General features: G+C 44.1%; 5 protein-coding genes across 12 annotated transcripts; 4 read left to right on the forward strand and 1 right to left on the reverse strand.

Annotated features, from left to right (window-relative positions):
• The first annotated feature begins 7,753 nt into the window (after nucleotides 1–7,753).
• Nucleotides 7,754–9,961, forward strand: LOC125005441 (chymotrypsin A-like). Its single transcript, XM_047580792.1, has 7 exons — nucleotides 7,754–7,838; nucleotides 8,074–8,177; nucleotides 8,255–8,334; nucleotides 8,843–8,921; nucleotides 9,005–9,185; nucleotides 9,271–9,404; nucleotides 9,763–9,961. Exons 1-7 carry the CDS (start codon nucleotides 7,787–7,789, stop codon nucleotides 9,922–9,924), a joined length of 792 nt encoding a protein of 263 aa, XP_047436748.1. The 5' UTR covers nucleotides 7,754–7,786; the 3' UTR covers nucleotides 9,925–9,961.
• Nucleotides 9,962–12,498: 2,537 nt separating this feature from the next.
• On the forward strand, nucleotides 12,499–14,844 carry LOC125005389 (chymotrypsin A-like). Its single transcript, XM_047580722.1, has 7 exons — nucleotides 12,499–12,570; nucleotides 12,831–12,934; nucleotides 13,012–13,091; nucleotides 13,602–13,680; nucleotides 13,764–13,944; nucleotides 14,030–14,163; nucleotides 14,646–14,844. Exons 1-7 carry the CDS (start codon nucleotides 12,519–12,521, stop codon nucleotides 14,805–14,807), a joined length of 792 nt encoding a protein of 263 aa, XP_047436678.1. The 5' UTR covers nucleotides 12,499–12,518; the 3' UTR covers nucleotides 14,808–14,844.
• A 4,591-nt stretch (nucleotides 14,845–19,435) lies between these two features.
• LOC125005638 (agouti related neuropeptide) lies at nucleotides 19,436–21,649 on the reverse strand. Its single transcript, XM_047581110.1, has 4 exons — nucleotides 21,552–21,649; nucleotides 21,083–21,293; nucleotides 19,879–19,976; nucleotides 19,436–19,798 (listed from the first exon to the last, which is right to left on the reverse strand). The coding sequence occupies exons 2-4, from the start codon at nucleotides 21,219–21,221 to the stop codon at nucleotides 19,601–19,603; spliced, it is 435 nt and encodes a 144-aa protein (XP_047437066.1). The 5' UTR covers nucleotides 21,222–21,293; nucleotides 21,552–21,649; the 3' UTR covers nucleotides 19,436–19,600.
• Nucleotides 21,650–24,803: 3,154 nt separating this feature from the next.
• vps13c (vacuolar protein sorting 13 homolog C) lies at nucleotides 24,804–79,566 on the forward strand. 8 transcript variants are annotated; one of them, XM_047579950.1, is made up of 88 exons: nucleotides 24,805–24,995; nucleotides 26,014–26,057; nucleotides 26,194–26,236; nucleotides 26,710–26,805; nucleotides 27,652–27,753; nucleotides 27,920–27,982; nucleotides 30,188–30,259; nucleotides 31,000–31,109; nucleotides 31,184–31,243; nucleotides 31,326–31,385; nucleotides 31,539–31,619; nucleotides 31,711–31,768; nucleotides 33,109–33,236; nucleotides 33,319–33,425; nucleotides 34,022–34,196; nucleotides 35,383–35,445; nucleotides 35,523–35,655; nucleotides 35,730–35,830; nucleotides 35,977–36,119; nucleotides 36,253–36,445; nucleotides 36,551–36,665; nucleotides 37,501–37,637; nucleotides 37,717–37,849; nucleotides 39,594–39,711; nucleotides 40,020–40,152; nucleotides 40,460–40,532; nucleotides 40,612–40,706; nucleotides 42,841–42,994; nucleotides 43,327–43,400; nucleotides 43,713–43,772; nucleotides 43,874–44,021; nucleotides 44,112–44,228; nucleotides 44,757–44,860; nucleotides 44,964–45,131; nucleotides 45,745–45,780; nucleotides 46,320–46,624; nucleotides 48,362–48,509; nucleotides 48,615–48,723; nucleotides 48,834–48,949; nucleotides 49,044–49,200; nucleotides 49,275–49,354; nucleotides 49,433–49,492; nucleotides 49,815–49,968; nucleotides 50,044–50,163; nucleotides 50,244–50,347; nucleotides 51,328–51,495; nucleotides 51,691–51,995; nucleotides 52,192–52,339; nucleotides 58,782–58,920; nucleotides 59,115–59,236; nucleotides 59,411–59,577; nucleotides 59,662–59,915; nucleotides 60,407–60,633; nucleotides 60,763–60,855; nucleotides 61,101–61,334; nucleotides 61,417–61,548; nucleotides 61,731–61,820; nucleotides 61,899–62,054; nucleotides 62,875–63,139; nucleotides 63,216–63,376; nucleotides 63,532–63,653; nucleotides 63,850–64,159; nucleotides 64,235–64,624; nucleotides 64,730–64,834; nucleotides 64,919–65,074; nucleotides 65,240–65,365; nucleotides 65,887–66,020; nucleotides 66,432–66,558; nucleotides 67,121–67,356; nucleotides 67,429–67,573; nucleotides 67,683–67,823; nucleotides 67,927–68,008; nucleotides 68,097–68,166; nucleotides 69,625–69,736; nucleotides 69,819–69,932; nucleotides 70,047–70,177; nucleotides 70,270–70,351; nucleotides 70,573–70,686; nucleotides 70,766–70,841; nucleotides 70,977–71,140; nucleotides 71,676–71,721; nucleotides 72,793–72,916; nucleotides 74,434–74,445; nucleotides 74,616–74,730; nucleotides 75,442–75,533; nucleotides 76,893–77,016; nucleotides 78,631–78,708; nucleotides 78,992–79,566. In XM_047579950.1, the coding sequence occupies exons 1-88, from the start codon at nucleotides 24,896–24,898 to the stop codon at nucleotides 79,085–79,087; spliced, it is 11,235 nt and encodes a 3,744-aa protein (XP_047435906.1). In that variant the 5' UTR covers nucleotides 24,805–24,895; the 3' UTR covers nucleotides 79,088–79,566. The 8 variants fall into 8 exon arrangements, with proteins under 8 accessions (XP_047435910.1, XP_047435906.1, XP_047435907.1 ...); XM_047579951.1 differs by lacking the exon at nucleotides 74,434–74,445; XM_047579952.1 differs by lacking the exon at nucleotides 45,745–45,780.
• Nucleotides 79,567–91,912: 12,346 nt separating this feature from the next.
• On the forward strand, nucleotides 91,913–110,867 carry LOC125005496 (EMILIN-1-like). Its single transcript, XM_047580867.1, has 14 exons — nucleotides 91,913–92,393; nucleotides 94,030–94,155; nucleotides 94,275–94,492; nucleotides 97,104–97,351; nucleotides 101,404–101,577; nucleotides 102,716–103,609; nucleotides 103,814–104,147; nucleotides 104,828–105,046; nucleotides 105,131–105,379; nucleotides 105,826–106,017; nucleotides 107,212–107,301; nucleotides 107,638–107,655; nucleotides 107,741–107,875; nucleotides 108,381–110,867. Exons 1-14 carry the CDS (start codon nucleotides 92,257–92,259, stop codon nucleotides 108,701–108,703), a joined length of 3,357 nt encoding a protein of 1,118 aa, XP_047436823.1. The 5' UTR covers nucleotides 91,913–92,256; the 3' UTR covers nucleotides 108,704–110,867.
• Nucleotides 110,868–113,079: the final 2,212 nt, after the last annotated feature.

Below are 113,079 nucleotides of genomic sequence, written 5' to 3' on the forward strand. Positions count from 1 at the left end.
TGCAGCCTTTCGCCAATACAGACTACACATACGGCTCACCGTGACCATGAAAAACAAAACAACAAAACAAATGTGTATAGTAGTTTTACTTCGTTACTTGCCATCACTCTCCACTGACTGAGGTGTTGTTTTGCTTGATGCTCCTGGATCTGCCATTGAAGCTGCAAGTTGATGCTGGTGATTTGGGGTTTGGGGCAACTGTGTTGCAGACCGATGAAAAAGGATTGTAGCGCCACACAGCTTCTTCTCTGGGAAGTTTAAAGTGTTCCAGAGGCATTATTCAGTAATAGAGAAGGAAGCCATTGCTCTTATTTGGGCTCTTCAACACACAGATCCAGATCACGTGAGTAAGCGCGTGCGTCACTTCCCGTTTCTGCACCGCTGCTGTGTGCGCGTGCACTGTTTTAGCTCCGTTAGAATCACATAAACGTTTTCTGTATAAGTGGTGAAACTCGTGTTTTGAGTTTACCCAACTACCTGTCCTCTGTAGCACCTTGTTAATCAGCTTTGGTGTATTTAGCGGTTAACTATGACTACTTTCTCTCCCTCTGCTTCTCCTTCTCTCTCTCTCTCTCTCTCGATGGTACCTGTAATAAATGTAGTTTATTTGTAGCTTTGGAGGCGAGGCTCTCTGAATTGGAAGCACGGCTCCGCACCATGCAAAACCCAATAGCTAGCCAGCGCCCTGTAGCCGGTGCGAGCCGACCGAGCGCAGCTCCCGTTAGCATAGCTCCTGCTAGCTGTCCCCCTGCAGCTCCCGTTAGCATAGCTCCTGCTAGCTGTCCCCCTGCAGCTCCCGTTAGCATAGCTCCTGCTAGCTGTCCCCCTGCAGCTCCCGTTAGCGTAGCTCCTGCTAGCTGTCCCCTGCAGCTCCCGTTAGCATAGCTCCTGCTAGTTGTCCCCCTGCAGCTTATTGTTAGCATAGCTCCTGCTAGCTGTCCCCTGCAGCTCCCGTTAGCATAGCTCCTGCTAGTTGTCCCCCTGCAGCTCCCGAGCAGCCAGGAAACCAGGGCGGCTGGGTGACGGTACGAAGGAAGCATAGTCTTACCCGGCCCACGGAGCTCCACCAACCGCTTCACGTTTCAAACAGATAGATAGATAGATAGATAGATAGATAGATAGATCTTTATTGTCATTGTCACGAGTACAACGAAATTAAAAGTGCCATCAGCCAGTGCAAAAAAAAAATAAATAAATAAATAAACAAACAAAACTAATAAATAAGAATAGCCACATTCTCACACATCACATCATTCATATTGATTGAGGGTTGTTTTGATTGCATTGAGTTTTGTTATAGCTGTTGGGTAAAAACTGTCAGATTTTCCCCACTCGGCGACACACCCGCAGAGAAGCCAACTCTGGTAATTGATAAACTCGATTTTGCGGAACATAAAGTTAGAGAAACCAGCGACCATAGTTAGTTGCATTCCAGGGGCCAGAGCGGGCGACACTGAATCTTACCTGAAACTGCTGACTAAGGCTAATGCTAAGGCTAATGCTAAGGCTAATGCTAAGGCTAATGCTAAGGCTAAGTATGGTACGATTGTTATTCACGTCGGCAGTAATGACCAACGGTTACGTCAATCGGAGGTCACTAAACTTAATGTTGAATCGGTGTGTAAGTTTGCTAAAACTATGTGGGACTCCGTAGTTTTCTCTGGTCTCCTGCCCAATCTGACCACCGCTGGTTATCTAGGTGGTGTCCAGCCAACGACGTGGCCTATGTTGATAATTTGAACTCTTTCTGGGGAAAGCATGGTCTGATTAGACGAGATGGAGTTCATCCCACCTTGGCGGGTGCTTCTCTTATCTCTAGGAATTTGGCCGATTTCATTAACCCCCCAAAACCATGACAACCCAGAGTTCAGCTCAGGAGGCAGAGCTGCAGTTTTACACGCCTCTCTGCTGCTTCTCTAGTGCTGTCTCACACCCATAACTCCACAAACTCCATAGATGTGCTGTCTGCTCCCAGATTTTTAAATGGAAAAATAACAATAGAGGAGTTATTCATAGGAACCTTATACAAATCAACACAAATTCACTAGTACAACAGAGCAATAAGAAAATTAAATGTGGTCTTTTAAATGTCAGGTCTCTCTCATCTAAATCTCTTTAGTGACCGATTGATAACTGATCATCAGATTGATCTATTTAGTTTGACTGAAACGTGGCTGCAGGATGATGAGTATGTCAGTTTAAATGAGTCCAGGCCACCCAGTCATAGTAACTATCACATTCCTGGAGGCTCAGGCCGAGGAGGAGGAGTGGCAGCAATCTTCCACTCTGATTTATGTATTAATCCTAGACCTAAGCTAAGCTTTACTTACTCTTAGTCTTGCTCATCCAGACTGTAAAACACAGAAAACAGTTCTCTTTGTTGTGGTGTATCGCCCACCTGCTCCTTACTCGGAATTTTTAGCTGAATTCTCTGAGTTTCTCTGTGATTTAGTGCTTAGAACAGATAAAGTCATTATAGTAGGTGACTTTAACATCCATGTTGATGTTGGCAGTGACAGTCTTAGTTCTTCATTTATGTCATTATTAGACTCAATTGGCTTTTCTCAGAATGTAAATGGTTCAACTCACTGTTTCAATCACACCTTAGATCTTGTACTAACTTATGGCCTAGAAACTGAAGGTCTAACCGTATATTCTCACAACCCTCTATTGTCCCATTATTCTCTTTAACATTTGAATTTACTATAAGTAATTACACAGAAATTGTAAAGACATTTCGTTATGGTAGACACTTATCTGATGATGCTGTAACTAGATATAAGGAATTAATACCTTCAGTATTTACCTCAGTGCCTTATGTTAGTGATGTGGATGTCAGCAACCACAATCTAACTCGATCACAAATAGATTATTTTTTTGACAGCACGACAGCATCACTTAGTACAACTCTAAATCTAGTTCCTCCTCTTAAAAAGAAGGTGGTAAATGGAAGGAGGGCAGCTCCATGGTATAATTCACAGTTGATCAGTTCAAAGCTGGAAAGAATTTGTCATTCCACTAGTTCTGAAGAAGCTCACATAGCCTGGAAAGATAGTTTAACAACTTATAAAAAACTCTCCGTAAGATTAGAACAGCGTATTATTCTTCATTAATAGAAGAAAACAAGAACAACCCCAGATTTCTTTTTAGCTGTAGCCAGGCTGACAAAGAGTCACAGCTCTGTTGAGCATCTATTAGTTCAGCCCTCAGCAGTAATGACTTCATGAGCTTCTTCTCTGATAAAATTGTTGGCATTAGAGATAAAATTCATATCACCCTTCCATCTGTCAAAGATGTAAGTACAGTGGCATTAGAAACCTCTGTAGGACCGAGTCAGTATTTGGATTCTTTCTCCCTAATTGATCTTCCTGAGCTCACTTCAGTTATTACAGCATCTAAACCATCAACTTGTCTTCTAGACCCCATCCCGACTAAGCTGCTCCAGGAGGTTTTTCCATTAATTAATACCTCCATATTAAATCAGATAAACTTATCTTTATTAACAGGATATGTGCCCCAGTTCTTTAAAACTGCTGTAATTAAACCATTACTTAAAAAACCCACTCTTGACCCAGATGTTTTAGCCAACTATAGGCCAAGTTCCAACCTTCCCTTTATCTCTAAAGTTTTGGAAAGGGTTGTTGTCAATCAGTTGGTTGATCATTTAAACAGGAATGGTTTGTTTGAAGAGTTTCAGTCAGGTTTTAGAGCTCATCATAGCACAGAAACAGCTCTGGTTAAAGTTACCAATGATCTCCTCATGGCTTCAGACGATGGACTTGTCTCTATACTTGTCCTGCTAGATCTCAGTGCTGCATTTGACACTATTGATCACAATATTCTACTACAGAGACTAGAAAGTGTGATCAAGATTACAGGAACTGCACTAGACTGGTTTGAATCATATCTGTCAGACAGATTCCAGTTTGTCCATGTAAATGTTACAATGCCCAGGCTTGGGCTTTGTAAGCAGATAATAATAGTGAATGGCTGTAGTTGTGCTTTACCCTGTGAATATATATAAATAAATAAATATAAATAAATGAGACAGGGCGTCAGTCTGGCTCGACAGAAAGAGGAAGGCTGCAAAGCGGCACCTACTGCCGTAAAGATGATTTCCCCCCTGCTGAGTACAAGCATATACATTACTACTGCCATAAAAAACTCCCCTAATGTTGTAGATACTGGGGAAACTGATGAATTACCCAACAGAACACATTTAAACATTAAATATTTACTTATAAATAACCACAATTGTGATCACACTTAAGTGGGCGTCACATAAACAACAATTCTTCTACATATACCAAAGACAGCTATGGAGTTCCTCAGAGTTCTGTGCTAGGGCCAGCATTAGTACTATCTTCTCTGGTTCTACCCGGCTGGTCTTCAGCAGATGGTTCCTCCATATGAGCTGGTTCTGCTCCAGGTTTCTTCCTGTTAAAGGGAGTTTTTCCCTCAGGCTGCTCTGGAGGTTTCAGGCTGTTTTTTGTGAAGCGTCTTGAGACAATTTGTGTTGTTATTGGCGCTATATAAATTAAACTGAATTGAATTGAAACTGAATCAGACAGAAGAATGTCTAAAGTTCCCAAACAGACTGAAGAATGTCTGAAATAACGGACCTGCCAGTAGAGGGGGTTGATGTGCTTTTGAAAAAGTACCTGGCAGGTGCCTGTGTGTGGGTAGATGATAAAAGACCGGACCAAGTACACTGTACAAAGACCCAATAGTGATGTTTAGGTTGGGTCAGCAACATGGCAGGGACCACCCTGGCCCAGGCCATGCCACAACCACAGACAGTGACCCGCCCCCCCATCCCGATGAATCCCAACCACTGAGCTGCAGAGATGAATCAGTGTCATTCCCCCAGATGTGACCCCTCTGGAGTAAGAAGATAAAAACATCATTCTATCATGTTACCTGGGCGACAATAAAGCTGTTACATCACATCAATACATCAGGTTGTTGTCCTGAATGAAATGATCCTGATTCTGACCTGTGTTTGAGCTAAAACATCCTCTTCTTTGTATGATTATTTCCTGGAAGATGCGTTCACGCCGTAACGCTCTTCTAGTGATTTGGGCTCCAATCTCAATCATGTCTTCAATGAAAGGACATGTGATTCTTTCCTGAACAGCTGATTGGCCGGTGGGCAGAGCCTTTTATCAGATTCAGATAGATCCTGAAAGTTACCCTGACCTGAAGCAGGTCAGCTGTTCAGAGTAAGTTACCATGGTAACGTAGCTCCATAAGAATGAATCCAGCTTCATGAAACCAGAAACCCAGAGTTAACCCTGAAGTTTCCTCCTAACCCTAACCCTAACCCTTTCATAGATCTAAAGAAAGCATTTGACACAATAAATCACGACATTCCATTCAACAAATTAGAGGGGTATGGGAAAAGAACAGAGAGTTGGCGTAAAGAATACATCCCTGGCAGCGGAGCGAGCACGCTAACTGGGGAGCATGCTAAAGGTACGGCTAGCTATGTGCTAACATTAGGTAGCAGTTGTAGTTAGATTAATCTTATCTGTCGGTTGAAAGGCACACGGTGGCGTGGTGGCTGCATTGAGGGGGGTGACTCCGGGACACTGGAGCTCACTGTTAAACCTTCCTGAGGCGTCGCGAGTGTAGTCGCATTCCCATCATCTCTATTACCTAATGCTGCTGACTAGGTTAGACAGTAGCTGACCACTGGTCTGCTGGTTGGTTCTCCAGCTGGACCCGGCTTCTAAAGGAGTTTTGCCTTAGGTCATGGCACAAGGGATTGTAACATCTCGTTCTGTGTATTAATGAATATGGTGTCAGAGGGGTTGGTTTGGATTGGGTGGGGAGCTTCTTAAGCAGCAGGCAGCAATTTGTGAAAAAAATTGGAGATCACACATCTGATTATTTGCCCATAACATGTGGAGTACCGCAAGGGTCTGACTTAGGACCTAAACTGTTTATATTGTATGTTATATTATGTATATTAATTACTTATGTAATTTGTCATGTATAATGAAATGCATTTTATTTGCTGATGATACAAACATCTTTTGCACCGGGGACAATGTACAGCAGCTTATGGAGTCAATCACAACCGAAATGAATAAATTGATAAGGTGGTTTAATGTAAACAAATTGTCCATGAATTTGATTGGAAAATATAAGTCAAACCCTCAAGTTGCATTGAAAATTGACAACATAACCATAGAAAGAGTTTAAGAAATAAAATTTCTGGGTGTCATTGTTGATCATAAAATCTGCTGGAAACCACATATTAATCATGTCAAAGCAAAAATAGCCAAGATTACTGCGATTTGGGGGAAATCAAGACACATTCTGGACTATAAATCACTGCATACTCTGTATAATGCACTCATACTTACATATCTGAGCTACTGTGTGGAGATCTGGGGTAATACTTACAAATGTAACCTACAGCCGTTATGCACATTACAAAAAAGAGCAATAAGAATCGTCAATAATACGGGATATCTTGAGAATACAAACGCATGATTTGTAAAAGCACACACTCTGAAATTCACACAAGACTGCACAAATCATGTATAAAGCAAGACATGATCTTCTTCCTTTACCATCCTGCATCTGTGTCCTTCCTTAAAATCCTCAGACCTGACAAATCTAAATAATGTTGAGCTGATATAGAACCAGAAAAGTGTTGATTCACCCGATGATCATTGTGGTTCTGTTAAACTGAATTGAATAAAACTCTGAAGTGTTTCTGTTATTTAACCTAGTCCACTGACTACTATGTCAAAATATTAGGAACACATATCAGTTAATTAGTTCTACACAATGAAAATACAGATCTTTCATCTCAGTTTTTAGAAACTAATGTTCAATACCTGAACTTTCAAAGGGTTGGATCTAGAGCAAGCCAGGTTTCAGTAGTGAACCTAATGAAGGGGACAGAGAACGAAAATAGATGCATGTTTGAGTACGTGTGCCTCTCTGCTGATTATTTAATTCATGTGAAATATTCAGGGCGACCTGCTGCTGATAAACCACTGAGAAACTCACACATGGTTCAACCTTGGACCTCCAGCTCTTAACAGAAACATCTCAGAATCAGACTTACGTATTTTTGTACTTGTTATTGTCCTTGCACACATAGAACGAGAAACAAAATGAACTCCTCTGCATTGGGTGCAAGAGTAAAAAGAAGACAGTATAAAAACAACAGACAATATAAAAAAAACAACAACACAGGGCCAACATTTGAAATTAAAATGAAACAGTCTCAAGTAAGAGTAGAGCAGACGGATGGATGGAGATAGAAACTCTCAGTCTTCAGAAAAAAGTCAAACAGATAATTCTGCAGACGCCATGAACGTCTGATCATTAGATTAAAAATCATTTTATGCTTCTTTGTTTTCTCTCAATAACATCATGAACTCTAACTATGTTAAACTATGTATAGTTTATTGTTCTGCTCTACCAAAGCTCAGGTTTAACTCAAGCAGCTGTTTTTTTATTCTTCTTGTTTTATTGTTTCTATTATTTTTGTTCTTGTTCTTCAGTAACTAACTGTTTCGCTGAAGCTGAATATATTTTGCTGTTTGTTTTACTTTTTGAATCACGTCCAACCTTCCACATCCACGCCTGCCCCCTCAGGTGGAAAACCCAACTCTGAGCCACCTCCACATGTCCAAACTCACACCGTCCTCTGATAAGGTGTCCTCTCTCATCCACGTCCCCATCTGTCCCGTCCAATCACATCAATGTCCCACTGGGTTGATATAAAAGATCCTGGCTAGGACAGAGCCACCATGAACGAGCCATGGCTTTCCTGTGGATTCTCTCCTGCCTCGCCTTCGCCGGCGCTGCCTATGGTAAGACTGAGAAAATGTCCCAGCATGCATCACTCCATTGAAGCACTAATGAAGAAACACATAGACACACATAAGTACACATCAACACATCAGTTTGTTAAAAACTGAACTGAGTTCAGACACTGATCCATTAAAGTGAGAAACAGCAGCAGGAAAGTTCCACAGGACTTAAAGAAGAAACGCTACGACGCTCCTCAGCTTCTAGGGTTTAGTTCATGTTGTTGTTTCTCTCCAGGTTGCGGTACTCCCGCCATCTCTCCCGTCGTCACCGGTTACGCTCGAATCGTGAACGGTGAGGAGGCGGTGCCTCATTCCTGGCCGTGGCAGGCGTCCCTTCAGGTAAAAACTATCACACCTGTAGAGACAGGTGAGACAGGTGAGATACATCTTCACTGTTGTAATTGTTGTCGTTTCAGGATTATACCGGTTTCCACTTCTGCGGAGGCTCTCTCATCAACGAAAACTGGGTTGTGACAGCTGCTCACTGCGGTGTCGGGTAAACACAACTCTTGATTCTGAGATATTATAGATATTAACTCACCTGTGTCCACTATCGGAAAGCCATATCACCCACTAGTCAGAAGACATGTCCCTTCAGGTGTTTTATTATTTATTTATTAGATAGGGACAGTCCTCATTAATGAACATCTATCCAACAACAGACGTAAATGTGTTGGATTGTAGCAACAATGCTAATTAGCATATTCAGTCCTCAGACAGGTAACACAGAGACATGATGAGACATAGACCATGACAATATGTCCAGTCAGAGACATCACTGACAGGACATTGCTAAGGAGATAAAGACTGGTCTGACTCCAGTTTAGAAAGTTTGTAATGTTGGACACTCCCTCATGGAGAGGGGAGACTGGTCAGATCTGACTGGCCTCTACAGAAAGACCATTTAGTCCAGAGGCTGAGGTCTTCAGGTGTTCTTAGGTGTCTTCAAGGGGTTTCAGGTGTCTTCAGGTGACACTGATGCCTGTCTCTTCTTTTCTGGGCAGGTTATCTGACCGTGTGGTTCTTGGAGAACATGACCGTTCCTCCAGCTCTGAAAGCATCCAGGTGCTGAAGGTTGGAAAGGTGAGAGACAGACACCAGCTTCTCCTCATGTCTCTTCTACTTCCTGTTTGTTGACTGGTCATAATGATGTCACTTCCTCCCAGGTGATCACTCACCCCAAGTACAGCAGCTACACCATCAACAACGACATCCAGCTGATCAAGCTGGCCACCCCCGCCCAGTTGAACACCAGAGTGTCTCCAGTGTGTCTGGCTGCGACCGGAGACGACTTCCCCGGAGGCCTGAAGTGTGTGACCTCTGGCTGGGGCCTGACCCGCTACAACGGTAACATCTGCTCTGACCACGGGGGGGCGTTGTGGAGCGCAGTGTGTGGTGATGGAGAGTGATGTGTGATGTGTTTGTGTTGCAGCTGCTAACACCCCCGCCCTGCTGCAGCAGGCCGCTCTGCCCCTGCTCACCAACACCAGCTGCCGCAACTACTGGGGCACCAAGATCACCGACCTGATGATCTGCGCCGGAGCCTCCGGAGTCTCCTCCTGCATGGTGGGTGGAGTCAGACTGGGAGTGGGTGGGGTTTAACAGGTAGTGGATGGAGTCTAATGGGTCATGGGCGGAATCTTATAGGTAGTGGGTGAAGACTAACAGGTAGTGGGTGAAGTCTAACAGGAAGTGGGTGGAGTCTAATAGGTAGTGGTGGGGTCTAATGGTTCGTGGGCGGGATCGTATAGGTAGTGGGTGGAGACTAACAGGAAGTGGGTGGAGTCTAATAGGTAGTGGTGGGGTCTAATGGGTCATGGGCGGGATCGTATAGGTAGTGGGTGGAGACTAACAGGAAGTGGGTGAAGTCTAACAGGTAGTGGGTGGAATCTATTATCCTCATGTCTGTGTTTGCTGTGTTCAGGGCGACTCTGGTGGTCCTCTGGTCTGCGAGAAGGGTGGAGCCTGGACTCTGGTTGGTATTGTGTCCTGGGGAAGTGGAACCTGCAGCACCAGCATGCCCGCCGTCTACGCCCGTGTCACCGCTCTGCGCTCTTGGGTGGACCAGACCCTGGCTGCCAATTAAACCAAACCCCATCCTCAATAAAACTCAGAAACTATGATCCTGACTACTGGTGTCATTTACTGACAAGGTTTAACAGCAGTGCACCAATAAATATAAACTCACATCTCAAACTCCAAACTAAATACTCTCATATACTGGTATATTTACCACAGAGTCTCAGAAGACTTGGGCCAGACTTCAACCGGTTCATTTACTTCTATAGTCGACCAGTCACAGTCCAGACATCTGAGAGTTTACAGTCACTGGTTAAACAGCATCATGTTTTAGTGGCGTGGGTTCAAACCCATGGAAAGATGATCCATCTATACTTTCCTTCAAACCAGGGGGGACAAACTACTTTTAGTTCAGGTGCCACATTCAGCCCAGCTTGATCTCAAGGGACCAGACCAGTGAGAAACCAGAATAATATAAAAAAAAAACCCTATACATAACATCTCCAGATGTTTCCCTTTGTTTTAGTGCAAAGAAGAACATTATGAAAGTGTTTCCGTTTAATGAACTGAAGTATTACAAACATGGAATGAACAACTGGACGTTTCCAAAGAGAAGGAACCCTGTCTGTTTAGTCCTAGGTCTCAGTGTTGTGTTATGTCCATAACTCTCACTAAAACTGTGTGAAATGTTGGAATAACAATTTTGGAAAAAATTGTAGTTAATGTCTTGGTTATAATTTTTGTGCTTTGCTAATTCATCCACCATGGGCCAGATTAGAGCCTCTGGAAAGCTTCTGGGTTCAGACGTGTTGAGAATTTGAGTGATGCAACAATGTCTATTGTCATATGGACAGATCATGGACTCTGATTCTAATGTGTTGAAAAGGAAAAGAGCTGCTCACACTGAAAAGATGGCTGACACTCCTCATCCGGAAAGTACCAGATATTTTATAAATGTCAGAACTGAACAATTTAAAAAGATCTGGCGAATACTGCTCTTCTTCCTGGGGGTTGTGTTTTGAATATCCGTCTATGTGGTGCCCTGAATTGTCTGTTTTTGAAAATTAAAAAAAAGGTTAAACAAAAAACTTAAAACAACGGATTAGACTCTTTGGGGACTGCCTTTGGCCCGCAGGCTGTATGTTTGACACCTATGCTGTAGAGGGTTAACTCTGTTCCACCTCCTCCAGCTACCAACAACATTTAATTCCAGCTGTTAACACAGATAGCTAGCTAATAATAATTGTTTTGTAGCTTTCACACAGATGGACGCTAAGGTACACATTGTCATGGAAACTGTCAATCATCATGACATCATTTCCAGTTTCTATTGCGTCCAATAACTTGAACATACATCAGCTTATATCTTAATTAATAATTTAATTAATTAATTATCACTGTTGAATGAACTTAAGGAATAAATGACTCAGAATCATCTAATCATTTATTTTCCTTTATTACACAAAGATCTGAACAAAAACATCAGAGTTACGTATTTTTGATACTTGTTATTGTCCTTGCACACATAGAACGAGAAACAAAATGAACTCCTCTGCATTGGGTGCAAGAGTAAAAACAAGACAGTATAAAAACACAACATAAAAAAACAACACAGGACTGACTTTTGAAATTAAAATGACACAGTCTCAAACATTTAGCTCGACAGACGTCCTCATGTTCTCAGTGGAAACTGTTCATCAAACTATGCAAATATTAAATAACAGCAGAGTCACAGCGTCATTCCTTTACTTTCATCTCTGTTGTTTGATCCAGATCTACTCACATCTGCATCTGTGTATGTTTTAATGTCTTTATTCATCTTCATGCTGCTTCAATCGATACAAATAAATCTGTTAACTTTGTGCATATGTTTTTATGGTGTACAGTTACATGACTGAATACTGTAATGGTACGAATGGTATGAATGCACTGTTCTACACAGGATAATACTCAGTGAAATGTATTGTTGTACATGCAGCCAGTGATAGAAAGTACTACAGTAACGTCTTTAATAAGAGCACACGCAAAAAAAAACTATAGGTATAGATGTATAACTGACAAAAATACAATAAAATATTAATATTATTATTATATGGACCAGTTATAAGTCCAGTTCAGGCTGAGAGTTGGGCAGACAGATGGATGGAGATAGAAACTCTCAGTCTTCAGAAAAAAGTCAAACAGATAATTCTGCAGACGCCATGAACGTCTGATCATTAGATTAAAAATCATTTTATGCTTCTTTGTTTTCTCTCAATAACATCATGAACTTTAACTATGTTAAACTATGTATAGTTTATTGTTCTGCTCTACCAAAGCTCAGGTTTAACTCAAGCAGCTGTTTTTTTTATTCTTCTTGTTTTATTGTTTCTATTATTTTTGTTCTTGTTCTTCAGTAACTAACTGTTTCGCTGAAGCTGAATATATTTTGCTGTTTGTTTTACTTTTTGAATCACGTCCAACCTTCCACATCCACGCCTGCCCCCTCAGGTGGAAAACCCAACTCTGAGCCACCTCCACCTGTCCAAACTCACACCGTCCTCTGATAAGGTGTCCTCTCTCACCCACGTCCCCATCTGTCCCGTCCAATCACATCCATGTCTCACTGGGTCTTTTCGGTATAAAAGATCCTGGCTAGGACAGAGCCACCATGATCGAGCCATGGCTTTCCTGTGGATTCTCTCCTGCCTCGCCTTCGCCGGCGCTGCCTATGGTAAGACTTAAAAATCATACCTCAGATCCTGGAGAGAAAATGTCCCAGCATGCATCACTCCATTGAAGCACTAATGAGGAAACACATAGACACACATTAGTACACATCAACACATCAGTTTGTTAAAAACTGAACTGAGTTCAGACACTGATCCATTGAAGTGAGAAACAGCAGCAGGAAAGTTCCACAGGACTTAAAGAAGAAACGGTACGACGCTTCTCAGCTTCTAGGGTTTAGTTCATGTTGTTGTTTGTCTCCAGGTTGCGGTACTCCCGCCATCTCTCCCGTCGTCACCGGTTACGCTCGAATCGTGAACGGTGAGGAGGCGGTGCCTCATTCCTGGCCGTGGCAGGCGTCCCTTCAGGTAAAAACTATCACACCTGTAGAGACAGGTGAGACAGGTGAGACACATCTTCACTGTTGTAATTGTTGTCGTTTCAGGATTATACCGGTTTCCACTTCTGCGGAGGCTCTCTCATCAACGAAAACTGGGTTGTGACAGCTGCTCACTGCAGTGTCGGGTAAACACAACTCTTGATTCTGAGATATTATAGATATTAACTCACCTGTGTCCACTATCGGAAAGCCATATCACCCACTAGTCAGAAGACATGTCCCTTCAGGTGTTTTATTATTTATTTATTAGATAGGGACAGTCCTCATTAATGAACATCTATCCAACAACAGACGTAAATGTGTTGGATTGTAGCAACAATGCTAATTAGCATATTCAGTCCTCAGACAGGTAACACAGAGACATGATGAGACATAGACCATGACAATATGTCCAGTCAGAGACATCACTGACAGGACATTGCTAAGGAGATAAAGACTGGTCTGACTCCAGTTTAGAAAGTTTGTAATGTTGGACACTCCCTCATGGAGAGGGGAGGACTGGTCCAGATCTGACTGGCCTCTACAGAAAGACCATTTAGTCCAGAGGCTGAGGTCTTCAGGTGTTCTTAGGTGTCTTCAAGGGGTTTCAGGTGTCTTCAGGTGACACTGATGCCTGTCTCTTCTTTTCTGGGCAGGTTATCTGACCGTGTGGTTCTTGGAGAACATGACCGTTCCTCCAACTCTGAAAGCATCCAGGTGCTGAAGGTTGGAAAGGTGAGAGACAGACACCAGCTTCTCCTCATGTCTCTTCTACTTCCTGTTTGTTGGCTAGTCATAATGATGTCACTTCCTCCCAGGTGATCACTCACCCCAAGTACAGCAGCTACACCATCAACAACGACATCCAGCTGATCAAGCTGGCCACCCCCGCCCAGTTGAACATCAGAGTGTCTCCAGTGTGTCTGGCTGCGACCGGAGACGACTTCCCCGGAGGCCTGAAGTGTGTGACCTCTGGCTGGGGCCTGACCCGCTACAACGGTAATATCTGCTCTGACCACGGGGGGGCGTTGTGGAGCGCAGTGTGTGGTGATGGAGAGTGATGTGTGATGTGTTTGTGTTGCAGCTGCTAACACCCCCGCCCTGCTGCAGCAGGCCGCTCTGCCCCTGCTCACCAACACCAGCTGCCGCAACTACTGGGGCACCAAGATCACCGACCTGATGATCTGCGCCGGAGCCTCCGGAGCCTCCTCCTGCATGGTGGGTGGAGTCAGACTGGGAGTGGGTGGGGTTTAACAGGTAGTGGATGGAGTCTAATGGGTAGTGGTGGGGTCTAATGGGTCATGGGCGGGATCGTATAGGTAGTGGGTGAAGACTAACAGGTAGTGGGTGAAGTCTAACAGGAAGTGGGTGGAGTCTAATAGGTAGTGGTGGGGTCTAATGGGTAGTGGGCGGGATCGTATAGGTAGTGGGTTGAGACTAACAGGAAGTGGGTGGAGTCTAATAGGTAGTGGTGGGGTCTAATGGGTCATGGGCGGGATCGTATAGGTAGTGGGTGAAGACTAACAGGTAGTGGGTGAAGTCTAAAAGGTAGTGGGTGGAGTCTAATAGGTAGTGGTGGGGTCTAATGGGTCATGGGCGGGATCGTATAGGTAGTGGGTGGAGACTAACAGGAAGTGGGTGAAGTCTAACAGGAATTGGGTGGAATCTATTATCCTCATGTCTGTGTTTGCTGTGTTCAGGGCGACTCTGGTGGTCCTCTGGTCTGCGAGAAGGGTGGAGCCTGGACTCTGGTTGGTATTGTGTCCTGGGGAAGTGGAACCTGCAGCACCAACATGCCTGGCGTCTACGCCCGTGTCACCGCTCTGCGCTCTTGGGTGGACCAGACCCTGGCTGCCAATTAAACCAAACCCCATCCTCAATAAAACTCAGAAACTATGATCCTGACTACTGGTGTCATTTACTGACAAGGTTTAACAGCAGTGCACCAATAAATATAAACTCACATCTCAAACTCCAAACTAAATACTCTCATATACTGGTATATTTACCACAGAGTCTCAGAAGACTTGGGCCAGACTTCAACCGGTTCATTTACTTCTATAGTCGACCAGTCACAGTCCAGACATCTGAGAGTTTACAGTCACTGGTTAAACAGCATCATGTTTTAGTGGCGTGGGTTCAAACTCAAGGAAAGATGATCCATCTATCCTTTCCTTCAAACCAGGGGGGACAAACTACTTTTAGTTCAGGTGCCACATTCAACCCAGCTTGATCTCAAGGGACCAGACCAGTGAGAAACCAGAATAACATAAAAAAAATATATACACAACAACTCAAGATATTTCTGTAACCCACATGGTTGTCAGACCCATTTATGTCATTTAAGAAAGTTTACCGTGCTCCACCACAAGGTGGCGCGCCATCATTGTATTCATGGTCACGACCACATAGCTTGTGCTAGTTCTGGGACTCATCCGACATGTGACTGATGATCCTGGGTATGAAACGTGATGTGAACCTCATGAATGAATGATTGATCCCCACATAATGTATTGATAAATCTCTTGCTTGTTAGAGAGAGAGACTTGTGTGTTGTTGAGAAAGAGAGAGCGGAGCATTGCTACATGCTAAGATGCTTAACCTCATTATTAGCTTGTTGATGTTAGCTCAGGTGATACTTTTGTAAAAACCAATCAGTTAGTAATGTTTCCTAAAAAAAATATTTAATGAGAGAGACAGAGATGGAATATGATGTCAGGTTGTAATAATATTGTTCTGATGTACTTAACTGTGTACATAATATGATTATTTCATTGAGGCCATTTAGATACTCATTTTGATTAAAAAATAATAGATTGATAGTTAATTTGCAGTTAAAAGTATAAATATTGGGTTAAAGAAACCTATTCAAAAAAATAAATAAATACTAGAGATAATTAAGTCTATTTAGTTTATATTCGTACTGTTTATGTGTACATTGCCATTTACACTGACTGAGTAGGATTAGTAGAAAGTCATTTGATCAATATGGATAATTGAAATGTATTTTCTGCATCATGCGTGTAGATTGTTTTTTGTTGTTGTTTGTTTTGTTTTTTTTCCTGGATCAGGGATTGATCGTTATTCTGAACCTTTTGACACTTTTGTTAAAATGTATTATTTTATTTTTAATTCATTGAAAGAGCTCCATTTTTTTTTTTTCTATTTCCATGCATTGTAAAATAATAATTGGTTGTGAGGCAATGAAAGATCACTGTTCAACTTCCAGTCAGAGGAAGTCCTTTCTGAACGTAGGGGAAAAGTGGTTTGCTTTCTTCCATTAAGGTTAAAGGGCCCAACATAAAACTTGGCAAGCCAGCCAGGAGATGGTTTACATACTTTGAATGTGAAGTTGAACAGTGATACATCTTATTGCTATTTCTGTGTACATTGGTATCACTTACCTTGCATAAGACTGTGGTAAGGGGAACATGGACATGGTTATATCTGAAAATGTTAAAGTGCCTAATTCACTGCTAGTAACTGGTGTAACTGGTAGTGATGCAGACGATGAAGTGTTTCATTACTTGGGAAAGTATGAAAAAATCAAGAGGGTGATTTAGGTTACCAGCAGTACAGCTAAATTCCAACACACAGCAATAGTGGAATATAGTTTGGGTGAAGCTAATTAAAGATTCCTTAACTGTTGATAGACCTACCAGTAATCCAAACATTGTCCATCATATTCAGCTGCTGTCTGAACTGTACAGAGCAGACAGAGGTTCCACCTTAACTCAGACTTACCTAAGTGAACTGAAGATTGTTGCTTAGCTAAGCGAAGCAGATTTCGAAAAGGTTTAGTTTAGGTAGGAAGGATTCAAGAATCAACCAAACCTGCAGCAGTGGATGAGAGAGAGATTTTAAATACTGTTGCCAAATGCACAAATAAGACATTCAGTGACTGTGACGATACCAGTATGAATGTTGTAAAAAGAGTGATTGAAGGGATTTCAAAACCATTAACAAACATCAGTCACTTATCATTTCACTGGCACATTTACAAATCTGGGAACAAACACCAATTCTCAAACCTGTATCATTATCTCAATTCTCTAAAATATTAGAAAAACTTTTCAATAACGCAAATTCATAGAAAAACACAAACTACTCACTGAAAGTCAATATGAATTCCGATCTAGCAGAACAACATCAATGGCACTAATTATCTGTGAAGGTTCTCAGTCATCCATGTCATGGTAATGCAAAAGGCGTTGAATAAAGGCAACTGGACTTGTAGAATTTCTTGAAGATGTTTCGCCACTCATCCGAGTAGCTTCATCAGTTCTGATAGAAAAATTCTGTGGGTAACACCCACCAGAAACTTGCTTGACCAGAAGCTGGGGTCACTATTTCCATAATGGCTGGTACTTACCTGTCCTTGAATGGGGGGAACTGTGTGTCTGGGCTACTTACCCTATGAATAGAGCTCTAATGAGGCTATTGTCAATGGGGGCCTGGAGGCTCAAAGTGTGAATGTTGTTGAAACTTCTTGGGGACAGAAGTCAAAACTGGATTGTAAATAGATGGTAAATTAAATCTCAGTCCACCTCCTCTGTTTAGAGACACAGACTAGACCCATAAGACAGGATGGAAAGGACAGGGAGGGGCAACACATCAAACAAACCAGCTCATATGGAGGAACCATCTGCTGAAGACCAGCCGGGTAGAACCAGAGAAGATAGAGAGAGAAGAACAGGAGAAACTAGATAAACTAACTTCTGTCATAGATACAAACATCAAGCTGAAGGAAACATGTAGGATCTAGTAATATAACACATAGCTGATGATCTGTGACAGTTTGTGAGTATAACAGGAATCATGGGCAGGTTGGTGAATAGTTCATCTAGGTAGGAGTGGACACCTGGAGGAGGACATGAAGACTGGGACAGATGCAGTTTATGGAGCTCCACAGGTCTGATACACAGACTCCAGACCATGAAGACTGGGCTGGTTGATGAGGCCACGGCAGCAGATGTAGCTTAGAACTCCACAGGTCAGATATTCAGCCTCCAGACCAGAGACCCTCACAAGAAGATGGAGGGGAGAGAGGGAGACACAGTGGTTAGTAAATTATAAGAGATAGAAAATAAAATGATAAGATATTAGAGGACAGGAGCCAGAGAAGAAAGAGGAGAGGACATGTCCTCAGTGCAGGTAAGTACCAGCCATTACGGAAAAAGTTTCTGGTGGGTGTTACCGACAGAGTTTTTTCCTATTTAAACCTCAATTTCCCACTAGTCTATAACAATTGACAAAGCTACTCGCATGAGTGGAGAAACATTCTACAAGTCCAGTTGCATTTATTCAATGCCTTTTGGAACGGCAGTAATTGATTCAGTTGAAGAAATCACAAACTTAATAGACAAAAAAGAGTATACAGTGGGGGTATTCATAGACCTAAAAAAAGCATTTGACACAATAAACCATGATATGTTATTAGAGAAATTAGAGTGGTGTGGCATCAGAAGAAAATCTTTGAAATGGAAACAGGAAGCTAACATGCAACTACAAATTCAGCTGGAGGGGGCTAGTGAATGAAATGAAATTCTTAGGGGTGATAACAGAGGACAAAGTCAGTTGGAAATCTCAAATGTTTACAAACCAAAATCTCAAGATGCATCGCAGTATTAAATAAAGCAATGGCTTGCTTTCTTCCATTAAGGTTAAAGGCGCTACATTTCACTTTGTTTTAGTGCAAAGAACAACATTATGAAAGTGTTTCCATTTAATGAACTAAACTATTACAAAACATAGAATGAACAACTGGACGTTTCCAAAGAGAAGGAACCTGTTTAGTCCTAGGTCTCAGTGTTGTGTTATGTCCATAACTCTCACTAAAGCTGTGTGAAACTTTGGAATAACAGATAGAATTTTGGAAAAATTGTAGTTAATATCTTGATTATAATTTTTGTGCTTTGCTAATTGACCCACCATGGGCCAGATTAGAGCCTCCGGAAAGCTTCAGGGTTCAGACGTGTTGAGAACTTGAGTAATGCAACAATGTCTATTGTCATATGGACGGATCTCACACTGAAAAGATGGCTGACACTCCTCATCTCGAAAATACCAGATATTTTATGAAGGTCAGAACCGAACACTTTGAAAAGATCTGGCGACTACTACTCTACTCTACTACTCTTCTTCCTGGAGGTTGTGTTTTAAATAGACAACAGACAAACAACCGATTAGACTCTCTGGGGGCTGCTTTTGCCCCAAATGCCCCATATGTTTGACACCTGCGCTCTAAAAAGTTAAGTCTGTTCCACCTCAGAGTTTGGAAATTTGCACTCAGACGGACGCTAAGCTAAGTATTGTCATGGCAACTTTCACTCATCATGATGTCACTTCCTGCTTGTATTGCGTCCAGTGACTTGAGTAGACATCATCTTACATATTAATTAATTAGTTGTCACTGTTGAATGAACTTCATGAATAACTGACTCTGAAGCATCTGATCATTTATTTTCCTCATTTACACAAAGATCACAACAATACAACATGTTACACAAAGTTTCCTGTGGTTGGCGCTCATGGTCATGATGTCTCCAGGTGTGTCTCTAGTTTTGACTCTAGTTGTGACTCTAGTCTCCAGATGTGTCTCCAGTTGTGTCTCTAGTCTCCAAGTGTGTCCCCAGGTGCGTGCCTAGGTGCGTCCTTAGGTGCGCCTGGTAGGACATGCATGGCCGACTCGGCGGCAGTAGCAGATGGCGTTGAAGAAGCGGCAGTAGCAAGTGTCACAGGGCTCACAGCAGGGCAGCGGGTAGCCCAGACAGGACTGCTGGTGAGGGATGCAACGACGAGGCATCGAACGCATCGAACGACCCTGGAGCTGCAATGCTGCCGCTGAAGAGTCCTGATACAAAAAGAAGAAACAAGAGGAGGTGAATTCTGAGAAGTTAACGAGGAGCTGGAGGAGAAAGAACCAAACCTCACCTCATCATAGGAGCCTGGCTCCATCAGGAAGTGGTCCTCTACTGAGTCCATAGGCAGGAGGGACGATTCATGCACGGGGTCAGGGGCGTGGCTTCTCTCTGCAGAACCAAACAGACTTTCAGGACTGAGAAACAGAGAGAGACTTCAAAATCACAAAATCATTCTTTACACAGTTGCTCTATTTGCAAAAGGCACTCTGTGGTTGAAAAAGTATAAAAAGTCTTTATTTATGCATGACAAAAAGCTGGTTAAAAGCACATGGGCCTTCGCATTGCGGCCGCAACGTTTAGGCCCATGCTTTTTGCCATGTTTAAATAAAGGTTTTCATACTTTTTCAACCACAGAGTGCTCTTTGCAATCTGTTCTTTTTGATACCTTCAGGATTTTCAGGGGAGTTTTGAGGCATTTGGGGCCTTTCAGGACTTTTCAGGGTCTGGTCATTGAGTGTATTTAAGTAGTCAGCTGACCTCATTCTTTGGGCACAGTGCCCAGGCTGGTACTGTAGGCACTTGGCATGAGGGGCATCCCTTCATCAACCCCTCCTCCCCTGATGCCCCATCACTCTGGGTCAGGCTGGACTTCTCAGACCTCATGCCCTCCCCCCATGTCTCCAGAGTCTTTGTGCTGCTCCCTGTCAGATTGGAGCCTTTTTTCCCGGTTGTCCTCCCTGATCAGTGGTTTTCTGTTCAGTCCCTTGAGTTCCCTTCACATTGTCCATGGTGTGAAATGCTCTTCCTTCCACTATTAAACACAGCCCTGAGTTCTACTGCTGCTTTTCCTCCAAACGTTTCTCCATCAATCAGGATTTATTTCTTCCTGGTAGACCATGGTTCTCCACTGTCCTTCCAGTCTGGAATAAAGGTCTTAAGCCAGTTTCAGTAGTTTCTGCTTTAGTCTCCTCTTTGCTTCAGTTGGTCTTAAGTAACTTGTTGAATATCAGCTGAAAGATAATCGTGCATGCAGTAATTATCCAATAGGAGTCTCTGAACTATTAACTCAGTTAAATCGAGGTGGAGACTTTTTTGTAAACATAATCTACATATATAAGTCAAAATAATAAAAACTAATCATCTTCAGTTCACAGACACCAACAGAATGAATAAGTGAGTGAATGAATGAACCATCCAGCTCCGTTTGTGAACCTTACGACAACAGCCATAAGGTAAATGCTGAATCTTTGAATCTTTGTACAGGTGTTACTGACCTGCGTCCGCCAGGTATGAGGGTTCGTTGTGGCGGCCAGGGACAAGACCTTCGTCCAGTTGAATGTTTCCATGAACCAGACCGGAGGAGAGCTGCAGCAGACTGAAGGACCAACAACACAGCAGCACGAAAGCAAACATCCTGCAGCCGTCACACAGAACACCACGAAGAAGAATCTGCACCACAACTCCCACAATCCTCAGGTTCAGCCTCTGAACAAACACAGCTTCAGTTAATGTTGCCACAGACATGAAAGAGAACAACAAAAATCAATCGGTTCATTAAAACTCCAGAGAAATCATCTACAGTCTTTGACGTCTCATCAAAAACAACAATAGCTTTCAGGAATAATTTTAGATTTCGTAAAATATTAAAACCATATTTAAGTTGCTTTTCTTCAGACCGTAATAAATTAAATAACTTTAGCAACTCTCTGTGAGCAGCGTCTGACAGAAGAAGAAGAGACTCACCTGTTGCTGTGACTCTGATGTCTTGTTCTGAGGGGACGGAGGACGATTTAAAGACCCTGGACAGGAAGTGGGTCACATGACCAACTGCTTTGCATCATCATCATCATCCCTGTGACCTTGTAGAGGAACATCCGACGGAGCATCTGGTGCTAATTGACCTGTCGTCATGAGAGACTTTGGTTCTAAAGCCAAGGTCTGGTCCCTGTGTACAACTTCATAACAGTTTATAACCTGGTCCATCCATGCAATTCAGTGCCTTTTGTATATATGCCAATACTTTTTATTCTATTTTATTTTATTCTTTATTTTTTATACCACATGTTTCAAACATATGGCTCATGGGCCAAAACCAGCCCACCAGAAATTCTAATGTGGTCCACAAGTGTGTAAATTGCGTAGAGGACTGAAATTTAACAATGAAAATAACTCCTGTCTCTAATTTATCCACTGGTTTATTAAGAGAAGTGAACAGAACACAACACTGGGACCAGGACCAGGACTAGACAGATTACACTGATTATTATTAACTTCATTTTTTAAAGGAGAATATATTAAATGTAACCATTCTAATTCCTTAGTTCTTCTTTGCACTAAGACAAATGTCTGGAGTTCTTGTTACTTAGAGGTTTTTATTCTGTTGTGTTGCTGGTCCGGTCCCTTGAGATCAAGTTTATACTCTTCACTCTTTACTCCTGGTATTTTTTGGACTTTTTGTTGCTGTTGTAAACCTCAATTTCCCCATCACATCTAATTACAATTTACTTTTGTTGATGAACCAAAATCACAGAGTGTGGATTTTATTTCATCACATTCAGCAAGTGAATGTCTCGGGTTTCCTCTCTTTGGCTAAATTATCCTAGAAGTCCCTCCTGATGGTTCTGGTCTCCTCAGACCCTGCAATAAACCACCTCCTTCAGATCTACTCCACGTCTCCAGAGCAGTTTTCAACCTTTCTGGAATATTTTTTTAGTTTTTTTTTTTTTTAGTTTTTATTTCGTAAGCTTCTCCCTGCGTCTTTCTTGTCCTGCTTCACTTCCTGTGTTTTCCTCCTCATTGGTTGATTGGTTTCTCTTCATTAGTTTCACTTGTGCTTCATTAACCAATCAGTGCTTCTCTAGTCCTGTCTTTGTTCTTTGTCAGGTCGTCTGCTGAGTTTACTCCATTCAGTGGGTTTTTTGTAATATTTTTGGTGGATACCTGCCATCTTGTTTGTATTTCTCTAAGTTCTAAGTTAATTTGTGAGGACATGGCCCTCGTGGGTGGTTTAACTCCCGACCTGCTGCAGTCTCCAGTCCAGGTCCACGGACATTTACCTCCCCATAGACGCCTGCCTCCAGGTCAATCCGCATTCGGACTAACACCGCGGTTTAGGTCCGGTGAAGCCTCCCAGATTCCTCCCCCCATGCTGTTCCTTTTCCAGATCCAGAGGATGATTACGGCTCTGCTTCTGGCTCTGGCTCTGATGCTTTAGAACCATTATGTCCATCTGGGATTTTTGTTTCTTGGGATTTTCCTCCCTTTGTGTTTTGTGTTTGGATCCTACCTCACCATCCGGCACCAGAACATGACGATATTTGGTGAATTTAGTTTCATGAAGGAACCGATGATGTCTCTGATGAGGATGAGATGTCGCTGATGCTCCTGATGTCTTTGATGTTCCTGATGTCTTTGGATGGACTGATGTCTTTGATGTCCCTGATGTCCCTGGAGGATGAGATGTGTCCTCTGTGATGATTGGTGAGTTTATTTATATAAAACAAGAGTCAGATTAAATGTTGATGTCCATCAGGGCATTGATGTCCAGCCTGGTCCAATCAGCTGATCACGAGCTGTGGACTGTCCATTAGGGATCAGGACGCTAAATAAGGACGAGAACATTAGATTAGCTGCTTCCTCAACCTTCCTCCTATTACCACCAATATAAGGCCTGGTCTGACTCCGCCCCCTCCTCATCCTCACGCTGATGATGTAAACAGTGAATGGTCGACCTGTTGGTTTTAAAAGGACTTTACGGACGTCAATGCAGCACTCAGCTCAAAGTAGCTGAGGCGACGCTGCAGGTAACGCACCTTAACCACGGACCCAGAGCCCACTGATTACAGCCCATCAACAGGAAATCACCTTAATCAATGTTTATATGCTCCAGGCTCAGCTGTTACCGTGGAAACTGCCTCCGTTAACAGGTGTGCTGCAGGTGGTCAGAGTGGACCTGGAGACCCCGGTCAACGTTGACCTGACGACTTATTAATACACTTTGTCACTCGGAGGGAAAACTATGTGCTCCCACTCCAAAAGGATGCCTGACATCACTTCTATCTAATTAAAGGAAACACCAAATCAACACCAGTTACATTTAAACCTTCCCTTTTATGTAACACAATAACAAAATGCAGTCACACATTATGCAGATTTTTATATCATTTATTTTTCACAGTGTGGCTCTTACACCCACAAACAGCAACAGTGTTGGGTCGTTCACGAATGATTCGTTCGAAAGAACGAATCTTTGGAGCGAACGAATGTATCGAATCACTTAATGAACTGATTCGTTCTTTTCTCAGTTCAGTTGAACAGAGCTCAGCCGCGAGCGCGTGGCCCGCGCGTGCATTCTCTGACTCGTGACTCTTCGTGAAACTTCGGCCAATGACGCAGGTAGCGCGCAGACAGCGCAGGGGGACGGTGCGTGTATAATGTGTGTGTGTGGTGTGAAAGGGGTGGAGGTGGCAGCTCATTAGAATCGCTCCAAATCTTTCCTCTGTTTGACATTTGTGTTTTTTGTTTAGAAATTTATTTTAGAAATTTATTTTAGATATTTGTTTTTATATTTTATAAATTTTATAAAAAGATGTATTTTCTTTTTTTAATTGCATATTTAAGCCTATTTAAGTTTATGCTGTCCTCATATTTTGAATGCAGGTTCCATATATTTAATATATATATTTATATATTTTTATGGCATTTTCTTGTAATTGATATATTTGTTTTTTGCACTAACCCAACACGAAGACAGTGATCACGTGACATCCTTTAAACAGGAAGTAGAAGCAGCTCACGTGGAGGAAACATCTGCTAAAAAACCACAAACTCAGTAGAATATGAACATAATATTCCTACACACGGCAAACTGCGTGTTATGGTGGATTCAGGGACACACACTTAACAGTTGTATGAAGCAGACATCCTCCTCCTCCTCCTCCTCCTCCTCATCATCATCATCATCATCATCATCATCATCCTCCTCCTCCTCCTCCTCCTGAACCTAAACGTGACGTCATCAACCAGGGCGGAAGCCAGGTGAAATCTGACGGTGACCCGATACTGGGTCCCGACCCGGACCCTTAGTCATGGTGTTCGAGTCGCTGGTCAGCGACCTGCTCAACAGGTTCATTGGAGACTACGTGGAGAACCTCGACAAGTCTCAGCTGAAGATCGGAATCTGGGGAGGTGAGCTCCGGAGCTAACTGGCAGCTACCTACAACCAGACTCCATTCGTAAATAGCACACTTTTAATGAGCGCCTGTCGCTACTGAGAGAATACGTTCTACAACATGTGGGGTTATTTAATCCAGTGCAACAGGCCCTACTCCGGACGTCGGCCTTAATCAGAAACATTAGTTCAGTCAGACTCTGGGTTTATGTTTATGTGCTCCAACACATCTCCGCCGAACCATGGGCAGACGTCAGCGGAAGCGACGGTGTTATTGTTGCTCTGAACTCGATGTTTTGTTGATTCTGGGTTCTGTCAGCTGATCCAACCTGAGCCGAATCAAAGACAATTTCCCAGGGACCAGAACCGATACACACAGTCCCGGGTTCGACCGTCCGGGTCCGAGCCGACACTCGTTAATCTTAAATTAGAAGAAGTTTGAACGGGGTTCGGCGGGGCATCAGCAGGAACAGGACACACACACACACACACACACACACACACACACACACACACACACTGATTCATGTGACTTGGCGTTCATTCACTAAATTCAGTTTAACTGCAGCTTATCAGATGAACACAGTCCACAGTTAAACCGTCACCTCCTCCTCCTCCTCCTCCTCCTCCTCCTCACTTCAAGACCTTCATTCTTTATGTTGATGTGTGTGTGCATGTTTGTGAGTGTGTTTGTGTGTGTGAGAGAGATCAATGAGTGTAATGATGAACTTGATCAGGACTGAATGTGTGAACTGATACAAACAGGTGTGACAACAGACTAGAATGCAACCTGACAGCCTGACACGTGCAACACAACACACACAACACACACATGTAACGTCCTGTAGAAGAATGCAACCTGACGGGTCGACAAAACATGTCACAGGACACACACACACACACACACACACACACACACACACACACACACACGTGTTAGTGATTAGACTTTAGTGCAGGGAGGTTATCAGGCCTCGGTAAAGTTCTGGTCCTGTTTCTTGTTCTACTGACTGGTTGTTGTTGTTGTTTTTGCAGGAAATGTTGTCCTGGAGAATCTGAAGGTGAAAGAAAACGCTCTGGTGAGTCCTGTCCCATCCTGTCCTCATCTCCTCCTCGTCACAGATCTGTGAAATCACGCAGCCACAAACACTCAAACCACTTCCTGCTTGTCCCGAGTGAGACATCAGTGATGCTGATTGTGTGTTTATGTTTCAGAGCGAGTTCGATGTTCCTTTCAAAGTAAAGGCTGGACAGATCGGTGAGTACTGACCCCTGACCTCTGACCTTCCACATCCACTTTCTCTCCAGCTGCTGATAATCACTTTAACTTTTTAAGAACGGATGCAGAGTGAATCATCATCTCTAGTTTTAAGGTTATGAACCAGTGCAATGCGTTCATGTGTTCATGACACCAGTAAAGGTTCATCAGTTTCTTCATGATTATTAATCTGAATCATAACTAAAGCTGTGAGTGTGTGTGGAGGCTTAAAAGATTAATATTAACTGTAGAAATAAAACACTTTCAGTTTATTTACTTATTCATCCTGTACCAATAAAGGGTCAGGACATAAAACTGGGAAACCGTGACTGAACTCTGTGGTCTCAACATTAATATTGTGGTGGTTTATGTTCCTACAGTTTATTCCCAGTTTCTAGTTATTGTAGTTTATATTTCTAGGCCAGTGATCCGTCTCTAACCCTTCAGACGTCCTGTTTGTGTTTGTGTTGCAGAGAAGCTGACGTTGAAGATTCCCTGGAAGAACCTGTACAATGAGGCGGTGGTGGCCACGTTGGAAGGTCTCTACCTGCTGGTTGTTCCTGGAGCCAGTAAGTCACCGTTTAAAGGGAATGGACCAACAGTTTGTAACACATATAACAAATGTTAGCATGTAAGGACACAATTCTACGACTGTTGCATGTTTTTATGCACGGGTGCCGCCATCTTGCTGTACTATAGACCCCTTCATAGTCTGTGAACAGTTTGATGTAGTTTGAGGGGCGGGGCTTAGCTGCAGACAAAACATCTCAAACACTAGAGCCTGTAAACATGTTTCACTCCACTGTTTCAGCAAGAATGGATGAGGAAACGCACATTTTAGAGAACATACTAATACACTCACTCCACGACACCATGAGTGATATTTTAAAAAGTTGACTCTGACTGATGGGACAAATTTTCCCAGAGTCTCACACTCTCACTCTGAAACATACAACTACTGTGAGTTAGCTGGCGATCAGCATTAACATTAACATGTAATAAGAATCCACCAAAGAAGGATTCATTTAACATAATTTCAGTCACAGTTTAGTTTTACCCAACGTTATCCAGGCTGAAACTGATGAGAATAGAGCTTCAGATGAAACTGATCCATGAGAATAGAACAACCTGATAATAATGATCTGGATGGTTCTAAAACACAAGATGGTGGTTTAGATGCTTTAAAAAGTGAAGTGAGGAGGATGATAGGACTAGATCCACCGAGAAGAAAACTGGTCTGGTCTGGTCCTCCTCCTCCTTCTTTTTCTTCTTCTTCTTCTCCTTCTTCTTCATCTCCTTCTTCTTCTCCTCCTTCTTCTCCTTCTTCTTCTCCTCCTTCTTCATCTCCAGTGACATTTAAGTGTCAGTGTTTTCTTCCAGAGTTCAGAGACTCAAACATCTGATCTGTTCCTCAGCGATTAAATATGATGCAGCCAAAGAGGAGCGTTACCAGCAGGAGGCCAAGGCCAGAGAGCTGCAGCGCATCGACGACGCTCTGATGATGGCGGCACGGAGAGGTGAGACCCATGACCTCCGATGACCCCCTGATCCCAAGACCCCATGACCTCTGACCCCATGACCTCTAATCCTCACTGACCTCTGCTGGGTGTGCTAACAGGCTAACACGCCAACGTGCTAAAATGCTAATGTATATCTGTTTCTTCATGCTGCGTTTGCTGTCAGCGTCTCAGACAGGAGATCTGCTGTTCAGCCTGGAGCAGGTTGTTTACAAGGAACCGCACAATGGTAACACACACTGCAACACACAGGGTAACACACACTGTAACACACAGGGTAACACACACTGTAACACACAGGGCAACACACAGGGTAACACACACTGTAACACACAGTGTAACCTACACATTATAACACAGTGTAACACACACTGCAACACACAGGGTAACACACACTGCAACACACGGGGTAACACGCACTGCAACACACAGGGTTACACACACTGCAACACACAGGGTAACACACACTGTAACACACAGGGTTACACACTGGGTAACACACATTATAACACACTGCAGCACACAGTGTAACCTACACATTATAACACACTGTAACACACACTGCAGCACACAGGGTAACACACACTGTAACACACAGGGTAACACACACTGCAACACACACTGCAGCACACAGAGTAACCTACACATTATAACACACTGTAACACACACTGCAGCACACAATGTAACACACACATTATAACACACTGTAACACACACTGCAACACACAGGGTAACACGCACTGTAACACACACTGTAACACACAGGGTAACACACACTCTAACACACTGGGTAACACACACTCTAACACACAGGGTAACACACACTGCAACACACAGGGTAACACACACTCTAACACACAGGGTAACACACACTGTAACACACAGTGTAACCTACACATTATAACACACTGTAACACACACTGCAGCACACAGGGTAACACACACTGTAACACACAGGGTAACACACACTGCAACACACACTGTAGCACACAGGGTAACACACACTGTAACTCACACTGTAACACACAGTGTAACCTACACATTATAACACACACTGCAGCACACAGGGTAACCTACACATTATAACACACTGTAACACACACTGCAGCACACAGTGTAACCTACACATTATAACACACTGTAATACATAATGTAACGCACACTGTAACGCACACTGTAACACACAGTGTAACCTACACATTATAACACACTGTAACACACAGGGTAACACACACTGCAGCACACAGGGTAACCTACACATTATAACACACTGTAACACACACTGCAGCACACAGTGTAACCTACACATTATAACACACTGTAACACACACTGTAACACACACTGCAGCACACAGTGTAACCTACACATTATAACACACTGTAACACACACTGCAGCACACAGGGTAACCTACACATTATAACACACTGTGACACACACTGCAGCACACAGTGTAACCTACACATTATAACACACACTGCAACACACACTGCAACACACACTGTAACACACAGTGTAACACACACTGTAACTCACACTGCAGCACACAGTGTGTAGGATCCTGTGTGGGTGCTGGGACTCATCGTCCCTGATGCTTCCTCAGATCCTCCAGTGGTTGTGGTCTCACTACATCAGACAACCGGCCCGATCAGGACTTTAACGCTCTGAGGTGGACTTGATGTTTCCCCTCTTCACAGCTGCTGAATCTAAGGGGGTTGCAGGTCTTTCACAAGAGGGTCACCAACACCTTGACAGGTTCCTTCCAGCCTTTCCTGGTACATTGGCCTCTTCCATGCGTCCTCCCAGGGGGCTGTAAGTTCCAATAGGATGTCAGATGTCAGTACCACATCTGGTCTCAGGGACAGCGGTGTTACATAGTCCAGGAACTGGAGCAGCTTGCCCGGGTCAACCCATAGATCCAGTCTTAGGGGAAGAGGTGATGGTGTTGGCCGTGAACGTGGCTTCTCTCCAGCCCTTACCCAGGCATTGTCCTCTGTCTGTGGATGTGTCTGTTGCCTTCTGCGTCTCCTTTTGCCGTTGCATTGATGATTCTGGACATGTCCTCATCAATCTGCTGCCACAGTGTTGTGTGCTGTTTAGCTTGAGACCATTTGATCCCATTGTTCTGGGCTCTTCTCTGACTGGAGGGTCTGGGCTCTGTGGGTTTCTGGGTTCATCTGCAGCTTGCTTGAATTCTCCCTCACAGCATCAGTGATGATTATGTGTCTCAGCACAACACACAATACACACTCTAACACCCAGTACACATTGTAACACACAATACACACTCCTCAGCTAGCCTGTATAACCCCAAATACTGTAACGTGCTAGCTGTGTGCTGCTACTTGGTGTTTTGTCTCTAAGTGGTCTGGGTTAACCCTGTTCCTTGGTGTTCTGTCTCTAACTGCTTTCTCTCTCTTTAACGCTGCTAAAGTTGCAAAGGGAAGTAAAAAACATAAAAAGACCAAAAAGGCCTTGAAGAAACTAAAACGACACGACAAGACAGGTGAGTTCACACTGGACAGGATCCAGGTCCAGGTGTGTTTGTCCATGTCCAGGGGTGTCTGTCCAGGTCCAGGTTAGGGATGGGTCCTGATACTGGGTATCATAATGCTAACAGTGCTGATGCTAACGGTAGTAACCAGACTGATTTGGTGTCAGTGAGTTTTTAATTAGCTTAGCTTCCTTAGCTCTAGTGCTGTGCCGACGCTACACGTGACGTCACCTCAGTTTTTCTCCTGCATGGATGGAAGTGAAGCTTCAGCATGTCTCAGAACAAACGTTTGTCTAAAGATTGTCTGGACTTCACCTCTAAAGATGCAACAAGGAGGAAACACCTGGAATTAGATGCAACATCTGACCACACATAGCATTAGCATTAGCATTAGCATTTTATTAAAAGACCAGAAATGTAGCGTCTCTGATGAGACAGACGCCACAACACTGGTTCATTATTATTATTATATTGGTGCATTTAGTTCGTATTTATATTATTTAAATTAATATTCTGTTCAACTGACACATCACTAAATGGGTTAAAAATAAAAAGGCTCAGTTTTTGGATGAAGTTTCTATGTTTTCATTCTATAAGCGCCAGCATCAGATAAAACCTGAACCAGACCCAGACCTAGTCCAGGTGTGTCCAGGTGCAGGTGTGTCCTGATCCGGGTGTGTCCATGTCCGGGTGTGTCCATGTCCGGGTGTGTCAGGACTCATGTTTCCTGATAGTCTCTGATCTGGTTTCAGATAAACCTGCGGAGGAGAAGAAGGACACTTTTGTGGAGAAACTGGCGACTCAGGTGATCAAGAACCTGCAGATGAAGATCAGCAACATCCACCTGAGATACGAGGACGAGGTGAGTCTTGGAGGGAGGACAGGTGGGAGGATGTCCCTGCAGACCAGTTTCAGCTGATGTGTGGTGTGTTTCAGGTGTCAGACCCACAGGGCCCCCTGTCTATGGGAGTAACACTGTCAGAGCTCAGCCTCCAGGTGAGACAGGTGGACAGGTAAGAGACACAGAGGTGTCCAGGTGTCTGTCCAGGTGTTGTTGACGTGTCCGTTTTATTTCCAGACCACAGATGAGAACTGGAAGTCATGTATCCTCAACGAAGCTGCAAAGATCATCTATAAGGTGCATTACTGTGTGTTACTGTAGGGTGTCTGTGTTAATGTGTGTGTCACTGTGTGTGTTTTGTATTTGTGTGTTAAGGTGTTGTGTATTGTTGTGTGTTGATGTGTGTTGTGTATTCATGTGCTGATGTGTATGTGTTGTGTGCCTGTGCAGCTCGGCCGCCTGGACTCTCTCTGCGTTTACTGCAACGTCAACAGTTCGATCTTCTACAAAGAGTCATGGGAGAACGTTGTTGTGAGTCAGTTCAGTCGTCATGGAGACGGAGGCTTCCTGTAATGGCTCTATATTTGTTTATATCAGGTGTCCTCCTCCTCTTGTCTTCCAGGACCAGTTGAGGCGTGGGATCAGCAGTAAGGACCAGGAGCTTCCTCACTACCAGTACAGTGAGTTCAAACTTGTTACCTGTGTTCACTTTAACATCAGCTGAGAACAGGACTAAACTACAGTAACAGGACTAAACTACAGTATCAGGACTAAACTATAGTCGTAGGACTAAACTACAGTAACCGGAATAGTAACCGGACTAAACTACAGTAACAGGACTAAACTACAGTAACGGGACAAAACTACAGTATCAGGACTAAACTATAGTCGTAGGACTAAACTACAGTAACCGGAATAGTAACCGGACTAAACTACAGTATCGGGACTAAACTACAATCGTAGGACTAAACTACAGTATCGGGACTAAACTATCTGCTGCTGAAGACTGAACCTGAAACTTGACCAGTTGGTGTTTTATTTCCAGTTGGACCAACATGTGGTTTCCTACTTTCCTAATAAAAATGGACGTACACTCAAAACCAGAAAACGCTGCTCGACCAAAGATCCTGATGTATGAAGAATCTTGTGAACACATGAATCTAAACCCTTTCTCCTTGTGTCCCAATCAACGTGGAACTGAGCCACATGTTGGAGTACCCCACCCCCCCATTTCTTCTTCTTCTTGTTTAATACAGCTGTTAAGGGCATTGCCACCACCATCTGGACTGGAGTGTGAATTTACATTAAATTCTATTGATAAACCTTTGCATAAACCTAAAAACAGCCATGTAAACCACACCCCCATTTAAATACGCAAATCATTTTAAATTGGAGATGCTACTCACTGAAGTGGAGGTTGTCAGTGTTTAAATCAGCCACACCTACACAGATTTACACAGGGTTGATTTAATGATTTCCTCCCTGGTCTTAACGAGTGAATAGTTCAACTACGTCTCCAATTTGCTCCCAAACATCTGTTCAAACTTTGATTTATAGCACATCCTTAATAATTATTGTTATTGGCGCTAAATAAATAAAATTTAATTGAAGTAAATAGATGTGTCTGATGCTGTCAATGATGTGAGGTCAGAAAAGTGCGCACACCAAGTCCGATGTCAAGGTGTCCATGAAGCGGAGGAAGACTGTCTACCCCCAAATGACACAGTAGAATAGAATAGAATAGAATAGAATAGAATAGAATAGAATAGAATAGAATGCCCTTTATTGTCATAATACAGTGTACAATGAGATTGTAGAGCTTCTCCATTTCAGTACAAAAAGTGTTGCCAATACAGTATTATGACAGCATCACCTCTAGGTGTCGCCAAAGGATCAACATCTGTAGATACGAGCGTCCACAGCTGATGACGCCCCTGGTCTGAATTGATGTTGATCTCATTGCAGCTGGTTGTTTTCTGAGATGAGAGGTTCAGACTTAAAACTCTGTTTCTCTCTGCAGTTTTCAAGCCAATCTTTGCTTCTGCTAAAATCTGCATCAACCCAAATGCTGAGGTGGAGTTGCAGACTCCGAAGATGGACCTTCACCTGGAAGTTCAGAACATTGCTATTGAGATGACCCGACCTCAGGTAAGACATGAGGGATGTCACAGTGAGACAGGCCGTTGTTGGACACCTATGACACCTGTGACGTCCTCCGTATCTTCTGCAGTACCTGACAATGGTGGAGCTGTTGCAGGCCTTCGACTCTATGGTAAAGAACGCCTGCTACAGGAAGTTCAGACCTGATGTCCCCGTCCATGGAAACGCCAAAGCCTGGTCAGTTTGAAAACTATAGTCTGGTTTGTTCTGGTTTGGGTCTAGTTTGTTCTGATTTGTGTCTAGTTTGTGTCTATTTTTTTCTGGTTTGGGTCTAGTTTGCGTCTAGTTTGTTCTACTTTGTTCAGATTTTTTTCTGGTTTTGGGTCTAGTTTGCGTCTAGTTTGTTCTGGTTTGTTCTTGTTTGTGTCTAGTTTGTTCTCGTTTGGGTCTCGTTTGTTCTAGTTTGTTCTAGTTTGTTCCGGTTTGTTCTGGTTTGTTCTGGTTTGGGTCTAGTTTGCGTCTCGTTTGGGTCTAGTTTGTTCAGATTTGTTCTGGTTTTGGGTCTAGTTTGTTCTAGTTTGTTCTACTTTGTTCTGGTTTTGGGTCTAGTTTGCATCTAGTTTGTTCTAGTTTGTTCTAGTTTGGGTCTAGTTTGTCCTAGTTTGTTCTGGTTTGGGTCTCGTTTGTTGTGGTTTGGGTCTCGTTTGTTTTAGTTTGTTGTGGTTTGGGTCTAGTTTGTTCCAGTTTGTTCCAGTTTGGGTCTCGTTTGTTCTAGTTTGTTCTAGAGCCTGGAGGCGTGCTCTAATGTTGCTTTTTTTTCCTGCCTCCCTCAGGTGGCGTTACGGCATCAACAGCATCCTGGTCGTCCACATCCGTCGCCTCAGTCACATGTGGTCCTGGTCCAGCATCAGAAAGCATCGGCAGAACCTGAGGGCCTACAAGACCGCTTACAAGACCAAACTGCTGAGCCAGAGCAAGCTGAGTCAGGACACCGAGCAACAAATCCAGGTGAGTGGATCCGACCTGAAACCAACATCAGCTACATGAGCTGGTCTCACCTGGAAGCTTCATCCAGTACTTGACTGAGTCACCTGACTGACTGACTTATGACAGATGTTCAGAAACCAGATCAGATTGTACATGAAATCCCCACTGGATGGCAAGAACCAGCTCAGAGGAAAGATCCGAGGGCAGGTAGAGATGGAAAGAACGGAGAAAGCTGATGAGTTCCTACTAGGGTTGCAAACTCCCTGAAAAATAAATAAGGGAGACTTCATTGGCGGAGCCGGCCGACTCGATTGCCTTCACCCTGTCTTGGCCTGGTGAATTTTTTTTAGCACCTTTTTTGTGAGTGAAACTGGAAGCATGTTGTTTCAGGTCAGTCAGTCCACCATGGTCTATGGAAAAAGTGCACCGGCACACCGTGCAGTACACTTTATAGATATTATCTCGCAGTTTTTCCACCCAGGTGTATCCCTTTTCTCATCCCTCTCTGTATTTTTGCATCCTTTTCAGTTTTTTTTTCTCTCTGAGTACTAGTTGTATTGCTGCTTGAAGCAGGTGTACTGCCCATAAATCAGTGCCGGCGTCTGTATCACTGTCACCCATCATCATGCATGCTGCTTTGCTGTCTTTCACTATCTTCTCCACGAGCAACGATACCTCCTCAACCAATGGGATGAGCGTATTCTGTATCATCATACTTGTGTGTGAATATGCTGTCATTAGACACGACCCGGGAACAGGTTTGCTGTAAATTTTCGTATAAAGCGGCCTGTTATCCATTTTCCATTGGCATTTTATTGACTATTTTTGACTCTCACAGCAATACAGGGCAAGGCCTTTTTCAGCAGAGTTGTTTAATGAACACGTTAGTGTAAATATATTCTCTTCTTCCTGGAGTCTGTTTGCTCATCAACAATGAAACGCATCAATAGAGATTAAACATGAAGGAGATTTAATCTGATTAAACATGTTAATCATTTGACAGCACCAGTTCCTACATACATCTGAACAGATATACAGCATATAAACATAATTCAACCCAGATCTAGGTGATGATATGTGGAAAAAGATAATAAACAAAGCTTTGAATAAACAGTGAATGCTGAACATCCTGTAAAGCTGCTGAAATAAACACTGATGGTTCTCTCAGATCGTCTGAAACATGTTTCACTGCTTCCTGTTCCCACAGGATCTGGAGAAGGTTCTGGATGTGTTCAACATCACTCTGGCCCGTCAGCAGGCCCAGGCCGAGGTAAACAGGGCAGAGCTTCACTCTCTAATGAAGCTTTGACTGATCCAGTCTGACCGTGACCCTCTGCTGTTGTTCAGGTGATCAGATCAGGACAGAAGGTGGTGGGGAAGAAGGCGTCGGGGGGGCAGAAGCAGGGAGGAGGCTTCTTTAGCGGCTGGTTTGGGAGGAAGTCCAAGAAGGAGGAGCAGGAGGAGAGCAAGGAACTGGAGAGTAAGTGAGATTCAGCTCAGTCAGTCTTAAATGTCTGTGAACTCATAACTCAAGACTGGTCTGCTGTGGCTCAGGTTCAGGGCTGGATCAGCTCATGACGGCTGAGGAGAAGGAGAAGCTCTACACGGCCATCGGCTACAGCGGCAGCTCCCATAACCTGGCTTTACCCAGACAGGTAGACACACCAGTACCATGTTCTTCTTCTTAGCTCCACCATAACGTCCTGGAGAAGTCTCAACGTTAAACAGATGATCCTGCTGTGTTGTCCCTCTCTCTCATGAAGAGTTGTGTCTCCTGGTTTAAGACTGTTGTGTGTTCCAGTATGTAGCCATGGTCGTCACCTTCCAGCTGTTGAAGACTTCAGTGATGGTCAGAGAGCAGCCTGGAGTCCCAGAGATCCTCAAGATCCAGATGATCGACCTCAGCACCAAAATATCTCAGAGACCTGGAGCTCAGGCCGTGAGGTCAGTGACTGAATTTCTAAGCTACATTAAGTGACCCGGCCGCCCTAACCCCAACCTGTCATAGAGTTGACAGACTGGGTCAGCGTGGTGTAAAGGTGTCAACCCCAGTGATGCTGTCCTGTCCTGTCCTCAGGGTGGAGGTGGCGCTGGAGCACTGGTACGTTACCGGTTTGCAGCAGCAGGGGGCGGTGCCTTCCCTTATCGCCTCGCTGGGCGATTCGTCCTCTTCTTTACTTAGTGTTGTGTTTGAGTTGAACCCAGAGGAGAACACCAGCGACCAGCTGCTCAGAGTCCACTCTCAGCCGGTGGAGATCATCTACGACGCGGTAAACACGAACTGTCCATCCTACCAAATCTGTCCTGCTCAGTCCTTTACTGGAAGGACTATTAAGTTTCTGATGTGTCCCTCCATGTGTCGTTCTGTCCTCCAGGTGACTGTTAACAGCGTGGTTGAGTTCTTTAAGACGGGAAAAGGGGTGGATCTGGAGGTCCTGACCTCAGCCACGCTCTCCAAACTAGAAGAGATCAAGGAGAAAACTGCTGCAGGTCGGTTTAGTTGCAACATCAAGCGGCAGCTGTGCTGAAGCTTTAATCACTGAGACGGTCTGAGCGTCTTTCTGCTTCTGAATGACTTCAGCGGTTGAACTTGCTGTTATTGTTCCATGTGTAGCGATACGACTGAGAACTAAAGGTTTGAAGTTCATGGATGGAGGTAAACTTCCTTAGTCTAAATAAAAACAAAACTGAAACTGTATGATTTGGAAACCTGGTTCTCTTAGATGGCTTTGACAGTGCCCTCGGCCCTCCACCCTCCTACCTGAACAAATCTGTGTAATTGCTGACTCTGCCTTTAAATTTGATAAAACATGATTTTAAAAATATAATTCACACTTTCATTACCTCTCATTTAGACTACTTTAACTCTATGTACTTTGGTCTGGACCGGTCATCAGTACGCCATCTACAGACTGAACAGAACAGAGCAGCTCCTCTTTTAACTGGGAAAACCACAGTACTGGCCTCCCTACATCAGCATCCAGAACATTTTAAATCTTTATTACTAGTTTTAAGAGTCTTAATCCCCGGCACTATCTTATTTCCAGCCAGAGCTCTGAGGTCCATGGAGCCTTTTAGGTGATGGCCGCCAAACTCTGGACCAGTCAACTCTTTTATTTGATGTTTTATCGCCTATTTTTGTTCATATTTATTAGTTTTATGTTAATGGCTGCTGTTGTTCACTTTCTGAGGCTGTTTTTAAATGTGCTTTAGAAATAAACTTGGGCCAGAGTTGTGTTACCGGGATGAATCCACGTAATGTTCAGGGTCTCTGAGAATGAAGTCTGGTCCACGTCTAGACTCTGATAGGTTCTGGTCTCTGCAGGTTTATCTCACATCATCGAGACCAGGAAGGTTCTGGACCTGAGGATCGACCTTAAGCCATCCTACCTGCTACTACCGAAGTCCGGATTCTACAGCAACACGTCGGACCTGATTGTCATCGACTTTGGAAGCTTCCAGGTTTGTTATTGTGTGTTGTTGTGTGTTGTTGTTGTGTGTCCATAGTTGCACAGTGTTATTGTGTGTTGTGTGTCTGTAGTTGAACAGTGTGGAGCAGAGTGGTCTGGGTTCGTCTCCAGCGTCCTTCTCGTCTCTGGAGGAGATCATGGATCGAGCCTATGACAGATACAGCATGGAGCTCAGAAGAGTTCAGGTTCTCTACAGCAAGTCAGGTACACAACGCAACAACGTAGCAATTCAACAGCGCAGCAGCACAATGCAGCAACGCAATGCAGCAACGCAATAAAACACAACAATAAATCACCACGATAAAACACAACTAGACAAATCAGAACCTAATCAGACTCACCAATCAGAACCAATGGTGCGTTCAGGTGTTGTAGTTTTAAACACAACCTCTGGAGGTAGTGGTGTGTTCAGGTGCTGTGGTTTTTAATGCGTGGTGTGTTCAGGTGCGAGGTCCCCGAGCCGTATATTAGAGAGAGTCTGGCTAACTCAAATCATGGGCACCATGTTTGCTACATCAGAGGGAAGATTCTACAGAGTAACACTATGGGGCGGATGTGCTGTGTTGAAATAAATGTCTTATTTCCACCATTAACAGGCCTATAAATGTTATTAATGTGTAAAAGGTCGTCACTTAAATATCCCAGCGTCTACTTCCTTTAAATATCTTAGATGAGCTGTAAAATGCTTTGTAGCCCGACCGCCTCATCAGTCATGGAGCTGTGTTTACCTTCTCCTCAGCCTCCGTGTTTATCCATCACCGTTAAAAGATTCAAATTACTCATAAAATTATTAAACTAGTCTTTTTTAATTTAGTGTCATTAGTATTGTTATTATAACATTAGCACGCTAGCCATAGTAACTTAGTAGTAACCAGGTAAAGTGATGTGTCAATTAAATTTGTCCATCTACATGGACATAAATTACATGCACACATGGGTTTCACAGTATATTTAGTCTAGATAACTAGCTAGCATAAGGCTAGCATAAGGCTAGGTTAACTTCAGACTTCATTCGTGTGTAAAGGGGTGTTGGGTGTTTTTGAGATCAAGGTTCACATTAATGATGGTGTGACTTTATTTTTCTATATAAAATCTTAACAAATGTCAAATAGAGACATTGACATTTACCTCATCACATAATAGAGAGAAACCAGCTGACATCCAGTTCTTCCTTTTAATCTTCTGCTCCATAACTTTCTCTGTTTTTGTTCACTGGGGAAACGGTGGAGTTTCCTCTTTATTTTTCTGATCCTGTGCTGGAGCCGTAGGCTGAGCACTGTGGCATATTTTAACTTCATCAGCTATGTGTTATATTACTAGATCCTACATGTTTCCTTCCGCTTGATGTTTGTATCTATGACAGAAGTTAGTTTATCTTGTTTCTCCTGTTCTTCTTCTCTCTCTATCTTCTCTGGTTCTACCCGGCTGGTCTTCAGCAGATGGTTCCTCCATATGAGCTGGTTCTGCTCCAGGTTTCTTCCTGTTAAAGGGAGTTTTTCCCTCAGGCTGCTCTGGAGGTTTCAGGCTGGTTTTTGTGAAGCGTTGAGACGATTTGTATTGTTATTGGCGCTATATAAATAAAACTGAATTGAACTTAATTGAACTTTTAATCCAACTTTATTCTCTGTTATGGCCACTTCTCTATGGGTAGATATTGGTTATATGTATCTAATATGGCGCCCATGAACCATGAGACCAGCTCAGAGCCAATCAGCATAGAGGGATAACTCAGATGCTCCATTCCCTGGTTTGACAAACACTATAATATACAGCCTGGGTGGTTCTGTTTCATCACCACTGACCACAGAACCACTGGATGTTTGAATTTCCCCAATAGGGATCAATATTAGTAGCACTGTACTGATTATAGACACATGGGCTGTAATCTGATTACAGTTAAATGGGCTGTAATCTGATTACAGTTAAATGGGTTGTAATCTGATTACAGGTGAGGCTTGGAAGTCAGCTCGCCTACAGAGTTCGTCCGTCCAACACATCCTGCAGCCGATGGACTTCACTCTCCACCTGGCCAAGTGTATGGTGGAGAAGGACAGTAGGATGCCCAGGTATGTTCTCACCTGTTGTCTTACCTGTCGCTCACTTGTCTCATCTGTTGTCTCACCTGTTGTCTCACCTGTCTCACCTGTTGTCTCACTTATCTTTCCTGTTGTCTCACTTGTCTCACCTATCGTCTCACTTGTCTAACCTGTTGTCTTACCTGTTGTCTCACTTGTCACACCTATCGTCTCACTTGTCTTACCTGTTGTCTCACCTGTCGTCTCACTTGTCATCTCACCTGTCGTCTTACTTGTTATCTCATCTATCATCCCTGCTGTCGTCTCACATGGTGTCTCACCTGTGTCCCCTGTCTCAGGTTCAAGGTGTCAGGGGAGTTGCCTCTTCTTCACGTCAAGATCTCGGACCAGAAAATCCAGAACGTCCTGGAGCTGGTCAACAGTATCCCACTGCCCAACATGGACTCATCCCCCTCCAGCCCCGCAGAGAAGGTAGACTTGGTACATTCCACTCTGATGGAGGAGACACATAGAGACGGGACACATAGACAGGACACCTAGACACATAGAGACAGGACACATAGAGACCTAGAGACATGGAGCCGGGACACATAGACAGGACACCTAGAAACATAGAGACAGGACACATAGAGACATAGAGTCGGGACACATAGAAGCTTTGTGAGAACACAAAGGCATAGAGAGGACACATAGAGACATAGAACCAGGACACATAGAGGACGCACTGGATGGTGGACGTCTTCTCAGTGTAACCATTTATGGGCATGTCTTCGCATAGGTGCTGTCGTTGGCAGAGTCCAGACCACGAGGACTTGGCCTTCCCCCCGTCCTCCTGGACGCCCTGGAAACAGGTCTCTGTCCTCTGATTGGCATATTCTGTGTCCTGATGTGTTTGTCTTTGACCTTGTTATTGTCTTTGTCCATTCCCAGATTCGGACACCAGCGAGAAGTCGACAGATGAAGACCTCCAACTCTCATCTCTGGATGAACTCACTGACGTCCACTTCAAGTTTGAAGTCAGAGAGGTGCGTTCAGGTACCTCTGAGGCACTGGTGCATTCAGGTACCTCTGAGGCACTGGTGCGTTCAGGTACCTCTGAGGCACTGGTGCATTCAGGTACCTCTGAGGCACCGGTGCGTTCAGGTACCTCTGAGGCACCGGTGCGTTCAGATACCTCTGAGGCACCGGTGCGTTCACATACCTCTGAGGCACCGGTGCGTTCACATACCTCTGAGGCACCGGTGCATTCTGGTGCCTCTGAGGCACCGGTGCATTCTGGTGCCTCTGAGGCACCGGTGCGTTCAGGCATCATAGTTTTAAATCAGGACCTCTGAGGTGGTGGTGTCTTCAGGTGCTGTGGTTTTAAATCAGGGGAGGCGGGAGATCTCGTCCAGGGCTCATTTCCTTTTTTCTTCTCGCCAGCAGTTTTCTTTATAAAGCATTGGGTTGCAGTAGCACCTTCATGCTGCTACACGTTGTCGCTGGTAGTTCTGATAGTTCATCCTCTAGGAACTATGACATTGGTCATTCACTATCTCCCTCGAGACATGAGTTTGTGGTCAGCCCTGCGACTGCCTCCAACATCTGACTGGTCTTTGTGGTATCCATGGCCCTGCACAGAGACCAGCCCGGGACTTTTGGGACTCTACCACACTCCTCAGACCTTGTCTGCCTCCCTTCTAGGCCCTCCGGGGGTGGGGGGCCAGGCACCGAAGTCTTGGTGCCGACGGTCAGATATTTTTCACTTCTGCAGCTTCAACAGTGGGTTGCTCATGCTTCGTACACCTGGGTGGTTTTCACATTAACCCATGGGTACAAGCTTCAATTCTGCCACCGGCCCCATACATGGTCAAGATGGCCATCAACAACGACCCAGCAAAAACCCTCATATTGGACCAGAAGCTATCCTTCCTTCTGACCAAGGGCACCCGGTTCTACTCAACCTACCTCCTTGAAAAAGAATGGCGAACAGGTCATGAAAGTTATACCATTTCACATTCGAACCAACCAACCATCAGTGTTGCCGCTATGTTGCCGCGGCCAAATCTCAGGGCCTGAAGATTCTGCCGTATCTGGACGACTGGCTGATCTGCACACTGTCCCAGACTCAGGTGTCCTGAGACACGATGCGACTTCTGTCTCACGTGGCTGACCTAGACTTAAGGGTAAATTTGGAGAAGAGTTGCCTGGAAACATCTCAAACCACGGGGTGACTTTGAACAATGTGACCATGACAGCTTGTCCGTCCCCGACCGTGTGAACAGCATCTTGCGCCTTCTTGCCCTGTTCAGGAGGGGTCAACGGTTGCCCTATGTCCCATATCTGCCTCTCATGGGCAATCTGACCTCGTACATCTGCGCCCTCTGCAGAGGTGGCTGCACAGCTTCCACTGGAATGCCAAGTGTCACAGGTGCAGGAGGGTCAAAATCTCACACTGGTGTCTCCTCGCCAATTCCCCCGAGGGACCTCCCCGCCTGCCATGCAGTCAGAACAGCCCTTCCTCTGTTTTGGTGGCCCTAACATTGGTTGTCCCACTGGGGTGTTGACGTCATCAGATGTGCATACATGGCAAGTAACCGCCTCCTGTAGTCAGGTGCCACTCTATCAGAAGTGTGGCAGCATCATGGGTGGTGCTGAAGGGGGTCCCCTTGGTGGACATTTGTGGCGTGGCATTGTGGGTGTCACTGCACACTTTCTCTGGGTTCTACAGGGTGAATGTGGCCACTCCCATCTCCTGGCTGTGGTCCTGTGGTTGGAATCCTCTACTACTTCACAGTGAAGGTTTGTAAACTGGATTCCTTGTGACTTTGCTCGTATAAGTCATCCAGTGCTTAAAGTACCACCTCTGGCGGTCAGTACGAATGAAATAGAACAGAAGTTACAAATATCTCTGAGAATCCTTGTGCACTCGCAGGAAGATTCTGTAGGAAATAAGCCCCGGACGACACCGGAACATATCACCTCCTTTGGGTCATCCAGTGGTCATGACTTTGCTCGAACTGCGCAGGCACAAAGGGGAATATCAAGCACCTAAAGTACCGCGTCTGGCAGTCGTCAGAGATTCACAGAACCTAGTTACATTCATAACTTCAGTTTTAATTGAGAATGCGTGATATGTTCAGGTGTGTGGTATTAAATGAGAATGTGTGGTACGTTCAGGTGCTCCTGGAGCTGACCCAGCAGGCGGACCAGGAAAGGACTGTCCTGTCCTTCAGTGTGAATCAGCTTGGAGCCGAAGGGAAGAAGAGGAGCTTTGACCTGAATATGACCTCATATCTGGGACGCGTGGGGCTGGACTACTACGATGCTCCAGGTAACGTTCACTGACAATAAGGACTTTAGGATGTAGGTGAGAGACAGTTGACAGGTGGACTCAGGGCTGGTTGTCTCTGAAGACCTGGACCCGTGTCCCTAAAGATTCAAAGAGTTGTTCCTGGAGGCCAAACTGTAAAAGGTTCCTAAAGAAGGTTCTGCGGGAGGAGAGCAGGGAGGAGAACTTTAAGAGGCTTAGAGAGGAGAACATGGTGGAAAGAAGAGGCAGGAGAGATATTCTCCAAACACTGAATGATTGGATGCAGCGGGAATCTGGCCGGTTAGTTTGTGTTGTTGAATGAGTTGGTGTTGTTAAATGAGTTTGTGTTGCAGGGAATCGTTGTCTTCACCTCATCAGCTCCTCAGAGCAGCAGAGCTCCGACCTTCTGAAGGTGGAATACATCAAGGTAAATATGATTTAAAATAATACATGTGTGTGATCTCCTGAGCCCCCACCTGGACAACCATTTCATTGATACGCAATTTAGATTCTGCTTTTGACCAGAAGAATAAATAGAGACAAAAACAAGACACAACAATGTCTTTACAATAGAAGAAGTTTGAGAGATGAAGGAAGACAAATGAGTCAAAGTAGGAACACGAAGGTCAGAGGGGACAAACAGATCCATCTGACGGATGGATGGATTTCAGGACAAACATTCACCCACTCTCTATGTCCCCCTGTCCCTGTCCCTGTCCCTGTCCCCTTGTGTCTCCAGGCTGACTCTAGAGGTCCCAGTTTCCAGACTCTGTTCAACAACACAGAGCAGACCCTGAAGGTGGGTGATCTGGTCTATAAAACATTTAGCGTCTTTAGTTTTAATCTGAAAACTTTACATCTTTACGTCTTCATGTCCTCATGTCTCTGGTGCTGTTCCAGGTGGAGTTTTCCTCTCTGGATTTCCTCCTCCACACCAGAGCTCTACTGTCCACCATTAGCTACCTGAGCAACATCCTGCCTCCACAGCCCGCCTCCCGAGACAGTGACTCCAGAATCCAGGCTGAGAAGGTTAGCCGGGGTCAGACAGGTGAGAGAGTTAGGGTTAGGTTGATAAGGCCTGTATGAGTCTAAATCTGAATTCATTTTCATGACCTCTAAGTGACGTGTCTCTGTTCAGCTTCTAAAGGACATAAAGATGGGACCATCTTCAGCTTCAAGCTCTTCGCCATGTTGGGTTGTTTCCACGTGGAAGTTTGTGACGACCGCCGCAGCATTGCCGACATACGAGTCCAAGGTAAATCCACATGAACCTGGTTTAACCCTCCAGGAACCATATGTGGTAATGTGGTTCCTGGTTCCTCTCAGTGAGGTTTGTCGTCATGTGGTTTTCATTGAGCCAATCAGAGAAGATCTAGGAAACATTGTCAGGTCTAATCAGGGTCTAATGTGGTCTACAAGGTCCCCCTCTGACCTGGTTTATTAGGAACCATGAAGAAGAACAAGTGTCCTAATGTTTCTAATGTGATGATGTTGACAAGTGTCCGTCTTAGTTTAAGGACCAGGAACCAGATATGAGACCAGGAACCAGATATGAGACCAGGAACCAGATATGAGACCAGAACCAGATATGAGACCAGGAACCAGATATGAGACATTCATTCATCTGGATTTAACTCAGGAACATTAGAAAGTTAAAACATCTTCTATCCTGTGATGACACTCTAGGGTTGAAATGTAGAATATTTCATTGAGAGCTGTGTGAAGGGTTAAAGATTAAAGACGAAACTGTGGCTATGAATTCTGGGACGTGGTGTCTCTGCAGGAATCGATGCCTCAGTGTTGGTGCAGGACAGAGGGACGGACGTGTCTGCTCGTCTCCGAGACATTGTGGTCACAGATGTCAACCCCACAACTGTCCACAGAAAGGTTTGATGTGTCCTCTGTCCTCCCGCTGTGGGACCAGTTTATGTCTCATGCGTTTGTTTTGATGGATGAACATTGTTGCGTCTGACTGACTCCCCCCCCGCAGGCTGTGTCCATCATGGGTGAGGAGGTGTTCAGCTTTAATCTGTCCTTGTTTCCGGGGGCGACGGAGGGGGAGGGATACGGCGACATGTCGAAGGTGGACGGGAAAGTTACGATGCGTCTGGGCTGCATCCAGATCATCTACCTGCACAAGTTCCTCATGTCTCTGCTGGTCAGAAGCTTCACACGACACACACAACACAGAACGTGTAGAGAACACTGGGGAACATGTAGGGAACATGTAGGGAACACTGGGGAACATGTAGAGAACATGTAGAGAACATGTAGGGAACATGTAGGGAACACTGGGAACATGTTGAGAACGTGTAGAGAACACTGGGGAACATGTAGAGAACACTGGGAACATGTAGAGAACATGTAGAGAACATGTGTTCCCATCAACAACTGTTTAGGGTTAGGGACATTTACCTTCAGTCAGTGGGGACCCAGACAGACTCTGGTTCCGGGTCTGGTTTTGGGTCTGGTTCTTGTTTGTTCTCCATGTATCAGAGACATGTTTCTGTCTTTCTGTCTCTGGTGCATGGAGAACATTGTAGATTAGTGTGTATGGACAAACGTTGTCCAGTCTGGACATGTCTCCCTGTGTTCTGGGTCTGGGTCTTCCTGTCCTTGGTCTGTCCATCAGACTGAGGTCCAAGTCCAGCTTGTCTTGTTGACCTTTGACCTGTGATGTGTTTGTGGCCGTTTGTTTTTCCACAGTTGAATGTTTTGCACGTTGACGTCTCACACGTCTCTTGTCTTGTTGGTGTCTTCTGTCCTTCCAGGCTTCTTTTAGCTTTCAGTATTCGTCTGCTGATGAGGTACAGCATCCAGCTCTGAACTGCATCCAACTTCCTGCTTTAGCTTCATGCCTTCACGCTACCTTAAATGTCCCCATTGGCAGATTAACCCAGACCATTGGTTAATCTGAACACATGTCCCCGTCCACCTGGGACGGATGGAGACAGAGACCATGACTGACTAGTTCTATTTATCTTAGTCTGGATGTTTAAACATGTCTGTCTGTGACGGAATGCTTCCCCTGTGCACAGTAATCAGAGCTCACTTCCTCCATGTGTGCTATGCTACATGCTACATCATCAACCCCCCCCACCCACCCACCCACACACACACACCCACACACACACACACACACACACACATATAACCTCTGCCTGAATTCACCTCCTCTCTTGGTTTCATTCTTGCTTCATAAAACTAAAGTGTCTCTGAATCTTTGAGGCGCTGCTGTTTATATAACATGCTGACTTTAACACAGATCATAAATATTCAAAGGTCCTCAGGTGAATTTCTCCTGGTGCTCTGAGGTTTAAGGTCTAACCTCTGGCTCGTCCCCCAGATGTTCATCGATAACTTCCAGACAGCTAAAGAAGCTCTGAGCTCCGCCACGGCTCAGGCGGCTGAGAAGGCGGCGTCCAGTGTTCGAGACTTTGCTCAGAAGAGTTTCCGTCTGTCAATGGACGTCAGGCTGAAGGCTCCGCTCATCATCATCCCCCAGTCCTCCACCTCCCAGAATGCTGTTGTGGTGGATCTGGGTCTGATCACGGTGGGAAACAGCTTCTCTCTACAGCCAGCTGAAGGTTTCCCTCTGCCAGCTGTGGTGGAGAAGATGGACGTCCGTCTGACGCAGCTGAAACTTTCCAGGTATCCACATCCTCCAGTTTAGAACCCTCAACCTGAGGTCCAGTCACACAATTTACATTGACAACATGTTATGGTTCATTAGATGAGGATCTGTGTCTTCATCCAGTTCACTGATGCTCCTCTGTTACATATTTAAAGTCATACCACATGGGAACCACTGATTTTAGTCTTGACTAGGGGTTGGTCACTTTGAGAAAAGGATTTTCTTTAAAGTTAACTACTATGTGGTAACAGTACGCAGTAGAAACTAATGCTTTACAGACTGGGGTAATATGATCTCTCTTGCTAATTCCTGTTAGTGCTCTTGCTGCAGCATTTTGAATCAATTGGAGGCTTTTTAAAGAGTATTTGGAGCCAGACAGTAACGAATTACAATAATCCAGCCTGGAAGACACAAATGCATGAACTAGTTTTTCTGCATCACTCTGAGAAAGGATGTTCCTAATGTTGATGATATTACGAAGGTGAAAGAAAGCAGTCCTGGTCACCTGCTTTATGTGAGAATTAAAGGACATATCCTGGTCAAATATAACACCAAGGTTTTTCACAGTAGTACTGGAGGCCAGGGTAATGCCATCCAACAAAAGCAGGTGATTAGATAATGAATCTCTGACATGTTTAGACCCAAATACGATAACTTCTGTTTTGTCTGAGTTTAAAAGTAGAAAATTACAGGTCATCAAAGCCTTTATGTCTTTAAGGCGCTTGGAGTTTAACCAGCTGATTAGTTTCATCTGGTTTCATGGATAAATATAGCTGGGTATCATCTGCATAGCAATGGAAGTTTATGCCGTGCTTTCTAATAATATTGCCTAAGGGAAGCATGTATAATGTGAATAATATTGGTCCTAGCACAGAACCCTGAGGAACTCCATAGCTTACTTTGGTATATATAGAAGAGTTGTTGTTTACATGGACAAACTGGAATCTGTCTGACAGATATGATTCAAACCAGTCTAGTGCAGTTCCTGTAATCTTGATCACACTTTCAAGTCTCTGAAGTAGAATACTGTGATCAATAGTGTCAAATGCAGCACTGAGATCTAGCAGGACAAGTATAGAGACAAGTCCATCGTCTGAAGCCATGAGGAGATCATTGGTAACTTTAACCAGAGCTGTTTCTGTGCTATGATGAGCTCTAAAACCTGACTGAAACTCTTCAAACAAACCATTCCTGTTTAAATGATCAAGCAACTGATTGACAACAACTCTTTCCAAAACTTTAGAGATGAAAGGAAGGTTGGAAATTGGCCTATAACTGGCTAAAACATCTGGGTCAAGAGTGGGTTTTTTAAGTAATGGTTTAATTACAGCAGTTTTAAAAAACACATCCTGATAATAAAGATAAGTTTATCTGATTTAATATGGAGGTATTAATTAATGGAAAAACCTCCTTGAGCAACTTAGTCAGGATGGGGTCTAGAAGACAAGTTGATGGTTTAGATGCTGTAATAACTGAAGTGAGCTCAGGGAGATCAATTAGAGAGAAAGTATCCAAATATTGACTCGGTCCTACAGAGGTTTCTAATGCCACTGTACTTACATCTTTGACAGCTGGAAGGGTGCTATGAATTTTATCTCTAATGCCCACAATTTTATCAGTAAAGGTAAATAATTTAAGGATTATCTTATCTTCATCAGGGCAGAAATACCACCAATGGTCTGAAACTGCTCTGAGCTTCTCACCATCTAGACCAAGACGTCAGAAACTAAAGCTAATAAATGTTGTGTTTTCAGGACCACACTGAAGACAGACTCCCCTCAGTCAGACATTGAGATCCTTCACCCAATCAACTTAGAGCTGCTCGTTACACGAAGCCTGGCAGCGTCTTGGTTCTCAAAGATCCCTGGAGTGCAGGTCCAGGGAGTCCTCCGGTCCCTCAATGTAGGTCTAAATCAGCTCTATTCTAATACGAATATATATTAATAGTGACATTGAATTTAATATACGGTATTGTTTATACTAATATTATTACTATTATCCCATCAGATGTGTCTGGGTGAGGGAGACCTCGGCGTACTGATGAAGATTCTGGTGGAGAACATTGGGGAGGGAAGTAAAGAGCATAGCACTGACGTCAAAAGACAGTTGGCTAAAGGTAAGTACTCTCGGTGCATAATGTAAAATATGTAAATGTGAACTTTGTGACTAGTTGTAAATATGTATTGGAGAAAGACAAATGTTGTCATTGGTCGGTTTCACTCACAGAGAAGGTGGAGCTTCCAGAGCAGCAGGTGTTAATGTCGGGACCCGACACTGTGACCCCCATCACCACCCAAGGTGAAAACATCGTCACTGTTGCCCTGGACTTTGAAGTCAAAGAGGTGCTGGATCATCAGAGACTCCATCTGTTGTATCTGTGGCTCTGTTCACGGACCAGTCGTCCTCACATGGCGGTTTTCTTTTTTCTGTTTCAAGGTTCTTCTGACCCTCAAGAAACCCAGGGACCAGAGCGAGGTCCCGTTTCTGGTCTTTCAAGTGGCTCAGCTGGGCTTCAAGACTAAAGTCAGGAAGTACGACATGTGTGCCACAACATACATCAACAAGATTAGCATGAAGTGCCTGGAGTTCAAAGGTCAGAGGTCACAGCACTCCTGCTAGTTGTTGTGCTCTGGTCAGACATGTTGATTTGGTTTTGTCTTCTTTCAGACTCCAGTGGCAAGCCACTGTGTCTCATCAGCTCTTCGGTGGAATCTGGATCTGAGCTGCTCAAAGTTCAATATTTCAAGGTGATGACCACGTTAATCTCATTACTTAGTATTTGGTCCATGAACATTTAAACCTGAATCTCCTGTCTGTGTCGTCAGGCTGACCGGTCCGGACCGAACTTCACCTCCGTCTACAAGAACACAGAGCAGATGGTCAACGTGAGTCTATGATCTCCAGCTGTTTGTTGTCCAAATATTGTCCAGCTGTTTGTTCCTCAGGTGTTTGTTGTCCAGCTGTTTGTTCCTCGGGTGTTTGTTGTCCAGGCGTTTGTTTCTCAGGTGTTTGTTGTCCAGGCGTTTGTTTCTCAGGTGTTTGTTGTCCAGATGTTTGTCCAGATGTTGTCCAGTTGATCGCTGGTTGAAATTATCACTCTATATTTACAGATGTTTGGAAATTATCAATTTTCCAAACATTCCTGGAAATATTAGAGTGATTGAGTTAAATAAAACCTTACATGTCAGTGTTTGTGTCGGTCTGCAGGTAACCTTCACCTCTCTTGACCTCATGCTCCACACTGAGGCTCTGTTGTCAGCCATCAACTTCCTGTCCACAGCGCTGTCCTCTGGCATGGTGCCGTCCTCTGGTAGAGATGCCAGACTGCAGATGGAGGGCAAGACGACATCCGCCAAGTCCAGTCAGTAACAGACATGTAACGAGACAAGTTGCTGTGGTCTGACATGAAACGTATAATATGTGTTGTTTCCTTCAGCCACCCTGGTGTCACCTGCAGACTCTGATGTCATTGAGCTGAAGGTGAAGGTAGTGCTGGGAGCCTTCAACATCCTGGTGTGTGATCAGGCCTGCAACATGGCTGACATCAAGATCCAAGGTATCCAGCCAGAGCCAGGCTGAGGTAAACTGTGAGTTAGCTGCCTCAACTCTGGTGCAACCTGTCTGATGTGTTCTCAGGTGTGGACGGCTCTTTGCTGATGCAGGGATCACAGACTCATATATCAGCCCGTCTACGAGACTTCCTAGTTCTAAATGTTGATGGAAATAGTGTCCACAAGAAGGTCAGTCTCTCTTCTTTAAATTCTTTATCTTCTTCCCAGCAGTCACACCACCTCAACTACTCTGATCCTAAAGTAGATGTTGCTGGGAGCTACTCTGTTTCAAGTTTGACCTTGCATGGCCACAAACACCCTCTAGACCATGGGGGTCAAACACATTTTAGTTCAGGGGCCACATTCAGCCCAGTTTGATCTCAAGGTGCTGGACCAGTAACACAACATCGTAATATCCCATAAAGAAGTCCAGATATTTCCCTTTATTTTAGTGAACATGGTAAATAAGAACATGATGGACGTGTCAGCATTTAATGAACTATACTGTTATGAAACATGGAATGAACAACTGGACATTTCTTAAGAAAAAGAAAAAATGTTACTTAAACTGAAACTGTGAAACCTTGGATAGCAGTTACTTTCGTTGGGAAATTTTCAGTTAATGTTTCCTATGTTATTTTTGCAAATTCTTCCTGCCATGGGCCAGATTAGACCCTCTAAGGAGCCGTATGACATCTGTGCTCCAGACGTATTGTCTGCATCAACCAGTACCGATGTGCCTTGGCTGCTGTCAGGTTACCACTGATCTGGTTGACCTGCTGTGGGTCTTGCGGTGGCCAGCATCAGTCAAAGGGGTTCATGACCACATATGTCCGTTTTTGGAGCCAATATTGTTGCTGCTTGATGTAGGGGTGATTGTCATGAATCCCCCCAATAGTGGATTGATGTTTTATAGCATGATGCCCACATTTGAGCTGTGCCATCTCATAGGTCTGCAAGTCTCCCTCCCTAACTACATGAAATTTAAGAAATATAAAATGTACAAAGAAGAAAACAAGGTGCTGGAGTTTAAAAGCTAAAAACCTGAGTTTAGGAAATGCTCTAGGCTTCCCACTGGAGATCCAGTCAGTTGGAGTGATGGGGACGTGAGGTATTACATGAACTGTTCACATGATGCGTGTGAATTAGAGTGTAACTTTGTCCTTCAGGCCATCTCCATCGTAGGAGACGAGGTGTTCAGTTTCAACATTAGTCTGACTCCCAATGCCACAGAGGGCGCCTCCTATGCTGACACCTCCAAAAGCGACGGCACGGTGAAGCTGAACGTGGGCTGCATCCAGGTGGTGTACCTGCACAAGTTCTTCATGTCTCTGCTGGTGAGTTCCACGTGGACGCTGCTAATGCCGCCTTACTGGATTTATCATTGGGTTTTAGAGTTGCTTAGTGTTCTTAGAAGATTGTCGACTGCTATGAAGAACGATTCAGATCAGCTCTTCTTTTCAGGTTTTATTCTCCTTCATCTTTCACAACCACATAAATTTTTTTTTTTGTCTTCATTAAACTTCCTGCAGAACTTTGCCAACAACTTCCAGACAGCTAAAGAAGCTCTGAGCGCTGCCACGTCTCAAGCGGCCGAGAAAGCGGCATCTGGCGTTCGAGACTTTGCCCAGAAGAGTTTCCGTTTGTCCATGGACATCAGACTGAAGGCTCCACTCATCATCATCCCACAGTCCTCTACCTCTTTTGATGCTCTGGTGATGGACCTGGGTCTGATCACAGCTGGAAACAACTTCTCTCTGCAGCCTGTTGACAGATGTCCACTCCCGGCAGTCATCGACAACATGGACATGCAGCTGACGCAGTTAAAACTCTCCAGGTCCGTCAAGCAGAGCCTCAAACAGGAGATCAACAACATTAAGAAAGAGTCTCTTCTTTTTGTGTATAAGCAGATGAGTTTTTGACTAAAGGAAAGATCATCTTCCTGTATTTTAAGATCAACAGAGAAGGAACTATGTTCGCTCTGTACATCCTCTGGATCACTGCTGAGTAAACTTTAAACTGTTGTCCACCAGAACCAGTTTGGACCCACTGTCAGACCGACTCAGCACTGAGCTACTGGAGCCAGTCAACCTGCATTTGAAAATCAGGAGGAACCTGGCGACTACGTGGTACAAGAAGATGGCTGCTGTGGAGATCGATGGAGATCTGAAGCCCATGAAGGTAAGAGGAGAAGTTACTCATTATCTGACTGAAGCATGAAGGACTGTAACAATAAGAAGACTTTAAAACGAAAGTTACATATGTAACTACGGTTCTATGAATCCTGGATGACCGCCAGAGGCGGTGCTTCAAGCACTGAATGCATCCATCTCGCGCATGCGCAGGTCGAGTATTATACCAACAAAGTCACCTGTGACCCCTGATGACCCTGGTCACCTATATCTTCCGGTGACATCAGAGGATCGGTTCCTGCAGAATCTTCTCGCGAGTGCACGAGGATTCTGAGTGACGGAACGCTCTGGCGGTCATCCAGGATTCATAGAACCGTAGTTACATACGTAACTTTCGTCCTATTTCATCCTTACTGACCGCCAGAGGCGGTGCTTCAAGCACTGGATGACCCATAACAACAAAGTCACGAAGAATTCCAATGCATACCTCATTGAGAGGAAACAGCAGAGTCAGGCAACAGCACCACACCCATCAGATGGGGCGTGGCAACATTCACCCGATAGAACCTGGAGAAGGTACTTGGTGATGCCCATGATGCTGCATCACAGATGTCTTCCAGGGGCACACCACGCAGGGCCGCCCATGATGTTGAGACGGCCCTGGTAGAGTGGCACCTCACCCCTGACGGCAGGGGATGACCACCTCCTTTATATGCGTGGGTGATGACGTCAACAACCCAATGAGACAATTGTTGTTTGGAGAGAGCACAGCCTTTCCTAGGACCACCATAGCAGAGGAAGAGCTGGTCTGACCGTCTTATACCTGCGGTCGCAGTTACATAGGTTCTCAGAGCCCGCACAGGACACAGCAGTCTTAACCTGTCCTCCCCTGCTGGGGGGACAAATTGTGCTAGGTGGATAGGTCGATTCAGGTTCAATGACGACAGAACCTTCAGGAGAAAGGCTGTGTTTGGCCAAAGAGTAACCCCTGAACCATCCGAGTTCCACCTCAGACATGAATCACTGACGGATAGAGCATATAGCTCTCCGACCCGCTTTGCTGAAGCAATGGCAAGGAGAAAGGCAGTCTTAACAGAGACCCACTTCAGCTCTGCCTGTTCCAGGGGTTCAAAGGGAGGCAAACACAGAGCATCTAGCACCAGGTGCAGATCCATGCTGGGGCACGCTGTGCTCGTGGGGGTCGCAACCGCCACGCCCCCTTCAGAAAAAGTGACACCAATCTGTGGCACCCTACTGTGTCATTTTCCACCCGAACATGTCGAGAGGAAATGGCTGCCACATACACCCTCAGAGTAGCCGGGGACCGACCCTTATCCAAGAGTGACTGGAGGAACTCCAAAATCTTAGGGATTGAACAGTTCACAGGGTCCTCACCCCTGTCTGAACACCACTCAGTGAACAGCTGCCACCTATTTTCATATTGCAACCGGGTAGAAGGCGCCCTGGCATTCAATATGGTATTACAGACAGAATTTGAACACTCTGTCAGTAGGGGGTTGGGCCCTGCAGCGGCCAGACCCATAGCTGCAGGCGAGGAGGGTCGGGATGCCAAATCTGGCCCTGTAACTGAGACAGGAGATCTTTCCTGTCGGGGAGGCGCCATGGTGAGCTGCGGCAGAGCCTGCTCAGCAATGGGAACCACGTCCTGCCTGGCCAAAAGGGGGCTACCAATAGCAGTCTGTGGCCCTGCTGGAGGACCCTCTGTAGCGTTGGAAAAATCAGAGAGATTGGCGGAAACGCATAGAGAAGACTGTCTGGCCAATCGTGGGCAAGAGCGTCCTGACCCAGAGGGCTGCTCTCTTCTGTCAAAGAGAACCAGAGAGGGCAATGGGTCGACTCCTCCGTGGCAAACAGATCCACCTCTGCCTTGCCAAAGACCTCCCAGATTTTGAGAACGACCTCTGGATGAAGCCGCCACTCCCCTGGCGGCGGTTTGTAACGAGAGAGGAAGTCGGCAGCCTGGTTCTTTTCCCCGGGCAAATACATTGCTCTCAGGCTGGCCAGACGTGGCGCTGCCCACAACAGCAGGTCCCGGGATGCCTGCAACAGTTGGGCAGACCTGGTGCCCCCCTGGTGGTTTATGTGGGAGACGGTTGAGACATTGTCCGACCGTATAAGCACATGTCGGCCTCTCAGGAAGGGAAGGAAGAAAAGCAGTGCCCTGTGCACAGCCCACAGTTCTAGAACATTGATATGCACCGAGCGGTCTCGAGCAGACCACAGCCCCTGAGCTGTCCGGTTCTGCCACACGGCACCCCACCCTGAGAGGGAGGCATCTGTTGTGATGGCTTCCCGACGGGATGCAATGGAACCCAAGGGCATGCCCTGAAGGAGAAATGATCTCTCTCTCCATGGGGCCAGAGCAAGAAGGCAACAGCGTGACACTCTGAGTCTCCTGTGCCTGTGCCATCGAACATCGAAATGAAAGCTGTGCAGCCACCTCTGAAGAGGACGTAGCGACAGCAGTCCCAGAGGAACCACATTGGCAGCAGCCGTCAGTTTCCCGAGGAGGCGCAAAAACTCCACATAGCGCAACCACCTGCCTTCCTGAAACAAGAGAAGGAGGCGGAGAATGTCGTCCACCCGCTGTGGTGACGGACAGGCCTTCATGGTGACTGAATCGAGAGTCATTCCGAGAAAGAGTGTGCTCTGCGAGGGAACCAGGCAACTCTTGGTAAAATTTACCTTCAGGCCCAGTCGGGCCACGTGGGACAGAAGATGTGTCGTGTCCAGGGCCACCTGAGATTGGGACGGTGCACAGATGAGCCAGTCGTCCAGATATGGGAGGACCTTCATGCCCTGCGACTGCAGGGGTGAGAGGGCTGCCATCATGCACCTGGTGAAAACCCGTGGGGAAAGGGAGAGGCCAAACGGGAGCACCCTGAACTGGTAATGACGCCCGTGAAAAGCGAACCGCAGAAACTGTCTGTGGTTTGGAGCTATGGGGACATGAAAGTAGGCATCCTTCAGGTCTATTGATGTAAACCACTCCTCTCTGGCCACAGTGCGCAGAACCTCTGCATTGCTGAGCATGTGGAACCTCAAGACCTTCAGGAATCTGTTGAGACCCCTCAGGTTGAGGATGGCACGGAGTCCGCCGTCTTTCTTTGTTACTAGAAAGTAAGTGGAGTAGAATCCCCCTGGTTGCAACAGGGGATCTACTGGCTCGATGGCACCTTTGTCCAGGAGGACGGACAACTCCTGGCTGAGGGCTTGGGCTTTTGCCGGTTCGCGTATGATGGTCATCTTGACCCGGCCATAGGCTGGGGGCCGGCGTCGGAACTCAAGTTTGTACCCGTGGGTCAAGGTGGAAAGCACCCAGGGGTCCCTGGTGGAAGCAGCCCAATAACTGAGCTGCTGCTGGGAAAAACAGCCGACGACCGGCCCCTGGGCCTCAGCGCCGGGTCCCCCGGCCTCTAGAGGCTCTGGGGGCACGATGGGCAGCACGAGAGGCCTGAGGTTGCCCAGAGGGCAGCTGCTCAGAGGCCCGAAAACCCCGTGCCTGCTGGTGGGCAGGCTGTGAAGGTGTGCGCCGAGACCTGCGATAGCTACTGGGATAAGCCTGTGGATGAGGCCGGCGCTGGGGGGCAACTGAAGAGCTCCTAGGGCCGCTAGGAGGGGGCATATTCCTTTGAAGCTCAGACAGCTGAAATCGAGTCTGTCTGGCTTGAACTGTGCGGTTAAGCGCCTCTAGAGCCGCAGACCCAATAGCTCCCCAGGTTCCACCGGAACACTGCGGAGAGTTCTCCTACATGCGTCAGTCAGAGGAGATTGCGCCAGCCAAACCTGACGGCGAGCCTGGACGAGAGTGGACATCAATCGCCCCAGCTCTCTAGACATCAGCGCGAATGCCTGCAGGGAAGCGTCGCTGAAATTGTGGACGGGAGCATCCACTGTAGTCTCCTGCAGGGATGCTGATAGCGCGAGCAGGAGGTGGGACATAGAATTACCTATGCGTCCCATGCGTGCCGCTGCGTCATAGGCTTTACAGAGTAGGTCATCCGTAACCCGACACTGGGGACGAGGACACCTCGCATCTGGCCTCAGAGCCTCATCAGGCGAGACAATCAGAGCAGCTATAGGGGGCTCAATTGCTGGCATGTGGCCCAAGCCAAATCTGGGTGCATCCTGCATGGCTGCCAGGGTGCGGCCATCAGATGTTGCATGAGAGAGAGTTCTAGAATCCCTCCAACATGCATGCAATTCCCTCAGATACTCTTCTGATGGGGGGACAGTAAAGTTAGTGTGGGATGGACCACGCCTGAAGAAAGCACTGGCTGGAGCCGACTGAGCTTGCGGTAGGTCTAACTGCAAACGGGCCAGGGCCATACGAATGATGGCTCCCATTAAGCCATCATCAGAACCACCAGCGGAGCTGTGGGTCGATGAGCAGGAGCCTGCCGCGGAAGCACGGGAGGTTACATCCTGCGCAACCACTTCCGGCTCATATTCAGCAAATTGAGTGGCTGACGCCGCTATGGAAAGCACATCTTCCTCCGGCTCCAAGATGGCCGCTGGAGGCACTGAAGCAGCTGGCTCCCCTGCACCAGTCCCAGACTGGAAGGTTAGGAAGAGGGATTTCATATTATTAATTTCTGTTGTTAACTGGTCCACCTTGGTAGCAAGGCTGGACTCCTTAACCCTCTTCCTGGAAGTGGGGACTGCTGTTTCGGCAGCACGACGTTTGGGCCTGCCAGACCGAGTTGGAACCACTCCCTGTGCTGGGGTCAGCTGTTCAGGTGATGGGCTGAGGGTCAACAGTTGTTCCACCTCAGCTAGTCTGGCAGCCCTCACTGCCCGGGGCATGAAGCTGCAGTTCATGCAGGCGTCATCTGAAAGAGCCTCCTTCAGATGCTCAAGGCCGAGGCATGAGGGACACAAATCATGGCCATCTTCAGGCTGCAGAGAAGCCATACAGGCCGAACAAGAATGGTTGCCAAACATGGTGACAACCAGGAAAACAAACAGAAAGCAACAGACAGTGGGAGAGGGAGCGAAACCGCAGCCGTCACCAGATAAATGTTGCAGGAGATGAGTTAGCCTCAGCGGGAACACTGCTACCAACTACAAAATCACACGTATGCTGGGAGCGGGAGCGTAAGCACTGCCTTCACCAGTTAGGGGTATTTGCACAAAACGGGCACAGTCAAAATGGCACCACAATACACAAACTAAGGTAGGCCGAGCAAAAAACGATGGTAATAATTAATAGGGAAAGAAAAGTATCAAACGGTCAAGAAAATAACCGCTGATTCACATCAATCAACTGAAATACCAAGTGCAATGCAAATGCCGGGAGAGGGAGCGAAATCACTACCGTCACCAACAAATGAAAAATGCAACACAAAACGAGTACAATCGGTTGCACCGATAGTCAACGGCAAGCACACGCAATGCCTACAGCTAATTGGCAAACATTAGCGGTACAGATGCTGGGAGAGGGAGCGAGGTCACTGCCTTCACCAGCAACTGAAAAATAATACAAATATATAGCGGTACAAATGTCGGGAGAGGGAGCGAGGCCACTGCCTTCACCAACAATTGAAAATATAATACAAATATATAATACAACTATATACCGGTACGAATGCCGGGAACGGGAGCGAGGCCACTGCCTTCACCAGCAAACGAAACAACAAAACAAAGCGAATGCAAAAGGGTTGCACCGATAGTCAGCACTAATGGCAAGCACACGCAATGCCAACAGCTGATTCACATAATATTATGCCGGTAGAGGGAGCGGGAACACTACCTCCACCAACAAAAAACAAATACAACCAACGAGTAACCGGTTGCACTTAAGAATGTATATAATAGAACGAAATAAACTTATCCAACCGAGGATGAAAAGCCGATGCAGATGTGTCCGCGGCAAACCACAAACCTCTCTGCGGAGTCCGTTGCAGCCTTTGGAGGGGCGAGCAGCTTGCGGCTCCGACGAAACGTCGCAAGGCTACCGGCAACGAAGCAATAGCCACTTAGCTTTAGCTAGCGTAGTGGCGTGCAGTTACCTGCGAAGCGAGAAGATGAAAAGGAACCGATCCTCTGATGTCACCGGAAGATATAGGTGACCGGGGTCATCAGGGGTCACAGGTGACTTTGTTGGTATAATACTCGATCTGCGCATGCGCGAGATGGATGCATTCAGTGCTTGAAGCACCGCCTCTGGCGGTCAGTAAGGATGAAATAGAACAACTGAGTGACTGAACATTGTCCTCACTGTCTTCATGTGTTTTCTTGACCTGTGAACTGTGCAGAGACAGAGGTTTCACAAACATGTCTGTTTTATTTTTGCAACCAGTTCACTCATAAACGACCAAAGGTATGGTTTCTTCCGAGGAGTAGGTTTTCATTGGAATCAGTTTGTATGTTGTGTAGTTTCTGCTTCCTCCAGATCGTAGACGTAGGTAATACAGCCGTAGACAGTGTGCCGGTTGTTATCGTCTGTACTAACGTCAGTTTATCTGCAGCTGGAGCTCAGTCAGGACGACCTGAAGGTGCTGCTCAGGATCCTGATGGACAATCTGGGAGAGGCTGAAGAATCAGAATCTGCTGGCCCCAGACAGGAGGCCAGTCTGCAGGTCCGACCGGCTGGAGACGCCCCGACAGGTCTGACACGTTGACAGATATTCAGAACCATCAGAATATTCAGATATGTACCCTAATGTTTGGCCTTGCACTCGCACTTTCCACGATTGAAGTTCCTTGCTGAAGAATAAAGTGATTTGAATTGAATTGATAATGATGGTCTGGGTTCATGGACCTGTGTGAGTTTTGATGAGATCCATGTCCTACCTGTTCAGGTGTTGCTGGGAAGCCAACCGTGAGCAGTGATGAAGATGAGGACGAAGCTCTGGTCACTGTAAAGTTTAACTTAAACATTGAATGTCTCGGTCTGGTTCTTTACCGCAACGATCCAGAACAGGTGAGTCAGGAAAAACAAAGAAATGAACCAGCTGAATGAAGTGGTTCCAGAAGAGAGCAAAGTTGCATCCATCCAATAAGAGACTTCTTAGACATAGTGTAGAATATTATGACTGGAATTGATCAGAACTGGTTCCTGGATCTTGGTTCTGATTGTTGTTCCTGCTCTCTGCAGCCGCCTGAGCTTCAGCACCAGCAGAACCTCAGACTCGGAGAGTTTGTCCTTCACCTTCTGAAATCCTCTGGGACGATCATGGCCAGCGGCAGCATGGAGGTGAACACAGTCCTAAGCAACTGCAGGCTGGACGACCTGAGGGCCGGCATGGAGAGGGTGACCTCACGGTAACAGTCACATGACCTCTGGTTTGTGTTCTGGAGTTGATGATGTTCAGAGATGGTTGGATTTAAACTGTGTTCTCTGTGCAGGATGGTGGGACGGAGGGACGAGGACAGCTCAGAAGCCATGATTGATGTGACGTATCGGCGCAGCGCTGCAGAGCAGGAGGTGGTGGCGGTTCTGCAGAAACTCTACTTGTGTGCGAGTGTGGAGTTTCTCATGGCCGTTGCAGATTTCTTCCTGCAGGCTTTTCCCCAGAGTTCAACTCCATCCACCTACTCAGCCCCAAGCAGCAGACTCCCACTGAGACAGACCACCGAACCACGAGCCAACACCAAGAAAGGTTGGACCAGGATTTATCTGTGGATAGATCTGGGAAGATGAGATGAGATGAGATGAGATGAGATGAGATACGATAAGATACGATATGATACGATAAGATAGTATTTTATTGATCCCCATTGGGGAAATTCAGATGTTACAGCAGCACAACAGTGACCACAAAGAAATTAAAGAATTAAAGAAATTAAACAGGACATCAGGCAACAAGCAGCAAAAAGGACTGTGCAAAAAGCACAGTACACATAATACACAAAGTGACAGCAGTTGTGGATAAACGTAATCAAAGAATAAACAGTTACAGTACATTATTTGGATTTACTACCGACCCAAAAGATAAACTCAGACCCCCAGACTAAGATCATGTACAGGATTTATAAAATGATAACCGCCAGATGAACTGGTAAAGGAAAGGATGTTTAGTCCAAGGGTCATGAATTCATTAAAATTGTAGCAGAGAACTGAAGAGTTGGATTCTTTCACTTCTCTCTGCAGGCTCCAAAGGGAGGACTCGTCTTCGGGCGGTGGTAGTGGACCCGGAGGTGGTGTTTGTGGCCAGTCTGATGAAAGCTGACGCTCCGGCACTCGTGGCCTCGTTCCAGTGTGACTTTGCCCTTCAGGTGGAGGAGGACGGAGCCCAGGACATGAGAGCAAACCTGAGGGAACTGAAAGTCACTGCTAGCCCCTTCATCCAGGACAAGGAGGTCAAGGCGGTCACCACTGTAAGCTAAGACAACATTAACAAACATCAAATATCAGGAATGTGCTGATAGGAACTGTGTCTATTATTTTATGGTGAAAACAAACAAAAGCTACTGCAGTAAAGAGCATCACCAGTCTCTGTCCAATAGGTGCTGAGACCCTGCTCGGTCGCTTTAGAAACCAGACGCCAACCCACCCAACCACTGAGTGGCTCAGTGATGGTGGAGGAGATCATCGTAAAGGTATTCATTGATTTAACCCTCGAGGCACATTCAAAACGAACTTACCATCGTAAAACTGCCTCTCTCATATTTCTAAATAATATTTTCACTTTTACAGAATCAGACCTTTTAACAACTTCAAACCTACACATAGATATCAAGTTAAATACTATCAGAAGTTCAAATACAATTGTTTTTAAACGCCTGATTGTATTTAAAGGATGTGTGGTTTTTGAGTGAACTCATCAGTGCTTCGTCTCTGACAGATCTCTCCGTTTATCCTCAACACCGTGATGACCATAATGGCTGCGATGGCAGCGAAGCAGCATGATGAGCAGAGTCAGGAGTCGAAGCCAGACGTTGGAGACCTGTGGTCAGTCATGAATGTCTACCACTGCAACTACTGGTTCCTTGGAGTGGACCAGGCCACCGAGGCCACTGAGAGTTTTAGAGAACCTGATGGAAGCAACGAGGGCGAGAGCTTTGCCGCTAAAGTCAAGGTCTTCCATCTTTGTCTTCTCCACCAAGACTGAAACTTCTTAGTTTGGTCTCTTCTCTGATGACATATTGTTTGTCCTCCAGGTCGTCCAAGTGACTCTGGAGTCTGGTCTGGGCCATCGAACGGTCCCCCTGCTGCTTGCCGAGTCCTCCTTCAACGGGTCGGCCAAAAACTGGTCGTCTCTACTGCAGCTGAAGGCCGACATGACGCTGGAGGTGAGTCCAGGTCCAGGTCCAGGTCCAGGACCAGGACCAGAACCAGGCCCAAGGCCAGGACTGGAACACTACAGAACTTATACATGCCACATTGTTCTAAAACTAAGTGGAGAGTCTTTGAATGAAACCCACCAGGAGCCCAGTAGACTCTTTGATCATATTAACACGTATTGTGTCTGCAGGTGAATTACTTTAACGAGGTCCATGCTGTGTGGGAGCCTCTGATTGAACGAGTGGACAGCGGCAGCCGGAGGTGGAACCTGGAGCTGGAGGTGCATTCATATACTGGGCTGGTCTGTAATCCCTCAGTGAGTCGGATGAACTCTGATCAACTGCTTGACTTCCTACAGGTGAAGAACAACCCGGTCCAGGACAGGAGTCCTGTTCATGGAGACGACTTCATTTTTCTCCCTGAGCCTCGCACCCTCATCAACATCTGCTCCAAAGACACCATGAACATCACCGTCTCCCAGTCCACCCTCAACGTCCTCCACAACCTGGCCAAGGTCCGACACACTCAGCTGCTCGTGAATTAGTTAATGAGATCCCTGGGATTTCCCCTGGGATCAATAAAGTAATTCTGATTCTGATTCTGAGATGATCGTAGACCAGTGTCTGAGCTGCGACTCACATCCACACTGACTTATGATGACATATAGTACATGTAATCAATACCAAGGGTTTATCCTTTATCATGAAGAGTATTTCAGGATCTGGATTTTGATCTGGATCCCTTCTCGTCCTCTGATTCTGTCAGCGTCTCGTGGTTCTGTTAGAGTTCTGTGTGATGTCCTCTTTGTTTCTCTGATGGGACATGTCTTCAGAAATTGAGACTTTCTCATGAAGTAACTCAGTTCAGTTCCTCACACGTTTTTAGATGATAAATGTGGTCTTAACAATAATAATAAGAATGGATTGGATTCACAGAGTGGTTCCCAAAGCACTTTTTACAGAACCCATTCATTCATACACATTCTCACTGGTGGTGGTAAGCTACTTTTGTAGCCACAGCTGCCCTGGGGCAGACTGACAGAAGCGTGGCTGCCAATGTGCCATTCATACCACGACATTCATACATTCATACGGGGCAAGGTGGGTAAAGTGTCTTGCCCAAGGACACTTGGAGGACCCGCTCTACCACCTGAGCCACCGTCGCCCCTGTACCCCCTTAACAGCCCAGTACGTCCTGGACCTCCCACCAGACTCTGACTAGAACCTCTTTCTTCTTTTAGTGCTGCGCTGGGATCCAGACCAGACCAGTTGATCTATTTATTTTACTCTCTGTGAATGTTCTTTAGTAACTTTGTGTTCCATTGTTGAACTCAGGCGTTCTCTGAGGGCACCGCCTCCACCTTTGACTACTCCATGAAGGAGAAGGCCCCCTTCACCATCAGGAACTCTCTGGGGATTCCTCTCATTGTGCAGCACAGCGCCAACTTGAGGCCGGTGGGGTCTGTGACGCAGGGAAAGTTACACGAGTTGGTGGTGGACCAGAGTATGGACTTGGACCACTCCATGTTCGAGCCGTCGTCCAGAGGAAAGCTGTCGGCTTTGCAGCGCCAGGAGAGCTGCCTGTTCAACCTCAGCCTCGGTCAGAACCAGAACCAGTTTTCAGGTGATCGGGTCTAGACTCAAGTCTCTGATTTAAAGTGTCTCTGAACCCACAGTCCCGTCCGGATACAGCGAGATCTCCAACATCTCCGTGGACAAACCGGGACGTCTCCTCTACAATGTTCGCGGTCCGAAGCTCCAGGAGGTTGTTTCTGTTCTGCTGCAGATCGACGCCTCTGAAGGAAACAAGGTCATCACGGTCCGCTCCCCCCTCCAGGTCTGGACCAGCCAATAAGCAACCTACAAACAGCCTGCAAACAGACAAAGAATCAGACACGCAACAAACAAACAGACAAACTCACCTCAGTCAACTGATGACATCTAATGAATCGCTGATGGTTGTGTAGATAATGAGTCTGGTTGTGTTTCCAGATTTTGAACCACTTCTCGGTGCCGTTCTCCATCCTGAAATACTGTCCCACATCCAGGACTCTGCAGAGTGTTGGACAGGCCCAGCCTGAGACAGAGTTTCATGTCACCTTGGAGACGTACAGGTAGAGACACCTTTCAGAGGACATACTTTGGGTTAGAGACACAACAGAAGACATGAGAAGAATTGACCAGTAAAAATAAAGTTCTCTCCTCCAGGGAGACATTCTGTTGTTGTTGGTCTGTGTGTGTTCAGCAGTTGTCCTCTCTGTCTTCTTGTCCTCCCGTCCTCTCTGTCTCCCTGTCCTCTCTGTCCTCCAGGTCTCAGCTGTTTGTGTGTCCAGGGGGGACTCTGGAGGGACATTATGGGCCGTCGTCCTCCTGCGTGTCCTGGCAGGAGGAGGTCCATCGCAGCCTGGAGGTGTCCTCGCTGCTGCAGTGTCCTGCTTCCAGTGGTGTAGGCATGGACGGAGTCCTACCCCTGATGGTGTCCACGCTGGCCGTCCCCGACATCCTACGCCACATTAGCAGCCACGGCGAGGAGGACTGGGACCCCGCCTACGTCCTCCATCTGTATCCCGTGGCAACGCTGCGTAACCTGCTGCCCTACAGCGTCCGCTACATGATGGAGGTAAAAGAGGTCCTAGAGGGGACACCAGAGGGTCACGGAGGGTCTCACTAACGTGTCTCCGTCCTCCATCCTCAGAACTCGGCCGACTTCTACGAGCTGCAGGAAGGCTCCGCCTCCGACCTGGTCAACGCCCGTCTCTCAGGGGAGATCCTGTCTCTGGCTCTGACCAGGTATCAGGGACGGAACTGGCATGGACACCTTCGTCTCGAGCGGGACATGCCTGAGTTCCTGGCCGTGTGTCTCACCTGTGAGACGGACGTCCACATGACGGTGGACGTGAGTGTCCACGTGACAAGGACGAGTGGCCGGCTGCTGCTGTCCCTCTTCAGCCCCTACTGGATCATCAACAAGACGTCCCGAGTCCTCCAGTACCGAGCCGAGGATGTCAGCGTCAAACACCCGGCGGACTTCAGGGACATTGTCCTCTTCTGCTTCAGGAAGAAAAACCTCTTCAGCAAAAGCAAGGTCAGACGAGACCTGGGTCTGAGGTCTCCAGCAAGATGGACAGAAGAGATGGGGGAGACACACATTCTCATTGTGTGATTGTCTCACTGTGTGGTTGTGTTGCAGCTCCAGCTCAGTGTGTCCACCAGCTCGTGGTCGGACGGCTTCTCTCTGGACACCGTGGGGAGTTACGGCTGTGTTCGTTGTCCCTCCAACAACATGGACTTCCTGGTAACTGGTTTAATTCAACAGCTCCTGAACTCATGACGATAGAATGATGTGAACCCGTGATGATAAACTGGTCTGTGTGTCCAGGTGGGCGTTAGCATCCAGATTAGCAGCTTTAACCTGACCCGCATTGTCACCATGAGTCCTTTCTACACTCTGGTCAACAAATCGTCGTATGAGCTAGAGGTTGGAGAGGTCATCAGCCACAGCGCCACCAAGTGGAACTACATCTCCTCCTCTGAGGTGAATGAGCTGCTGCTTCGGTTCAAGACAACGTGAATGCTTTGTTTTCTTACTTTAAGTGAAAGTGATGCTCAGTGGAAAGTTCAAACACAAGGACTCTAGTTCAGTGTATTTTATGCAGGGCTGTTGTGTTGTTGTGTTTTATTTTGTGTTGTTGTGTTGCAGTGCCTCCCTCTGTGGCCTGAGAGTAGTTCAGGGAAGTTGTGCGTCCGTGTGGTCGGCTCTGAATCCAGCTCCAAGACCTTTTTCTTCAATCAGCAGGACAACGGGACCCTGCTGAGCCTGGACATGGTGAAGTCTATTACGTGGTCCATGACCTGGCACACGACCTGGCCCACGACCTAGTCCACGACCTGGCCCATGACCTGGTCCATGACCTGGTGTATTACCTGACCTATTACCCGGTCTATTACCCGGCCCATGACCTGGCCCATGACCTGGCCCATGACCTGGTCCATGACCTGGTGTATTACCTGGTGTATTACCTGGTCCATGACCTGGCCCATGACCTGGTCTATTACCTGGTCCATGACCTGGTCTATGACCTGGTGTATTACCTGGTCCATGACCTGACCTATTACCCGGTCTATAACATGGTCTGTGATTGTGAACATTCTCAGTCATCCAGGTCATGGAAATCCAAAAACCTCATCCGAGTAGTATTAGTAGTAGTAGTAGTAGTACTCGGATGAGCAGCGATATGTCTTCAAGAAACTTAAGAAAGTCCAGTTGCCTTTCTTTAAACGCTTTCTGGATGACCTGGTCTATGATCTGACTCTGGCTTTGTGTATAACCTGAGTGTGTTTTTTCAGTGCGGAGGAATCATTGTGGACGTCAACATCTCGGATCACTCCACCTTCATCAGCTTCAGTGATTATTATGAAGGAGCAGCTCCCGGCCTTCTGCTCAACCACACCCCCTGGGTCACCATCAGCTACCGACAGAGGTCAGACTCTCTCAAGTTTAACGCCAGCACCTGTGGCTGGTGGTCAAGTAGGTGTAATAGAATGTCTGGATGCTTGTCAAATTTAAAACCAGGTCAGTGTCAAGCCCAACCCTAAATCATCTGATGCTTTCAACTAAAAGTCCTTGTACTGGACCCAAGGGTGCAGGGTCAGGCTCCCCCGCCAGGCCTGGCTCTAGGAGGGAGGGCTGGCTTATCTTAAGAGGGCGCTGGTATTTCTGCTAAAATTTCTGTTCCATAGAGGTTCTAGAGTAGTTTGTGTTCTGACCTCTACTCCTGTATTTCAGGAGAGGGCCCATGCATTATGATGCACAGCTCTTAGTAGTTTTTCTACCTGTAGACTCAAAGCAGCTGAGGAGATGCTAACCTCTAAATCTGCTGTTTCTTCTTCAGGGGTTCAGATGTGGTTCACCAGCTGAAACCCAATGAGGCTCGGCGGTTTGCGTGGGACGACCCAGCCGGCGTTCGAATGCTCAACTGGAGCTACAAGGAGCATTCAGGAGAACTGGACCTACTGAAGGTCTGACTCTGAACCACTCATCGGTCTAATATAAGCCTCAGCTGTGTATGATGGAAGCAGATGGTTTAGGTTTGGTTCTACCTCTGTGGTTTCAATCCAATGTAAAAAGAGGCAGACCCTGTTATGACCTAGCGAACAGTGAGGACGTTGGTGGAGACGATAACAGAGCAATAACACGGTAAACTCAAGACAAACCATCCAAAGTCTGATTATGGTGTAACTGCTAGATGAAGAAATGAGCAGCTATTTGGTCTACGTAAAGAAAATATGTGATGGTTAATTGTTGGTCTGGAAATGAGCTGTCCTCTATTTGTTTCCTAAGAAATCACCTTGAACCACACAGACGTTGAGTCCTAGAGATCCCACAACTCTCTGAGTAACGTCTGTACAAGTGACAGATATTTTTTTAAAAACCGGACGAATTTTATCTATGTTGGGAGACGGAATCACTGTGTCTGCTGCATCGTCAGGAGACATGAGTGTGACTCATTTAAATGTTGATAAAGACTTTGTCCCCCATAAAGACAAAGGACTATAGACATATTCATCACTGTCTCTTCAGGATGAGGTGGGTCAGTTTTCCTACGACAGTCAGTCTCAGGTCCACTGGGTTTCCTTCCTGGACGGACGTCAACGGGTACTTCTGTTCACCGAGGACGTCAGCGTGTTGACGAAGGCCCGACAGGCGGAGGAGCTCGAACAGTTTCAACAGGAAGTCAAGCTGTCGCTGCAAAACCTCGGCCTGTCACTGATTAACAACAGCAGCCGGCAGGAGATCGCCTACATCGGGGTCACCAGGTAAACACCATCATCACATGACCAAGTAAATAGCATCATCACATGACCTAAATACGTGTTTTTGTGTTGTAGCTCTGGTGTAGTCTGGGAAATGAAGCCGAAGAATCGCTGGAAGTCGTTTAGTCAGAAAAACATCAACCTGCTGGAGAAAACCTACCAAAATCAACTGAGTGGGAAAACAGAGGGGGGCTGGGTCAAAGTGGACACCAACCTGGAGGTCAGAGGTCACGCCCAGACCACACCCACATCCAACACAAAAGTAAACACATCTGACTGACAAGTGACTACATTCAGGTTTGAATGCTTGTCTGTGTCATGGTGATCAGGTGAACCTCAGTGGAGCCACCATGATGATGCGGCAGCCATTTTCTTGTCCAGTGAGGAGGAACTTCCTGTCAGGGATCCAGGTGGAGTTCAAGCAGTCATTGCACCAACGGAGCCTCCGAGCTCAGTTGCACTGGCTGCAGGTAAACCTGCACACACACCTGGGCCATACGCTCACTCAGACACACCTCTGGCCAGACAGACACCGACCTCTGAGGCCGACGTGTGTTGTGTCTTTGTGTTTAGGTGGACAACCAGTTGCCAGGTGCCATCTTCCCCATCGTCTTCCATCCGGTTCCTCCTCCAAAGTCCATCGCTTTGGACTCAGGTAAAACATTGTTTTTGCCTGCTCCCATCTTTGATTGTTGTCATGATGACTTGAGTGTCATGTCTAGTGTGTAACTCTACCCCTACAGAGCCAAAGCCCTTCATCGATGTGTCCGTCATCACCAGGTTCAACCAGCACAGCAGCGTCATGCAGTTCAAGTAAGAACCATTCACAGTAACTGGCAGAGAGCAGAGGTCAGTTCTGAGTGGGACCTTCAGGTTCTGTTCATGAAAACTGTATCAATCTGCTGGAACCCAGACACCCTTGAGGACATGTTGGACTCTCTGCTGATAGACACAACATGTGGTCTATAAGTCTATGTGTCATCTATCGGCAGTAGTTGGAGTAGTTTACAGTCTCATTAACTTTATAGTGTCCAGATTAAAATCCACTTATTATTACAGGTAGAGATATGCAGGCATGGCACCTGTAATGTTTTCAGCAAGGAGGAAGAGACATTTTCATCTCAACAAAGATACATAGCTTACCTCTAAATCAGGGATGCCCAGTCCATTGATTGCGAAGGAAGTACAGCTAGGTCTTATGACATTGGCAAAATGGTTTAGACAGTAGTCCATCATTTATCTGTTACACCTCCAGAACAAACAGCAAGACAAAGGTTCATCTTCTTTCTTTGAACGTTGTATTTGTAACCTGCCCTCAGTTCAGCAGCATACATCCACAGCCATTGTCTTTGTCTTTTTAGAATCATAATTGTTGACATTGTCCAACGAGAGGAGGGCTGACCGCTTCTTATTTCCAAGACGTTCACAGTCATTCTGCTGCAGATTCATTTGGTTCAAATTATTAATCATATTAATCATGATGATGGATTAATCCACATTAAAGTGTTAGATATGCTGTAAAAGAAACATGGTGACATCTCAGTGTCTCAGCATCAGGCTGACGTCCCTGCAGTGAGTACAGTCCACCATAAGTGAGGTAGTGCTCCTTGTGTGCTCCATAAGAGGCTGACTTGGATCAAGCTCCTTTAATATGTTTTCTGGTTAAAACACAAATTTGTTATGTTGTCAGAATGTGACTGGGAGCGACTACTACAGCAACTGGGAATCAGACAGAAGTCTCTGCAGTAATGCAAAATAAAGGTTGCAACTACAGATAGAGAGACAAATGACTGCTAACCTCCCACTTTAGTTTTACTACAGGGTTAGTCCTTCCCCCGAAACATGTTGACATTAGTCATTACAAGCAGGACGTCAACACATTGCTGGAGTCTTCATCAAGAACTGGTTTGAATCGTCCACATCTCATAGTCGGGTTGACTGGTTGACTGTAGAGTGCAGCCACTACTACTTCCATCTGCTAGAAGATCTACATCCAAGAAACATCAACACTGTGTCCACATGCTTCTGTGATGGATGGTACATGATCTCAGCTCTAATGCAAAATGGATGTGTGAAACTAGCCTGTGTTTTGTGTTACATGTTGTCTACACATGCAACAACATAAAATTGTCCTTTTGTCATATACCTGGTGAAATGTGACAGATCATAGATTATATTTAGTGTAAATGTGGTGTTTAATGTGTCAAGAGCTTCTCTCTTTAAGACAGAGCTCATAGTCTGAAGGTTTGAACGTGTCCGTATGTCCTCAAGGTATTTCATGGCCCTGGTTCAGGAGATGGCGGTGAAGATTGATCAGGGTTTTCTGGGAGCCATCTTGGCTTTGTTCACACCTGCCACTCAACCCCAGGGCGACAAACAGAAGGTAGAGTGAAGCATCAAGGTGACGGTTCAACTTCCTGACACTTGGCTAGCAAACGGAGCGTAAATCTGTTGTTATGTTTTAGTCTGGGCTGATTCAGGGAGATCTGCAGCGGCTGCAGGCTGAGCTAACAGAGGCCGAACTGAGCGACACTTCAGGGCTCAGCTTCTTTGAACATTTCCACATCTCACCCATCAAGGTGAAGACATTCACTCTGCTTCCTGTCGCTCTGCCTTTCACCTTTTTATTAAATATTGAAATCAAATCAAGCTGAAAGACTTGACCTCTGCTCTGCTAATATTTCATATTCCAGCTCCACCTCAGTTTGTCTCTGGGCTCCAGCGGTGATGACTCAGCTCAGGAAACTGCAGCTATTCAGTCTCTGAACCTGCTCCTGAAAAGTATCGGAGCGACTCTGGCGGACGTCGACGACCTGATCTTCAAGTGAGACCGCTGCTGTGGAGATACAGAGATGCATTGTGGGTCGTAGAGACTTCTGTCTGAATCCAAACTAAAGGTTTGTTGTCTCTGTCTAGATTGGCTTTTTTCGAGGTGAAGTACCAGTTTTACCGAAGAGAGACGCTGATGTGGGAGGTGGCTCGACACTACAGTGAACAGGTAACATTCTCCAGGTCATTAAGTATCAACTCGTTTCAGAGTCTAGGTGAAGTCCACAACATTAAAACAACCTCCACCACTCTCTAACCCTGGTATTTTACTCATTAGCATTAAATCAGTTTATAAAGTTTTTTGAAAAACTTGAAATGTGCAGACATTATTTGGCTGTTCAGTCTGTTACCACAGCCTTTGAAATAGTTGAACTTGTTCCCTGGCTGCAGTTCCTGAAGCAGATGTATGTTCTGGTTCTTGGTCTGGACGTTCTTGGAAACCCATTTGGATTGATCCGAGGTCTGTCTGAAGGAGTGGAGGCCTTCTTCTACGAGCCATTCCAGGTAAGGCGTCCTGAGATGTCCTCAGCTGTCAGGTTGAGTTGGTTCAGAAACTGATGAATGATGTGTTTATGTTTGTCAGGGAGCTGTTCAAGGTCCGGAGGAGTTTGCTGAAGGTTTTGTGATCGGAGTCCGCAGCCTGTTGGGTCACACAGTTGGTAAGAAACAGAGATCAGTGAGGGGATGAGCTATGATGAGCTTTTTGCATAACATGACCTGGATGACTGAGAACCTTCAGACATACTGTATGATGAGCTGTGGTCTGAACTGTCAGTGACTGCTTTGTCCTGCAGGTGGTGCTGCTGGCGTAGTTTCCAGGATCACAGGTTCAGTGGGTAAAGGTCTGGCCGCCATCACCATGGACAAAGAGTACCAACAGAAACGACGAGAGGAAATGAACCGACCACCCAAGGACTTTGGAGAGAGTCTAGCTAAAGGAGGAAAAGGACTGCTGAAGGTTAGGTTTAGGTTATGGCGCACACTTGGTTAATAATGATTATCGCATGGAAATGTTTGGACAAGGAGACATTTGGTTTCTAGAGACTCTGAGGCACTGAAGCCAGACCTCAGCATTTCGCCTAGAGATCACCAACATGGATTCTTAACATCAGCCTTGGTTCATGGCTGACACATGCTGCCAAATTTTCTGAGCTGATATTTGGAGCCAATACTGCTTTTACTCCCTCCATTTAGTAAACACATTTCCGTGTTTACTAAAAAAAAATAGTAAACTCCATTTCCGTCAGTGTATGGGCTGCACTGGTCCACAGCATCCACAGTGTCTTCAGTAGTACAGGGCTGCCTGTGGATGTGTCTGTCTGTACGTCAAAACAAACATCCACAGGTGGTTATTAACATTTTTTCCTGTGCTGAGATGACTTATGATCACTGATAATTGGTACCTAATCTGGAATTAATTTAGTCTGTAAAATATTTAGTTTCACAGATAATGTTCTTTTTACTTTGACATTCTGAAGTGTTTGTGTCTGCAGGGAGTCGTTGGGGGAGTTACAGGCATCGTCACCAAACCAGTGGAGGGTGAGTTTAAACGTGGACCCAGTGTCCATCACACTGACAAATGCCAGAGGCCCATGTTCTTGTCCAGTCTCTACAGGATGTGTCTTAAAAAGAGATTCCTGCTGCAAAACAGCAACGATCCAAGTAAATTAGAACAAAATAATGAGAACAATAACTGAGATATGACATAAGATAAGATCGGTTAATTGTCACATGCACAGTAAAATGTATTGTTGTGCAGTAGAAACAGTAATAATTCCACACAGCACACAGTAGTAGTAAAAAAATCTATAAGTATCAATGTAGGTCAGGCACAAGTCAGCTTTAGATGAGTTTTAAACCAGGAGCAGTGGATGTGGAAGAGAAATAAATGAAAGATGAAGCAGCAGCGTATTGAAAGGTTTAAAACCAGTGTTAGAGGAGAATGTTGTCTGCTGTTGGCTGGTGGTAGGTGACACTCCGGCAGCATCTATCTAGCTTAAGCTTTCAGATTTGAGGCATCACAGTATTTGAAATCCAAGCAACATTAGACTCCACCACCATGACTACACAGAGAGAGCAGGGTTAAGGTTGGTGAAGACATATCGGAGTCAATACCCAGAGGTTTATGAGGACGTCAGGAAACGCCCAGATTGGATCAGATTGACCAGCGAGACGTCAGGACCCTGTGGACTCTTACACCTTTGTATCTGTTACTGTACATATTAGCTGCACCATGTAAAATATTATTTGCTGTATTCTATTTATAGGCTTTAGGTATAATTGCTCCATTCATCTGCTACAACCGGTGGAGATATAATTAGTATTTGTCTTCCCATACCCACGGTTCAAGTAGAAGAGGAGGAACTATCTTGTAAATGAAACATTAAACAATGAATATATGCAGCGGGCTTCGGCTTCTTTCCCTAAATGTTTATGTCGTTCTACTAGTTCTAATGTCAGAGGCTCCATGTGTTCTAATTCATTTATTAAAGGTTCCATTCATAGAGCAATGCATTATTCGTTTATTTCTTCATTTAATTATCAACCAGCAACTCCATCGACTGTTGTTAGAGTGTTGATGTGATTCCTAATAGAGATCTCTGTCTGCAGGAGCTAAGAAGGAGGGGGCAGCAGGCTTCTTTAAGGGCATCGGTAAAGGTCTGGTGGGGGTGGTGGCCCGGCCAACAGGGGGCATCGTGGACATGGCCAGTAGCACCTTCCAGGGTATCCAGAGGTATTTGCATCCACTTTGTACCTTCGCTTGTTTCCAGTATTTAGTTGAACTCTTTCTCTGTGAGCTCTCTGTGAGTGTTGGTTGTCTCCTCTGTTCTTCTTGTCTTCTCACTAATTTCACATTTTCTGCTTTTGTTTTCTGTCTCGTGTCTCGTGTTGTTCTGGGAGTTTGGTTCTTTCTTTTTCTGTTTTTTGTGTGTGAGTATTTTACATGAAGCACGTTAAAGCTCAGCTCCTACAAGAAATTATTCTTCTGTTAGTGAGTCAGACCTGGTCCAGACCTGGTTCAGACCTGGTCCTGTATCTTTCTGACCAGAATAATTGATTAGACCTGATCCAGGCTGTAGCTGAACTTTAATGTGCAGCTCTTTGACATTTGCATGTTGATTGTTGCTACAGACGGACGGTAAGTGGCTGCATCGTGTAAAAATAAAACTTCATCCATAAACTTGTCCATCAGTCTTTTCGTCTGTGAGACGCCTGAGCTTGTTGCAGCATTGTGAGTGGACAGACCACGTCCCTGAGGAGAGTCTGTCCTGTCCAACGGGGACATGACCAGTTTCAATCCATCGTTTTATTCATTTACAGAAATTCTCTCCAGCGTAGAGACCTTAGCACATCAATAGTGAGCCCTTCATTTTCATGTTCACTTACTCCACCAGGAACCTGAAAATGAAAACTGAAACAAATTCAGAAAAAGACACCTGAGAATTTATAAAATAATAAAAGATTCAAACAAGAATCACCTGCTCTCCTCGGGGATTGGCTGTTGAATGGTCACATGATTCTGTCAGGCTGAGTTTGGCAACGTTCTGGTTAACGCTAGCGAAGAGAAACACTAACAGTCCCAGTGCTTGTTTGTTTGTTTGATTGTTTGTTGTGAACCCCCCACAGGAAGTTGCTTCAGCTGCATCAAAGAAAAAATATCGCAAGTGCTCCTTAAGATTTTAGACGGCACATTTGAACTGATGAGAATTTTTCTCTGTTGGTCAGAATGCTGATGAATTTAGCGTAATCTAAATATTAGCTGCACCTGGACACAGTAAACAGGATTAAATGCTGCATGGGAATGTAAAGGTGGAGACGTCAGTCAATTCATGTTCATATAGAATATTATAGGAGCTTCCATGGGCTAGCATGGGAGAAACAGAGTCACAGTCGTCCATGTTCAGGAACACATTCACATATTGTTTTTATATTTGGCTCAAAGATGAACTGTATTTCATTACGGTTCAGAGATGGTAGTGTAAGTTGACTGGTGGCTAGTCCAGAATCTTTGGATAAAAACTTTATGACAGAACAGTTACAACAACATGAAACATTTACATTTAACATTGAGTTCATTCAGCTTCAAACACGTCCTTCGTTAAATCTGTCGCTGCCATGACAACCTGCTTCTGTTCCTGAACATCCAACCATCCAATCCTCCTCCTGTGATTGGAGGATCATCTGTCATGTGACACAGCAGTCAGTCTCTGATAACCTGTTGAACGTTGCTGTTTCATGCTGTCACTGTAGAGGTCACCAAAGGTGAGATTTGGCCCCAGAAGCTTGAGTCTTTTAGAAAAGAACCGGCTCCAGGTTTTATCTCCTTTTAGTCCAGACGAGTCTAGAGCTGATCAGTGGTCAGAGACTTGGTGTTAATTGGATCAGGTGTTAGGGAGGAAGGTTTCTGACAGATCCTGTGTGTTTAATGGCAGAGCGGCCGAGTCCACGGAGGAAGTGACCAAACTTCGTCCAGTGCGTCTGATCCGGGAGGACGGGATCATCCGACCATATGACCGGACCGAGTCACAGGGCTTCGACCTTTTCCAGGTTTGATCATGTGAATCTTTGACTTTCCTCTGGGACTAGACGTGTTTCTGATTCTCACCTCCTTCTCCTTCTTCTTCTTCTTCTTTTATTTGTGTCACATGCAGCCTGAGGAGGAATAATGGTTGATTCTTTCAAAATGCTTTTTAAGACTATAAACTATATCCATCATTGTTATATACTCTATGAATATTGTACTGAGATAATTCAGGTTTGTATGCATGCCAGACTAACATCTCTCAAACCTCAGATATTTTCATTTTAACTTCCTTCTTGATTTATCAACAACTTTGTACAAAAGTGTCAGTTCATTCTCATTTAGTACATCTTATTTCTCCAAAGCAGAGATTATTTTACTATCGAGCTGTATTAACTGTTTTTGTAACAAATGTAGCGTCAGCTTTGAATTGGTTTTGAACCTTTGCTCTTTAATATCTGTGTCTCTATAATGAGACGAATCTCTGTCCATCGCTGTGTCTTCAATAAAGTTTCATTCCTCCTCGGAGAAACTACCAAACTGTCTGATACCAGAGTTCACTACTTCCTGTAGTTTATAGAGGACCAGGACTCCCTGTAGTTTATCGGCAAGTAAAGCAGAGAGTGTGTGGTTCATGTTTATGAATATTAGGTATCTACACGTGGTGTGTTTCTGAAAGTTTAAGAGCTGTTGTGTAGTGTTGCGTTGTGTTGTGACTTGTGTGTCCTGGCATCCAGCGTTCCCAGGTGAACCAGCTCCCAGGTGAAGCGTTCAGAGACCACTGTCAGTTTCCAGGACACAGAAAGACCAACATCATCGTTACCAACAGGTGAAAGGGGCTCGTCTGTTGTTGTTTATTGTTGTTGTTTGTCCTGGTTTATCCTAAATGCTTTTTTCAAAAGTAATCTGAACTTGTAGAGTTTAAAGAAGACGTTTCATCCAAGTATCTTCTGCAGCTCTAAGAGACTGGAGGAAGTTTGAGGTTAAAATTAAAACCATCAGAAACTGACTGGACTAGTTTCTGTAAACAATAAGGAAGATGTGCGGAGGTGTTAAAGTGGTCCGCCTTCCTGATTTCTCATTTTTTACATGTTTATCGCTTAAATGTTTCCGATCATCAACTGTTGTGCCAAATAGGAGACCTTTGTCAAAGAAAGTCCCTGGCAGTTGTTCAAGTTCAGCCTGGTGGAGTCTTCTCTTTGGAGTCTCGAAGAAATCATCAGGAGTCCGCATTCAGAGCGATCTTTATTGCCAGCAACAAAGGAGAGCAGTCTTATCGTGCACAAAAGTTCACCACAATCCTACTCTAAAGTGTAAAGGCCTTTGTTCTCGTCTTTTATACTTTTGGGGTCTCACAGGTCACACCTTCTGACCATCCCCTACATTTGGGGCACAGCCTTATACCGTCCCCTCATTTTAACCAATCACACCGCTACAATTGTTATCGTCACTGTTGGAGGACACCTAAGCTTCGTGACCTTGGGATCCAGGTGACCTCGTCTGGGGCGTGAAGCCATGAGCATCTAATGCACATCATTTTTCACCAGCGTGATGTTATCCACTGCCTTTTATTTTTTCAAGGATTATCCACTTACATTTACAACAATAACTTCAGAATTCCCCTAGATTACCACTTTTGTAAAATCATTCTTGCCCATTTTACATCCTTATTTTCTAATCCTGATAAAATATGTTTATTACAAACAAACTTTGAATTTTACAAAGTGTAATAAGTGCAACTATCTTCTACATATTATGTGCCCTTACACACGGGCCCTTGTGAGGAATACAGTAGATATACTTTGGGTTTCAGTGCTCTCCCTCTGTGTTCTAGTAGCATATGCCTGGTGAACGCCCATCATATCAAACATCATATTATAATCAAACTAATGACATTATGATCAGACATATCATTGTAATTCAGTTATAACTTTATAATCAAACTTGACATCATAGTCATTCTGCTTGCGTCTTCTTATCGCATGCCAGGCTTTAAAATTACACAACCTAATTAAATATTGATATTGATCAAAGATAACACAAGTCTTCCAGGTCCTGAAGACCTCCCGAAGACACCCCCCCTCCTCCGGATGAAACGTCTTCTTTAAACTCTACAAGTTCAGATGAAAATTAAATGTTTTTTGTTTTTGTTGTCCGTTGTTGTGTGTTTATTGTTGTTGTTGTGCAGGAGGGTTCTGTGTGTGAAGGAGATTGATTTCATGGGTCATTTCCACAAAGAGTGGGAATGTTTGTTTGAGAACTTCTATCATCCTCCAACGGTGACGGGATCAGAGCTGAAGATTTACTGCAAGGTAAACAAGATGAACCCATGACTGTTAGGTTAAGTTCAATTCAGTTTGATTTATATAGCGTCAATAACAATACAAATCGTCTCAAGACGCTTCGCAAAAACCAGCCTGAAACCTCCAGAGCAGCCTGAGGGAAAAACTCCATTTAACAGGAAGAAACCTGGAGCAGAACCAGCTCATATGGAGGAACCATCTGCTGAAGACCAGCCGGGTAGAACCAGAGAAGATAGAGAGAGAAGAAGAACAGGAGAAACAAGATAAGAGAGGGAGACACAGTGGTTAGTAAATTATTAGAGATAGAAATTAAAATCATATGATATTAGAGGACAGGAGCCAGAGAAGAAAGAGGAGAGGACATGTCCTCAGTGCATCGTCCCCCTGCAGCCTCGGCCTATAGCAGCATAACTAAGGGATGGTTAAGTCCAGCTCTAACTATAAGCTTTGTCAAAAAGGAAAGTCTTAGTCCTGACCTTAAACGTAGAGACTGTGTCTGCCTCCAGAACCCAAACTGGGAGTTGGTTCCATAGGAGAGGAGCCTGATAGCTGAAGGCTCTACCTCCCATTCTACTTTTAGAAACTCTAGGAACCACAAGTAGACCCGCACTTAGAGATGGTAGTGATCTGTTGGGACAGTGTGGTTCTATGAGGTCTTTCAGATATGATGGAGCTCGGCCTTTCGGGGCCTTGTATGTAAGGAGGAGGATTTTAAATTAAATTCTAGATTTTAAAGGGAGAAGCTAATACTGGAGTAATATGATCTCTCTTGCTAATTCCTGTCAGTGCTCTTGCTGCAGCGTTTTGAATCGGTTGGAGGCTTTTTAAAGAGTATTTGGAGCCAGACAGTAACGAGTTACAATAATCCAGCCTGGAAGACACAAATGCATCAACTAGTTTTTCTGAGAAAAACTTTTCTGAGAATCACTCTGAGAAAGGATGTTCCTAATGTTGATGATATTACAAAGGTGAAAGAAAACAGTCCTGGTCACCTGCTTTATGTGAGAATTAAAGGACATATCCTGGTCAAATATAACACCAAGGTTTTTCACAGTAGTACTGGAGGCCAAGGTAACGCCATCCAACAAAAGCAGGTGATCAGATAATGAATCTCTGACATGTTTAGAGCCAAATACAATGACTTCTGTTTTGTCTGAGTTTAAAAGTAGAAAATTACAGGTCATCCAAGCCTTTATGTCTTTAAGGCGCTTGGAGTTTAACCAGCTGATTAGTTTCATCTGGTTTCATGGATAAATATAGCTGGGTATCATCTGCGTAGCAATGGATGTTTATGCTGTGCTTTCTAATAATATTGCCTAATGGCCTATATTTATTAGAAATACCGTTACAACTAAAGGAAGCAGAGGAAGAACTAAACATGTGGCACGAAGAGAAGGAGAAGTAGATGGAGACAGAGTAGCCATGGCTAACGGCTAAACAGAACAAAGATTAAGTTGAGACAAAATGTAAGATTTACAAGGAGCTACAGAGGACAGGTGGTTGAGTAAACTGAAAACAAGAGTTCACCACTTATACAGATGACGTTTTTGTGATTTTATAGAAGCTAAAACAGTCTGAAAGTAAACACAGATGAACACATGACTGTGTGTGGTTGTGTTTCAGGAGCAGAAGCTGAAGCTGAAGCGAGATGTTCAGGAACCAGTGAGGATCGTTCAGCTCAAAGACGCCAGCGTTGCTCAGGTAAAGTTTCAGTTTCAATTCATACAATTAATATTTAGATCAGGTCATAGAATTACACTGGTGAATCACATCTGAAAATTCCTACATCCCCTAAAGGCAACAGGACTGTTGTTGCAAGGCATTATGGGTAAAACACTGATGAGACCAGTTACTATTATATTACTGTTGCTAGTGGTTATAATAATAATAATGATACTACTACTACTGTATAATTGTAATACTGTTAATATAGTATAGTAGTTTAGTAGTAATACTGTCACTGTGTTGCTATGGTTACCCCCAGAAGCTGCAGGCAGCCATCAGCGACGCTCGTGTTTCACAGCAGCAGCTTCGTATGATGAGACAGAAGTCGCAGCGTTTCCTGAAAACCAGCCGATGATGTCACTTAAGAATTAAAACAGGAAGTTGATTCATCTGAACATAGAATGTGATCAATAGCAAATTAAATGAAAATGTAATGTTTAATTACATGTCTTCAGATGTAATTGATTTGTTCAGAGTTCTTTTATTTTATTTTATTTTTATTTTATTTTGTTGTGGGTATTTTGTCCTGCTGAATGTCTGAAGATGAAGCCATAAAAACAACATGTTGCACTAAAGGATGTTTATGTTCAGTTTTAAACACAGAAAGATGTGATGTCAACAAATCAGTCAGCTGATTCTACATCTACATATTAGAATCTATTTGAGTGAAAACATTAAATGCTCACTTACTGATTCAGTTTAACTGTTTTAGTTGTTGGAGATGTTTGTCTGTTTAAAACTGACCCTGAAGAACAAATGTGTTTACGTGATTATATTAGACTGAGACCTGCTGACTTTTGTAACCAAAACTTCAATAAAAAGATGGGTTTCCTATCAGAGACTGATTGACTGTTCATTACCAGTTCTCGAGTTTCTCTGATGTGGAGAATCTCCCGCCAACGTCATGTTCGGATAAAACCTTTTTATAAAAGTCTGTGGAAAACAGGCGGTGATGACTGGAAACAGAACAGAGGAAAACGCTTTGACCAACACCAGTCTAAACACAGACGACCACAACAGGAAGAAGCAGAACTGTTCTGGAGCCTCTGGATAATATAACACATTATATGAAAATATTAGTAATAATAACAATACATTTTACAATAATAATATTGATACTAATATTATAAATCATATTACAGTAATAATATAAACAATCTTACCAAATAGTCATTGTAATATACCAAATTGTATAATAAAAGCACACTGTTCTCTCTGATTAATGCAGAATAAAGATTATTAACTCAAAGAAGCTACAGCACTGAGACATTTTTCATTATTGTCTAGTTTTTCAGTCCGAAACTTCTTCAGTTTTATTGTTGTTCACGACTTTGGTACCTGACCAAAACTTGAAACTGATCTAAAGGTAGAATCAATGGAGGTGATGAAGGTTCAAACTAAAAAAAAAATAAATAAATAAAATTATAATACAATTAAATATCATTGTTATTAGATAATCCGCCAGCTCCTTTCTAAACTGGACCATCCATCTTCAGTCTTTGACCTGAAATATTCAAACTGAATAATAAAATGTATTCCGATCTTTCTGAAGGATGAACACTTTAATGTCTTGTTAGTTTGAACCAATCAGCAGGTTCCCATCTATCATTCAGCTGCACCCTGATTGGTCCACTGAACAACTGAATAAATTTAACCCAATGAAACATATGGAGATGAACTGTGATTCTGGTTCAGACGAGCAGGAGACGACAGAGTCTGAACGGGGCCAGATTCACTGGAAGAAGAAGAAGAAGAAGAAGAAGAGAGAGAAACTAACAGCTGTTTACAACCAGCAAAACCCTCACCATGGCAACAATGAGGATTTCCAGATGTCGGATGTTTACGCTGACACGGATCTGTCCACTGATTGGTCTGTTTTTGAGGCAGAGGTGTGATCTGATTGGACGTCTGTTTGCTAGCTAAAGAAAAAACAGGCAGACAGAGGAGGAGTTCCTAGTGCATTATGGGTAACTTCACTAAGGAAATCTGACCTGCTGTGATGCTAGAAACATGTGGAAGAGATTCATCAGAGCAGAGTTCAGCCTGAGGCTCTGCTGACGGAAATAAAACTCGGTGTGTCAGGGAAGGGGATGTTGAGGTGAGCACCCAGGTGCAGGACAATAAGGACGATGCAGAGAATCCAGAGAAAAGGGGGTTTTAAATAATTAACAAAAAGTGCTACGATGAGGCAGGTAAATACAAAATACAGAAATCAAAAGAATCATGAAGGTGGCATGGAAGACCAGGAACATGGCTTGGGGACGAAATATCATCAACGACTCGACAAGGAAGAAAGGGAAAGCAGGGCTATAAACACACAGGAGGGCTCAGGGCTGACAAGACACAGGTGAAACTCATGAGGGCAATCACACAGACAGACATGACAAACCACAAGGAGACATGACAGACAGGAAATCCAGAAACTTGACCAAATGAAACAGGAACCTCCAAAACATGAGCACAAAATAAAAGACAGATGCAGAACCTTGACACAGTAACGTTCCTGACTCTGAAAATTATGAAGATGAAGCTGAGATGAAGATTTGCCAACCACTGTGTTCACGTGTTGCACCACTACCCCGGGTTCAAATCCCCACATGACCAGGGAGCTTGATCAAGGCACCATACGGGATCTAGCGTCTACAGGTTTTTAATGTTCAAAGCAGAAAACAAATGTCACTGCGGGACCAAACTATATTTATTTATGGTGGTATATTTATGAGAGTCTAAACAAAGTATTTAGAAACACTGGTGCCCAGTAGGAGGTCAGGGGCCTACGCCTGGCTCTGCTTTCATAGAAATGTGATGCATTAGATTGTTAATGAGTTGGTTCGGGGAACAAGTTCATCATAAGTTTATCTCTCAGATTAAATTCTGGTCGACCAGCGTGACTTCAGGACAGTCATCCTGTCTCCACGGAAACGGGGTCAAGACTTCCTGTTCCTGCACAAACGGGAAGTGAAGACTCACGTCATCATCACATGGCGACTTTTTTTATCAGTTTTCCTTTGTTTCTGAGACGAAGAGTTTGTGATAAGTGAAGGGCAGATTCAACTTGTTTTGATCCATGAAGAATCAAGAAATATAGTTGGAGTCAAAGTAAAGTGCCTGACAGGATTAGGGTTACCAGTGGTGGCTGGTTGTGTTTGACGGGCTGTGGAATAACCACTGCACTTTCTGTTTTCTGCATTCTTTTTTAAAATGACAAATGCGACTTAATGACAAACTGACCTAAAGCACCTCTCCAAAACACATCGGGAAACATGAACGATCAAGGGTTCATAAACTATGTTAAGCTAGCTGTGCTCCAAAAGATTAACATAGCAACCAGCTGGGTGGCATTGGTGTTGCAATAAAAAGGTACAAATGAAGAGGTCGCTAAAAATCATCATATTTTATCCAAACTCATTGACTGTATAAACTTTGGTGGTGCTTTTGAACTGGCATCCATGTCCTCATGATGAAAGGGACAAAAGTTGGTAACCCCTGTAACGCTGCATTATGTAATAATGCGGCATTATGTAATAATGTAATAAATGTTCACGTCATTTTGTAATAAGACTGCATTTTGTAATATTCTGCTACGTTTTGTAATAAAAATCTTGAACGCAATATGTAATAAACTTTGCCGCATTTTGTAATAAGTTGTTACATTTTGCATCAGTTATTACAAATTGCGGGTGTTGCAATTTTTTATGAAGAAAATGTAAGAATTTGGTGCATTATGTAATAAACCACTAAAATGGATGCCTTAAGCAGAAAAAACATTAGGACCATCAAAACGAAAAAGGGCTGGGTAGCAACTCATAATGTAATAATGGCTCATAATGTAATAAAATCATGAGCACATAATGTAATAATGGTTTTGCACATAATGTAATAATATAATAACTTATTACATTATGAGTCATTCTGGTGCTGTTCATAATGTAATAACAGCGCATAATATAGAAATGGCTCATATGGTGAGAAAACTTCTGCATTATCGTAATCCATTGGTTTTATAAAGCGCTTTATCAAACACATTCACTTTACATTGGATACAATATTCATTCAGTCACCCTGGTTTATAAAAGTTATCAACAGAACCGGTGACAAAGGGCAGGCCTGGTGAAGTCAAAGAGCAAAAAGAACAAAAAGCCCATCGCAGCCCTCCACCTCTCACGCAGCAAACCCCTTTTAAGGACTTGGATTCCTAACCCTAGACCCAGCCACCAGGTGCTCACCCATGTGCCCCAGCCCCAGCCCCAGCCCCTGGCCTGGCTTCAGAGGGGGGCCCTGATGACCCCCCATTTCAGGTTCTTCTGGACCGTTCTTTGTCTGACCCTTCAGTGTAGGGGGCAAAATACCTTGGACAGCATAGCCCCTAGGATCCACCATGGTCAGGTGATGGTTCAAGGAGGAGAGAACCGTTTTTTTCTCACTAGGGTCGCTTGGGGTTGCTGGAGACCATCCCAGCTGTCAATGGGCAAGAGGCGGGGTACAACCAGTCCATTGCAGGGCTAGCACAGAAACAAACAATTTAGAATCACAAATCAAACTAACAAGCATGTCTTTGGAAAGGAACTAGAGTACCCGGAGTAAAAACAAAATAATCCCATTCACTCATCGAGCCTTAATCTGAGAAAACACTGACGCAGTCATTGACAAATGGTGCTCCCTGGACTTGATTTTTGTTCAAATTTATGATCATGCATTACTTATGCATATTGTTTAGTTAAATTGATCTGGATTTATGTTTTTACTTGGGTATTTGTGTTTACACACAGGCCTGACTCGCTGCTATAATATATGAAAACAGTGCTTAATAGTCTTCATTTAATTGGCATTAAGACAGCAACTGGAAGGTCTTCAGGTGGCATGGAAGGAAAGAGTGTTCACTTATAATTGTGTCCTATATTTATTGTAGCAACAGTTAACAACAAAAATACTATTTTAAACTAAATGAACTGCAGTCCCCCTCCTTCCCTAATTTACCCTCTTCTCCTGCCAGCTTTTGAGTTGGTTACTGTCGCACCATCTATGTACAAATCGTAGTCAAACGCAGACCTCTTCCCCTAGTGCTTATTGGTTGTCAGTGTGTGCACTTTTGACCAATTACAAAATAAATTTTGCAGAAATGTGACAGAGAGACAGGGGTGAAAATGGTGATAATGCAGCACTTTTATCACAATATGAGCCATTATTACAGTTATTACATTATTGCATTATGTTCAAAGTCGTTATTACATCATGCACTCATGATTTTGTTACATTATGAGTCGATTATTACATTATGAACTTTTATTACATTTAAGTTAATACATTATGAGCCATTATAACATTATGAGTTGCTACACAGCCCTGTGTTGTTTTGATGGTCCTAATGTTTTTTCCGCTTAAGACATCCTTACATTTTCTTCATAAAAAAGTGAAACACCCGCAATTTGTAATAACTGATGCAAAATGTCACAACTTATTACAAAATGCAGCAAAGTTTATTACATATTGCGTTCAAGATTTTTATTACAAAATGTGGCAGGTTATTACATAATGCGGCATTATTACAAAAATGCGATGTTAGAACCCCTTACCATTGTGGCCTTTTTGAAGAAAAATGCCTATTTACCTAAAGACGTACCTAAAGTAAATTGAATGCTGTTCATGAACAGTTTGGAGCTCATGCATGGTCTTGGTCTCTTTTGAAAGATAAGACCAATATTTCTATAACAAAAGAATCAGAATCACTCTAAGTGGTTTTGCTATTGAGGAGTCAACATTGACACACAGATAAAAATAAGAAGTTGTTAGGGTTAGGGTGAGGGTTAGGCTTCTCTTTATTTATTTATATGTATTTTGCTAACTGATGCATTCAGAGGAAACTGAGGACAGATCTCACCTGGATAACACAAGATTATCAGAGCATAAAGTCTTACCTACCTACTTCCAGTTCAAACTGCAAATAAAAATGAGCAAAACTGAGTTTATTGTACCCTTTTTTCTAAGTGTATAACCAGGCCTTTACAAACTGTGCCATTTGGACACATAGTGAATAAAAAGGCCATAACTTTTGAATGCTTCAATGCATGTACGATGCAGTGGAAAGTTGGCATCGATTGAAGGCAGACGAGCAAAGTTCAGGTACCTATAAGAACTATCCATCCCCTCAGCTCATCATATTACACTCACCTTAGAAACACAAGCACACCCCTCTTTCTTTCTCTCAGTCACACACAGCTGTAAAGTTCTCTCAAGAACTAGAATATTGTAATGTGTTTCTTCGTTTGTAAAGCATGGATGGAACCTGATACAATTGTAAATGGTTGATTCGCTCTATCTGTCAAACTGTTGATTATGAAAAGGACATAAAAGTAGATAGAGAAATCTATTGTCACATCAGCCCCACCAAGAACATTTTTCACCATCCACCACTGGTGTCGTTATGGAGACAATGAATTATTTGAAGGTGATGATGAGTTCTAATCTAGAAGAACTCAATAAGAGAATGGGTTCTAATCCAAAAGAACTGAATGAGACGGTGAGTTCTCATCCACAAGAACTCAATGAGACGTTCTTCTTCGAAATGAGGCGTTCACTGACCCGCTGTGTTCATACTGTAATCAAACGTTAGCTTCCTGTTTACCTCAAACATCTGCAGCAGCTGTTTCTCCTTCTTCATGGCTTTAGCTTTCAGTCCAGATTGGTGTGGTGTCAGTGACTGGATTCAACGTTAAACATTTATTTTCAACGTTATGGCTATTGTCACTGAATAATTCTGCAGAAATAAAATGTGTTTGATCTGTGTGAGCGGCGTCTTGTTTTATTTAGAGTTTAATGAACTTTATCAGACATTTTCATGGCCTCAGTGACTTAAATATGTCACACATACGTCTGCAGTTCATCAACCAGTTAATGTGTCAGAGGAAACGTTAACCATAGGTTTAGATGCTGCACATATGTTTGGATGATTTCTCTCAGTAAATATATGACAGTTTTTGTTCATAAACCAATAATAACATATGATTAATATAATAACATCCTGCTTTATTGGGCTGTGTTAGAGTTCTTGTTTCAGTCAGAGTGGTTCCATTAAAGTGGTTTAACATGTGTTAAACAGCAGCGCGTTTCTTTAATGTGCTGCTTGTTTTACTGGATTATAAACGTGAGTCTCAGTGTTTGTTCTCTGTTGGAGCTTTGACTCATTAAACCTCGAAACGTTCAAATCACCAACGAGCCTGGGAAGGATTTTACCCTCTGACAGACACTCAGGAGGGTCTGACTAGTATTATTATTATTGTTATTATTATTATTATTATTATTAGTAGTAGTAGTAGTAGTAGTAGTAGTGTGGTTAGTAGTATTATGGTCAGTAGTATCAGTGTTAGTAGTATTATGGTTAGTAGTATTACGGTTAACCCTAACCCTAAGTCACAGCTGGCTCAGTGTGCTGAGTCCTGAGTGGATTTATAATGTGGTAAAAACACAGTTGGCTGCATGAGCGTGGGGGAGGAGAGGGGGGAGAAAGGGAGGAGAGGGGGTAATGATTTCCAGCTGCCTGAGGCAAAGAGCTGAGGAAGATGTTTGATTTCTACGCATTCACAAACTGTGGATCCAACATGTTCCACTTCACACCTAAAGTTTGACTGAATTAGTTTCGTCATCCTGGTTAGTTTCTGGAACTTAGACTTGATGTAAATATGTTTAAAGACATGATCTCGGTGTTCAGTGTTCTTCATTACATGTGAAAACATTGTGAAAAATTGTAGTTAAAGGCTGAATTGCCATAGGTTTTTGTTCTAACTCTGGGTTTTATTAAAAGGCCCCTACCAGAAGACCTGAGGCCTTTAAGAGATTCATCTGATAGATATCCTGGATTAAGACCATTTAGAACTTTTTAACCCAACAAAGGTATCTTAAAATCAACAATTAACCCTTTAAAGTTCACGGCTGTTTGCTATGTTGTTTTATTAGAATTATGAAGCTGAGAGACAAGGTTCTGGTTGTATAACACCGTTACAGTGTTGGTCCAGATATCTATGATGTGTCTGTCCTTTGAGAACCAAATATTTCCCAGACACAAAGTTTCTGTTGAGACCTAAAAAGATTAGTGGCATCTAGTATTGATGCTGCTAACCAGTACCAATGGAATTCCCTAAATTAAATCTTGTGACTGCAGCTTTAAAATGTGAAGGAACCTTTTTACAATCAACAGCTCATTCATCCACTCAGGGTGGTTGTAGAAATTTGAGGGATCAAAATGTTACAGGCAGATTTTGTTCTGCCTGTATAGATGTGAATGGCTTGTTGTAGTGAATGAACAGCAGCTATGGAATTAAGAAAATCATTTTCCATTTGTGCTGAATGATCCCTCTGAAAGGAAAAAACTTCCTGAATAAAAGTCTGTGTGAGGTTTATTGTTTTGGCTGAGGTCTGATCTAATAACCAGAGCATGACTCCAACGTTACGGCCCAATGACTGGTCAGTAAGACGATGATGATGATGATGATGATGATGATGATGATGATGATGATGATGAGTCTCTGCTTGGTTCACTCTGTTTCAGTCTCCACCTGAAGCTCTGCAGCTGCAGAAGAGTAAGATCCTGAAGAAAGTCAAATAAACAAAGAGAGGCGAGGGTGGGGGTGATGGTGCAGACTGAGCCGAGGGCCTCAGGTATGTTCTCCACCCCCACCAACCGTTAGCTCAGTTTGGATTAGCTGCAGCAGACTCAGACTAAATATGAAGCCGTTTCAGTTTAAAAATGATCATCCTCTGAAACGACCACATGAAGCAGAACTGCTCTGATCAGTGGCTTTAAATTTAAGAGACTTTACACTGAGCTTAGTCTGATAAAGACAAATACATCAGCCGTTTGATTCTGGATAATCTGGAGCTCTTGTTGAGCTCTTTAGAAATCTAAATAATTTAAACATGTGTGTCCAGTGTGTTACTCTAGCATCTACAGTGTGTTGGAGGGTAAACAGCTGTTTGGTGTTTTCAGGCAGTAGAAATGTTAGTGTCCCTCTCTCAGTCTCCACCCCTTCACTCCTCCCCCAGGAAGAAATGTTTCCACCTCCGCTGTTGAAATCTGGTTAATTTGTGGTGGTTGTGTTTCTGGTGAAGCAGCAAGGAATTCCTGACCCACTTTTCAGAGCCGCACATTCCCCAACATTCCCAAACATTCCTGAATGCCATGATTGATATCAGTCAGTGGTCGATCTCCAGTGAGAGTTGCATTCAGGCTGAACATTGTTCATATGTTCATCTTAAGGTTCTCACACTCACTCTGCTGAGACGAAAAGCCATCGGTCCTTTGGGTTAATTTTGAGATTAAGAAGATATAAACTATAAATAATGTCAGAGAGTCCAATCAATCAGCCCTCTGCCTCCGACTATGTTGAAACTAAACTGCAGGGACTGTGACAAACTGATGAAACCAAAGTTTTTATTAAAGTGTTGATTTTAAGCTGACTCCAGAAAATGTCTCCTTCTACTTGAATGTAAATAAATCTTCATGCTCTGAATAACTGTCACTGTCACTGTGTGATTTAAAAGCTTTTCCGTCTTTATGGGCAAAGTAAACTCCATCATGAGCTTTTATTTGACATTTGACCCCAGTGATGGAGGTCAATGGAAAAAAAATCTCTCGAGGTCTTTTCTAGTTTTACAGCTGCTCTTAAAAACAGATTAGAGGACATTTTATTGTTCCCTGCAGGTTGAGTCAACAATGCAGGAGAAATAAAGTTAACATGAACTGCAGACACCCATACGAACACACTTCTACACAATAAATTATATATATATATATATTCTGTAGATATTCTTTGGGTCCTCTACCAGAGGTCTGGGAGTTTGAGGGTTGTGCTGGTTCAGTATCTCATTGTTATGGACTGAGGCTTCAGGTGTTGTTCCTGGGACAAGTTTGGGGATTACTGGGACCATTTTGTGCTGCCACTGGCCTGAGTGCTCCTACTACCACGGGGACCACGTTTATCCTAACATCTATCACCACCACATCTGCCCTTTGTCCACCACCACTATGTCTGGTTGGTTAATCACAGGAGAGTGAATGAGTGAATGTCAACAGATAAGGAGCTGCTTTACAGTTTGCACCTGAGCGCTAACAACCAGGTGAGTACCTGCAGGCTGGACAGGTCAGAGCAGAGGGGGCAGGACGAAACAAACACAACTTTATTTTCTCTCACTGATTCTGAAAACCTGAGAAAATAAAAACTAAAACTGTCAAGTCACTAAAAACAGATGAGTCTGGACGTTCTGGAGGAAAAACAAACTCAGGACAGAATAACTGTTGAACAGAATAAACTTAAAAGACCAGAGTACATGTAGAAGAATAAGATAACTGTTCTGTCTCATAGAACCAACTGAACTCGAATTTCAGTGCCTCATTTTGTTAGTAAACTCTGGATGTGTCCTCACTTTTCTGACAGACTTAGAATTCACAAGGTTCTGTAACATGCAACAGTAACTTTGAAATTCTGTTTCCTGGTTTTGTTTGTATTTCACCTGAGGCTTTTAACTTTGGAATGTGGCTTTCTGTTTTATCCAGAGCTCCATTTAAAAATGGCCCATAAAAGCAAAGCGGAGGCTGATGGAGTCTGGGTGGTAACCCCGTTGAGGGGATGGGAGGGGATGGGAGGGGGTGGGGGTGGGTGGGGGGTTGATTTATGGGATCTGATAAAGACTGTGTTTCCATTGTAGAGTCCTGTTCACCTCTCACTGTGTTGGCTGGAAAAAAACAGTTCATATCAGAGTTTGGTCAGATGTTCTGCTTGAAAACACACAGAAATGATTTAGTTTCTACATGTTTAACCTAATCCTTTAATTTTAGAATCCTTTGATTTATTCCATAGTGGAGAATGTTTCTCATGGACTCAGATAATAAATGTTGTCCTGAATTGACTGAACTACAGTAAACTGTTGATGGTGACAGGATTTCACAGACTATAGATAATAATAATAATTTATAACACCACAAGTGAAAATGTTGCAAAACAGGTGAATAAGAGACACAATATCTGTTAATTATATGTCCAATAGGAAACAAATACAAAGAGAACAAAACTGGTCCTAGAAGTGAACCCTGGGGAACATGTATATCACACAGATGATTTATAATGATTAACAGAGACAGAAACTTTCTGTTGAGAGGAAACTGACGAAAGCAACCAGTCCCTGATATTCCTGCCCTAACCTTATCTGATTTCATAGAAAACCACAATCTAGTACTCAGGTGTAGGAGTACCAGGACTAATCGTCAACAGCTATTAACAGATCACTCATACCTTTAACAGAACAGGGAAAACTTCCTGGACCCAGACTCAAAGAATGATTGGGCACAATCTTTCTTTGTAAAGAGAGATCAAATTACTCCAGTATTAACTTCTCTTCATTGGCTCCCTTTAAAATCTAGAATTGAATTTAAAATCCTCCTCCTTACATACAAGGCCCTGAAAGGCCGAGCTCCATCATATCTGAAAGACCTCATAGAACCATACTGTCCCAACAGATCACTACCATCTCTAAGTGCAGGTCTGCTTGTGGTTCCTAGAGGTTCTAAAAGTAGAATGGGAGGTAGAACCTTCAGCTATCAGGCTCCTCTCCTGTGGAACCAGCTCCCAGTTTGGGTTCTGGAGGCAGACACAGTCTCTACGTTTAAGGTCAGGACTAAGACTTTCCTTTTTGACAAAGCTTATAGTTAGAGCTGGACTTAACCATCCCTTAGTTATGCTGCTATAGGCCGAGGCTGCAGTGGGACGATGCACTGAGGACATGTCTAATTTCTTATCTATTACTAGTCATTTAGTTCTATGCTTCTACTGTATAGCATGTTAGCTGCATGTTAACATTCCTTCTTCATCTTCTTGTGGAGTTGTGTGTTTGTGACCTGTAGAGCTCCATAAACTACATCTGTTGTTGTGGTCTCATCAACCTGCCACAGTTTTCATGGCCTCCTGCAGTTGTTCACTCCGACCTGGATGAGTAATGCTCCAACCTACACATGATTCTTCTTATCGTCGCTGTCCGATGAAAAAAACACGTATCTCCAAATTTCTTTTTTTCATACCTGCTTTTGATACATGCTTTTTGACTGACTGACATTTCTGACATCCAATGGAGATACATTTTAAATAGATTGCGTCTTTAAGCATCGTATCATTGGTCATATAGATACCGAACGTGTCAGTTTCTAGGGTAGAATGCGGACATGTTGTATACTGTAGAAATTCTTCTCAAACCGTCATATAACATCCTCAGATTCTACATGGATTCTTTAATCAGATGGATGTTTCTCTCTTCTCTGTCTCTCCCTGTCTTTAGTCAGATGCACCCCTCCTTATGAGCTGGTTCTGGTTCTGCTCCAGGTTTCTTCCTGTTAAAGGGAGTTTTTGAGAATGATCAGGCCAGACAAGCTACATTAGCTACTGCTAGCATAACACACTGACAAATGACAATGCATTGTGGGTAACCCTGTTGCTCGGGAGGATCTTTCTGTTTCCGCTACATCTCTTCCATCCCTTCATGAATCAGTCATCAGGTTTGTAACCATGTGAGTGTTGCAGGTTGATACAGGGGTTAAGGTTATGTTGGAGTATGTGAGTTTATTTTAAGAGCAATAGATATGAAACGTCCTTTAACCTCAGGAATTCTACAGGATGTTTTCTACTCTGGGTTTTATCAGACAGACATTTCAAGGTTTTCTCAATTCATCCTCAAAGTCCCAGAACGCAGCGTTGGTTCATGTCCTCAGATGCTGTTGTGGACCAGAAAGGTTTCATTTAAAATATGTCCATGAGATTCATCAGCTTCTTTCATTAAACATTTAATAATTTGATAAAAGCTGAGTTAAAACCTAAAATATAACCTGAGACCAGCTGATACAAACTGATGCAAACTCTAAAAACCTTGAGACAAATTGAAACTAAACTGTGATTAGACAGATACAACCTGTATCTGTAACAAAAAGTAACTGAACAAGTTATGATTGTCAAACTTCAATATATATATATATATATATGTCAATAGTAACTCTGAGATCATCCCTGGCAATAATACTTATTAATATTAGTGACTACACATGAATAAGAGTTTCCATCTCTGGACTCAGGTGAGGAGTCTGGTTTCTCCGCAGGGAGGGGCGGAGGATGAAGAGGAGGAGGTGGGACGGGGTGGTGGATGAAGAGGAGGAGCAGCTGGTCTCGGTTCAGTCTGTCGCAACGTTTTCTTTTCTTTGTTTCCCACGAAAAGTTCTGATGGACCAACCGGGACCGGGTCCGAGCGGATTCACGGGACCGGAGTAGAAACGAGTTAAAAGCGGAGGAGCAGCGGGTCGAGCAGGGAGGAGAGTGGATTCTGTTTCGGGTCCGGGTTCTGGGAGTCCGGGTCAGAATCGGACCATGGATCGGTAACCCACGGACTCTGGGAACTTTCCTGTTGTCTCTATGGAGACCAACTAAGATCTGATTGTTCCCTCGGGATAAATAAATCTAATTATTTTTCTATTAATTAATTTTATTGATCGGAGCGATGGGCGCGCTCCCGCCGCTGCTGCTGCTCGTACTTTTGACCTGCGGACACGCGAAGAGCTCGTTCCCGTTGCGATCGTCTTATAGCCTGTATACCGGCGGGCACGCGCACGGTGGCCGCGCTACTAGCCGACACAGGTAAGATGACACGTGCACGGAAATTATGATGATGACGAAGGAGGTGGTAATGACGTCATCATTATTGTGAAAGGGAGGAATCTGGTTCCCAGACTGACGTCATCAAACAGCTGTAGATTACATCACTTTGATTTCCTGAGTCCCCATCTGGACTTTAATCAGCTGATATTTCTCACACACTCACACACACACACACACACACACACACACACACACACACACACACACACACAGGCACAGATGCACCATAACCCTGGTCTGGTCCCTGGTCTGTCTCCTGGTCTGGGCTCTGGTCTGGTCCCTGGTCTGTTTCCTGGTCTTTGGGCTCTGGTCTGGTTAAGACTATGAAAGGTTTCAGATCCTGGTGCAGGTCTAGAAGTGACCATGACTTTTAACTTCGGTTCCATGTTTGAAAGTTGTTGATGGATTTTAAGAGAAATCAGAGTCAGAGGAAACAAACCAGACGACATGAGTCTAAACTGGCAGAACATGAACGCAACACAGTAACACAACTGAACACAACACATGAACACAGTAACACAACACAGTAACACTATTGTGTGTAGTGTGTCACTGTGATGGATCAGCTGATCACTGTGCTGTGATGGATCAACACACACACACACACACACACACACACACACACACACACATACTAAAACAGTGATGATGTCATGAACAAACGCCCGTATGACTCATTTCCTGTGGAGCCTCTCTGTGTGTCCTTCTATCTGAGTGAGCACCAGTTTGTTCCAGTATCTTCAGATTCATAAGATCATCATTTGTTTTTTTGTTTTTTGTTTTATCTGAAAGAGTTTTTAGAGTTGAAAGAGAATCTGTTCTGCACCATAAAACACATCAGATATTTCACCTGTGATGATGTCTCAGGTTGACCTTGTATATTTAGTTTCTTATGACCCCATTGTCTTCACGTCCTCCATTACGTTCAGTCATTCAGACATGTTTGTGTGTTACTGCTGATGATGAGACACTTGTTATTGTGGATTCCAGAGAAAATGAACCATTTAAAGAGTCACCAGCAGATGACATGAGCACTCAACAGCTTGGTTCACCCACAATAACACACAGACAGACAAGAGTTAATAGCTAAAAGTAATAGCTATAAGCTCAGAACTAATAGCTAAGAGCTAATAGCTAAAACTCTGAGCTCCGCATGTGTTCTGTGAATGAAGGCATCAGATGATCTCCTCCATGAGCATGAACAGAACCAGAAATCTGATTTGTTCCAGACGTTAGTTTTCAACTTTCTGTTTTTAAAGTGAAAAGTAAATAAAAATTTTGAAAGTTCAAAGTAAATAAATAATTAAGGTTTTATCAGTGTTCAGCTTTGAAAACACCCAGAAACATCTGAGCATGCTCAGTCTGCCCTCATTTAACCCCAAACAGATGTTTGTTGTTACGCCTGCTGATGTTGACCAACACAAAACAGACAAAAAAAATCTGATTTAAAAAGCTGAACTTGTAAGTTTGAATATAATTAATAAACTACTTCGGCCTTAAGCTCACTGATTGGTTGATCTGGTTTCAAACTAAAGTTTTTTTGTAGAGGAGTGGGATAAAAGCAGCAGATTAATCTGATGTTTTGTCCTCATATCTGAGTTTGTGTGTCCATTAGGAACTGGTGTGCGTTTGTGGTGACAAAGACAGTGAGTTGTGTTGTTGAGGACGGTGTTGAAACCTACGTGAAGCCTGATTATCATCCCTGCAGCTGGGGCAGTGGACAGTGCAGCCGAGTGGTGGTGTAAGTACACAACTAACACACAACTAACCAGAGACACACAACTGACACATCCACATAGAGCCTGCGTCGCGGATCAACGCTATCTGTGGCCTGAACATGGATCTTTGGTGTCCCCGCAGCTATCGGACCTACATGAGGCCACGCTACAAAGTGGCCTACAAAATGGTGACGGAGATGGAGTGGAAGTGTTGCCATGGTTACAGTGGAGAGGACTGTAACAATGGTCCGGTGGGCGGAGCAGGAACACAGGTGTCCACCACCAGACCTCAGCCTGGACAAGGAGCAGGAGACAGTGCTGGATCTTCTTCTGGATCAAGACCATCTGGGAGACACAGTGGTGAGTCATTCTGAAGAAATCAGTCTACTGACACAATGTGGACAGTGGAACAATCTGGGGCTTGTTCTTTCCTGTGAGTAGTTATGTTGACTCCTCTTCTTTAGACATTAATCCTCCACCACCACACAGACAACAGGTCAGGTACATTAAACTAAAACTGCCTTTGTCACTTGGTTTCAAGTTCAACATGTTCATGAACGTCCTCTTGTGGTTTCATGCCCTCATAAGTCGTAACCATAAGCTCCATCATGGCATTAACTTTAAAACCTTTTCTGTTCGTGAGGTTGAGTTTTAAATATTTTCTGTACTCCTGTTTGGTTTTCCTTGTACTTCCAGTATTAATTTGGTGTTTTGTGCCTTGCTTTAGTTCCTGTCCGTCTTTTCCCTGTGGTTATGATTGGTTTCTCCTCATGTTCCGTGTTAGCTTTTGTGTATATACAGTATATACACTCACTGGCCACTTTATTAGGTACATCTTACTTGTAAAAGGTTGGACCTCCTTTTTTTCTTCAGAACTGCCTTAATTCTTGGTGTCATACTTTCAACAAGGTGTTGGAAACATTTCTTAAAGATTTTGGTCCATATTGACATGATAGAATCAAACACCACATCCCAAAGGTGAAATATTGGACTGAGATGTGGTGACTGTGGAGGCCGTTGGAGTACAGTGAACTTATTGTCATGTTCCAGATGATATGAGCTTTGTGACATGGTGCATTATCCTGCTGGAAGTAGCCGTCAGAAGATGGTACACTATGGTCATAAAGAGATGGACATGGTCAGCAACAATACTCAGGTAGGCTGTGGCATTTAAACCATGACCCCCCCCACGATTACACCACCACCACTGGCCTGAACCATTGATACAAGGCAGGATGGATCCATGCTTTCGTGTTGTTTACTCCAGATTTTGACCCTGCCATCTGAATGTCGCAGCTGAAATCGACACTCATCAGACCTGGCAACGTTTTTCAAGTCTTCTATTGTCCAGTGTTGGTGAGCCTGTGTGAACTGTAGTGAGCTGTAGCCCATCTTCGTCAAAGAGATAGTACTCTGCCTTCTTTGGTTGGAACCAGTGGTTATTTGAGTTACTGTTGTCCTTCTATCATCTCCAACCAGTGCCCATTCTCCTCTGAACTCTCACATCAGCAACTGCCGCTCACTGGATATTTTCTCTTTTTCGGACCATACTCGCTCATACTGTGAGCCCTAGAGATGGCTGAAAATCCTATCCACTGGCACCAACTATCATACCACATTCAAAGTCACTTAAATCCCCTTGCATTCCCATTCTGATGCTTGGTTTGAACTTCAGCGAGTTGTCTTGATCTCCTCTACATGAATAAATGCATTGATTTGCAGCCATGTGTACCTAATAAAGTGGCAGTGAGTGTATATAGCTGTTATGTATTGACAGCCTAAGTCCGTCCCTCCAGGGATACCGTTACTCCCCCTGTGTTATGAGTTGTGAACTGACGTCCTGAGTTGAAGAGCAATACAAGCAGATGTGCAAATCTTCCTGGTCTCCCGTTTCCTCATTAATAGTTATAATAATAGACAACAAAGTATATAACAAAACTGGCGACGAGGTACGGCCTCACGTTTGTTGTTTTTCGGCGGAAAGTCCGAGTTTAATGAGTTTAATCGGCGCACGTACGTCGCGACGCTGTGGCTACCTGCGGTGCAAGCTAGCTGCTCCGGTGTGGACAGGTAGGTGCTGTGCCTGAGGACAGCGCTGCTACAGGGGAAGGAGACTGGAGTAAACGGATAAAGGAAGGACTGTGTGGCACAACAAAAAGACATTAATGCAATAAGTCAAAAAGACAATAAGCGGACGAACAGAAGAAAGTTAGCACAAGGATTAGCAGGATGGCTGCACTGATCGGAAATATTGGACCGTTTGAAGAAAATACAGAACAATGGAGTTCATATACGGAAAGGTTTGAGTATTTTGCCACTGCTAACAAGATCAAATCTGATATTATTGTGCCAACGTTTTTAAGTGTTATGGGAGGAAAAACTTTCAATCTACTGCGCAGTCTGATGCAACCCGCCAAGCCCGGAGACAAGTCCTATGATGAAATAGTGAAAATATTAAAGGATCACTATTCACCGAAGCCACTGATCATTGCAGAGAGATTCAGATTCCATAAACAGGAGACCAGGAAGATTTGCACATCTGCTTGTATTGCTCTTCAACTCAGGACGTCAGGCGTACCCGTATCCCTGGAGGGCCAGACTTAGGCTGTCAATACATAACAATAGCCCTGTGTTAATCAATGCCCATCTGTTGAGTTTCCACATACTCTTATGTTTCTCTGTGTTTCTGTTCCTCTTCTACCTCATTTGTAAGTCTTCATTAAGAAAAGAATGAGTTAATTTTATTGTCCAGTCCTTGTTTTTTGTGTGCATGTCCCTTGTTTGGGTCCTTCCCGTCCTTCCTATAAATTAGAACAAGCTTATGACTTTGAAGGTAGTATCACACATCTGACATCAGTAAACACCTCCTCATTACCGTAAACACTAACTGTACTATACTACACTATAACAGGAAGTTATCTGAGGGCAGTGGTGACTCTTGTGTGATTGGAGTTGCTTCCTCTACTTCCAGGAGCAGAGAATGAGAAGATGAGGCAGCTAGAGGAGAAGGTCCAGACTCTGACTAAAAACCTGCAGGACCTTCAGTCCACCCTGAACACCATGAATGAACGTTTCCAGCTGGAGTCCAACAAACCGGGCTCCAGTGGAGGAGGAACCACTTCAGGGAGCAGAAACCCGGCTGACGCTGCTCAGCCAGAGATCAAAGAGACGATTCATAGTATTCAGACTAAACTGGATCAACTAGACAACCGCACACAGGTAAGGAACACAGTCAGGAAGCAACAAGCTCATCAGAGGATTGTTTGTGGAAAATGATGTGGAGTCAGTGTCGAGTCGAGCCCAGAATAACAACTGCCAGAGGGAAGTAGGAGTTGAGAGAGTCAGGATACTGACAGAGCATAAGAAAATATAAAAAATATAAATAATAATTTTATTTTATTTTATTTATTTATTCAATTCAATTTAATTCAGTTTTATTTATATAGCGCCAATAACAACACAAATTGTTATCTGCTGAAGACCAGCCGGGTAGAACCAGAGAAGATAGAGAGAGAAGAAGAACAGGAGAAACACGATAAACTAACTTCTGTCATAGATGCAAACATCAAGTGGAAGGAAACATGTAGGGTCTAGTAATATAACACATAGCTGATGATCTGTGACAGTTTGTGAGTATAACAGGAATCATGGGCAGGTTGGTGATAGTTCATCTAGGTAGGAGTGGACACCTGGAGGAGGACATGAAGACTGGGACAGATGTAGTTTATGGAGCTCCACAGGTCTGATACACAGACTCCAGACCATGAAGACTGGGCTGGTTGATGAGGCCACGGCAGCAGATGTAGCTTAGAACTCCACAGGTCAGATATTCCGCCTCCAGACCAGAGACCCTCACAAGAAGATGGAGGGGAGAGAGGGAGACACAGTGGTTAGTAAATGATAAGAGATAGAAAATAAAATGATAAGATATTAGAGGACAAAGAGGAGAGGACATGTCCTCAGTGCATCGTCCCCCTGCAGCCTCGGCCTATAGCAGCATAACTAAGGGATGGTTAAGTCCAGCTCTAACTATAAGCTTTGTCAAAAAGGAAAGTCTTAGTCCTGACCTTAAACGTAGAGACTGTGTCTGCCTCCAGAACCCAAACTGGGAGCTGGTTCCACAGGAGAGGAGCCTGATAGCTGAAGGTTCTACCTCCCATTCTACTTTTAGAACCTGTAGGAACCACAAGCAGACCTGCCCTTAGAGATGGTAGTGATCTGTTGGGACACTATGGTTCTATGAGGTCTTTCATATATGATGAAGCTAGGCCTTTGAGGGCCTTGTATGTAAGGAGGAGGATTTTAAATTCAATTCTAGATTTTAAAGGGAGCCAATGAAGAGAAGCTAATACTGGAGTAATATGATCTCTCTTGCTAATTCCTGTCAGTGCTCTTGCTGCAGCGTTTTGAATCAGTTGGAGGCTTTTTAAAGAGTATTTGGAGCCAGACAGTAACGAGTTACAATAATCCAGCCTGGAAGACACAAATGCATCAACTAGTTTTTCTGCATCACTCTGAGAAAGGATGTTCCTAATGTTGATGATATTATGAAGATGAAAGGATCTCTGACATGTTTAGAGCCAAATACGATAACTTCAGTTTTGTCTGAGTTTAAAAGTAGAAAATTACAGGTCATCCAGGCCTTTATGTCTTTAAGGTGCTTGGAGTTTAACCAGCTGATTAGTTTCATCTGGTTTCATAGATAAATATAGCTTGGTAACTTTAACCAGAGCTGTTTATGTGCTATGATGAGCTCTAAAACCTGACTGAAACTCTTCAAACAAACCATTCCTGTTTAAATGATCAAGCAACTGATTGACAACAACTCTTTCCAAAACTTTAGAGATAAAAGGAAGGTTGGAAATTGGCCTATAACTGCTAAAACATCTGGGTCAAGAGTGGGTTTCTTAAGTAATGGTTTAATTACAGCAGTTTTAAAAGACTGCGGCACATATCCTGTTCATAAAGATAAGTTTATCTGATTTAATATGGAGGTATTAATTAATGGAAAAACCTCCTGGAGCAACTTAGTTGGGATGGGGTCTAGAAGACAAGTTGATGGTTTAGATGCTGTAATAACTGAAGTGAGCTCAGGAAGATCAATTAGAGAGAAAGAATCCAAATATTGACTCAGTCCTACAGAGATTTCTAATGCCACTGTACTTACATCTTTGACAGATGGAAGGGTGCTATGAATTTTATCTCTAATGGCAACAATTTTATCAGTGAAGAAGCTCATGAAGTCATTACAGCTGAGGTCTGAAGGAATAGATGCTCAACAGAGCTGTGACTCTTTGTCAGCCTGGCTGCAGCTGAAAAGAAATCTGGGGTTGTTCTTGTTTTCTTCTATTAATGAAGAATAATACGGTGTTCTAATCTTACGGAGAGTTTTTTTTATAAGTTGTTAAACTATCTTTCCAGGCAATGTGAGCTTCTTCAGAACTAGTGGAATGACAAATTCTTTCCAGCTTTGAACTGATCAACTGTGAATTATACCATGGAGCCTCCTTCCATTTACCACCTTCTTTTTAAGAGGAGCAACTAGATGTAGAGTTGTACTAAGTGATGCTGTTGTGCTGTCAACAAAATAATCTATTTGTGATGGAGTTAGATTGTGGTTGCTGACATCCACATCACTGACATAAGGCACTGAGGTAAATACTGAAGGTATTAATACCTTATATCTAGTTACAGCATCATCAGATAAGTGTCTACCATAACGAAATGTCTTTCCAATTTCTTTGTAATTACTTATAGTAAATTCAAATGTTACAAGAGAATGATCGGACATGGATGTTAAAGTCACCTACTATAATGACTTTATCTGTTCTAAGCACTAAATCTCATAGAACCTCAGAGAATTCAGCTACAAATTCCGAGTAAGGAGCAGGTGGGCGATACACCACAACAAAGAGAACTGTTTTTTGTGTTTTCCAGTCTGGATTTATTTATTTATTTATTTTTTTTATAAATGAACTAAATTAAATGAAGGAACAGAAGAGAAGTCTAAATCAAATCAATACCGGTGTGACCACCCTCTGCCTTCCAGACAGCATCAGTCCTTCTAGGTCCACTTTCACACAATTTTTGGAACTCGTCTGGGTGGTTGTTCTTGGTACTTGGAGAACCAACCACAGATCTTGTGTGGATGTATGCTTCCTCAAATCCTTGTGTCTCTTCATGTAATCCAGACTCACTCCATGACACTGAGGCCAGGGCTCTGGTGGGGCCATGCCATCACTTCAAGGACTTGTTGATCTTGTTTCCTCTGAAGATAGTTCTTAATGACCTTGGCTGGATGTTTGGGCTCTTTGTCCTGCTGCAGAATAAATGTGGGGCCAGTCCTCCTCCTCCCTGATGGTCTTGATGATGGATCAGTATTTGCCAGTATCTCTCAGCATTGAGGATCATTAATCCTGACCAAACTTTGTAGCCCTTTGTTGAACAAACTGCCTTCTGCTACAGCCAGATATTTCACATGTTGACTCATTAGTCCACATCACCTGCTGACATTTTTCTGACCCCATTTTCTAGGTTCTGGTTCATAGATGAGTCTCTTGGCCTTGTTTCCATGTCAGAGGGATGAAATGAAAAACACTGTGGCCAGACTTCTCCAGACAGGAGATGGGTGTACCTGGGTCCTACTAGTATCTGACAGTTCTGAGCTGATGGCTCTGCTGGGCATCTTCAGATTTCAAAGGGAAATAATCTTGACGTGTTTTCATCAGCTGCTTTAAGTTTCCTTGGCCCAACCACTGCGTCTATGATTCTACTAAATCCCTGACTTTGTGCAAGTGGACCTAGAAGGATTGATGCTGGTTTGAAGGCATAGGCTAGTAACACCTGATATTGATGGGACTTAAATTGTTCTTTTTCCCCCTCACTTTGCATTTTGGAAATTGATAAAAATAAACAATCATTATTTATATTTTTGAAAGCATTCTTATTTTAGAGCATTTTTTTCCAAACATGCCTAAAACTTTTGTACAGTAAATTTAATTGAATTGAATTGAAATTTAGTTTAAAAATAATAATAATGATGAAGGCTGGAAGTGTTACAGGCTAAAGAACAGTGTGTCTGGGGATAGGCGGAGTGGCTGGGTGATGATAAAAGGCAGTTGGTAGTCTGACTCAAAAATCAACAAATTAACTGATCATCTAGACCTCAACACACCAGTAGATTATCACTGGGTCACAGATTTTTGGTACAGTTTATTGTTTAATTTGTATTTTCAGTCAGGGGTGAAGCTGGATCTTCTCTCATCCAACAGGCTCATGATAAAACCCTTGTCAGCATCAACAACCACCTGGTGAATGGGAAAGGTAATGATCTGGATGGAGGAGCGTCTGGTGGAGGACTGAGTGGAGCAAGACTGAACTCCCTGAAGGAGGAGATCCTGAGGGAGTTGGAGAGAAGAGTGTCTTTGTCCTGCTCCTCATGTCAGGTATTGCATCATAACTGATTTTAGCCCATGATCTAAAATGACATGGAAAGCAACAATTTGTTTTACATCACAACAGATGGAGCTGAAGTCTGCTGTCTTACAGAACAGCCACACGTTTCTGGAAGTTATTACAATATCACCAGTGCTTCCCCTATCATTATATTAAGGGTGCCCCCCTTGACGGTCAGTTAAATTTTATTTTCTGTATAGTGCCAGAAGTCATTATATTATACAACCAAAACACAGAAGCCAGAGTACCTGGAGAAAACCCACGCATCATACAAACGCCACACAAAAGGCCTGCATGAGACACAAACCCGGACCTTCTCGCTCTTCTCGCACACACCCACACACGTACAGTTACACATTGCGCAAATTCGATTAAAATAAATTAGATTCACCAGAGCCTTTTAGCTCGCTCCTGGATAAACAAGTTCTCCTCTTAACCCACTCCTGGTTGAATGACCTAGTTTTGTCTGGTCCACTCTGGTCCACGTGGTCCCAAATATTTTTATTTCCAAATTCTGCTCAAGTGGTAAAGTCCTAAATCTCACACTAACCAGGTAGACAACTCCATTCATCGTGCAGTGAATGAATGAAACCGGAATTATCTACCTTTATGTAACATTACTATGTTAGCTGAGCTTGTGAGACCTGTGTAGACCTTGTCCTTGCTTCAAATCAGCCAATGAGAAGAGCTGCATAGGACCCACTGGCTAGACAGAAGTGTGTGCTGTACACACACATTCACATGCAGTAGTTCACCAGTCCACAACACTACAGGCCAGGACCATCAGAGCTGGGCCCCATTGAGCAGAAACAGAGACGGAGCATCAGACACGACTAACTATTCACACAACAGAAAGTGTCTGCAGAGGAAATTGAGTTAATCAAATGAAAAATGTGGACATTTCATTGTGGACAAAGTTTATTATTTATTCACGTATGTGCAACAACATTTTTTGAGGCAGGAAAACTTATAAAAGCTGATAATCCTTCCCTGCACAGCAGCGCCCTCTGGTGGAACCCCCACTGGCCCCACCATGCAAAGACACCACCATTTAAGGATGGCAGCAGACGGTTCAGCTACAGTGGGACATGGTTCAGTAACGTTATCCTGACCTCTGGGTGTTTTCAGGCTGGTGTGGAGGATCTACGCAGACAGCAGCAGGAAGACCAGGAGAAAATCCGAGCTTTGGAAAAGCAGGTGAATGCTGTGGACGTCCGTTATCGGCAGGACCTGGACGGGCTGCAGCGGGAGGTGGTGAGTCTGCAAGGATGCTGTGGTACTGTCAAAGATCTCCAAACACGAATCACTGACACTGAAGGCAAGATCAGTTCTGCCTCAGAAAACTTTGATGATCTGTTGAGTCGCCTGAACAAGGAACTCGGCAGAACTGGTAGTAGTGATACTCATGGGTCCAGAGGAGGAGTTTCAGACGGTGGTGGTGGAAAAAGAGGACAAGGGAGGGAGGATATAATGATGGACAGTCTGGACAGTCGTCTGAAGGACCTGGAGCGGCTGGTCAACAATACTATGCAGCAAACTGAACAGAGCTGTTCACACCTGGAGAATGACCTGAAAGACTATTTCCACAGAGAACTGGGAGACGTGAGGAGTGTGTTTCTGGACCGGTTTGACGACCAGGCCGACAGGATCACTGACGTGGAGATAGAAGTGGAGCAGGTGAAAGAGAGGGTGAAGAGCCACGACGAAAGGATGTCGAAGGTGGAAAACAACACCTCCCTGATGAAGTGGAGGCTAGAGGAGTGTGGATGTGGAAGGTTTGAAGGAGAAGGAAGACAAAGAGGTGACGGAGGAGATGAAGGGGGAGGCTGGGGAGAAGGAGGAACTAAAGGGGGAGAAAGCATGGGAGGTACAGGTGGACGACTCCCTGGGACAACAGGACAAAGAGAAAATACAACTGAGAAATCTCTGGAGTGGAGAGTGGTGGCCAACGAGGACAAGATTCGACATTTCAACACTCAACTCAAAGACCTGTCGGTATCCGGAGACTCGCTGTATGACAAGGTGAGACTCATCATATTATCAGTTAATTATTGGACATATTTAGGTAATGGTTGATGTATTAATTGTAGATTATTATCAACATTTAACTACTAAAGAGCAGCAAACATCAAGACAGACAGACGTTTGGAACCTGCTGTCTGGGTTAATTGTGTTACTGTGTGCGTCAGATGTTAGTTGTGTGTTGACATGTTAACCAACATCCAGGTTTTGGATCTGAGCCATGATGTCCGTAAGATCAAAGCTCTGACCGGAGATCACGGCGAACACTTTAACCGCATCGTGACAGAAGTGGAGATGTTGGGCCATGACTGTGAACTGTGCAGGAAGCTGGAAGATGAGCTGCAGAAGATGAAGAATCAATCCCAGGATGCACTGGGGCAGGTGCAGAGCCAAATCAGCAGAATACAGGTTAGCCTGAAGTCAGAGGGCAATGGCTGCTTCGGGATCTGCTCACGCCTGCAGGACGAAGTCCATCTGCTGAGAAAAGACGTTAGGACCTGCACCAGCTACTGTAAGACTAGTCCAGACACAACCGCAGGTCAGATTATCACTCACCTCCAGTTACTGTAGTTGACCTGTAGATCCTTCTGATAGAGTTCAGACTGAGTTAAAACTGTTTTGATCTCACTAGCATGTTTCTGACTTCATCTGTGTCAGTCGGGGGTTAATGTTCTTAAAGAAGCCTGACTCTATTCAGAAAAACAAATGAAGTGCTAATGTAAAAATTTGATGAATCACATGTAAATGGTTTTTAACGTATGTCAACCCTGCAGGTATTTGAGACTCGAGTACTATGGTTATTTATTTTAGATGCACCTTTAGAGATAGAACCACAATACACTTGAACTGATGTGACTGAAGCACTATCTCTCTGACAGCAATGATGGTCTGACTCCTAGACCACTCGTCCACTATTTCCATCGGAAAAGTTCTTCTATTATCAGTGCACTGATCACAACCCATTACTGCCACAGCTGTGGTTGGGTATGATAAAGATACCAAGATAAGATAAAATGACAGCCTTAACCTAATAATAAAATGAATAAATCGGCTCTGTTAGTTTTCCATTGTATTTGTATGAGAACCACTACAGCATCTTAAACCCTTTAGTCTGAACTTAGAAAAAAAACTCATTTTGTGAAGGACTAGATGAAAAAAAGGTTTTACATGAGCTGACGAACTCATAATTAAAGTTGTTTGAATTTAAATCCTTGGTAGGTGGTGGCTCTGGTGGTAACAGAGGCGATGGGTCAAGGTTGGATGCTGAGAAGCCTCTTGATGGCCACAGTGTGATTGAAGGCTCCATCAACAATAACCAGCTAAAGACTCTGCAGGGAGAACTTTCTGAAGTCATCCTCACGTTCAGCTCTATCAATGATACTCTAAAAGGACTTGAACACACGGTGCAGAAACATGGCAGTGTCATCACAGACCTCGGTGAGTCCAGCTCAGTACCTCCATTTATCATTTATGCACTGTCTACAGCTAATGTTCAGTGCTTCTCCATCCTAATGGTTACAGGAAACACCAAGGATAAGATCATATCTGAGCTCGACAAAATTCAGGAGGATGTGACGGAGCACATTGAAGACAGCCGTGACCGTCTGGATAGGATTGACCGAGATGTTCGTCGGTTGGAGAGCACAGTTCTGGTGGAGATGGGAGATTGTAAGAGGTCTGGTGAGGGTCTGGAGAAGCGTCTGTCAAAGCTGGAGGGAGTCTGTGGGAGGCTGGATGGAGTCTCCACCTCAATCCAGAACATCAAGGAAGGTGTGGTTCACTGTTGCGGTGCTGTCAACAGACAAAACCTTTTAAATATCCACACTCCATACGTGATGAGTATCTGAAATGATGTCTGAGCCGTCACAAAATAACTGCTATCTACCCAGGCCAGTTTGCTTGTTCCTGGTTTGTGAAAGCTGAAAGCTCCTGTCTCAGAGTAGCACATACCTTCTTGAGATGCTTCTGGTTTAAGTTGAGCTTGTGGACATCACTACACCAACGAATTGGCAGTAGTAACTGTGTGTCATTATTGTTTGGACTCTATCTTACACGTGAATCAAAGTTGATGCAGTGCTGCTAATACCTGGAGAATGAACGCTGACCCAGCTGTGTTGTTACCTGTGCGAAAACGTGGATTTAGGCTTGATCCTTGTGTCTGTGATCACATGAGCACAGTTATATTTGCTTTAATATGTTCTTTGTTCTGTTTTCAGGACTGAACCAACATGTGTCAAGTTTATGGACTTGTGTTTCTGGCTTGAACGAGTCAGTTATCCTTCAAGGGGGGATTCTGGACTTTGTTCAGAAGAACCAGGATGATGTCCACAGCAGAATGAAGAACCTGAACTCGAGTCTGAACCACATCCTTAAAGACCTGCAGCGTATCTCTGAACACGACCTGAATGGTGAGCTGGGTTCTTCTCATTTCTTTATTCTTGTACCCACTGACGTGTCAGGACCGGGTTGGTGGACTCTAAAGCAGGGAACGAGGCAGAATCAGAGGTTTTGGAAAAAGAAGTATTTATTGGGTTGAGCCGATAATGGCTGGGAGACTGGTGCTGGTAGGTGAAGGCAGGCAGGTGGGCGATGAAAGATCACAGAAAGGAGTAGTGGAAGCTACAGAACAAAAGATATACAAGTTAGTATTCTGGAGCTTGGAATCGCTACTATGATGCAGACGGAGATCGGCAAAGAGCTGGCGACGTGACTAACTCGCAGCAGTGTCTATAATCCAGCGCTGACTGACTGTGGCTCTGGAACTTAAATGCCCAGCGTTAATCAGCAGCAGCTGAGGGATCTCCACACCAGTGCAGCAGCTCCCATCTGTAATCAAGACCCACACACACACACACACCCACACACACACACACACTAGGTAGCAGGGACAGAGGGCATGACATTACGCTTAATTACAGCTCTGTAAATATTAAATATCAAATAAAGTCATGGTCAGATATTGTACTTCTGTGTTTTAATGTCATTATGTAAGACTCTGCCTTAGTGGTGTCTTTGTATCTATTGATTCAATTACTTTCAGACACATTCATTGCTTTAGTCATTATGTAAAGTGAAATGTATAATAAAAACAGTTTATATAGAGTTCAAATTAAACACATCACACTTTGCGATGTGGCACTGGTGGATTGATAGATGGGGGGTTACAGCGGTTAGTAATAGAAAAGAAATGATAAAAGAATGATTAGAGGACAGGAACTTGGTGCCAGACAAGAGAGAGAGTAGAGGACATGTCCTCAGTGCACCGTCCCCCTGCAGCCTAGGCCTATAGCAGCATAACTAAGGGATGGTTAAGTCCAGCTCTAACTATAAGCTTTGTCAAAAAGGAAAGTCTTAGTCCTGACCTTAAACGTAGAGACTGTGTCTGCCTCCAGAACCCAAACTGGGAGCTGGTTCCACAGGAGAGGAGCCTGATAGCTGAAGGCTCTACCTCAGCTCTACAAGCTGTTAAAATATCTCTGATCTCTGTGATGTCAATGGACAGAGTCCTGTGCAGAATAACTGGACATGTATCTGAAAATGGTATACGTAGGTTTGCATGACACATGTCAGTGGAGATGCTTAATAGTTCATGTCATTCACAGGACTGCCAGGCCCCCCAGGAGAGAAAGGCTTCAATGGACTGCCAGGCCCCCAGGGGCCACCAGGACCTCCTGGCGCTCAGGGCCTTCCTGGTAGGATAGTCTTGTATCTGTATGAAGAAACAAAATGATAAAGGGAAATAAATCTGTGCAGAGCAACATACGTCTGTTCACGTCCTCTTTCCTTAATCACTGCAAATCCTCACATTTAAAAGAAAAGTTGTTCACAAATGTCTCACAATATTGACAGATATTACAGACTGAAAAATATAGCTCCATTTTCACATTAAAAGTTATATTAACGCTGTTGAGAGAAACGTGCGGTTCTGCTGTTGGTTCTTTCTGCCAGTGAGGAACCTTATTTGTTTGGTGATCGTAGACATGTATGTGTTCGTTGTTCCTTCTAATAGATGCTCTCATCTCTTTCAGGTCCAAAAGGTGAAACGGGTAAGTCCTTTTCTATTAAAATGTTTCAGTCATCATCTGTTTGCCTCTGTTCGTAACAGTCCTCTTTGTTTCTGAATTTTTTTAGGTCATCCTGGTTCTGATCCTCATGTTTCCAGACTGTCCTTCTCTGCTGCCCTCACTGTTCCCATGGACCGAGCAGGAACCATTGTGTTTGACAAAATCTTTGTCAACGAGGGAGATTTCTACAACCCGAGAACAGGTACTGGGAGGGAGAGCAAGTTGTCCTCGATTCATAGGGTTGAGGTTTTACATGTTACCTTCACCAGGCATTCAACTGCAAAATCAGTCTTGATGGTGGGAGCTTGTGTGAATGAAATCAGATTCAGAGCAGTGTTTAGTCCAATTGATTTATTGAACATAAATGACTATATGAACATTAATTTCCACATTATGTCATTGAACCTTGTCTACCTGTATATATTGTTTTTTTTTCTTTTTAAATGTCCTTGTTTCCTATTCTTTGTTTTTGTTTGTGCTTCTGTTTTTTTACCTCAGTATCTTATTCTACCGTATTTTATTACCTCAGTATTTTATTCCATTGTGTTTTATTGTATTCAATCCGGACTGCTATGACAACCTGATTTCCCTTCGGGGATGAATAAAGTAATCAATCAATCAATCAATCTATCTATCTATTCATAGCGTGCTGTCAATCACAGACATGTTTCCTTGTGTTTACCAGATTGTAATTCTGTCTCTTTCAGGTATCTTCACTGCTCCTCTAGATGGACGTTACTACTTCAGTGCTGTCCTGACGGGTCACAAGAATGAAAAAATTGAGGCAGTGCTGTCCAAGTCTAATTATGGCATGGCCCGGGTGGACTCCGGAGGCTACCAGCCTGAAGGCCTGGAGAACAACCCTGTGGCCGAGGCTAAAGTCACGCCAGGCTCTCTGGCAGTTTTCAGCATCATTCTGCCTCTGCAGGTGCGCGACACGGTGTGCATTGACCTGGTGATGGGTAAACTGGCCCACTCCGTGGAACCCCTCACCATCTTCAATGGCATGCTGCTGTATGAAGACATGTGATCGTTCATAGTGACATCTGAGAGGAGCCAAGGCAACCTGAACAATGCAGTTTAATGACCTTTTCACATCTATAAGGCTGAACTAAGCTTTGTGTTTTATGTCATGCATTTTACCTGGTCAGTTGGTTTCATAGTAAAATTATGAAGGCGCACTAAAGACTTTTTTACATGTTTACATCTTGTTATCATCACCTCCCTATGCCTTCGCTGGTTGGTTTGGAGCATCTGATGTTAACACTGAATCAACGGAGGCAGTTGAATGAACAGACTTATCGACGCCTGGAAAGTATAATTTTTCTGTGACTGTTGAAAATTTAAGAACCAGTATTTTGCCTTATTCCAGTTTGATTGCTTGCTGGAAAATGTATGTAATTGGTCAAAAAGTTCAAATTATCGAAAAATCACTGTCACTAAAGCAGTATTGCTAAGCCTGATTCAATTCATGGCTCAGTTTAATTCCAACCAATACCTCTTTGATAATGACCAAATTACAGGTGCTTAAACAAACTAAAAGGATTAAATGATTACACCAAACAAATTTTTAAAGATCCAAAGGTTAATGATAAACCACAATTGACAACCCCTCAAGTATAAAACCACTTTCTCGTTGAAGAGTGATCTGGACTTATTCCTCTGGTTTACGCTGCAGGAAGGGATTTACTATCAAACTGATTTCCCCAAGTAAACTCACCTTATGTGTTCACAGGATCTGACCTGAGAGCAGCTCTGTGTAAACAAGGATCAGCTGAGGAGTGGTAAACCTGTTTCCTACTGCTGCTTCAAACTTTTGAACAGCCAGGATGACTGAGAACAGCCTTTAGAAACACCAAGTCTTTATAGTGAGGTATGAGTGTTGACAAACCAAAGTGCTGTTAGGGTCCTTACAGACTGTTGAGTTAATCATAGCTGCAATGTGAATAAACACCCTTATTTTATATACTGATTGTATATATAAAGTGATTGTCTTTAACCTCTCAAAGTGGAGGTGAAAGTGTGATCTTTGTCTTGATGGTGGCGCTACAGTGTATCCCTTAAAATATCGATATGTGTGGATTCATTGGTCTTGCATAGAAGGTCAGTGCCCCTGGGCAAATGAACTTCAACTTTTAATGCACTGTTATTTTTATTTAATGACCTTTGGCAGATTTCATAGCTTCAGAGTTTGTATCCAGCTGATTAATTCTGTTTTAACCAATATATTTTAGTAGCTGTTCCTGCAAATGTCCTGAAGGCCTGAAATATCATGGGCCAACATGTTGCAGACCTTCTTTGTTGAACAATTGGAACAGGAGAAAGAATCACTTCTGTCCACTGATTTTTCAGTGGAAAAATGTAAATTGAAGCACAAGGTCTTTGATATGTTTGTAAAACTGAGTTTGCTTTGTAGGTTTCATTTATGTTCATTTAGAGATACTCAGTTTCTGGGAACAGCCTGACATGTCCTAATGGGTCAGTGAAGGCCTGATCTCATGCAGCCGAACACGTTATTGATCACCAGACTGCTATTACGATGTTTGTTATCACTGATGTCATGATATCTGATTGTGGACAAAAATCTCATCACTTCCCTTAAGCCCTGCTTCAAACAAATCAGTGTGACTTTAAATATAATGAAAAATTAAGACTTTCTCAAAGCAGAAAGTTTTTTCTGATGGATTTTATGACTGAGCTGAGTTCACATTGTTTATATTTTTATGTTGACTGTCACATTTTCTTGTGTTTTTTTTATGTTCTACCAAGTATTTAAGCCACTAACACGAAATCTCACATTTATGGACACGTTAAAAGACAAGGCTATAAATATGTTGTAGTTTCTTACTGTTTGTCAAATCAATCCTATTAAAACATGACTTCATTGCACTTAAGTGAAGGGAATAACCACACTGTAAAAATACATTATAACAATGAAAAGTCTTGCAGTTGAAATGTTATTTAAATACAAATGTAGTTAACTATTATATAATTATTTTTTTTAATTTTTTTTTATAGTTTTATAATTTACACATTTTTAAATGTGATTTAAAAACAAAAAGACATCTTATCATTGGGATAATGTTTATTATGAATACATATACAACACACCGTCAAATGTTGAGGATCGTTAATGAAACTGACAAACAGGTCAACTCCCTGAGAACTAAACATGAATAAAATATTTCAATGTTTTCATCGTTGAATCCTTCAGCAGATCAACAGCACATACATCAAGTCCAACTGAAAGAGGCCTTTTAATGGTTTCAATACTATCTGGACTGTGTGTAGATGAACTGACAGCATGTTGTATGAGGTTAGATAAGGTTAGCTAGATCACATAGGATTAGATTATATAGAGTTACATGGATCATATAGAGGATAAGGGGCTGAGTGCCACTTTAAAAGTCGCGGCTCATTTTTCTGTGAGCATGTGAGAGCCTTGAAACTTGGGCTACCCCCACTATATCGGCCCCCCCGCATCGACTGGTAGTGGTCCCGTTCCGATTGGAGCATGGGAAGCCTTTGATTTTACAAAGTCACGTGCTCATTTTTGTCCTTAGGTGCTCATTGGTTGAGACTGCGGCTACCCCCCCATTTGTGGCCACTCGGCACCCACTGGTACTTGAACCAAGTTTCTAGGACGTTACTATCAAAAGTTATGAGCAAGTGAAATTTCCCCATAGGAATACATGGGAAATTTGCTAAGTGTGGGATGCCAAAAAATGGTCCAGGGAAAGTGTTTAGGAGCGCGTTTCAGGCCATTTGGAGTCGATTGAGTTGGTTTTTTGGCTTAGATACTTGGGTTGGTTGGCTGTGTAGGTGGGTGCGAGGTGTCATGGGCGGGTTCAGGGGGGCCAGGGGGAGGCGCTGGTGCCCTCTGTGGATGTGTCAAGTGCCTGGGTTGCTGCAAGTTCCCCAAAGTGGTTAAGGTTAGTAAAAAATGTCATGGGCAGGCTGTGGGAGAGCAGGGGAGAGGCGTGGGAAGGTTTTGGAGATGTATTGGTAAATTGAGTGAGAAGTGTCCGAGGATGTTAAGTTCATAACTTTGTCTAGGAGGGGAGTAGTGGGGAGGGACCAAGTGTGGCAGGCGCGGCTTGGGCCAAGGTACCCGCCCATCAAAGGTGTGACGTCACTTTGCCATAATTTGTGGTTGTGGTGAAATGAAAATTGTATAACTTTGGCTAGAAAGGTCCTAAAAATATGGGAGATGGTTCCCCAGACTCAGGGGGACGCCAGCTGTCGAGTGGCATCGGGTCCGACGTCAGTTTTGGACTTTTGGTCCCAAAGGTGGTCAGAGGCCGGCGGTCACCCGTGGTATGCAACATAGGGACCAGGGGCTGGCTGGCAGTCTTGGTCCCGTCCATCTAGGAGTTTGCGTGCCCCCGAGGTGGCGCTGTCAAGGATGGAGCTGGCCACAGCTTTGGAACCGAAGGTCGTAAAGACACATGGGTGGGCTCTACGTTTTGGGTGTGGCCAAAATGGGGGGGGGGGGGGGGGGGGGGTGGGGTAGAGTACATTTCCGACAGTGTCAGACATTCTGTTGGCGAATTATTGCTGAAAACGCATGTTAATGCATCATTTTCAGCCAAAACAGAATGCACATGCTGTTAAGTTCATATCTCTGGCTAGGAATGTGCTAGAGATGTGGCACGAAGTTCTATGCATAGCTACGGACCTCAGCTTTCCAGAAAAGTCCGACATCACTTCATATATGTCTGAAAGCAGTCTGTTGTAGGTAAGTAATAAAGGTAAGTGATTGTGTAACATGTTGGACTATTTGGTTGTACCCCAGTGGTCCTATGCACTGTGGGGATTGGGTCTACCTACCTGGTCTACTACTGCCTTACCAAACAGCAGTAGACCAGCTGGGTAGACCCAATCCCCACAGTGCACAGGACCACTGAGGCCCTTAAGCCCCCACGCCACGACAAGGCATAGTCCCTGTGGGGGATTTTTAAAATTTTCTTTTGTTTTTAATGCATGAACTATTTACAAGTTGTGCATCAATAAAAGTGTTATATGAGTGGGTGCAGAGTGTGCAAATGTGAGTTTCTGTGTTTGTGTGGGTGCTATGTTCCAACAAAAGTGTAATGTGAGTGGGCATGTTTGTGTGGGTGTAGGAAAAACAACAAGCAAAAAAACAAAACAAAAAACAACTAAAAGAGTGGCTCCAAAAGGGAACCATGGGCAGGCACAATGCCTTAGTTGTCCCCTTTAAGCCGCTTGCACTGCATAGCAAAGGCCTTCTTTGACCTGGAAGGGACCTGCAATGCCTGGCACTAACGGACATAATTTGCATAGTCCATGTTTGTGTCCCGTGTCCGTAATCAGGTCCAGCTCCTCTGCAGTCCACCTCTTTTTCGACCCACTACGCCTGGCCATGCTGTCATCCTCCAACGTCAG

Source organism: Mugil cephalus, chromosome 3, assembly GCF_022458985.1.
Source record: "Mugil cephalus isolate CIBA_MC_2020 chromosome 3, CIBA_Mcephalus_1.1, whole genome shotgun sequence".
Taxonomy (NCBI): Eukaryota; Metazoa; Chordata; class Actinopteri; order Mugiliformes; family Mugilidae; genus Mugil; species Mugil cephalus.

Bases quoted from the DNA above. Each gene is read 5' to 3' on its own strand.
- LOC125005638 (XM_047581110.1), bottom strand. From the start codon at position 21,221: ATGTTTGCTTTCGTGCTGCTGTGTTGTTGGTCCTTCAGTCTGCTGCAG. The intron at 19,977-21,082 runs GTCAGTAACACC...TTGGTTCTGCAG, and splicing joins CTCATACCTGGCGGACGCAG to AGAGAAGCCACGCCCCTGAC. The intron at 19,799-19,878 runs GTGAGGTTTGGT...TTTTTGTATCAG, and splicing joins AGCCAGGCTCCTATGATGAG to GACTCTTCAGCGGCAGCATT.
- vps13c (XM_047579950.1), top strand. From the start codon at position 24,896: ATGGTGTTCGAGTCGCTGGTCAGCGACCTGCTCAACAGGTTCATTGGA. The intron at 66,021-66,431 runs GTCAGACTCTCT...TTTCTTCTTCAG, and splicing joins ACCATCAGCTACCGACAGAG to GGGTTCAGATGTGGTTCACC. The intron at 66,559-67,120 runs GTCTGACTCTGA...CTGTCTCTTCAG, and splicing joins GAGAACTGGACCTACTGAAG to GATGAGGTGGGTCAGTTTTC.
- LOC125005496 (XM_047580867.1), top strand. From the start codon at position 92,257: ATGGGCGCGCTCCCGCCGCTGCTGCTGCTCGTACTTTTGACCTGCGGA. The intron at 97,352-101,403 runs GTAAGGAACACA...CTCATCCAACAG, and splicing joins AACTAGACAACCGCACACAG to GCTCATGATAAAACCCTTGT. The intron at 107,876-108,380 runs GTACTGGGAGGG...TGTCTCTTTCAG, and splicing joins TTTCTACAACCCGAGAACAG to GTATCTTCACTGCTCCTCTA.
- LOC125005389 (XM_047580722.1), top strand. From the start codon at position 12,519: ATGGCTTTCCTGTGGATTCTCTCCTGCCTCGCCTTCGCCGGCGCTGCC. The intron at 12,935-13,011 runs GTAAAAACTATC...TTGTCGTTTCAG, and splicing joins CGTGGCAGGCGTCCCTTCAG to GATTATACCGGTTTCCACTT. The intron at 13,945-14,029 runs GTAATATCTGCT...TTTGTGTTGCAG, and splicing joins GGGCCTGACCCGCTACAACG to CTGCTAACACCCCCGCCCTG.
- LOC125005441 (XM_047580792.1), top strand. From the start codon at position 7,787: ATGGCTTTCCTGTGGATTCTCTCCTGCCTCGCCTTCGCCGGCGCTGCC. The intron at 8,178-8,254 runs GTAAAAACTATC...TTGTCGTTTCAG, and splicing joins CGTGGCAGGCGTCCCTTCAG to GATTATACCGGTTTCCACTT. The intron at 8,335-8,842 runs GTAAACACAACT...TTTTCTGGGCAG, and splicing joins GCTGCTCACTGCGGTGTCGG to GTTATCTGACCGTGTGGTTC.